Source organism: Triturus cristatus, chromosome 4_1 (genome assembly GCF_964204655.1).
Source record: "Triturus cristatus chromosome 4_1, aTriCri1.1, whole genome shotgun sequence".
Classification (NCBI taxonomy): domain Eukaryota; kingdom Metazoa; phylum Chordata; class Amphibia; order Caudata; family Salamandridae; genus Triturus; species Triturus cristatus.
In genome coordinates, this window is record NC_140585.1 from 62,414,435 (window position 1) to 62,558,613 (window position 144,179).

Here is a 144,179-nt window from a genome sequence, read left to right on the forward strand (position 1 = left end):
TGTAATATCCCATAAAGCCTTCTAATTTAAAAGGATAGGAGGCCAAGGTCTCCTGGAGAAGAATAATTTGAAAATTGCCCCATGTTGTGGTCAGATGCTCATTTTGAGACTTTGATTGTATACCTTTTATATTCCAATTGCATATATCTATCCTTTCTCTTCGATTAGATACCTCTTCCTGGACACCATTAGATTGATTTTGTCAATCTTGGTTTGCTCCATGTAGGGCTGCTGTCAGCCAACCAAATTGTAGTTCCTCCACTACTTCTCTTTTATTTTCCGTAGTGAATATAGAATCTTGGCCAATAGTTTTACCAATAGAATTTTTCAGTATTAAATATCATGCTTGCCCCTGGACTGGTATTTTGGTTTAAAAATGAATTGCATCCCTCCTTTATGTATCGTGTTTTTACTTTCGAGTTCTTGATTTGTACCAAATTTGATTTGCAGATTAGGAAAATTAATCAGTACCAGGTTTTGGGATTTTCCAGTTTGGTTTTCTAACTTTTGGTCCCAAGTCTAATGATTCTCCCTTCCATCAATAACCTGCTTCTGCGGTACCTCAATTTTCCGGTGCGCCCAAATTATCTGGATCAGTCATAGTACCCTTAATATTAGCTCTATTCTTTCCTTTTTGCAATAATTCCAGTTTTGCCATCATTTTATTTCCCTCAACTTCTAGCTTGACAATTTGGTATGGTTATACAAGTTTTGATATTTTAGGTCGGTCTGTTCGATCATTAATGGCGTTACTTATCTCTACGATGTTATCTTCAGGTGTTTTTTTATTGAATAAAGGGAAAAGTGGTTTCTTCTGTAACTTTATCTGGCTGGTTCTGAGTGGCTTTAATATCTTAGTTTAAATTCTGTAATCTATTTCCTATTCCTGCTTTTAGAGGAGATAAAGAAATTATACTGTTTACCTTATTCCTTGCTCTCCTTTGTTTTTCCTCTGTCTTTTTGACATTCGGGGTACTAGGGATGTTACGAGAGTTGCTGATTTCTCTTCTTCTAGCTCCTCCTTTTTCCCCATTAAAACCATGTTATTTTGAAGGATTAAATTGTTACTTGTAATTATTTTTTTTCTGCTCATCCTCAATCGAATAATCTTTATTTCCATTAGTTTGTAAATTTCCTCTTAAATCCTTGATTATTGTATTTAATACTTCTGGAATTGTAGCCGATTTATTAATCAACGGTGCACAATAACAATCTTGATATGGTGCTACTGGTTGTGCCTGAGCCCATATTACTAGGTTGTTTAATGTGGTTAGCTTCTGGTGAATTCCGGCTACTAAAGATGCCAAGACATCGAGAAGATCTATTTGTACCTCCATTTTATTCGATTGGTACTTTAGTGCCTCTGAGTCCCAATTTCTAGAGGCTAGTGTTCCTGGGACTTGTCTGCTTTCCATAGGGAGCTTTTTTATTATTCTCACAAAAGGGGCTTAGTTGTTCTCCCTCTTTTCTATTTAACTATGCATGTTGCGACCTGCTGTTATGATCATTATTTTGGTAGGGTGTTCTTCAACACTGCAGACTGTCTGATTTCAAAATATAATCGTGCATATTATCTTGGTTTCCATTACCCTGCTTAGGACTCTCCAGTCTCCTTTTTTGTTTCATATTGTTTAAAATTATATTAGTATTTATTTGAAGAGATTGTGATAAGTTATTGGTTCCAATAGTTTTATGCGGATCAACTCCTATAATGGGGCTACATCGATATACCTGGTTTGTTTGCGTTAAGGGCATAGGTTCCACTCCAGTGTTTACAATTTTCATTTTTACTGATACTTCAATTGGAAGTGGTGCACCCGATGACAATAACTGTTGGAGCAACTCCTGACAATAATTTAGATGAACTTAAGTCCCCAAGTTGCAAATGTGAGGTTAAGGGGACAGTTAACATTTCCAAATCAGTTATTTGCCCCCATTGATTGGCCGATTCTTCCTTTATTTTAGGTATTTGATCCCCTTCATATTGGTCAGGCGCACCTAATCTTTGATTTGATCTTGTTATTCTTGCCTCACTCAGCGGTTTAATTGGAGTTTGTAGTTTACATGAATCTGGTTGTATGGTTAACATGGCGCCCATTGGGTCCTTCATGAATTCAAACTAATTTGGAGTATTCTTTGGTTTCCCAAATATATGTATCATTGGGGATATTAACAACTGATTTTTCCCTGCTAGTTTTACTTCCATTTTATTTAGAGATGTTGAGGGTTGGAGTTGTTTTTTGTCCCCTCTTAATGGGGGGGAAAAGGTGGCATCTCCTTGCCTGATCGCATAGTTCCCCCAACCTCTTACAGGGTACAAAACTCCTTTCAAATACCTTAGGTCTGGGCACATTTTTGAAGGGGGCCTGCACCTCAAAGGGTTCAATGGGCTTTTAATTTCCCTCCCGTAATCCAGATCAATCCACAAGAGCCACTCAGGAAGTCTGCACCAAATCCACGCTGATGCATTATGCTAACCAGACAAGACGGGCTCACCAGATGAGATCACAGGCTGCACCCGAACCTAGTCGGGCCACCTACACGGTCCACACGCGTCCTCGCTCAGAAGCCACCAACTATCGGCAGCCGCTCTCTTCCTTGCTTCCTGTGATCCCCACAAATCAGATCCAAGTGCCAGACCAAGACTCTAGACCAAAATCCAACCAAGCACAGGTGAGGGTAATCAAAGAAATGGCAAGCTGCGAGCGTCAGCGGTAGATGGAAGGAGATTTACTCAAGAAAATGAAACAACTAAAACAAATTCCTCACTGCCTCGGCGCCATTCGCTCACTCGTGTTGCTCACTCGAGTTGCTCCTGCAAGCAAGTCTGCCTCTTTCTCCTCTTCACGCGGCTCCAGAGGCCGAAGCCAGCAGGCTCTAGCTAGCACGGGTGCAACGGGAAACCGGCATCATCAATCAATGAACGGCAGCGGCGGCTGCGGAGAGCAGCAATGACGGGAATGGCTATTCTGAGAACTCAGAGAAATATCTCCTGCGGAGCTTCAACACACCGCCCAACTACACTCTACGCTGCTTGCCGCTGCCTGCTGCTCCTCCTGCCGCTCTCTTCACTGCTTTGCTGCCTCTCTGCCTTTCTAGGTCGCAGCCATGCTCCCGTTGCTCTTTGCCGAATGGAACTAGAACTAAGTGCAAGCAGTACAAGCTTTCCTCCCTCGTCCAATGTTATATAATCAAATATTGAAAAGGGTTCACAATTTTCAGTTTTGCTTCTTCTTTCGAACATACTTTATTAATATTTATTAATTAATTTTAATATTATTTAATTTTGTAAAAACTATTGCAGGCCTCCTGAGTAGCCCTCACATACTCACTGGGGTCCTCTGACCTCATGTTAAGAACCACTGCATCAGAGAACTAATTAGGGAGGGACAATACATATAAAAGAGAGTCAAACCACTATCCACAAAATTAAAGATAGTCTACTAAGTGTATTTAATGAAATTAGGACTTACCATCATTGGCACGGAGAACACCGGGATTTTCTTGCAAGACTGGAGACTACCATTGTGCTATTTTAAAGCAGCTTATTCACAGAAAAATAATGAACAATTGGTTTGCAAAGGAAAGTTTTGAAAGTGGAAGCTGAAACCAATTAGCAGCTCTCGGAATGTTCTGTTGTTGCAAACATTTAGGAAGCCACGGAACCCCTAGAGGAATGACCCCATGAAACAGGTTCTATCAATTCTAGATTGTTTCATGTGTCGTGTAGTACCTAGGAATCCCCAGGACCTGCCCATTTTGGATGACCTAAACTGAGGGCTTGGTGTCCCAACTGCTTTCGAACACCCCCACAGGATATGTCAGCCATTAGACGAGCTAGCTCTACCGTGCCACTACCACCCCCCTGTAATCCACAGTGTTGCATAGTAGTCTTTGACAACCACTGAACAGGACAACCCTGATTACTCAGGGATCGTGGTAAGCTGTACAATACGTTTTGCCCACACTCGTGCTTGCTTTCTCTCAGAAAATACACAGGATGGCGATTACAACTTATCAATAAGAATCTATTGGTCCAGTGTCAGCTTTGTGTAAAACATATGTGCTGCAACAATCAGGAGACAGAGGCATACGAAAGAGATTGCTAGTACCAATGTAGTAAATCGTAGATACATTTCTACCATAGTGCTAATGAGCTGAACATAAGCAGTTCAGAAAAACATAGTAGCACTTGCATATTCCTAAAAAGTGCGCCTCAAGTAGTTTGCCTAAGTGTGCCTAGCCTGGATGTGTAGGTGTATATGCGTATCTCTAAATGTATCTGTAGCCAAGAAACCTCTAGGGATGAATCCGCCCCCTCACCTGATGGGTGAGAATGAAGGACCCAGTCTCTGCCTCGAGGATGACAGCCTGATGAGGGGCTGTCAGACCGATGAGGGTCGAAGATTCAGCATGCAGAATCCCATGTCAGCTTGAAAGGAATTCTCCTCTGATATGTAGGGGGAGTGAGGGTCTTTTATACTAAAGTGGTCACTCCAGGGTTTTTCTACAATCAATGTGTTTCTAAAACAATCATGGGAGTTTTGAAAACAATCATAAATGTTTTGGAAACAATCACCAATGCTTTTCTAAAAAAGTGCAAACATGCACAGCTGGCTGTTGACCAAGGATGAAAAGAAAAGTGGTGACCCTTACACAGAATAAATCTGCCTTGCCTGGGGACATGTTTATGTACGTCAGGTACAAGTATTCTGATAGAAGACTAAGATCCTGGTGTTGAAGAGACAAGAACAAGCTATTAGGTAAAAGATCACCTGTTTAAAATCGTTCTAGTCGTGTGGATGGGATAATGTATGTAACATGGGGTATACACAAGTAGACTACCCTAAAAGACATGATACATGGACCAAGTAACCCATCTGGAAAGAGTAGCAGAGGATACAGGACAATGAAGTTTCCTAAAGTAAATAAGGATTTGAGGATCAAGCGTTCGGAGACCGATGTTCAAGCTTCCTATTCTGTAAGACATCTAGCTACACAGAGATTTGGCCGCTCAGGAAAGAGAGGATAATCCACTGGTGTTGAAAATGTTTTGTAGAGTTGGAAATTGAGAACCGAATTTCAGGAGAACACTGCCTACCCGAAACAGCCATAGGATTGCTGTCTGAAAAGCAAAAGTATGGTCAATTTTGCTGATAGACCAATCAGAGAGAGATCGGGATTCTCAGGCAGTTAACACAATAAAGACTACGTTACCATATCATAACATTTGATATTTCGGCAAAGGAGGTCTACTTATTCTTATTCCCTTTTTAATAGTCAAATTATTGGATGTTCCCTCACAGGTTTCCCATCAACGAAGTGTGGTGTATACAATGGTCAATCTCCGTGTGTTCACCATTCTGTAAGACTTACATGAAGACACTAGGTAGCTTAATATATTTGCTACAATAGTGACAGCAGCCACCTGAAAATAGATAGGATCCCAGGTGGCTCTGCAGTCGGCAGTAAACAGATAGTTTCTCAGGTAGAAGGTGGACATTGTGATGCCACAGTTGGCGGAAACAGATAGGGTCCCAGGTAGAAAGTGGACACTATGACACAGCAGTTAGCAGCAAACAGATAGGATCCCAGGTAGAAGGTGGACACTATGACGCCGCTGTCAGCAGCAAACAGATAGAATCCCAGGTAGAAGGTGTACACTATGACGCCGCTGTGAGCAGCAAACAGATAGGATCCCCGGTAGAAGGTGGACACTATGATGCCGCAGTCGGCAGCAAACAGATAGGATCCCAGGTAGAAGGTGGACACTATGATGCCGCAGTCGGCAGCAAACAGATAGGATCCCAGGTAGAAGGTGGACACTATGATGCCGCAGTCGGCAGCAAACAGATCGGATCCCACTTATTTTTTTGTTTTATTGCGCCAGAATCGGCTCCCGGAGGAGTATCTCTGCGCTTCAGACGGGCATCATAGATAAGTGCGAATGCAACTGCGATCAGAAACAGAAGAGGGTGGTATTAAGCAGCTTCCTAAAGTGGAGATGGTTAGAGCACTGCCTCAGGTGCAAGGGAAGCTCATTCCAATAACAAGGGCCAAGGTAGGAAAGGGCTTTTCCCCCTAGTCTTCCCCTCCTAACTCGGGGGACCTCCAAAAGATGTTTGAAGCTTGAGCGGAGAGACCTAGAGGGCCGGTAGGGTATGAATTTCTCCGAAAGATAAATGGGACCAAGATTGCGCCTTATGAATGGTACAACAAATTTTTAATTTTTTAATTTTACCCGTTGGCGTATGGGAAGCCAATGAAGTTGTAGAAGAGGGCGGGAGGCTGTCCTAGGAGGCACGTTAAGATCTAGTCGTGCCGCCGTGTTCTGGACCACCTGCAGTCTGCTGATCAAGGTCTCATTAGCAGACCGTTATAGTAGCCCAGACGGCTTAATATAAGTGCCTGAATCAGAGTCTTCCGAGTGGAATCCAGAAGGAGAGGAAAGACTCGACGAAGTAGGCCCAGAGTATGGAAACAAGTGCCCGCTGTCTGAGCGACCTGCTCCTTCAAGGTAAGGGCTTGATCCAGACGGATGCCTAGGTTCTTAACAGAGACTTTAGGAGCAGTAGAGGTGCCAAGGTCAGTCGGCCACCGCTCGGGAGACCAAAGTAAGGGGTCCTCTCCAAAGAGTAAAATCTTTGTTTTCCCGACTTTACACTAGAGTAGATTACTCTTCATCCAGTGTGAAATGGCTCTCATTCTCGAGAAGGTCAGCTGTACAGAAGGGGTACATTTGTCAAAAGGGAAAAGCAGCTGTGTATCGTCAGCGTATGATATTGGGGTAAACCCATATGTCCTCAGGACATTGGCCAAGGAAGCAACATAGATATTGAAAAGAGTGGGGCTCAGGCATGAGCCCTGAGGTACTCCATTGGACAGCTCCATGGGTGCCGAACGATATGGGCCCAAGTTGACAGTCTGAGTTCGGCCAGATAAAAAACTTGACATCCACTGAAAAGCAGAGTTTCTTAGTCTGATCTCCTTCAGTCTCCCGAGTAATATCTGATGTGAGACCGTGTCGAACGCGGCAGATAGGTCCAACAGCACCCGAATCGTGGAGTGACCCTTGTCTAGGGTCATGACCGCTAGCAGAGCTGATTCGGTGCTGTGTTTGGGCCTAAAGCCTGACTGGGATAGATCTAAACAACCAGTGAGTTCGACATGGTTTGAGGAATGTTTGTTGACATGTCTCTTCAGTAGTTTGCTCAGGAAAGGAAGAAGTGAGATGGGACGGAGGTTGGACAGATCAGTCAAAGGGACCTTGACGTTCTTACGGATAGGCATAACCTGCGCAGCTTTCCATTCTGACGGGACGTGACCCTCTCTTAATGAGCGGTTAAGGAGATATTCAATTGAAGGGGATAGTTGAGGAGCCAGGGTGGTGGCGACTCTGGCTGGAATTATATCACAGGGGGACCCAGATTTTACTCTATGGATCAAAGTTACTACATCTGCTGAGGTCAGTGAGGGGAAACTTTCAAGCAGTAGAAGGTGGACACCATGACGCCGCAGTTGGCAGCAAACAAATAGGGTCCCAGGAGGAAGGTGGACACTATGACGCCGCCATAGTCGGCAGCAAACAGATAGGATCCCAGATAGAAGGTGGACCCTATGATGCCACAGTCAGCAGTAAACCGATGGGATCCTAGGTAGAAGGTGGACACTAGGACGTCGCAGTCAGAAGCAAACAGATAGGATCCCTGGAAGAAGGTGGAGACTATGACACTGCAGACGACAGCAAACAGATAGGTTCCCCGGTAGAAGGTGAACACTATGCCACCGTAGTCGGCAACAAACCGATAGGATCCCAGGTAGGTGGTTATCACTATGACACTGCAGTCGGCAGCAAATAGACAGGATTCCAGGTGACGCCGCAGTCAGCAGCAAACAGATAGAACCCCAGACACTATGCCAGTACAGTCGGCAGCAAACAGATAGGATCCCAGGAAGAAGGTGGACACTATAACTCCGCAGTCGGCAGCAAACAGAATCTGATTCAACAGCACAGCCTCGGAGGATGGCACACTGCTTTTATACAACCTTTGATGCAACAGTACAGCCTTGGAGAACGGCACACTGGTTTTGCACAAAACCTGACACAATGTTGCAAACTTCCAACCGAGGTTTCTAAGGAAGAATGGATTATAAAAATAAATTGGAGAATTTTGGAAGTTGGTGTGAAGAATCTATCACTATTCCCCTCGGTTTGAACAGAGGTCAGATCCTCAGGAACCCTCACAACAATGACCAACATACCTGGGGCGGTTGGTGTACATACATCAGACCATCCGACCTACTTATGGTAGACATTCTGACCTACTTGCTTCTCTTCAGGAACATTATATAAAGAATGGCTGTCTCAAACAGAAAAGAACTAGGAAAAAATGACCCAGACTCCCTTGTAGAAAGCTCTCAGTGTATCAAGTACATTATTTATTGGTTTTACAAAAAGCAAAAGCAAACTCTCACTTTAGGAGTAAAACAAAAAAGTCTGATAGGCACCCATGTAAAACATGGCACCCACTCAGCAAACTTTAGGTGCTCCTCAGAAGACACAGTGATTGCCAGGTTGGTGAAGATCGCTAAATATGGTGGGCGGTAGTCCAACGGGGTAGTGGAAGTTGTTACGCCTGCTCCTCTGGCAGACCGTGGACTACCTGTCAAACTATAAAGGTAAGGGACAGACTTCAAATGTAACCCAAAATAGAAAAATCACTAAGGAAAGACGGGCTGGATTCAGGGTGTGGTGGACAGGGCGCTCTATCAAAAATGCAACAAAGCATTATACCAGCCAAACCACCGGTCCACCCACCAGCCCTGTTTATAGTTGGACAGATTGTCAGCCTTTCCAAGGAATTCTCACTGGGTCTGCCGATGGAGAACTTCTTCTGAAGGAGAAAGGGCTCTCGAAGAAAACCCATCAGACGGTATTAGATAAAGCAGTGCTATATAAGAACCTTAATAAAAAAAAAAATGAAAAAGTAGGTTTTGTATTTGACAAATTCATGTTTAAATCCCTTGTGTAGCACACTGCTTTTAAGTACTCAACATTCTGTGGTATTTTTATGGATTATTAACATGAGAAGTGCGAGGATAGACATATTTTTAGGTTTCCTAAACAAATCGGGTATGGATTGAGTAGAAACAACAGAATTATGTTCCCAAAACAGGAATGAAGCCCAGATCTCAGTATTACAGGTAGCACTTCTCTCTTCATTAACACAGAAGGAGAGGTAGTACCATCTGAAGCAAATAAAACAACTCTCACTCTGAAGGCATACTGGCGAGAATTGTCCCCAATGATTCCACCTGCGCCAGACTCCCTGCTGAAAGCAGTCTTGCTATTGAGACTAGGCCCCTCTAATGGCACCTGCGGCAGACTCCTGCTGAAAGCAGTCATGCTATCGAGATTTGACCCCTCTATTGCCAAATAAACTAGGCTCCTTGCTGACATCACAAATTATCTTTATAGTTTAGGGAATAAATCACATTTAAGATCTCCTATACATTCAGCAGTTGAATACCATGAATTCAAATACATTTGTTGTTTTATTACAGATCTAAAAACATACATTTCGTATTAATATGTAAAATCTAGTCATCATTGTGTACATTTCATAGCCTCATGATTCTTCTTGCAGTATCATAATTTAGTTTATGTTAATGTTAAAGTAAATTGAGTTGGATCCTGGTACACACCTCTGTGGTGTGGTTTTTAAAGGCTCTTGGATGTCCATACATGGGTGGTGTTTGGATGTTTGGTTGTGTATCATTAATACAGATTTATCAAGTATGGGGTTTCCAATTTATTATGCCACTAATTCCGTACAAACCACTTGTTCCTAAATCTAATTTGTTCAGCTTAGAACTTGTTGCTGATAACGTGAAAGTAAATTGAGTTTGACCCTGGAGCAAACCCCTATAGTGTGTTATGTATAAGGATGGGTGTGCTGAAGAGCAGTCTCGTTCCTCTTCCTGACTGGCTGTGTGGTGGTGTGGTGATGATGATGGTTGGCAGCAGGAAGAACGTCCTGGACTCAGCACTTGTTAAAATGAACTCGGTGGAAAGCATTCGTTTCTACTATCTTTGGCTACTGAAGATATAACCTTTCTTCTGATGTGTATGTTATATCGAAGAACTCCTTCCTCTAGGCAAGGCTGGGCTATGTGAACACTGTTTATTTGGCAGCTCCAGTAACACAAAAGCACCTTACAGAGGATTCAGAATGCTACGATCTATCTTATTTATGGTTGGAGGGCGTCCCAACAGCATCACAAAGTTTCACTGCTTGCTCACGAGGCAGCACATACTTTTAATGTCCATTCATTCATCGGCATTTTATAAAACAAGAGTTTCTTTTTACTTTACTTCTGAATCCAGATTTTTTTTCTCCACTGCCAAGGTTCAAGAAATGTAAAGCAGGGAGTCGATAGTTCTGGACTTCAAGAGATAGAATTCTTTACTGCTCAAGATTCTTTACTTAACTGTCAAGCTTTCGGAAACGTATGAAGAACCAAACTTTTTGTCAGCTCTCTCTCCGATCAATACTTTCGCCATCATGCACAGATTCTGTCCTTTCACAAGTTCAGAGTTGGTTGGTTTATTCTCTGTAAATAAGAAAGGTCTAAAATATATTCATATACAATTAATATGACCGTGAATCATTTACATATTCAGTGGTGAGCCAGCAAATTTCCCAAGGTCCAGCTTGATATTGGACACCTCTGGGGAAGTGCTACTATGGTGGGTGCATTTACAGATGCATGTGAAGAGTGAAATGAGCATAATTTCTCCAGCGTCTGGGCTTCAGAGGTAAATGTTGTGCGCTGCAAGCATTAACTCTCAGAGTTACAGGTCACATTTTACTACTTTGACTTCTTGTGCCTTTGGACGTTGTTCTCTAGCAGCTGTCATTGAACAAGTTATTGCACAAAATGACCAAACACCAAAATCAGATAGAAATATTCTCCAGTTTGTGCTTGGTAAACTTATTCAAGTGTGTTGTGTTTATAGGTTTTATCACTAATCCCTGTAGTTAGCTGAAAATCCTTCCCACAACACTTCCAAATCCACTACAATGGTATGGTTTCTCCCCTGTTTGTGTAGTGCACTTGAATGGCTTTTCCCCTAAGTGGGTTCGCTGATTATTTCTTAATGTTGAAGGGGCACTAAAACTACTTCCTCATTCACTGCAGTGGTAAGGTTTTCACCTGTGTGTGTATGCGGATGGTTCCGTAATGCTGAGTAACGACTAAAACCACTTCCACATTCACTGCAGTGGTAGGGGTTTATCGCCTGTGTGTGTTCGTTGATGTCTTTGTATTTCTGATAATTGACTAAAGCACTTAAAACACTCACTGCGCTTGAAAGTTTTTTCCCCTGTGTATGTTCGCAGAGGATTCCTTAATTTTGAGGAACGACTAAAACTATCTCCACATTCATTGCAATCAGATGGTTTTCCCCCGTTGTGTGTTTACTGAGGTCTCTGCAGAATTGAGAACAGACTAATGCTCTTCATACATTCACTACACTGTAATGGTGTTTCCCGTGTGTGTTCACGGATTACTTCTGAGATTTGAGTAATCACTAAAACTACTTCCACATTCATTGCAATGGTATGGTTTTTCCCCAGTGTGTCTTCGAATATATTTTTGTAGGTCTGATGTCCCACTAAAGCTCTTTACACATTCACTGCACTGGAATGGCTTTTACCCTGTGTGTGTGTTCGCTGATGACTCATGAGATTTGAGGAATCACTAAAACTACTTCCACATTCATTGCAATAGTATGGTTTTTCCCCAGTCTGTGTTAGTTTATGTTTTTGTAGGACCAATTATCCACTGAAGCTCTTCACACATTCACTGCAATGCTATGGTTTTTCTCCTGTGTGTGTTCGCTGATGAGTTTGGAGTTGGGATAACCGACTGAAACTCTTCACACATTCACGGCACTGTAATGGCTTTTCCCCTGTGTGTGTTCGCTGATGACTCCTGAGATTTGAGGAATCACTAAAACTACTTCCACAATCATTGCAATAGTATGGTTTTTCCCCTGTATGTGTTCGCTGATGTCCTTGTAGGTGTGATAACAGACTGAAGCTCTTCACACATTCAGTGCAATGGTATGGTTTTTCCCCAGTATGTGTTCGCTGATGTGTTTGGAGATGTGATAACAGACTAAAGCTCTTCACACATTCATTGCAATGGTATGGTTTTTCCCCAGTATGTGTTCTCTGATGTCTTTGGAGTTGTGATAACTGACTGAAGCTCTTCACACATTCAGTGCAATGGTATGGTTTTTCCCCAGTATGTGTTCGCTGATGTGTTTGGAGATGTGATAACTGACTGAAGCTCTTCACACATTCATTGCAATGGTATGGTTTTTCCCCAGTATGTGTTCGCTGATGTCTTTGGAGTTGTGATAACTGACTGAAGCACTTGATACATTCACTGCAATGGTATGGTTTTTCTCCAGTGTATGTTCGCTGATGTCTTTGAAGAATTGATAACTGACTGAATGCCTTCATACTTTCATTGCAATGGTACGGTTTTTCCCCAGTGTGTGTTCGCTGATGTATTTGGAGATGTGATAACCGACTGAATCTCTTCACACATTCACTGCAATGGTACGGTTTTTCCCCAGTGTGTGTTCGCTGATGTATTTGGAGTTGTGATAAGTAACTGAAGCTCTTCACACATTCACTGCAATGGTATGGTTTTTTCCCAGTGTGTGTTCGCTGATGATCTTTTAGGAGTGCTAACGGACTAAAGTTCTTCACACATTCATTGCAATTGCACGTTGCTTCTCCTGTGTGTGTTTGCTGATGGCTCGTTAGTAGTGATGACAAACTAAAACTCTTGCTGCTTGTGTATGATTTTTCTTTCTTGGTTAGTGTCTCTGGGTCGGGTTTATATTTGTCTGCATCCCATGACTGCGTTTCTGGAGGAGCTAACATGGTTGATAAAGCACTTGTGTTATACTCACATTCCTGTATGTGTGTGGTATTTTTGAATGGTTGATTTCAGATTTCACAATGAAATACAAGACTCATCAACTAAATCTATTATAATTGTGGCAAGTAAAGCTTCTTTGTGGGTGGTTATGTCTTTAGATTGCAGAATGGTTTTGCATGTTTATTAGTGAAGATTAGTCTTCCTTCTGGTCGACGCAAATTGGGACAGTCTGTTGTAGATCAAAGACCCTCTCTTTCCTTTACCCTTCAGTTGTCTGGCTCCACTCCCTTGTGCTTTTCTCTTGCTCCTGTGGTTTAGCCAGAAAGTGTTTACAATACACCTAGCGTGCTGAATGGTGGTCTGCCATCATTACAGGAAGCAGAGCAATGCTGTATCCACCTCATACCGAACACATGATCAAAGCTGGTGGTGGAGGCCTGTTTATACAGGAAGTGGTTTGTCAGTGTTGTTGCCTTCATTTTCTAGAGGTCATTTCTTAGTCCTGTTTCTTGGCGGCGCACAGCTCAGACTTACATCCACTGAATTGCTCTGGACTGCCTCTTCTAGGATCTATCAGTTTATGTTCAGGTTCCTCAGTCTCGGACTATGCAGATCTTTTCCTGAATATTGGAGCTCATTTTTTTCTAACCACTGTGTCAGATTTGCACGATTACAGTCATTATTCACCATCATTTGTGCATTCAAGGCTGGTTTCCTATTGGATGTAAAGAGATTTAAAATCACTAAATGGAAATGTAAGAGAATGTGAATACACAATATCTAACCAGTTGTAAAAGACCTCTCGTCACGACCATTTATGAAAGTTACCAACAGATATTTCACCATACACAGATATTTAACTAAATGTTCTATTGAACATGTCACATTTGACTTAATTCAGAAAAGGAGGTGATTTTCTGGTGTTCACAGAGTAACTTAGTACAGAAAGAGCACACATGGAGTGCCCACTCGCTAGAGGTACAGCTTTACGAAGATGCACATGGCTAAGATTTCATTTAAACAAGAAGGGATTGTGTAAAAAGAGATGGATCAGGATGTGCTGCTGTGACTTCAGTTTCAGGAATTGTATACCAGCAGTAACCTTTTCGAGACTACATGACAAAGAAAACTCTTCATGTAGTATATAATAAAGTTAACGCTCCAGGAAGTATGTAATAAAAAGTAAAGCTCCAAGAAGTATATAATAATGGTAACGCTCTGGGAAGTATATAATAATGGTAACGCTCTGGGAAGTATATAATAAAAGGGAACGCTTCAGAAGTATATAACAAATATAGCTCCATTCACACTCTTCTTGACAGTACTTTCCAGTTTACACAGGAGCAGCTGAAGTTCCAAGTCCTGTCTTTACTTTTCTGTTTGTTAAGTTATCTTTGCCACATTCCTAAGGATGGGTCAAGCATTTGTTGGAAGATTGTAGCATTTATTATAGAGATTGGTAAAATCCAATAAAAGATGATAACTCTTTAGTTGCTGTGTTCCAGATGTAGATTTATTGTAGGTATAAAGTCATAGAATAAATAGATACAGCGTATAATCAAGTAAGTAGAATCCTGTAAAGGTTAAGGTAAATGCCCCACCGGGAGCAGCTGCCCTGCTGCTCAGCCTCCAAGGTAACTGACAGTACACTCAAACATACACAGATAGAACGAAGGAAGACACCATAGAGACATGCTGAGCAGCAGAGTACAAGACATTAAGAAAGGACAAAGAAGAAGAGGAGGAAACAGGATGCAACACAACTTCCCCCTTTAACCAAAGAGATGAAGAAGATAAAACAGAGATCAGAAGAAAGGAAGAACATAAAACGCACAAAAATAAACACCCACTTCACAATGGTGGGCAAGGGTACCAAAGCTGTACCAAAACTAGAAGATAACAATTGAATGCAAGAACACGGAAATGAACACCTCAAAAGACATTGAGCAAAAAATGGTTAAATACCACCATCTCTTTAGCAGTAAGTATGATAAAATTGAACACCTCAATAACAACTGAGCACCAAAAACGGTGGTTCTGCACAAGTAAGCAGAATTGAGCCCCTCTATAGCTCATCATCAGCAAGCATAATAGAACTCATCCTCACACTAAGAATTGAACACCTCTATCGAAGTATAGCACATAAGTGGTTCACAACAAAAAATCACCAATAAAAGTGAGTACCTCTACGGCTCTTCACCAATAAAACTGAGCACCTCTACGGCTCTACACCAATAAAACTGAGTACCTCTACAAATGGCTCAATAGCAATAAGAAATAAAACTGAGCACACCTATCTCATTACAAACACTGAGCACCTTGTGCCCCATCACTAATAAGCATAACCAACTGAGCACCTCAACACAAGTCAAGCAAATATATGGCTCCAGCAAATATAACAGAATTCAACACTTCTACAAATCATGGTAAGAATAAATGAATATGAGCACCTCAATATGAATTGAGCACAAAAGTGGCTCCGCTTAAAATACGCCATTAATAAAATGACATGACTCAAAAACGCATCACCATAAATTCAAATATAAATGAAAATCTTGAGCACATAAGTGGTTCCAAATTCCAAAAATAAATCCCACACGCCACAAATGCAAGTACTAAACTGTAAATTGTAGCAGAAACAGCATACTGCGTAACTTAGTTAATATGCAACAGAATAGATCACAAAAGTTTAAACATAACAAGTTAAAACAATAAAAGTAGTCACTGTTGAGAGACAGTTCTTTCCCTGAATTGTTGACTGAAATGTGAACGAAAGGGAAATGAAATGATAAATTTTCATTGCGCCTTCATTGCCAAAAATTCTTCCGCGAGCATATAGACCACATATCTTCATGTACGTGCAGGCAGTTTCCTCACGTGCGGAGCTGCAGGAATTAATTTGTAAAAGACCATACAAGTTCTTATTTCTCCTTACATAAACAGAAACTTGTTGATGAGGCAGTCCCCAGTTTAAGCTCATTGTCAAATAGTGATAGTTTCATATGCTATAAGATTCTCCCAAAATAGCAATTTTTAAAAAGGACTTCCACAAGCTGCAACCCCCAGTTCTCAGCATAACTCAGTGCTGCAGGAGTTGCATACTCGGGCACAGTGCAAACTATTTTTGCTTCCACTGGTGTCTCATTTACCGCCGCCCACATCTCCGTCTGACAACTGTTGCTCACATCTCCCTCTCACTAAACACCAAAAAGAGTACCTGTATTTGCTGTTTCCACACAACGAAATGTCCCCAACTTTATCAGCAATGGAAAACGGTGCGAGGTTGGCGAGGTTGATGAAAGAGGTCTGAAACGCCAATGCCAACATGGCAGCACCCACCGTACGCTGCACCGAGTGGCTCTCGGCACATTAAAGCTGAGAATGCCGTAGAAACAGCTAAGCAGCCAAAGACGTCAGAAAAGCTCTGGAACTGCTCCTCGCGACCAGGTAAGCATTAATCACTTTACCCGGTACACGCACTGTTTAAAAAAAAAAATTAAAACAAATATGACAATTGAACTGTCCACTGTAGCGCGGCTTAAAAAAACTTGAAAAATGCCAAATTACAAGATTGAACACACAGTCCCTGCGAAATGGTGGCACACCAAATCCAGTAGAAATCACTCAAAATTGAAACACTTTCAACTTTTCATCTGCAGCAGGTTCAGAAATACCACTTTCCTAATGGCTCCCAAAAGGTGACAGTTATCCTAAGAACAAAATTCGCTGCCGCCCCTTCCCAGCACACGTGGCTGCTCCCTCTGGAGAGTTGAGAAACAATTCATCAATTTCAGCATACAGTTCAAAACTCTGCCGCCGATTACTGGCACACATTGCTGGTCCTTCTGGACAGCCTCCAATTTAAAACGAGAACCAGATGTAATGCCCAACACTTACTTCTGTAGGCTGTCTGATGTTACAGACACCGGTGGGACATTCAAGGCGTTAGGCATTAAGTTCAGTTTCTTCTCTTTAGTTTTGTTACACGTGGTTTCTTTTCTCCAATCGTCGCCAGTGTAAAATCCAATAAAAGATGATAACTCTTTAGCTGCTGTGTTCCAGATGTAGATTTATTGTAGGTATAAAGTCATAGGATAAATAGACAGAGAGTATAATCAAGTAAGTTGAATCCAGTAAAGGTTAAGGTAAGTGCCCCACCGGGAGCAGCTGCCCTGCTGCTCAGCCTCCAAGGTAGCCAACAGTACACTAAAAAATACACAGATAGAACTAAGGATGACATCATAGAGACAGGCTGAGCAGCAGAGTACAAGACATTAAGAAAGAACAAATAAGAAGAAGAAACAGGATGCAACACAATTCCATCACAACAAGTAATATACCTGCGATATCGCTGCTGCCAATACGTGTCTGCTTTATGTCTTTTTCTACTTCACCATGGTATCTGACTTAATGTCTTACATTTGGTGCCGGCATGCTTCCCGTTGGTGGATGAAGCATTGGCAGAGTGGGACAAGATGTTCCTTGCTTTCAGGTGAGTGCAGCATTTACACCGTTGGGAATTTCTTAAAATCAGCTTTACCTTACTCCCTGTTCATCACCTTCCATATTCCCTTACGTCTGCGTACTCGCTCAGCAGGGTTCATTGACAGCTAAAGCAGGGGAGTGACTCGAACACCACAGACATCAGGTAATTATCTGATAGACAAACGCCATGGTTGGCAGTAGAAGGATCAAAAGCGCCTTTAGAGAAGCTCGCCCGGGACATAAAAACAGAGGAAATGCACAAGTAGCTACTTATGAGGTACAAACAGAGGAGGCGAACATGTAGGTACATGCTCCAGTTTGGGTCCGTTTCAGGCTTTTACTGGGCTGGGAATTGGTGTGCACTGTATCTTAATACTGCGGCTGATAAAGGCACTTGCTGCAAGGGTGTTACCACTTTGACACTTTACAAGAGGGGAGCAGAGCCTTAGAAAGCACAACATCTGAAGGCTGCCTGCCCTGAGGGGCAGGTGAGGGTCCAGGTGTCAGACAATATCATCAAGGGACATAAAAGGATCCTAAGAAACACAGCGGCAGAGAGGCAAAATCGTCAGCCCAGATGGAGAAGAGCTGGGTCCTCCACTGTTTCCGGAACAGTAAGTGATATTGAATCTTTCTAAGGTTAGGAGGCATAGAATTCCATCGGGTCGGAGTCATGGAAGGAGAAACATCAGGTTCTGGCTCTGCGGTGACGAGGGATATGGGCCAGGTTTAGATTGGTGGAGCGTAGAGTTCTGGAGGGCATGTAAAATTTCATCCAGGCAGCAAGGCTGGGTGCTCCTTGGATCTCTGTTTTTTTTTTTTTAGTTAATTTTTAAACAGTTGTCGTGCATCCATTTGGCCAACGCTGATACACAGTTGTTAGATTTGACACAAAAGCCAGTGGACTCTGCCGACACGGAAATAATTATCTGAGTGTCATCAGCATTCGACACTAGTGAGATATTCCAAAATATTTCACTACCTCTGCCAGAGGTCTGATGTGAATATTAAAAAGGGTAGGACTGAGCTCCGAACCCAGAGGGATGCCAGTGATCTTTGTGATGAGGCGAATGTGGGGGGAGGGGGTATAACTTTAAAAGACCATTCCTTTTAAAAGAAGGTAAACCAGGCCAGACCTCTGCCCTGTACCCCCAGGTCAGTGAGGCGAGTTAATATTATTGCACGTGAGACAGTGTTGAAGGCTGCACTTAAATCTAGGAGTATCAGAGCCTGGGATTTGCCAGCATCTGCAGTACTGCAAAGGGATTCAGTACCTGTTAAAAGAGCAATTTCGGTGCTGTATGATCTAAATCCATTTTGGGAACAATCTAATATTTTATATTGTTCTATTATTTTGGTTAGGAGTTTGTTTACATGTTTCTCCCCATCCTTGGCCAGAAACGACAGAAGAGAAATGAGTTGATGGTTTTCTGGCTGAGTGGCATTTAGCAAAGGCTTTTTTAGAAGACGGATAACCTTGGCGTGTTTCCATGATAGATGCTTCTTCAGTGCTCAGCAAGAGTTTGGCTAATTCTAGAAATATGGGTGTGACTCTCTCTTAAAATTTTAAATTATAATCAGGCTTAAATGGGTAATCCGGAGATCCAGATTTATCTTGACGCATTAAGGTGGAAATAGAATCTGCATCAAGTAGAGCCAATTGGTCCAAGGGAGCCCATTGCGAGTGGTAGGTCCCTGTGTCAAGAGAGACAGGTTTGACGGTTTTCTCACCCCTGTTAAAGTAAAGATAAAGATCATTGACCAAGCTTGCTGCAGTGGCTGTTAGAATCTTCCGCTAATTCAGGAGTGGAGGTGGGTTTAATCAGGTTGTTCATAATAGAGAAGATTTCCATGCTTTGGTGGAAGTCTCCGCCCGTTCCTTATTGGAGTCTAATAGAGGCACACTCCTTTTGATAAACCGTGAAAAGGCAGATGGGTCCAGTTTATGCCACTACTTTCTAATTGTGGGGTTACCGGTAATGGAATAGGGGGAGCAGTTTGAAGGGTGACAGGTTGTAAAAAACAGGGTCCAGCATTGCCGGCCTTATAGCTGAATGTTTTACTAACTGAGCTAATTGGAAAGTGGCCAGGTCATTAGTAAAGTCCTGGATTTCTTTATTGTTGATTAATCAAGATGAAGATTTAAGTCTCCAATTATGCCCAAGTTGGACAATTGAAGTGAGTGCAAGGTAGAGCACTCTATTAGCGATTCCCTGGGGATGCATCGGAGCAGGGCCGGGGCACTGACTACAGTCCCCAGGCTCCAACGCACGCTGCACCACTCTTCCCGCGCCCGGAGGCGCTTAAAGGCAGCAGTGAGGTCCCAATGTGGGGGATGCATCGGAGCAGAGCCATGGCACTGACTACAGCCCCAAGGCTCCACCAAACGATCCATCACTCTTCCCGCACCCGGAGGCGCTTAAAGGCAGCAACGAGGACCCTCTGTGGGGGACGCATCGGAGCAGAGCCGGGGCACGGACTACAGCCCCCAGGCTCCACCGCACAAAGCATCACTCTTCCGGCACACGGAGATGCTTAAAGGCAGCAGCGTGGTACCACTGCACGGGACTCGACCGGGCCAAGGGAGGCCCATCCACGCCCAGAGGAGGCTGGGCTGAGCTGCCCCCCCCCCTAACTTCTACACTCCCCAGTTACAGGCCCACTACGGGCAAGAAAAAGCTGAGAGCAACAGAGGAGGTAACTGTTACCTCTTTAGATACCTTTCAGGCCAAGGCAACATCGGCATTAGAAAAATAAATCGCACTTACAGAAAAGAATTTCGTTGGGGTCAGGGGCAGGGCGGTCATCTAATCTAGTTGCTTCTCCAACTGAGGGGGGTGTAACAAAACTATGTGGGGTTTCTCTTCCAGAATTGCCGGCAGTCTCTCTACCAACCCCTGAACATTCACAGCCTGCCTCTACATTTAATTGGAAACCAACTGACGCTACCTCCGTAAATGCTAAATGAAAAAGAGGGTATGCGATACTACCCTCCAAGTGTCCTGCCAAGAAGATCAGAAAGGTCGCTATTCCAGCGAGTTCCACATGTATGAATGGCCAGCAACATTCAGAGACTACATTTCCCTCATATTGCTGTGATCTTCTTGATAACTTTAAACAACTTTTGCAATCGATCTAGGCCCGTTTAGATTCTATAGATCGCACTTAAGGTCATCCCCTCTAATGTCTGCAAAACTCTTAAAACCTATAATTATGGAAGTCATAATTTGTGTTTTAATTGTGAAAACATGATCCACAGGTTAAGGTAAATGCCCAGTCAGGTTAAGGTAATCCCCCGTCTACTCGGGCCCATAGCAGACCAAATCAGAAATACATGGACTTCCATCCTGCAGCTTGTCACTATGTTCAAATTTTAGTCAACGTGCCTTTACTACGTTCCAATCTTAGAAAATCTTCACTTCAGCTGATGGCCAAGGCTCGACACTTGATGACTCAAAACTCTAATAAATGTAATCTTATCCAAAATCCAAAATCATTTGATAATGTCCAGAAGAACGCAGTGAATTGGGTCTGATGTAAAAACAACCAATAATGACTGGTTATTTTAAACTTTGATAATGAATAGCTAGTGAGAGACCTATTAGTGAGTTTATCGGTTGCCCCTTCACTCCATTCTCAGATTTATGCAGTCTTGTTGGGCTTTTTTTTTTTATAGGTCCGCACCAGTACGTAGTTCCATCGTACTCACTCAGGGCCTTTCTTTAGTGAGAACTGGTCAGAAGCCTGCGCAGGTGGCTTTTGATGCCCTTGCCTTATCAAATAGGTAGTCATTGTTGGAAGATATGGAGGCATGTGATTGACTGATCTCTCCACTAAATCATTTGCCTCCTCAGTCTGTTTTTTATAACAATTATCAAACAGTTTCTGGTTTGCTACCCGTGGAGAGGGTTCAGTTGGTCGTTTTAGGTTCACTAAGTAGTATTACATCCTTACCAATTGACCCTACATCATCCTTCTCACCAGTACCAACAGCGATTCGGTCGCAGGAGTCGCCAAGTGATATAAAGTTTCTCTCTAGGAATATAGCGGGTTATGAAAACAAAAAGGATATTCAGAATTGGCATAAAGTGTTTACAAATTCTGATATCTGCTTTCAGGTATATTGGGCAGAGCAGTCGGTCTATGTAAATGGCTACAGCTCCTTTGTTACGCCAGCAGTTCCATCAGCAGCAGGTAGATCTAAGGGGGGCTTACTCAGAATTATAGCAAACACGATCACCCTAGGTAAGGTGACCTTTATCAAGTTATCTTGGCTGAAGGTTCTGGAAAAATTGATTTGTTACAGATTAATTTTTAAAATAATAATTTTAGGAATACTACACTGGGTGGCCAAGCACGGGCTGAAGATGGCCGTGCTGTGAGGGAGCTCCGCCATCCTACCTAGCCCACGACTATCCTGACCACTAATCCGTCCTACCCACCAACAACTTCTGGGATCGGAACACGAGCGGAGCCCATCCTGCCGGCTCGGGGATCGTAGGGTGCCCAGCAGCGGAGGAATCGCCTCCACAAGATTTGACCTACGGCACGGCCTGATGCCGCGACCCAAAGTACTGGGCCCGGCTGATCGTGGAGCTCCGTCTGGCCCTCTGCGGTCCGGCGGTGGCCCAGCGGCTTGGAAGCGGGCGCGGAGAACCCTGGAGTGGCGGCCGCTTGGGCAGAGACTGCCTGTGTGCACGGCAGCGGTGGTGGCGGAGATCGCGGAGCCTACCCAGAGCTCCGGTGCGGTGGAGAGACAAGCTGCTGGGGATGATGCAGGGCACGCCGGTCGTGAGGCGCAAGATGGCGGCAGCGCGTCCCTGACTCTGGAATCCTCCCGTTGCCTCTGCCATTGGTGTGGACCTGCCTCCCCAGGGAGAATCGTGGTCCACTTCGACTTTTTTGACCTGCACCCCCTGCTGCAAACACCCCCCGGCGAGACGCTTGTGGCGGTGCCTTCCTTTTGCAGGTGTGGTGCAATGACTCCGCGCGCAGCTGTGCCCTTGACTCAGTGATCGGCGGACCGTGGGGGACTGGACTGGCAAGCTTTGATCCTGACCTGCTCAGAGTGCCCACTCCCCCCCGCTCTGGCCTGTCTGATCCCAGGCCGTGGGTGCAAGAGGAGCCACGAGGTTGGTGCGGCCAGGTAGAGCCTGGGGCACTGATCTATTGCCAGCAGGGTTTGTGGTGCTACCTGCATTGGAAGACCTGAGCGGAGCCAGCTCAATTGGGTGGGGGTCGGTGGGGAGTGTGGGGCTTGTGTTGGGCCCCCACCAACTCATCCAGACGGTGCACGAAGCTGCCCGGGTCTTGTGGAGAGGCCTGCTGAATCCGCTTCTTTCCAGCCCAGGCCGGCGGAGGTACCTGGGCCAGGCGCTGAGACGGGAGCGAGCTCTCGTGACCCCCACTGGAGGATACATTACGGAGCAGTGGACTACGGCGTCCGGGGGGATCTGCGGGGCCAGAAGCAGTGAAAGGGACTGAGCCTGGCGGGGGCGCACTGGAGGAGAAGTGGGGCGCAGAGCAGCTTGCTAGGAGGGTGCGCAGGCCGTGCGGTGGTTATTGGTGGCGGCATATTCCTAATGGTGACATCCATCCTCCGCTTGTCTCACCTCTGCCGCCCTTGTCTGTTCGTGTGGAGCACCTTTGCACCATATCCGGCAATTCCTCACCACCCCTCTGGAATTGACTGGTTGGAGTGGGCTGGTGCGGGCCACAATGGACCGCGTCAAGGCCACGGGACCCAGTGGATCCAAGAACACGCAATCAAACAAACTGGACCGCTATACTGTCCCTAAAGACGCACAACAGGCCTGTGAGCCCAGAGACTCAGGATCCGGGGGACCGGGTGAGGAGGAGCAAGAAATCTCGCTCAAAGATGTTATGGCCGCCATCACAGGGGTCAAGACTTCTCTGGACACTGTGGCTATAGATGTCAACCTCATTAGGGCTGATATGGGCAAACTAAATGAAAAGGTAAAGCAAGTGGAAATAACGCCAGCTAGCCTAGTGGACGATGTCTCACAACTCCAGGGGGCGGTCAAGGACCTCCAGGACTTCCGTACCCTTACCGCCCTCATGTTGGACGACTACAAAGGCCGCCTGCATCGAAATAACATGCGCATGCTTGGTGTTCCGGAAAACTCGGAGGGGCAAACGCCGGACCTTTTTGTCGAGGATCTTATTCTCAAATATTTGCAACCCAAAGGCCTCAGTAAGTTCTTTGTTGTCGAGCGTGCCCACAGGATACCGGGCGGCCGTCCCAGGCCGGGCGCTCCCCCGCGGCCCATGTTGGCGCGGGTCCTGAACTTCTGTGATAGAGACGTTATCCTTCAGAACTCCAGAGCTGGAGCCCCACTGCGGTATGAGAACTCCGACATATCCTTCTTTCCGGACTTTACCCAACGGGTGCAGCGACAAAGACGATCCTTCATGTCGGTCAAGCGAGTCCTTGGAGATCGGGGAATGAAGTACTCCATGCTATTCCCTGCCCGTCTCCGGATTGAGGCGGAGGGGCGAGTGTGGTTTTTCGATCATCCCGAGGCAGCTGCTGATTGGATTGAGAGTAGGAGTGCGAGGAGTCCGGCCGACCGAGGTGGGGGTGGCACGGACAATAGTCAATCGGCCTGAGAAGAGACCTGTTCGGGGGTCGGGCTCGTACCTTTGGTAGTACGTGGTGGGTGGGAGGGTGGGAAGGGGGGGGGCTTCTGGTGCCTTTGCCATTTGGTAAGTGGACTTACATGGACCTGTGTAACTTGATTAAGATGGGTATACAGTAGGTTTGCCGGGCTGGGTAGGGGCGGACTACGTCTTCCTCCCCCCACCCCCACCCCTCCGGGTTTTTTCTTTCTCTTTTGAACAGTTTTCTAGGGCGACAGGCACTCTACAAGTTTTTCATGGGCAGTTCTAAGCACAGAGGGCAGGGCAGTGGGGTTGGGGGTTGTTGGGTAGGAGTTGTAAGAGAGTAGGGTCTGCTTTCTATGTTCACCCCCACTTTTTGCTTTTGCTTATCTGGTTTTCGACTTAGATGTGGCTGTGGGCCTGCTAATCAGACCCACAGCCCTGCTGTTCTCTCTCTAAATTAATACTATGTACTTTAGGTGCATAACCCATTTGGATAGGGTCACCTTATTGGCCCCTGTACAGTGTACCCTAGGTACCCAGGGCATAGGTGTACCCTAGGCCTACCAGGGGCTGCAGCATGTATTATGCCACCCCTGGCCTGGCCTTCCATTTTGACACAACTGGCTGATCACTCAGCTGGGGCAAGGTCGTGTAATCACCCCTTGCTTAGGTGTAGTATTCCTATACCTAACTTACATATAGACACATGTGTACCTATCAGTCACTCCTATGGCAGGCCTTAACAATCCTGGAGGCAGAGTGCTTGGTAACATGTGAGATGGTGCTCTAGCATGAGCTGAGCCGGTCTGCAGCTTTCGGAACCATGTCCTTATGGCTGTTCTATGATATAGCCTACCATATACTCTTAAAGTGCCTTATAATCTTAGACGGTTATGGTAACTATGGTTTGGCTTTATCGAAACATGTCGTGTAAGGTGTCTGACACTGTGGAATAATACCCCCATGCCATTTCTGGACATGAGGATATTATTCCCCCCTTCTAGAGGGAAAGACATGTTAAAATCATACTTCACTGTTAGCCTCTGACCAAAGCCTCAGCATCACAAAATGGATGCTGCTGCCACGACACAAGTCTGACCTCCTGCAGCTGGGAGTGATCCCAGCCAGGGAGGCCTGGACAATAGGTTTCCTGCTTGGGGAGGTGCTAGCACCTCCCCAGACAGCCTTTAGTGTATTGGGGCAGGGTGGGCTGAAAGGAATGAGACATGCCTGGGGCACACAAGGTGTTCCTTGCATAGTCCAGTTCAAACCGGCGCTGGGGCACTCCAGCCCCAGCTCTGGCGCGAAACTGGACAAAGGGAAGTGGGTGTAACCACCCCCTCCCAGGTCCCACCCATAAGGCGTGACCTAGCAGGTATCCCAGCCCTCCAGATTAGTATAAGAGTGGGAGTTGGGCCTCAAGACTGGAGATTATCCTGAACCTGCAAAACTTGAACAGAAACTCTGGACCTTCGACATTCGACGAAAGAAGAAGACTGAAGAATCTCCCTTGTAGCCAAGGAGTGGCTACCCTGTGCAAACAGGCACCATCAAGAGACTACCCTTTGCTTTGTGAACGTTCTACGAGGAACCGACTGCAGAGCCCGACCCGAGCCTTGACTCTCAGACTTCTCCGACCCTCATCCACATCTGCAGCAGAGCTGAGATCCGTGGAGGCGACGAGCGACGTGGGACCGGCTACCTGGAAAAAGTGGCTAGCAACTTAAAGCGCAGCTTCTGAGGTACCCTCGAAGTTGTGCACCGGGGATTGAGAAGCCCCACCCCCAAGCACCATCTGCACCGAAGATCAGCCCCCCACACTCCACGAGTCCTGCGTGGGGCCCTTCAGCATTTTCCTGCTTGCCGCGTCTGTCCGGTTGCTTGCCCGCTGGCTAGTGGCCTCTGTGACGACGCACCCTGAAATCTTCTGCGCTGGTTTGGCTCCTCCAGACTGGCTCCCGCTTCTCTGCAAAGAAGAAGCACCCCAGACCTTCCTGGTCTGCACCAGAAGCAAGTCCTCCGTTCTTCGTGGGTTCCGCTTGCCAAGGCTTGGTGAGTCCTAGTCCAACTTCGACGCCGCCGACAGCAAGAGCCTTCGTGGGACAGCTCGCCTCCTGGTCCTGGTCGTCCTCGACGCTTCCTGGTCCTCCTGGCTGCAGCGACAAGCTTCACCTTCACCTGCAATCTTCACGACATCGCCTGGTTCCTTCCTGGTTCCACGTGGTCACTGGCTAGTGACGTTGACTCTGTCCCTTCTGCTTGCAGGTCTCCTCTCTTCTTGATCCCAGCCTTGGGATCCACCGGACACTCTTCACTGACTGCCTGTCAGCATCTTTCTTCAGGCATCCATAGGAGTCGACGACGAAAACGACGCATCTTCACCCCTATGCACCCGCAGCCTGTGGGCTAGGTAACTTGGGTACTCCGGTGCTCATCAGGATAGTGACTATCCTAGTGTCTAGTTTTCAAGTCTCAACTTCCTAGCTACTCCGGAAGTGTCCTAAATCTACCGTTTTCTAAACTGTACTATTGCTATTGACTTTTACGCATCACGCGTGAGTGTTTCCACTCTGCACACGAATCCCGTGGGCCTCCCACTTCCTAACTAACGCTAGTGTAGTGTAGCCCCAGCGATTCCCTAGGCCTATTCTATTTCCGTGACAGTGGTCCTTATACCACTTACTTAGTATATGGTTTGCGTGGCCCCTAGGGCCTAACTGTATTACTTACCTGTGTGACTTAATGTATGCTTAAATAAGACTATGTTGTACTTACCTCTAATCTCATAAAGAGTGCTGAGGGGTTGCTTAGAATAAATACACTTTATTTTATATATATATCTGTTGTGGTGTCCTTTCATTTGGTATTCAAGGGATTATATATGGTATCACAGCTGGCTTCACATGCCATTCAGAGTTTAGCCTAAGACTGCTCTTGTCCATGCTACCACTAGGATAGCTGGTCTATAAGGTTGACTTTACAACCAATCACCATAAGGGTATTTGGACTGATATAAGGTGTACACTATAACTAGTGACATCATACATCAGGCCAACTTCTCACATTGGTGAGCAGCGGTTGGGATCTGAGCTTGCTGTTGTAATACCATTGTAATCTTGAGATACTAAATTGAAAGATCACACAGATATTGTCTAGGTACATATAACATAGTTTATAATACTTAAGTCCTACTGGACTTAGTAGTTGTAGGTTGAAGGGAATAACACACCCTGACTACAACTACTAGAGAGGTTTAGTAGAAACAACTAGTGTAGGTAGGTGCACACACCACACCCTCACTAGATCATGCCTCTGGGAGGAGATCAAGTAGATGCTCTCTCAGGAGGGGCAGGTCTGCAGAAGACCCCCTCTAGGTATGATACCTTAACATTCCAGGAGATTAGACATTTGTGTACCTCCAGAGGAATAAAACAGGGTGCAAACCCTACCCTCCTTCAGTTAAGACAACTCCTAGAGGAGTATGATACTCTTAGGGCCTCACAGGCAGGTACCCTAGGTACAGAGGGGGGTCTACCCACCACAGAGGAGTCAGATGGGACTTCAGAGGAAGAGGTAGACAGCCAGGGCCAAGTGGGAAGACTTAGCCAGGCTAACCTAAGCTTACATGGGAGTGTGCATGGGGTCCCCCCATACAGACCCACAAGTAGGCTTTCACAGAGAAGCAGGAGGGACAGATCCCCTTCAAGGGAATCCATCCACTCCCATGTCTCTAGCATCTCAAATGCTTCCTCTCACAGGGGAATGACTTCACCTGAGAGAAAGGAGCATGAAGCCAGAATGAGGGAGGCTAATCTGAGGATTCAGAGGGAAGAACTTGCCCTTGCCAAGGAGAAGCTTGCTCTGGCTAGAGAGCAAAAGTTAAGTGGGTCAGAACCCACTGGTGGCAGCAACATTCCTAGAGATAGAGACAGGCACTATGATAATAGAAACCTGAGCAAGATTGTCCCTCCCTACAAGTGTGGGGATGACATCCACAAATGGATAACTGCTTTGGAGAGAGCTTGCAAAGTACAGCAGGTACCCCAAAGTCAGTGGGCAGCTATCTTGTGGCTCTCCTTCTCTGAGAAAGGAAGAGACAAGCTCCTCACAGTTAGTGATGAGGATGCAGATAATTACACTGTCCTGAAGAGTGCTCTGATTGATGGGTTTGGCCTAACCACTGAACAATACAGGTTGTTGTTCAGGGATACCCAGAAGACACAGACTCAGGACTGGACTGACTTTGTAGATTGTGCCACTAAGGCTCTGGAAGGCTGGCTAATGGGGAGTAAGGTTAAGGACTATACAGGATTGTATAATTTGATCATGAGAGAACAAATACTTAACAACTGTCAAAACCAGCTATTGCATCAACACCTGATTGATTCTGATCTGACTTCTCCCCAAGAATTGGGAAAGAAGGCAGATAGATGGGTCAGGACTAGAGTTAAGCAGAAAAACCAGAACCAGGGCGGTGATCAGAAAAAGGCAGACCAGAAGGGTAATGATCAGAAACAAAAAGACCAGAAGTCTTCACCAGGCCCCCAAAAGGCTCAGGGGGAGGGTGGTCCCAAAAAGGATAAAAAGAAAGATGGCCAAAAGAAACCATGGTGCAACTATTGTAAGTCCAACTCACATTGGTTTAGTGAGTGCACCAAAAAGGATAAGCCCCCAGCCACCATTGCCCCTAAGGCAACTGTACCCCCTAGTTCAGCTGTAAGTGGTGGTTCCCAGCAAAAGGGTGTAGTAGGGTTAACCCTGGGAACTGAGGAGGATTCTGGCCTAGTCAGAGTACCTACTCAGGCTGTTCTGATCTGTGATGGGGACTTAGCTTTGTCCTCTACTGTAGGCCCCAGTAACCTGGGCAAGTACAGACAGACTCCTTTTATCAACCAAAGAATGGCTCAGGCCTACAGGGACACTGGGGCTAGTGTCACAATGGTGACACCTGCTTTTGTGGACCCTGGACAGATCATACTAGGTGAGAATTACCTAGTGACCAACGCTAGCAATGCCACTACCTCCCATAGTGTGGCTATTGTTAACTTCTCCTGGGGAGGGGTAACTGGCCTCAAGAAAGTTGTTGTTAGTTCAGACCTTCCTGTAGAGTGTTTACTGGGCAATGATCTTGAAACTTCAGTTTGGTCTGAAGTGGAGTATAGGACCCATGCAGAAATGCTGGGGATAGATGCACATGTCCTTGCTGTGACCAGGTCACAGGCCAAAAAGTGCAACACTGAACAAGTGCTGGATCCTGAAACTATGGACCAGTCACAACCCAAGAGAAAGAGCAGTAGGGTTAAGGCTGTGCCTTCCCCCCTGCCTCAGGTGGTGGATCAGCCCTCCCAGGAGGATGATTCTGAGAGCCCTGAAGGAACTGTCCTAGAAGAACTTGAACCTGATCAGGTTGAGTTTCTTGGGACAGGGGGACCTTCAAGAGCAGATCTGAGGCAGGCTCAATTAGACTGCCCCTCTCTTGAACCCCTCAGACAGCCGGCTGCTGCTGAGGCTGCAGGGAATGCTCAAGGTACCCATAGAGTGTATTGGGATGAAGGGCTACTGTATTCAGAGGCTAGAGACCCCAAGCCTGGTGCATCCAGGAGGTTGGTCATACCACTGAAGTTCAGAGGCTTCCTTCTTACCTTGGCCCATGATATTCCCCTTGCAGGACATTTAGGCCAGAACAAGACTTGGGACAGGCTTGTCCCTCACTTTCACTGGCCCCACATGTCAGAAGATACTAAGGAGTTTTGTCGCTCCTGTGTCACCTGCCAAGCCAGTGGCAAATCAGGTGGCACCACAAAGGCCCCCCTCATACACTACCTGTGGTGGGGGTTCCCTTTGAAAGAGTGGGCATAGATATTGTAGGACCCATGGACCCACAAACAGCATCTGGGCACAGATTCATACTGGTGATAGTGGACCATGCCACCAGGTACCCAGAAGCAATTCCCCTGAGGACCACAACAGCTCCTGTTGTGGCAAGGGCCCTACTTGGAGTATTCTCCAGAGTGGGCTTTCCAAAGGAGGTCATTTCTGACAGAGGTGCCAACTTCATGTCAGGATACTTGACTGCAATGTGGAAGGAGTGTGGTGTAAACTACAAATTCACCACACCCTATCACCCACAGTGCAATGGGCTTGTTGAGAGATTCAACAAGACCCTAAAGGGAATGATAAAAGGTTTACCAGACAAGCTTAGGCGAAGATGGGACATCCTTTTACCCTGCCTTCTGTTTGCTTACAGAGAGGTCCCACAAAAGGGGGTTGGCTACAGCCCTTTTGAGCTTTTGTTTGGGCATCCTGTAAGAGGACCCCTGTGTTTGGTGAAGGAAGGATGGGAGAGACCTCTCAGACAACCCAAACTAGACATAGTGGATTATGTACTTGGTCTCCGCTCCAGGATGGCAGAGTATATGAAGAAGGCTTCTAAAAACCTTGAGGCAAGCCAAGAACTCCAAAAAGCTTGGCATGACCAAAAGGCTGTACTGACTGTTTACCAGCCAGGACAGAAAGTGTGGGTGTTGGAGCCAGTGGCCCCAGCAGCACTCCAAGACAAATGGTCTGGACCCCACACTATTGTTGAGAAAAAGGGAGAAGTCACCTACTTGGTGGACCTTGGGACTCCCAGAAGCCCCCACAGGGTGCTTCATGTCAACAGATTGAAGGCATATGTTGACAGGGCAGACATGGGGCTACTCATGCCTACAGATGAGGGGCAGGAGGAAGAGTGACCCTCTCCCAGACCTGTTGACTCAGAACCCTGATGATGGCTCAGTTGATGGTGTGGTCTTTTCTGACAGCCTCACTGTTCATCAGCAACAGGACTGCAGACAAGTTCTGCAATCCTATAGACATATGTTCTCTCTGACCCCAAGTCAGACAAACTGGTGCACCCATGAGGTGGACACTGGTGACAGTCTGCCTGTGAAGAGTAAAATCTACAGGCAACCTGACCATGTCAGGGACTGCATAAAAGTTGAGGTACAAAAGATGTTGGAGCTGGGAGTCATTGAACCTTCAGAGAGCCCTTGGGCTAGTCCTGTAGTTCTTGTGCCAAAACCTCACACCCAAGATGGTAAGAGAGAGATGAGGTTTTGTGTGGATTACAGAGGTCTCAATGCTGTCACTAGGACAGATGCCCACCCAATACCTAGGGCAGATGAGCTCATTGACAGACTGGCAGCTGCTAAGTTTTTGAGCACATTTGACCTAACAGCAGGCTACTGGCAAATCAGACTAGCTGAGAGTGCAAAGGCCAAAACTGCTTTCTCGACCCCAGGAGGACATTATCAATTTGTGGTAATGCCCTTTGGTTTGAAGAATGCACCTGCCACTATCCAAAGGTTGGTGAATCAAGTCCTTACTGGGTTGGATGATTACTGTGCAGCTTATCTTGATGATATTGCTGTCTTTAGCTCCACCTGGGAGGATCACCTGGTCCACCTGAGGAATGTTTTAGAGGCCCTGCAAAAGGCAGGACTCACTATCAAGGCCACTAAGTGCCAGATAGGGCAGAGCAAGGTTGTATACCTGGGCCACCTAGTTGGTGGGGGTCAGGTTCAACCACTGGAGAGCAAGATCCAGACCATAAAGGACTGGACTCCTCCAACTACCCAGACTCAGGTCAGAGCTTTCTTGGGCCTGACTGGGTACTACAGAAAGTTTGTTAAGAACTATGGGTCCATAGTGACACCACTTAATGACTTGACCTCCAAGAAGATGCCAAAGAAAGTTCAGTGGACAGTAAGCTGTCAAAAAGCATTTGGTGACCTGAAGCAGGCCATGTGCAGTGCACCTATTCTGAAAAGTCCAGACTACTCCAAAGAGTTCATTGTCCAGACAGATGCTTCTGAGTTAGGTGTGGGAGCTGTTCTTTCACAACTGAATGTAGATGGTCAAGACCAGCCCATTGCTTTTATAAGTAGAAGGCTGACCCCTAGAGAGAAACGTTGGTCAGCTATTGAGAGGGAGGCCTTTGCTGTGGTTTGGGCCCTGAAGAAGCTGAGGCCATACTTGTTTGGCACTCACTTCAAGATTCAGACAGACCATAAGCCCCTCTTGTGGCTAAATCAGATGAAGGGTGAAAATCCCAAACTTCTTAGGTGGTCCATTTCCCTACAGGGGATGGACTTCACAGTGGAACATAGACCTGGGACTGACCATGCCAATGCATATGGACTCTCCAGATATTTCCACTTAGAACATGAAGACTCAACTGGTCAAGGTTAGTTTAATGTCCCTAAGTTTGGGGGGGGGTTGTGTAGGAGAGTAGGGTCTGCTTTCTATGTTCACCCCCACTTTTTGCTTTTGCTTATCTGGTTTTCGACTTAGATGTGGCTGTGGGCCTGCTAATCAGACCCACAGCCCTGCTGTTCTCTCTCTAAATTAATACTATGTACTTTAGGTGCATAACCCATTTGGATAGGGTCACCTTATTGGCCCTGTACAGTGTACCCTAGGTACCCAGGGCATAGGTGTACCCTAGGCCTACCAGGGGCTGCAGCATGTATTATGCCACCCCTGGCCTGGCCTTCCATTTTGACACAACTGGCTGATCACTCAGCTGGGGCAAGGTCGTGTAATCACCCCTTGCTTAGGTGTAGTATTCCTATACTTAACTTACATATAGACACATGTGTACCTATCAGTCACTCCTATGGCAGGCCTTAACAATCCTGGAGGCAGAGTGCTTGGTAACATGTGAGATGGTGCTCTAGCATGAGCTGAGCCTGTCTGCAGCTTTCGGAACCATGTCCTTATGGCTGTTCTATGATATAGCCTACCATATACTCTTAAAGTGCCTTATACACTTCTCTTTTTTTCATCCCCCCTCTTTTTTTCTTCCTATAAAATGTGTATTGTGATTGTTTTTTGCTTTTATTAATACTGTTATTTGTTTCTATAATGTGAAATTGTTTTTGTATTTTTCAAAGTGCTTGTTTATTGTAAATACATATATATAAAAATTGTTTTTCTACCTTCTGTCTGTTGTATGAGGCTAACTTCTCTTTCTGACGTTACATTTAGCCCTTGTATTTATTGTGACTTCTTATAAAAATCATATTATTGAGCATTAATCCACATGAGCCATTGTTTCCGTTTATAAACTTTCACCCAGGCTCCTTGTGAGTAGGGTTTCCTTGTTTCTAGGTTAGTTTATTGAGAGCGGTGGGTGCACCGCAAGGATTCCATCCTTTCCCGGGATTTTTTCCTATACCCTATGATATATAGGGTTTATGTTACTTTTTTTGTTGGGTTAAGATGTCAGAAAGAGAAGTTCCCCTATACACAGAAGAATATATTACTAAACTGACAAGCGGTCCTTCTTTATTTTCTAATCAACTTTCCTCTACTGTGAGCCCACGTCAATTATTGTTGGATAAAATAGAGAAAGCTAAGAAAAAACATGTAAGAACTGAGCTGCATGCACGTATGTTGACTGAATACTTAAAGGCTGGCATAATCCCCCAAGGGTTGGTCGTTAGAAACGTCCCAGGTATCTTTCGTGACGATCCTAAATTCAAAGGCGGATTCAGTGGCATTTCCACAACCTGCTCACGCCATTGGATGGTGTTGGGTGTGGAGACGGCATTGGATCACGCAAAAACTGAATTGAAAGAAATTGAGGAATTGGAAAAAGAATTATTGGGTGTTGAAAACATAGAGGAAACTAAAATATTGCTAGATAAGATCAACAAATCAATAGAAGATTTTAATTCCTTTGAAGTTAAGAAAAAAGTCGACAAAGTAACCAAAGATATCAAAAGCTTTTCCAAAGAAAGGGCGTACCCTTACCTCAGAGAAGATTACTATAATACATCTGAGATACAGAATAGACAGAATACCTGGGGTAGATTCAGACGCAATCTACCGATTTCTTTTTCTGAGTCCTCTGGAGGTTCAAGCGACTCTGACGTACAACCAGGCCCGAGTCGTACAGACAGCCGTTCCGGTCAGTCTTTTTTAGATCGAGGAGGCAAGAGAAGAGGCAGAGGGAGGATATGGCATCAATATGCGGGGGAACGACAAACCCGGAACAAATATTATCAGTGGGGACCCCAACCTTACTAGATCAATCAAAAAAAGGTGCAGAGGGAATTCCCATCTTTAATTTGTCCCAGCACCTCCTATCCTCTTCTGAAGTTTCTCTTCTAAGTAAAGGATTATCATTTGTGATAACTGAACGCACAAATTTTTTCAATCTTAAAACAGAGCTATATCAGTTTTTTCGAAAAATACGAATGAAAGTATTTTTTATGGATAAAGACAACCATACACCGGACTCTGTAACGGGGCTTAGACCACCTTCAACTTTTTATCCAACCAATGGCATGATGCCACCTGAAGTATTAACTTTTGAGAAGGTAATTCTGGCAGGAATAGATGTTTTGAAAGAGAAGAAACAATTCATTCCACATAACATCAGCTTTGATGAACGCAAAGCTTTGTTGTCACTTAAGAGTGACAATCTAATTGTATTGAAACCTGCAGATAAAGGGGGTGGGATCGTTGTTCAGAACAGAGTAGACTACGACACTGAAATTAAGAAACAAATAAGTGAAGAAAAACATTACAAGAAATTGGCCAATAATCCACTATCTGGAATTAAAGATGAGATATTGAGGGTAACAAAAGAAGGCTTAGAAGAAGGCTTTCTGAGTAAGAAAGAATTCTATTATCTGAATATTGACTGTCCTAGAACTCCTGTTCTGTATACCCTCCCAAAAATACACAAGGACATCACTAACCCTCCGGGTCGCCCTATACTGTCAGGATGTGGCTCAATTCTTGAGCCTATCGGCCAGTATATAGACTTCTTCATTAAAGATTATGTCCCTCTACAAGAAACTTATGTTAGAGACTCTATGCATATGATCAATCTCTTGGAGGATAAACCATATGATGTTGCAGTGAATAAGCTAGCGACTTTGGATATCACCTCGTTATACACTAATATACCCCAGCAAGAGTGTATACAAGTAATCCAGGACCTATTAGAAACAAGACCCAAACCCAATCAGGTCCCTACTTCTTTCATCATTACACTTCTGAGGATTGCATTAACACATAACTATTTTGTATCAGACGGAGAATATTACAGACAGTGCTCCGGTACCAGTATGGGAGCAATTTTTGCTCCAAATCTGGCGAACATCTTTATGGATCATTTGGAACATAAATTTGTCCTCAATGAAACGAATATATACCACTCCAAGATCACAAGTTGGAAGAGGTATATAGACGATATCTTCTTGATTTGGTCTGATACCATCTCTGAGTTTAATGATTTTGTTCTGTATCTAAACACTGTTCAGCCACATTTAAAGTTTACATCTAACATACATGAATCAAGTATCGTTTTTCTAGATTTGAATATATTACATGAAGGTGGAAAGTTGTACACCGCATTACACAGGAAACCCACAGAACGTAACACCTTACTTGCCTATAATAGCCATCATTCACGTGCATTAAGAGATGGCCTACCCCATGGACAATTCCTGCGATTACGTCGTAATTGCACTAAAAAAGAAGACTACATGAAAGAGGCAAACATCTTAAGAGAAAAATTGTTATCAAGGGGGTATCCAAAGAAGTTGGTGAAGAATTCCTTGAAAAGAGCCTGGTTCTGTCCAAGAGAAACATTACTCACTCCAAAAGTTAAATCCCCAGTTAATAAACTTATTTGTGTCACTACATTTGGTATACATACCAATGCAATTCGCAAGCTTATCACAAAGAATTGGCATATCATTAACAGTATTGATTCTGCACTGGAAGTCCCTATGTTTGCCTTCAAAAGAGGCAAGAACATTAAGGACCATCTATTTAGATCATCAATGGAAAATCCTGTACAAACGATGAGATCCTTGGAATCCGCTTGGGGTCTCCCCAACGTAAATGGGCACTATAAATGCGGGAATTGTGTGGCCTGCGAATTCACGGTCAATACTAAGAAGTTTGAACATGGCAGAGTAGAACAGCAATTGAATTTTTTCTCAAACTGCAATACAAAAAATGTAGTTTACTGCATACTTTGTCCGTGTGGACTACCCTATATTGGCCAAACACAACAAACTGTGAAAGCGCGGGTAGGACAACATCGAAGTAGAATTAGGAATTCGGTACTGAATGCACCACTAGTGAACCATTTCATAGAGAAAGGTCATACAGCCAGTGACATCCGCTGGTTAGTGATAGACAAAGTGGTCCCTTCAAGCAGAGGCGGCGACATGTCACAGACACTTCAAAGATTGGAGTGTCGTTGGATAGAACGTATGAACTCTATCAGACAAGGATTGAATTCGGCTGAAGAATGGCGTGGTTTTATCACAACTTTAACCTAATGTTTCCCTACTTGTCTGGTCAGGTCTTTTCAGCCTATCATAGAACCGTTAAGTGCCAGTACATGATGTGTTGAAACAGCCATCAATATTAGATAAATGTAATGCTAGAACTAGTATTGTTTGCTGTTAACGCCAAAATGTATATAAATATGCATCAGGACTTCAAATAATAGGTTCTTGCTGGGTTTAATTGATATAATGTATCGGGATCAATATCACATATACTGTGTAAGGGTCTATTATGTAGACAACAGTTGATATTTTGTCACAGCTTATATTGTATAGATTCAGGTATTATTAGACAACATGAGGCAATATCTGATAGAGATTGTGATTCCATATATTATTAGACCCAGCACAGAATACATAAACATTGGTGTGTAGTCTTTGTCGATTTAATTACCCTGATAATGAATTTTCTGTTAGAAATGCCATTGCTGAACCTCTTATAGATTTTGTATATAGCGCACATTGTTTTTTCTAAAATTGATTGTGGGTCGCTCTCTTTCTTATTTATCTTTTATTCTCCTTTCTCGTAAGACCAGACTAAGAATATTTGGACATTGTATGTAGCGCACTTATAAAACTTGAAATCATTTATTTATGCCCACTTTAACTGTTTACTAATTTGTTAAGCCTTTACATTGTCGCTGATGTGCACGCAACATCTTTATTTCTATGTTCAAATATAGTTGTTGAACTACCTATATACTTTACCTGCAGCTCGCATTATAGTGCCGGTTTTTCTGGTGTACTGATAAAGTTCGAATTTGAACAGTGCGCGTCTACCTTATCCACTGATCCGCCAATCTCCCGTCCATTTGACGTGCATGTGCACGCGAGATTCCCATTGGATACTTCACATCCAATAAGCTTTAAAATTAACATACCCCGCACCAATCGCTGTGATCGTACCATGCAGGTCGGAGATTGTTCCCCTGCCGAAGCGTAATGCGGTAGAGTTATTCGTTAGCAGTAGATGGAGACAGGTAAAGATGGTTCATTTGATACTTTTCCAATACTTTTTATGGTTTTTAGTGGCCATTCGTTGAGACTTCTGCCTTTTTATTTTTATTTTTTGATACAGTTCACTCTAAATCAACCAAATCAAAAGACAGCCATTGTGCAGGCTCTGTGTTCGTTCAACACACGCATTGATTGTTACGCCAAGTCTGTTTATGCAAACAAGACTGACATTAACTACCGGCTTCCATTTAAGTCGTCCGTCATAGGGGTAAGTTACCAACGGTCCAACGGACACTTATGTGTACTCCTCTACCTTATATCTAGCTCTAACCTTGTCCTTATATTTACAGCACCCAGTCTGGGCGCCCAGTGAGTAATTTCTTTCACTTTAAACACGGTGACACGTGACATTCACAATATTGGAAACGCTTGCCGACTAGGTAGATAGTTCTAAACATCATCACTTTTATAAAATATTTTTTCAAATTGATAGCACTTTATTCTGACAGTTCTTTATTTAACTTTTAGGTGTTCCCACATTATACTGTCCTGAAGAGACCCTTTATTTCAGACAGGGTCGAAACGCCGTTGACGAGACAGGCGAATCAAAAATATTTTTTGACACTTGAATTGTACAAGTGTTATTGATTATTCTATCTTTTCTTTTGATCGCCTTTGTAATTACAAATTGAAACCATTGTATACTATAATTCTTTGTCTTAAAAACTTTTTTCTTGGTTTTATCCACTGGTTTCATTGGGACACTTCTCTTTTTTTCATCCCCCCTCTTTTTTTCTTCCTATAAAATGTGTATTGTGATTGTTTTTTGCTTTTATTAATACTGTTATTTGTTTCTATAATGTGAAATTGTTTTTGTATTTTTCAAAGTGCTTGTTTATTGTAAATACATATATATAAAAATTGTTTTTCTACCTTCTGTCTGTTGTATGAGGCTAACTTCTCTTTCTGATGTTACATTTAGCCCTTGTATTTATTGTGACTTCTTATAAAAACCATATTATTGAGCATTAATCCACATGAGCCATTGTTTCCGTTTATAAACTTTCACCCAGGCTCCTTGTGAGTAGGGTTTCCTTGTTTCTAGGTTTGTTCTATGATATAGCCTACCATATACTCTTAAAGTGCCTTATAATCTTAGACGGTTATGGTAACTATGGTTTGGCTTTATCGAAACATGTCGTGTAAGGTGTCTGACACTGTGGAATAATACCCCCATGCCATTTCTGGACATGAGGATATTATTCCCCCCTTCTAGAGGGAAAGACATGTTAAAATCATACTTCACTGTTAGCCTCTGACCAAAGCCTCAGCATCACAAAATGGATGCTGCTGCCACGACACAAGTCTGACCTCCTGCAGCTGGGAGTGATCCCAGCCAGGGAGGCCTGGACAATAGGTTTCCTGCTTGGGGAGGTGCTAGCACCTCCCCAGACAGCCTTTAGTGTATTGGGGCAGGGTGGGCTGAAAGGAATGAGACATGCCTGGGGCACACAAGGTGTTCCTTGCATAGTCCAGTTCAAACCGGCGCTGGGGCACTCCAGCCCCAGCTCTGGCGCGAAACTGGACAAAGGGTAGTGGGTGTAACCACCCCCTCCCAGGTCCCACCCATAAGGCGTGACCTAGCAGGTATCCCAGCCCCCCAGATTAGTATAAGAGTGGGAGTTGGGCCTCAAGACTGGAGATTATCCTGAACCTGCAAAACTTGAACAGAAACTCTGGACCTTCGACATTCGACGAAAGAAGAAAACTGAAGAATCTCCCTTGTAGCCAAGGAGTGGCTACCCTGTGCAAACAGGCACCATCAAGAGACTACCCTTTGCTTTGTGAACGTTCTACGAGGAACCGACTGCAGAGCCCGACCAGAGCCTTGACTCTCAGACTTCTCCGACCCTCATCCACATCTGCAGCAGAGCTGAGATCCGTGGAGGCGACGAGCGACGTGGGACCGGCTACCTGGAAAAAGTGGCTAGCAACTTAAAGCGCAGCTTCTGAGGTACCCTCGAAGTTGTGCACCGGGGATTGAGAAGCCCCACCCCCAAGCACCATCTGCACCGAAGATCAGCCCCCCACACTCCACGAGTCCTGCGTGGGGCCCTTCAGCATTTTCCTGCTTGCCGCGTCTGTCCGGTTGCTTGCCCGCTGGCTAGTGGCCTCTGTGACGACGCACCCTGAAATCTTCTGCGCTGGTTTGGCTCCTCCAGACTGGCTCCCGCTTCTCTGCAAAGAAGAAGCACCCCAGACCTTCCTGGTCTGCACCAGAAGCAAGTCCTCCGTTCTTCGTGGGTTCCGCTTGCCAAGGCTTGGTGAGTCCTAGTCCAACTTCGACGCCGCCGACAGCAAGAGCCTTCGTGGGACAGCTCGCCTCCTGGTCCTGGTCGTCCTCGACGCTTCCTGGTCCTCCTGGCTGCAGCGACAAGCTTCACCTTCACCTGCAATCTTCACGACATCGCCTGGTTCCTTCCTGGTTCCACGTGGTCACTGGCTAGTGACGTTGACTCTGTCCCTTCTGCTTGCAGGTCTCCTCTCTTCTTGATCCCAGCCTTGGGATCCACCGGACACTCTTCACTGACTGCCTGTCAGCATCTTTCTTCAGGCATCCATAGGAGTCGACGACGAAAACGACGCATCTTCACCCCTATGCACCCGCAGCCTGTGGGCTAGGTAACTTGGGTACTCCGGTGCTCATCAGGATAGTGACTATCCTAGTGTCTAGTTTTCAAGTCTCAACTTCCTAGCTACTCCGGAAGTGTCCTAAATCTACCGTTTTCTAAACTGTACTATTGCTATTGACTTTTACGCATCACGCGTGAGTGTTTCCACTCTGCACACGAATCCCGTGGGCCTCCCACTTCCTAACTAACGCTAGTGTAGTGTAGCCCCAGCGATTCCCTAGGCCTAGGCCTATTCTATTTCCGTGACAGTGGTCCTTATACCACTTACTTAGTATATGGTTTGCGTGGCCCCTAGGGCCTAACTGTATTACTTACCTGTGTGACTTAATGTATGCTTAAATAAGACTGTGTTGTACTTACCTCTAATCTCATAAAGAGTGCTGAGGGTTTGCTTAGAATAAATACACTTTATTTTATATATATATCTGTTGTGGTGTCCTTTCATTTGGTATTCAAGGGATTATATATGGTATCACAGCTGGCTTCACATGCCATTCAGAGTTTAGCCTAAGACTGCTCTTGTCCATGCTACCACTAGGATAGCTGGTCTATAAGGTTGACTTTACAACCAATCACCATAAGGGTATTTGGACTGATATAAGGTGTACACTATAACTAGTGACATCATACATCAGGCCAACTTCTCACAGTAGTGTTCTATTTTTGGTTTGAAGTTTTGATTGCATCAGCAACTGCTATTGATACAATGCTTGGAGGAGTGGTAGAGACCGCAGTGAATTTCGATATATTTGGATATGGTACCAGTGGGGAACAGTGGGGTTAAACTGTTGAGTTGGAATGTCAATAGCTGGGGGATAAAATCAAGCATAGTGTTGTTCTTCAAGGTATTAAGCGTCATGCCCCTGACATCGTTCTACTGCAAGAAACCCATTTAGTTGGAAATACATGCAGGGCACTGCACAGAGGGGGTTACGTCTTATTGGCTCATGCAGGCTTCACCACGGGCTCCCGGGGGGGGTTGGCATACTGATGAAAAAGGCCTTTCCCCAGGTAGTGCAGAATACTTGGTCGGATGCTAGAGGACGATATGTTGGGATTTCGGGCATGTGGGAGGGCCACCCTGTTACCTTCCTGTCGGTCTATATACCTCCGGGCATTCAGGCAACCACGTTCAGGGACTTGGGTACGTTGCTGTTGGAGATCCCAGAGGGCCTCTTGGTGTTGGGAGGGGACTTGAATTCAGTGGTTTCTGGGGACCTGGACCGGCACCCCCCACGGGCTCTCGCTCGCACTACTGGCTGCCGGACTTCCTGGAATCCCTGGGGCTGGTGGATGTACGGAGGGTCTTTCACCCCGATGCTTTAAACTATACCTTCCACTCCGGGGCACATGGGAGTCTATCTCGAATCAATTACTTTCTGGTACCTGCCTCCCAAATTGCCCATGTCCGGGAGGTAAGGCATCTGGCTAGGGGCATTTCAGATCACTCGCCGGTCTGGCTCCAGGTGGCGCTCGGTCACCAAAAACCGGGGCGAGTCGCCCCCATCAATCCATGATATCTTCACGATCCTCATATTCGCCAGGAGCTCCTTGGGGCCATTGATAACTATTTCAATGAGAATGAAGGCTCGGTGGAATCCCCGCAGATGCTGTGGGAGGCCTTTAAGGAAGTGATACGGGGCCAGGCCCTTTCCTTAATATCTGGCAAGAAGAAGGAACAACGCAAAGAGCTGATAGTGCTGGAGGTAGAGGTGGGGAAACTGGAAGCAGATCTAAACGTTGCGGTCACACCAGACAAGCTCCACAATCTCAAACTCAAACAGCAGGACTACAGGGCGCTTGCGACTGACCAAGCAAAAGCCATAGGAAGAGCGGTTCAGGGGCGTCTGTATGAGGTGGGCGACAAGGCCGGGAAACTCTTGGCCTGGTTGGACAAGAAAGAGTGGGCAGGTCGGCTAGTGCCTGAACTTCGAGGGCGGGAGGGTACTTCCCTGTCGGACCCGCAAGCAATTGCGGACTGCTTCGCGGCCCACTACCAGGCTGTCTATACTTCGGCAGCCCCCTACCCTATCGAGGACTCCCGCTAGGTGCTCACCGATATAACTTTGCCCAAGCTGTCGGCGGTCGACCATGACTTCATGGAAAGTGACATATCCCACAATGAAATAGCGGCAGCCATACGATCGCTCAAGCCTGGTAAAGCCACTGGCCCTAACGGGCTACCGATTGAGTTGTACAAGCTCAAACCAGACAAGTTAGCCCCGTATCTGAGGGCCATGTACGAGGACGCGAGGCAAGCAAGAATCCTGCCAATAGACTAACGTACTGCCACAATCGTTACTATTCACAAAGAAGGGAAACCCAAGACTGAATGTGGTTCCTACCGCCCGATATCCCTGTTGAACGCTGAGCCCAAGATCTTGGCTAAGCTTCTTGCTACCTGGCTTTTGACGGCGATTGGGTTTCTGGTCCACCCTGATCAATCAGGTTTCATACCGCACCGTAACACGGCGCTGAACCTGCGCAGGGTTCATGGGGTTCTGGGAAGGGCGACCACAATATCGGAGCCGGCGGTGATAGTTTCCCTGGACGCGGCCATGGCCTTTGACACCATCGAATGGCCCTACCTTTGGGCGGTGTTGGAGAAATTTGGATTTGGCCCCAAATACAGTTACTGTATTCCCAACCTACGGCTCAAGTGGTCAAGTGGTGATTAACAACAAGAAGTCGACTGCCTTCGGGCTAGGCAGAGGGACCCGTCAGGGCTGCCCCCTGTCCCTGTTGCTGTTTGCCCTAGCGTTGGAACCTCTGGCAGCGTGGATACGTCAGGACCCGAGTATAAGGGGTATGCGTTGGTCCCCAGACTGGGAGAACCGGATTTCTCTCTATGCGGACGACATCCTCTTGTACTTGTCCTCCCCAAGGAAATCACTGATAGTGGTCTTGGATATCTTCACGATCTTTGGACGGTATTCCAGCTATTCCATAAACTGGAGCAAATCCCTCCTGTTTGTGGTGGCAGGTGAGCCCCCGATTCCGCCGCATGGGTGCCCACTGCAAATTTGCACCGAAGGGTTTACCTATCTAGGTATCTTTCTCAGTTTAGATTCCTCTCTTCGTTCTTCTCGCAACCTTCAGCCCCCCCTGCTTCAGAATTCCATGGATCTGATACCCCCGTCCTATTTCTGAGAGGTCGAGAGCCTCCAACGGGATCTGCTGTGTGACGGTAAACCTCGCATTGCTCTCGGCAAGCTTTCCCTAAATTGGTATGACGGAGGCATCAGCCTCCCAGACATACGATTGTATTATTGGGCGTCCCATCTGTCCTCCATCAACCACTGCACATATGACGGCCATGTGACCCGGGATATAACATTGATAGGTCGCTCCTCTCGGGGGGGACCTTCAGTAGAGCCCTTTATTCTAGGCCCCGGCGCTATCCTCTTACAGGCCCCACTAACCATTCAGTACTGTAGTGCTGTAATAACTACCTACAATATATATCCGTCTCTTATTTCCTTGTGGTCTTCCTTTCTTTTTCCCCCTTCCCTTTGTGATTTATATCAGTGACTTGGTACTTGTTATCTTTTAAATGATATCCAGCTGAGACGTTGCTTTGTTATAAACTATTGCCCGGTCTCTGCTGGGAAAACGGGCTTACTCCTGTTTATTGTTCCTTCGCACACATTTACAGCCCGGGACCACACTGCCGGAATCATCCCCAATGGAAGATAGGGTGCTGGATGGCCATCTTCCTGACAGCACCATCTCTCGGATATATAAAAAACTGGTCAATAACGTCTCGGATCCTCTCCTGGCTCTTCAAGAGAAGTGGACCAGGGATGGCATAGAAATGGATGATGAGGAATGGCAGGGTTGTAGCAATACTAGCTCGTCTCCGTCTCGTCCAATTAAAACTCCTTCACCGTGTCTATGTAACAGGGCCCCAACTGGTACGAATGGGAAGCGTGGAAGAGGGAACCTGCAGGCGCGGCTGTGGCCAGCTGGGGACTTTTTTTCACATACACTATTCACCCCACGATATTATCAATACTGTTCTGTCAGCGCAGCTCCGAGTGGAGGCCCGTAGGTGTCTCCTGAACATTTGGGAACAGACTGACTTGAATGTCTGCTTGACGCAGTGGGTGACTTTGGGGCTAATGCTGGCCAAGAGCAATATTACCCAGCGGTGGGGGGGGGGGGGGATTGGTTCCGCCCACGGCACAGGAATGGGAGAAAGACATGGATTGGGCAAGGTTGAGAGAAAAGACTGTATATGTGTCACGTGGATGTCCCCAAAAATGGTCTCGTGTGTGGGGCTTGTGGAACTCCTTTCGAGGAGATATTTGTCAGCCCCCTCTGACCCCTGCGTGTGACGATCCCCTGTCACCCTAGACCTTCCACCATGCACGATTGTATTTTGTGTATTGCCTGCTGCATCGCTGATGCTCATTGTTCTGCTCCTCCTGTATGGTCAGGCAACTGCTGATGTTTGTTTTTGTTCATAAAAAATAAAAAATATATTTAAAAAAAAAAAATCCTACACTGGTTACAGATGAGCTGGCGGGAATATTGGAATCTCTGTTAACATACCACACACGTTCAATTTTTTTTATTTGAGCTGGGGATTTTCATGTGTACTGTAGCCCCAATTCAGACCAACGCATTTGTGGGGTAACTGACACTAATGATTCATTGCTAGTCCATTTTATGCATTATAACTACGGAAACATTTCAAACGGTTTTTCATTAACTTGGGACCTAGTTATAATAAACCTGTGTCACCCCATGACTGGTCAACCCCTCCCCACCTTTCAACGTACAGGAGTTACCTCGACATCCGATTTTACAATTATTCAGACTAATTTTAAAGAGATGTATTAAGTTCTCCATAGCCAAGTTGACAAGAGTTCAGTGAACATGCTTTCCTTCTTTTTTTGTTCTGTTGGACCTCTTTCTGCTAAGTCACGCTCTATATTTGCCCCATCACCGATTCGGTGTAGGAAAAATGGATCTACTCTTAGATGGGAGAAAATTAACCCTATTTCCTTCCTCCCAAAGATTGTAAAGGAGGTGTTACCTGACATTGAATCCTGCTTAGACACCAACACTGATAGTCAGCAAGCATTAATAGCATTTAGTAAAATATTAATATCTATAAATTCTAATCTTTTACATCCAGCTACAAGAAATACTCCATCGACGATAAGGGGGTTTGAGACAAATTGCTCAAAGGCCTCCAAAGATCTTCACACTGGTCTTAAAACAAGTCCCAGAAACAAAGATTTGATAAGGAAGCTATGAGCGGACTATAAGACAGGTAGGGCGCTGAGGAAAAAGGAGTTACGTGATGAAGCATGGGTAAATTTGTGTGAGGCTTCGAAGACTAAAGATTGCAGGGCATTTTGGAGGGTGGTAAATGCCCCTTTTCTTCAGGATCAGGGCGGCCCCTCTCTTGATATTCATATAGATCAATCGACCGGGGTGTTTCACTCCCAGAGCATTTTTAATGCAGAGATGGATAGCGCTACAAAAAAACCTTAGGACTTGATGACTGCCCATCTGGGGATGGAATTCTCATTAGAGGAAATTGAGCTTAGGCAGCAGGGTCAGATGGGGTTCCTCTGGATATTTCTTTGAACATAAAAATGTATGGGCTCCACTCGACAGAAGTTTTTAATACTGTTTCCAAAGTGGGACCCCCGGTATCTTGCAAACAATCCAGGATTATCCCCATATATAAGAAGGGGGATACCTTGAATCCGGCAAATTACAGCCCAATCTCCCTGCTGGATAGCGCTACCAGACTAATGGGGAGTTTGCTCCTAAATAGACTGGAGGAATGCGCATTGGTCAATAATGTTTTAGCTGAGACATAATACGGGGCCAGTTTTATATGGCTTTTGTGGATTTGTCCGCGGCCTTTTGACTGCGTAAACCACTCAAAACTGTGGGTTCTTTTGGAGACGATGGGCGTGGACAACTCCATAATTCTTTTTATTAGGGAGACGTATAGAAAGGCTGGGGCAGTAGTCAGGTTTGGTAAACAGGGGAAATGTTTGGAAATATTTAAAATTGAAAAGGGGGTGCGACAGGTGTGTGTCCTTGCCCTCTTTCTTTTTTCCTTTTACACCAATAAATATAATGAAGTTTTGACCGCACAGTGCAGAGATGTTCCATCAGCAGGTGGCTTATCGCTGCTTGCTCTCTTCTATGCAGATGATGCGGTTTTGATGGCCAGGACACCCCTGGCCCTACAGCGCTTGATTGGCTCTTATTCAACTTTCAAGGCTGAACTGGGTCTGCTTGTTAACAAATCAAAAACCTTTGTTATAATAGCGGGACTGGGAAGGAAAAAGTCATTTTCATTCATCTAGATGGGTGTTCTCTGGAACGGGTAGAGTCCTTTATTAGGCCGAGCCTGAGCCAGCGCGCAGGCGCTGCTCTGCGGAGATCTGTGGTAGTTCCGTATGGTTCGGAGAGAAGCTTCTCTCACTCCCCCACCCTTCTTTTTGATTGGCTTGTGTCTTTGTCCTTAGTAAATGCTGGCGTCTGATTAATTATGAGGCTTATTAGTCTCTCCTTAGTATGGGCAGGTCGCCATTTGTATCCTCCCATGGCTACTAGCACCTTCACTTGGTTGTTACATGGTGCGTGCTCTATTTTCTGTAATGAGTTTTTCCTACTGCAGGCACGAACGACTTGCCCACCTGGGACAATGGCGCAGCCGATTTTCCAAGTGCCGCAATTTAATTCTATTTGCAGCTTCAAAGCTGCATCTGCTCCCCCTCCAGCCCCACCCACATCTTCATCAGCGGCAAAAGCCTCTTCCGGCCATAGTAATCAGCCTCTGAGCTGGGCTCTGACCGGCCCGCCTCCCCTGCAACAGCTGACCAGCAGCCCATGTGGCTGCCAGGAACCCGATGCGATGCAGGAGTACTGATTTTGTTAAATTTAAAATATTAGCTTACCTACTTGCATAGACTCGCAAATGGTACACTTATGCCGTCTACACTGCGTGTACACGTTAGTTTGTCCGAAATGCATCCTACTGCTGAAGGTGTTACTATGGAACAGAGGATTAGGACAGAAGATTTTTGCTTGCCATATTAGAAAGCTACCGTTTTCAATAAAGGTTGTTGAAAACAATGGGCAAGAGCTCTCCTGCAACCAACCTTGTTAATCTCCCCCCACCTCTGAAGCTATTTTGGCCAATCAGCAAGGAGATTGTTGTCCTGCAACCAGCAATCATGGTGCTCGTTCCACATGTGCAGGTCATGCTGGGAAGGCAAAGGTGATGGCTGCCTCCTATTGCTCCAACACATAACTGCAACATTTCTGGACCCCGGGGCTCGCGGATTCTGGAAAACCGGTTGCTCTGCAATCTGGCCTCCCTCCCGTGATGTTCCGAAGAGCAGTCACCATGATCGATAGCTGCAAAAAAACAACAGTAGCAGCAGGACTTTCAGGAAATGTTACCTGCCGAGGATTTCGAAGCAGTCATGAAAGACAAGTAATGCCTTGATCTGAACAGCCAGAAAGTCTGAAGGAGGGTCAGTGAGTCTGTGGATGGATGGGGGCGCGAGGGCAAGCTATGCAGACATGCCTTCAGCCTGGGCTGAAAATCCTCTGCATTAGACGGTGTCGGTCTGCCCCTGCTGCACATTCCTGCCCGCAGTGCACACACCCCACCCCTGCCCAGACCTATGCAGATCAACCAGCCACACCCGGATCCGATGTCAGAAGCCGGGGGCACGTAAATGTTTTCTGTAAACCACACAACAAACACGCCCTTCTCAAAACATTTAACAATATAGTTGCTTTTCTGCACACACACGCACACACATGATCAATACACAAACCCCAGGGCTGTTCAAAACAACTTTTGCTTTGTGACGTAAAAATCGATCCATACTATGAATTAAATTATTATAATCACCATCTGTTGTAAACAAAGTAGGCACCATAGGACTGCCCATGCAATATAAATTGGGTAGTCGCTTTCAGAAACCCGTTGTGTTTTACATATAATGCTAAAGGTGGCATAATTTGTCTTTTAGTTTTGTGATTCTGTTCTAGCAGCTGTGATTAAAAGTCTGTCCCAACCAAGCTCAGTCTAATGTGCGCGAGTCAATAAATCAGTATTATATTCTGTTTTCTTCTGGTGAATATTTGTTTGCTAATTTGTAGTAACGGTTACTTGGTTCTTGCAGGGAGTGTTATGCTGTATCCCGGTGCCGCTGGCTTGTAAACACAAAACAAGCATTTGCAATGCAAATTGGTCTCACATTTGTGAAAGTTAGAGGTATTGGCATTGTAAATAATGTCTTTTTACCTACCAAAGGAATGAAAGAAGAAATAAAATGGAAACAGAAAGGATGCTAGATAAACGAGGAAAACGAAATGGAGATGGAATGAATCTGAGGAAAGGGGACAATTGGAGTGAAAAGAAAATAGAGGGGAAAATGGAAATGGCACAATAAAGATAGAATGATGAAAAAGAGAAGAAAAGAAAGCAAAAATGTCCAAAGACTGAAACATACAGAGTGAGACCGCAAAAAGACCGGCAAAGAAAGAAAAGGACAATGGCACAGAAAGGGAGAAACAGGAGGAATAAAGATAAACAGATGAACAAAGAATGGAAGCGAGGGAGAGAGAGAAACTGGCACTGAGATTAAGAGAGACTGAAATGCAAGGAGAGACTGAGATACGCACAGAATCCAAAGAAGTGGAAGGAGAGACAGGGGCAGAGACAATGAGACTTTTACAGGCAGGTACAAAGAGAAATGGATACAGATCGGGAAAGCTAAAGATTACAAAGAGTCCATGTGTGTGCGACGTGGGCTTGCAATTAAAGCAACTTGCTAAGCGCACTCTGCTCTGGTGCTGCTGGTAGGCAGCGGTGCTGACAAACGCTTTTAAACAGGATGGTGGCAAATCAAAATGTTGAAAAGAAAGTGTTCAAATAAAAACATTTGATCGTTATTTTGTAACGCACACACCATGATATTGCATGTTTACTGTGCTGTTTTACATGGTTAGATCTGTGCTACACATATACTGCAAATAATATAAGAGTGCACCTGTGCACTGTCAGTGACCTGGCCAAAGAGGGCATGAAAGAGCTGAAACTGGATCATAAATTCAAAGTTCTTCCAAACAGGGGCCTCCAAAATCCTTAAAATGTTCCCGTTAAAGAGGGGCCACTGATTCAGCATCCTCATGAACTGTCCATTTGCAATATTTCAAGTCCTGGGATAGGGTTTCTTCACTGAGCCTTTTCCAGTTCCTTTTGAAAAGTGTGTTCTGTCCACCAATGAGTATTTCCTGGGAAGAAGACCAGGAGAGAGAGAAAGAGAAAGCAAAGTGGCCAGTCCAGGTAAGTGGGAGAGGATTAGCAACTTTGAGCGAACTGAACTTCACACTCCAGGAAGGAATAGGTAGTGATAACTGTAGCTCCCCTCTTTCCTTTCTGTTCTTCGTCTCATGCTCCAAAGTAAATAGGAGGCGAATGTAGCAGTCTTAAAAAGTTTTAAATACATATATATATATATATATATATATATATATATATATATATATATATATATATATATATATATATATATATATATATATATATATAATATGCAGACTAGCGAGAATTAACTGCAGATGACCTCACTACACTATGTGTTAATAAGCAGCAGGACTGACCTTCGAATATACACCTCTTAATCCGCCTCCCATATACTTTTTCTGCCCTCTCCACATCGCCCAATCTGTCCACTACAAACAATGCTCCCTCCTGATATTTTGCTGCAGACCTAAAGGAAAACATTTAACAAGCATTTGCAATTCAATAGGTCTCGCTTTTGAGAGAGTTTAAGCTATTCGCAGCCTTTTATTTAGGTTTTAAAAACCAAAACATAAATAAAAGGCATTGTCATTTACAATGCCAATAGCTCAAACTCGCGTAAATGCGAGACCTATTGCATTGCAAATGCTTGTTTTCAAATGGTCACATAACTCAGCTCGTAGCATCCTCTAATTTCATACAATCACCAGTGTTTCTAATTTCATCCTGGCTCAATTTTATGAAGTGCATTTATTCATCTAAAGGACCTATTCCATTTGTTCTTATTATAATGCACTCACTGGGCCTCCTCAGGACTTGTATAAGGAAGAATTGTTTTCAAAATCTATAACGTGATGTCCTTTTGCTAGTACTTGTAAAACGAGGCATCCCATATTGGGAGGCAGCAAGGTTAAGGCGCTCTGTCACTTGGCGGGGACACAAATGCTTATCAATAAAAAAAGTTAAGAAAGCCCTCCTGGAGGAAGATATCTGTGGAGTGGTCCTGTAAGTGTTGGGCAATGTATTACGCCAAGATGGTGGTTATTTACCATTCTAACATGGCGACCAAACCTTTTAAAATGTTAAATTAAAATTATAAAGTGTCCGGAGAGTTAAAGAGGGGCAAGGGAGCCAGGGAAAGAGGGAAGGAGTGAGTGTATATACTGAAGTTGAGCACACCGCTCGTGGCGCTACACTTGTGAGCATGAAACGGGGAGGAACTTTAAGGCAACGAAAGATGGGTTGAGATAAGGAAAGAATGAAGAAGGAACAGCCGAGACAATAATAGAATAATGAATAGTTTATACGGAGAGAGCGGACAAGACAAAAGAAAAAGAACAGAAGTAGAGAACGGGCAAAAGGAGTGAATACGGATGGTGATGCAGAAATCCTTACTGGGGAGGTCTGTGGATGGTATTGTAGGGACTGTTGGTCTAGAGGTCTGTGGATGGCGGTGCAGAGATCCTTGCTGGGGAGGTCTGTGGATGTAGATGCAGGAGCCCCCCGCTATGGGGTGGTGCAGCTCGTCTGACTCCAGCTGTGTGCACTCTCTCCCGTCCCTGCCCTTGAGTCTATGCTGCAGCCTCGGCTCCTGCCTGCTCTCACCGAGGGGTGTTTAACGAGAGCTCCGGAGGCGACTCTCACTGTGTGTTCTGCAAGAGGCACGGAGCTCATCGGAGCAGTAATTACAGCAGAGCGGGAGGGGGGGGTGTGAAGAGAGGGAGGGGCGAAGGGGGGATACGGAGAGCTAAAGAGGGGCGAAGGAGCCAGGGAAAGAGGGAATGAGTGAGCGTATACGCTGAAGTAGAGCACACTGGTCGCTCCTCGCGGCTCTATACTTGTGAGCATGAAACAGGGAGGAACTTTAAGGCAACGAAAGATGGCTTGAGATAAGGAAAGAATGCGGAAGGAACAACCGAGACAATAATAGAATAATGAATAGTGTATACGGAGAGAGCGGACAAGACAAAAGAAAAAGAACAGAAGTAGAGAACCGGCAAAAGGAGCGAATACGGGTGGACAATGCAGGAAACGGTGAAACGAGAGGAGAGTGGATGAGAAGAAAAACTAATAAAAGATGGGAGAGGAAAAGGCGGGCAAAGAGAGTTAAAACAGAACAAGGAAAGAACGCACGCAAAAAAAAAAAGAGCTCGCCAGTCAGCCGCGGTTAGTTTTGCATCGCTCTTTCACTTTAAAAGTGAAAGCGCAATGCAAAAATAAACACGCAGCGCCATGTCTCCTTTTGAGATGGCCCATCCGGACTAGACCGCGCTGCAGCCGGAGCATGGGGATTTCTTCTTTTTATGGGACCATGTGTTTCAAACACATGGCCCCATAAACATAAGAAATCGCTTACGACAAGGAAAGCAGGCGAGCCAGTCCGGTTGGGCCGGCACAAAAAGACAAAGGGAGGCAACAAACATAGCTCTTTTCCAATGGCTGGCCACCGTTTCGCATAAACGGTGACGCGAGCCAATGGAAATGAGGGGCGGGGCTTAAAGCCCTTTACTAAAAGTAGTCATTTGCATTAAATCTCGCCGAGCGAGCTGCGCATGTGCGCAGCAACGCTAGGCGAGACCTAAAAAGCACACTATAATGGTACATTTCCAGAAGGATGTAAACCGTGAGGAAGTACATTGAACTCGTTATTTGAATGTACTTATTTTAGTAAGAACACTAATTAAATTGCAGTTTTAAAAGGAACATATTCTAATCAATGTGGCTCTGAGCCAGAGGCGTAACTAGAGCCAAATTTCGGGGATGGGGGGGTTGGGGTGTTTAGGCTAATTCTTCAAGCAATAGGCAGAGTGGAGATGCAGGGGCTCTAAGAAGGAGTGAAAAACAACAAAGCCTAGTTAACAAGTAAATGGTCTTTTAAAGACCTGTGAAGTACTCGGGTAGTTTATTAGATAGATCGGAAAAGGCAAATGCTTTATTTAACAACTGTCAGGAATGTCATGTATGTGACTTCGAGGCACCGAATGGTTTCCTTTGGTGTGCAGGCTGTAATGGTATATATAGTGTGTCTAATACCATTAAGTTCGGCCCCAAAGCAAGGACCAGTGTGTGTTTGGCCCGCGTCCGTTTACTGGATTGGCAACGCGTGAGCCAGTGATTCTGCATATCTGGTAAACAGCCTTGAATTTCAAATGGCTGCATCATTAGGCATACGCATCAGAGAAATTATTTGCCGGACGCTGTTCTGTTGTGATTAAATGGCTTGTCGTGAAAGGGTATGCAGCCCAAGTGCACATGGACAGCTTAAACACCTAATTTTTTATTCCCATGGGGTACAGCGCTTTGTTCAACAGATGTGATGCCACTTACTTTCGTCTCGTAGAGGTCCATGCGAGGCAGCATGAGCAGGAAAGGTGCGTGTTTAAATAGCGCTTGTGAAAAGCGCTTCTAAAGCAAAAACAAAAGTAACGAGGATGGAAAGTGACTGCAGAAAAGCGAAGCGACAGGCAGGGCGCGGAAGAGAGGCCAGGGAGGATGTGAAACTAACAGCAGGAAGGTTAAATAACCTCTGCGGCAGGAAACTATTCATGCAAAGCATGCCCAGCAGGAGGAGGGGCCATCGCACGCGCAATGAAGGAGAGATGCGGCCGATAAAAGGAAACCATTCGTCAAATCGCCACCGGGCTGAACAGACACATAAAGGAGGGACCAACACTGACAACCACCAATAGCAAGCCAGCATTTCTGAATGCCACAGATAATAACCAATGGCAAAAGGTGGGTATGTGTAATACTCACAGAAGAGAATACGTCAGGTCGAGGCTCGACCTAAAAACGTTAAGGTGTGGTTAAGCATTAAATGGGCCATATGGTGAATTATGTTACACTAGATAATCACACCCCAACTGATTTCATCGAACAAAGAACATTCTGGAATGCCTATTGATAAAGATGCAGAATTGGGCAAAGTGAACCTTTTTTATCTTTACACTGGGCGGCCTCTTTAAATACATTTAGAGTGAAGGCTCTAAGCTGCAGAACTCGAAGCTGGGTTCGAGTCTCAGCAGGGATGCTCAACAGCCTGTGATTCTGGGCAAATCACTTAATCTGCCAATGCATAATTTTTTTTTTTTTTTTTTTTTTAAACTGTCCGTCTGTAAGCAACTGGCGCTCATGTAAAGGGCTCTGATACCTATTTTAGGTGGGCTATAGACTTGCAAACTTTGTTCTTGAAATATCAGGATTTAAGAAGCACACTCTTAATCCTTTTTAATCTTGGTGGTGTGTTATATAAAACTGCAAATAATATAATTACAAATTCGTACACCCCACTCTGGGCTCTATGTCTGAATATCATAATCAGAAATTATGTTCAACAAACATTTTGCCCTAAATATAGTTTACAAAAATATTGTCCCATTGGGGTAGATTTCATGGTATTACTCCAGTGTAGCAATGGTTTTGAATCAACAGGGCACAATATTTACGTCTGGCAATATTATGACCACAGTATTCTGGGACCATACCCACTCTGGAATGATAAAGGAATTCACTAATAGGGATTTTTGTTCATTTAATTTTTTGAGTGTGTGTCAGCCTGCCTGCACCTTGCATTCCTGTTGAATTTTGTTTTCTGTTTTCTCAAAATGTCCAGACTACTAAGGATGAGATCACATTTTTTCCCCTGATGGTAGGATACCCAGCTTAAGAACATTCACTAAATAATCTATTGCTATGTCCTTGTGATGGCTTGTCTACTTAAACAATGTCTCGTATTATATTCTTTTGTTGTTTTTATAAAATAGAAAGAAAAAAAATTCATTCTCCCAATGTTAACAAAACAGAATCTATTTTCTCAATCTTTCAGCCCTTACAGTAATTAATTCCCTGGAAACCCCTTTCATCTGTTTTATGATTGCAAACTTGTTATACTCAGTCATTCGGACTAGGAAAAGTTCATTACAGTAGGGGTTATTTTATTTGATCATTTTCATTAGCCTGTCATTAATTGCCCAATTACTGCTAATAAATTGTTGTAAGGTTTTAAACATGTTAACTAGAATTTGACACAGGATTAGGAAGAGTTTAAGTATGCGTGGCGTCATTTTAAATAGCTTGTCGTAATAATTTGTTCTTATTACTTTTACACATCCATGATGAATTGTTAGTTTTAGTGGCGAGGATTCTTGTAAATATTATTTTAAAAATAATTAACTACTGATTCTAAATGCTTTTCGCTCAATTTGCATTGTGATATTTCTTTGCATTTTTATGCATTCACCAAATGCGAATAAAGTTATTTGACTGATTGATTAATTGAGTGCAAGGTAGGGCGCGCTTTGAAAGATTCCCTTTACTGTTTAGAGGTGCCTGGTGGTCTATAAATCAGAAAGCCTGAAAATGTAAAGGTTTTGCTAAAATGCAGTTTAAATGGCATGCTTTTACAGTCCTATATATGGCCAGGGAACAGAATGCACTTAATATAGGTTGTATGAATGATTGTGATACCACCCCCTCTGCCACAGGGAGAGGAATAAGACGCCGAGCTTGGATTCCAGGACAAGGTTGTGGATATTAGCATAGTGGCGGGTCGGTGGCTGCAGATCATCAGGTGGGAACTGCTGAAAATGATGAACACCACTGAAACTGGACTAAAAGCAAAGAAGAAAGGTGTACCATCTGCCTCATTGTGATGTAGCACCGGTATGTCTTGGACTTAATACCACAATGGAAGGGGGTGTATGCGCCAAGATAGGTACAGAGTGCTGTACCTTCATCCCCATGAAAGACCTGGACAATGGCACACTGTCAATCGCCTGCTAACCACTGTACAACCTATAGCAGATCATGATTAAAGAAGGAGATGCCCCAAACATAGAATGGCTTACAGGTTTGTTTACCTGAGTACCAAAGTGGATCGCAGGCCTATGCAAGGCCTCGTTACCAATGGTTGCAATCTTGCTCTTGCTGTACAGCACCCTGCAACTAATATGGGCCTGCGTGAAGAAGGCTAACCTGAAAATAGGGGGAATACACCTGATTAGTACACACAATGCCAAGGGAAACACTCACACCACAAGCCAGAAACAGGAACCGTCCATGCTCAAGACACGGACACAAACAGCCAGGGTAGTAGATAACTCAATTAGGAAGGGGGAATGTTAGATTCAGATTAATTTATAGAAAGGGCCCGCTCTTAGGAGTCCAGCACACCAGATAACTGTTGCCTGCACTACCTAAATCACCATAAAACACTTTTTACGGTTCCAGAGTGGCCCTTTATCAGAGCGACATAACACAGTTGTCCTCTGTTCATCCCTAGCACTTACCGTGATGGAAACACCAGACATGGAACAAGCCTCAAACACACCAGGAAGATTGCAACAGAAAAATTGCACGTGGTCCCAGGATCTAATACCTAAAGAAACAAGTCAGATGCACACACTCAAACACAAATAAATGCACAACTGAGAGAATGCACTCCGGCCAAGGACGATGCCAGAGCAGCCGGTCAGTAGCACTCATCAGATAAAGCCCAAACAATGCATAGCAGTAAGGGTTACCCTAGATAACACACACAACACACCTGGACCACCTCAGAACGTCACACCCAGTTGGTATTTATGGTCCTTTCTATTAGAGTGGGATAAAGTATCCAAACACAATATTTATGATCCACTTTACCAGAATTTCCTGTTCAAAGGACGGCCACGCTTCACTTTATTGCACCGGGCGTACAAAACAAAGCATGCCATGTACCTAATGCAAAGTGAATTCCAGCATGAAGCTATAGGAGATGTGGCTGCTATTCCTGGCCATTATTGTTTAATTAATTTAAACTGTTCCCGATTGCCAAGCCTCACTGTTCTACTTTTTGATAATCCGAACCTGCTTCAACACAGCAATGGTTACAACATTCCACATTATCTGCAGTTACGGAACATCTATATTTCCTTTCTGATGACATGGATTTAAAAGATTTCGTCTTGGGTCCTAGGTCACCACACAGATTCAAATACGCCACTTACAATGAACTGTGGAAAACTTCTCAGCAGGACACTGCTGAACGCTTAAGACAAATTGACCGGATTAATTTGGAAAATGCATTGGCTGTTGTGGACAATGGCATGACTGCATCGTCAAATCCCATATAGTCTTTGAAAAATATTGTATCATATGCATTCTATGTTACACTTAATGACAAGTGTCACTTACAGCATGGGCAAAGTCAATTGAGAATTATCATGCAATTGAAGGTTTTAAAATCAAACTGTGTGCCTTGGAAATATCTAAACACAACAGAATTGTTTTTGTCTTATAATTTAATACACACAGAAAGACTGATGGCAAAAAAGATGGATGCTAGCCATTCTACACAGGCTGGCTTTGTGAAAATGACAGTCAGGTATGGGAGATTAGGCTATCCCTAGGTATCTGGCTAAGGGTACTCCCACTATGCTCACAATAGGATAGGTAATGTTAGGTAGGAGTAGAATAATATAATCATATAACCACATAGTAATGTTATAATGGTTGAACCTGTTGCACGGATTGCGCTGGCAAAGCAGAACTGTGTGTTAGGATGACAGGACACCAGAGTGTAGGGACTGAGTCTCTCCACAATTTCAGTACCTGTTTGCCCAATCCTGCTAGTTCACAGTGCCTCACCTGAACTCCTAATCTTCCCAGAGTAACAGGTGATTTTGGCAACCTCAAACACGACCCTCTATCCCCAAGGGCACTGTGGAAATGGATTCTCCCTTTGTGATACTCACTTACTCACTCATGCATGCCCACAGTGAACATAGGAAAGACACAAAGAAAGTTTACAATACATTTATTAAAACTATCGTAGTCTCTTATGAAGCAAATGTGCTGCAATCATTAGGCAGATGCAACTAAAAGCAATTAGAATTACTACCAGACTGCATAGGACAAACATCCCAATCATTGCAAATTATAGATCTGTCTAGTCCTACCCTTATTTTGTGAGCATAGGGATATATTTGCGATCTCTGGGATTGGTCTACGACCCCAAACCTGGTGTATGTAGTTAGGTGGTCTGCATGATGAGTGTAAACTTAGTTTATGCAGAGTTTCATGTCAGGCACTGCTGTCATTCCAGAACAGTCCTCTCCGCCTCCAAGGGGACGGAACACCATTTATAGGTTAAAACTATTGTGCTGGAGATGCAGTTGTGTGACCGAGTTATGTCTAAATATTAGGCGCTGTTGCTAAATGAGCAAAGAAAAGAGTACACAAAGTTATGTATTCCAGACTATCTTGAACAAAATGCATAGATGAAATCCCAAGAAGAGTTTCTGAATAACAAACAACAGCATATTCTCACATTAATATCGCAAACACAAATGCATTATATGTGGCTATGCAGAGCGACCAGGCCAGCCAGGAGAATCCAAAACGCAAAACTAAGGGAGAGCCAAAGTGGGAACAAAAGGTAAATCACTACAAACTGTTTATCTTTTTTTCCACTCTTGTAATGCTGGTTATAGTGCTTATAGTGGTTATAGGAAGCAGCTAGGCTGGGGTCCTGGTTAGCAGGGCCACAGCCAGACTGAAGTTGAGAAACAGTGAAACACCAGCAAAGAGTGGGGGTAACCATAGTGAGCAGATCCTACTCTCCTACAGGCTATGCTACCTCACCACTTCTTTTTAATCTGTTTGTGGCAGCACTGAGGGGTTAGTACACTCCTTTGGTTTGAAAGTGTAAGCCTATGCCGATGACACAGCTCTTTCTTACACTGGACCAGGATTCTGACAATTCCATCAATCATCTGGGGTCTGCTTGACAGTCATTCATGTCCTGATGACTACTAAATGTATTCAGATGAACAGAGATAAAACAGAAGTTCTTGTCGTTGGTGGAACTACCACAGCTGGGATGTTGGACCACTGGCCCATGCCGGATGCAGCTGAAAAGATTAAGAACCTGGTCTCCACATTTAACTTTCCTTCCTTAAAATCAAAAGGTTTGCTCTTCTTGCATTTTACAACAGTGGATCAGGATATGATATTGCCATTGCACCACAGCCCTAAACAAGTGGAGGGGGTTAGAGCCTTTATTTTCTACCTCAGCTTGCTGGAAATTGCGTTGGGAAGACTACAATATAGTCACAATTTACCAATAATACTAGAGTTAGGGATGCAGAAATTTCATCAAGTTCCTTCAATGGTTTCCAGGCAAAAAACTGATCCACTTTCAAATTCTCTGTCTTACTCATCAGGTCTTTTACAGAGTGCAAAGGCAGCCCAACCTCGTTGGCTGACGTGTTGGTGCCCCACACTCCTACGTGGCTTCTGCAATCCAGGGCCCGGGTTCTGCGTCATATACTTTCCTTCCAGAGGGCTAGATGTGAGCGGGGGACCTTTGGTGAACTAAGGCAGCATCTACAAATTGAGCTATCTTTGGCCCCTCAACTCATTCCTTCACATTGTAATGTCATAATTGTTTCAGGAGAGCTGTGCCAATAGGTTGTATTCTGCTACCATGCAGTCCTGATGACTTGTGATTTGTCTGTCTGTTTCAGATCAATCAGTCTGTTCTTGGTTTCCAGAGTGCCATGACACCTGTGGTCACAGAACGACCGACAGAAAATGTGTTTCTACATCACCATTGCCCTAGATGAGGCTTGTTGTTGCTCTGAGGCCATGTGGGCTAGAAGGAGCCTGTGATTTATGGGTGACTCACAGCTTTGAGGCCACCTGCTGGCAGGAGGTGCCTTGTGCGGATCTTCCAGAGCTTTCTTCCAGTCAGGGGTTGCTCTTTTCCTGGCCGAGCAGTTCAGAGGTCAGGTGAGTCAGAATTGCTCCAGGTCACCTTCTTCTTAACTGGCGTTTGTCTGATAAAGTCACAGAGCTCAAATTGTAAGAAAATGGAGGAAGCTGGATGTCACTGAGCTCAGAGGAAAACTGCTCTTACAATGGAAGGGATGCCAAGACCCCCCCACCTCCACCACCTTCTTCAAGTATCAGGTAGGGGAGCAAAGCAATAGAAATGGTCAGGTTGTCAGGTACACCAGGGACCCAGGACAGTCAGCAGGTAAAAGCAAACAGCCAGACAGACACACGTGCCCTCCCCACCCTCAGCCAGCAGCATTCCCCTTAGGAGTGCAAGTGAACACAGTGGTACCCGGACTAATAATCTGCTCCCATCACAGCCAGTCACATCATAGCATGGTTAGAAGGGGAACTATCCACTCTCAGTGTGATTTGGGTACACTTTGGCCTTTTTAGATCTTGCCTACGCAGCACGCATGCGCTGCCTAGGAGGAGACCTTTAGTAATCGATTCACTTTTTCCGCCAAAAACGTGCACGCTTTGCATTGCTTTCAATGGCAACGTGTGCACGTTTGGCGATTCCCTTGCGGGAGCGAGCTTTGAAACCATCTGTTTGTATTTTAACTTGCAAACAGATGGTGCCCCTGCTCGCTTCTGCAAGGGAAACGCTTTGTGTGCTCTCGGCTGCACTCCCCACACCCCTCCCCCCCCCCGCGTCTACAGACCAGCAGGGGCGCAGCTATCAGCCCTGCAGCTGCACCAGGCTTTTAGAGGCCCGCAGCGCAAAACTGTCCGAATGAGATTCGGGCTTCTCGTGGTGATCGTAGGTATGGTTGAAGTGGGGGGTAGTTTAATAGTCTGGCTACTTCCTGGTGTGAAACCGTAATTTGTGTGTTTTCTTAGTGTCCTGGGTGCGTTTGTGCGTGTACATTTATTTTAGTTATTTAAATGGCGCTGTCCTCGCTGCAAGTGCAACTGAAGACTCTCTCCACCCACTCCCTCGCCCAGTCTGTCCCACCCATAAGTCCGAAGTCCCAGGACGAGCCGCAGTTTACGTTTGAGGTGCACAGACACCGCTCTGTAGATCCCAGTATGTGAATAGCAGGGTGTTCTTGCGACGGCCCAGGATTGAGGCTCATTGGCAGAGCTGGAGAGGGGGGCGGCCGAGCTATACATTTCACACTCCAGATAAATGTAGGACTATTTCAGCGGATTTCTGTTCTCCCTTTTCGCGGCCCACCAGAGGAAGGTCCTTTTAGTCAAGGTGTGGGTTGCGGGGGTGTAGAAGGACAGGTGGTGGAAAAAAAACAGCAGTGGCCTCTCCTCCTCCGGGGCAGAGTCTGGCACTGCGTTGAGCCCTGTGCCTCGCAAGAATCTGCTGTTGTCAATTTCCTAGAAAGCCGCCAGTTCCTGGAACCAGTAATAACAGTGTGCGCCACCCACTGGCGCTCCACACCGCTCTCTGCCCCTCCAGGTGCTCGCCGCCTTTCCACACTGAACTCTTACACCTCCCACCTCTCCCCCCCCCCTTTATGTACTCTTCCCACTCCCCCGCCTGCATTCCTTTCCGTGTTTTGCTCGGAAGAGTTATACAAAAGAACTAGGTACAGACGCAGCTGAATCTAGAAACGCACAGCTCATATCCGCGTGACCCTCCCTGGCGCGAGTACAGGGCCAGCCAGCCTGTCATGAACCATACAGACACGGGCAATGCAGATACCAGCCAGTCTGCCCATTCCATGTTCATGCCATAGAGCCGAGCCAGCTTGGGTGTTTTCAGAAAAGTTGGTGATCTTACCTCCACCTCATATCACCGCAAGGTCAGAATTGGTTGCGCGCACCTTGTGTTTTACAGGATGTAGTATGTTACAGTGTCTTTGCATGGCTGATATTTGTTAGTTATCTTTTGTACCATGCCTACTTGGTGATTGTGCTTAGCTCAGGCTACTGAGCAGAGAAATACATCTCTCATCAACATCCCTTCAGGGCTTACTCTCAATGACTGGTCCTGTCATATTTAAAATTGCACTTGCACCTTGGGTAGGCAACAATTGGAACCATTCTGGCATGAAAAAAAATCAAAATTTTAATACCCGTTTCGGAATAGATAGAACGAAAAACAAGCATTGGCATAGCCAATAGGTCTCACCTTTGGAACCTTATAAGCGTTTAGCCATGCAACAGTTGTTGTTGCACCAAGGATATTATGCTGCATAACTAAATAAGTATAAGGTCCCAGAGGCGAGACCTGTTGGCTATGCCAATGCTTGTTTAGTCTCTTGGTAAAGAGTATGGGATCACAGGAGACTGGATGTGTATTTCACGTAGTATTCCAGACATTAAGTAATTAACCAGGGAGGATACAACGGTTGCTATCTGAAGGTGACCTTCACACGGACCGAACCCGGTGTAGGGAAAATCCCAATTTACTTTTCCCCTCAGATGTTCACAAACTAAATGCGGTTCTCATTGGAGATTGAAGCATTCAGCACATGGTGTCCTCACAATATTTGGCAGTATTAAAGTGAACTAGCTGACATGTCTTTCTAGGTAGATAGGCACTTGAACAGGGTGAATACCATTATACTGGGCATCGCCTCCGAGGGCTACAAATTCAATTGTAAGAAATCAAGAATTGCCCATCTCAATGTCCTTTTCCTAGGATATGAACTTTCAAGTGAAGGCAAAAGCCTGGCAGCTAACTTTTTAGAAAAGTGTGCGCTGCTCCAACCTCCAAAAACGCTGAAAAACTTAGTTGATTCTAGGTTTCCTGAACTTTGGAAGAACTTACATTCTAAATTACACAGATAGGGTTAAACCTCTCGACGAATTAATCAAATCTGATTTCAAAATCACAAATTGGACACAGGAACACACAGATATCCTGCATTCACTACAAGCTGACATGTTAGCAACAAATCACTTACAAACATGCGTAAACTTATGCAATTTAGTGATCCGAATCATTCCGGGTCAATGCGGTTTCACCAACTTAACTTTTAATGAAGGTGAAAAATTACCAATTGCATACAGATAACATTTGTATACACAAGCGTAAATGCGCTTTACATCAACAGAAAAAATTCTGACAGCAGTTCAAACCGCTGTAGCAAAAGAAAGAGCCCTAGCACAGGGGAAACGCATCATTGTCGTGACTCCAGTACCAGACTTAGAGGCAGTTACGAAAGCGAGCATTCCGAATGCAAAAGCTTTACATCCGAGATGGATACAATGGGTTAATTCTCTTGCTGCAACTGATGTTGAATATGTTTTTGATCCTGATTTGAAAACACAAGCATTCCTGCAATACGAACACGAATGTCCTCTGCCTACTGAGATTCTCCCTCTTGACCAGTACGAATTTATAATTTATACTGACGGATCAGCATAACCCGCTACGGCTAGTAAGCAAGCTTATAGTGCAGCATCATTAAAGGTCGTATGTGCGATGGTAAATTCCGACCGATGGTCACAAAAATACAATCTCTAGGAGATTGTACAGCTCAGCGAGCTGAACTACAAGCATTCAAATTGGCACTTGAAAATACGGATCGCAAATTCCCCATACTTATAGTGTGCTATTCTTTTTACTGTGCTTAATCTTATAATGAATATTTACAGAATTGGCTTCAAAATGGTTTCAAAGATGCAAAAGCTGGCACAATCAAGCATAAAACGCTTTGGGAACAAGTAGTTCAGTTGCGAAACGGACTACAAAACACTCACGCGGAGTCATCAACGTGATGGCGTTCACGTTGCAGGGAATTCATTGGCTGATGAAGCCGCGAAGGGGGCTGAGCAAACGGATTCCGTAGCTGCGATCACTCGTTCAAAAACGAGGATAGACAGTGAGATATTATTGGCTGTCAATTCTTCAAGCAAAGGCAGTGGTGTAGCGTTACCTAAAAAAGTTTCCACTCAAATACTTGTATATAATTGATGCGAACAATGTTCCGTTTGCTCGAATCCCCGGAGTGGAGGATAGGGTAATTCCAAACATGGAACGAAGAGCAGCTTTGATTTATGAGGCACATCTGGGAGAGGGTCTGACACATCAGGGGATCTCTAAAACAATACTGACATTAAAAGAGATGTACTGGTGGCCTGGAATGAATACACTGATTCACATCTTCATCAATAACTGCATAGACTGCAATAGAGATCGCAGTACAGAACGCCACCAGACACCTGACTACGACGTAGCCAGCCCAGTACAGACACCATTGTTAGACAGCATTAGACTATCTACGTGCAGGTGTCCTTTTGGACAAATGCAATCCCATAAACACTAAGTCAAGGCTCCTATGGATGTGGCCTCAGCGCTCGGCTGACGCTCGAACTGTTATAAAAGATTTGCGAGTCTTTATCGGCACATACGCAATAGGCACACTACACTCTGACCAGGGCCCTGTGTTTAGCTCTCGAGCTTACAAAGAAGCCATGGCCAGTTTGGGCGTAGCACTGCGGTACTCTTCTCCATTCTATCCTGAAGGAAATTCGGTTGTGGAAAGAAAAAAACGTGACATAAAGCGGTCTATAACAGCTAGGGTATTAGGTTCGGGTGATGGATGGGTCAAATATCTATATGGGGTCCAATGCTCAAACAATTTGCCAAGAAGTTCTCTTGGGGGTGTCACTCCATATGAGGTTCTATTTGGGACAAGAATGTTGGTTCCAGATCTTGATTGTCAAGGCACAGTGGTGGAAAATAAACCTTTTGATATCAAAGATCGTTTGGCTGTTTTACAGGACTTAAATGAACTAAGATCGAAACAAAGCAACGTGTTCCTGAAGTCAACTACCAGTGGGGGAAATTCAGCCGTCCCAGCAAGGCCTGTCTGGATCCCAAAGCTTGGGAATCTAGTCAGAGAGAAGATCGCGGACAAGAAGGAATTTGGGCCTTCTTATAGACAACCAGTACCTGTCCTAGCCATCCACGGATCAAGAACAGTTCTTCTACCGCCCCTTGCTGGAAAATAGGAGAAAAGATTTGCGTCCATCGACCTGATCAAACCACACTATGTGGCCAATACTAAACAGTAGGCCATGTGGACTCCGACCAAGTAGCAGACGCACTCCTCTAGCTACTATCCAAGAGGTTCAAACTGAAAGACTCATCACCTTCGAGGAGTCAGAAGTGAGAAATGAAGGACTAAGCAACAATGCTATGGAATTTATTCCTCTTGAAACCCAAACAACAGTTCGTCCTGATACACCTGTCTACACCAATGTAACACATGATCAACTGGTTCCAGCGATTTCAACGAATCCTGATGCAATTCCAACCATTGACAGAACTGACTCTGGCTATTTTATTAACTTTGATACGTTTTCTGAGGATCCCAGCGAACCTGAAAAGACACCAGCAAAAAGAACTTTCAAAGAACAAGCACAAGACTTCTTTCATCACGTGAAAAAGACTTATCTGGTTTAACCATGGATTGAACTATGGATTGTTTCTGGAATTTTTTCTTTCTGCTTTGACTAGCTTTAGTAATGACTATGAGTATGCTGTTAAATGGAAAATATATTCAAATGGACACAGCAAGTAAAAGAGTGAACTTACTTCTGAAACCACACAAATCAACCCATAGTGAAGTAAGAGACTTGTCAGCAGTGAACATCACAGCCGTTCCTATACAAGATGGTATAGTTTGGAACAAAACTGAATATGATATATTCGGCCCGTCTGAACTTTTGAAGATTCCACACTTATTTAAAATGTCATTAAGTGACTTTATTACCTCTAGTACCTTTTCTGATGATTGGGACTTCGAAACTGTTAATAACATGTCTGATCTAGAAAGGTCTGCAGCATTCTCTAACCATGAATACTTAGAGGGTTCATCAGACTATGAACAGCTTTTTTGTTATAACCATTTTAGTCATCATTTCTTGCATAAAACTGCATCACCTAGAAATGTATTTATGTATAACCAATGGGAACATTGTCCTACACCTCCAAGGGGTAGCTTAAAAACTTTTGCAATGAAGTTTCCATATTTTTCAGGGTTCAACATGTCAAATCCAGAAACGTTTTACTTTAAAAATGTGAACAAGACAGGAACAAAAAATATGTTAACCAATACAAAACAGATTTACTCTGCAGCCTTTATTGCCCGACTGTCTAGACAGGGTTTCGACTCTTGGAAAGACACAATTGACACAAAATCTGTCTGGGGTACAAAAGATTGGCAAGTACAGGGGATAGAAGCTTTGTTTAGAGCCTGTATCATCCCACAGCAAATAATGTGTTTGAATGACACTGTCCAACAAACGTCTTGCCTTGGGTTAGCCAAGACATGAACACTTCGTCCATACCTGCACCTACAAGTAATAGCACTACACAGGGGGAGGTCGACGTACATACTATTTAAAAAAACAGATCAGATGGGAAAAATGGTTGCTCTGGCCCACAGACACAAACATCTGTCAAGAACGATTCCTAAATAGTCGGTTTACTATCAATAGGCCAGACCCACGCTATGTACAAAGACAGCATCCAGGGGTAGTAACATACAGTGTAGGAAAATTGTGCCTTTATTGGCTCCAGAAATCTACACTAGAGGATGTGAAACAACACTTATCTTTACTTTAAGAAGGCGCAGACCTTAGGGAATTCTTGCTAGGTCCAAGAAAACCGCGTCAAAAACATTTCATATATGCCCGTATCTACGCTGCTTATAATGAAATATGGAAGGTTACCCAAGCAGACGCTGCAGAAAGAATACGAGAAATTGATCGTATTAATTTAGAGAGATCTCTCACTGTAGTCGACAATGGGTTAACGACTGTCAACCTGGATTTATTCATTGGGCAACATTGTATCCTCTGCCATAGACATTATGGAACAGGACTTGGTCATGTTGCAACAAGGCCAGTCTCCATTACATTCTATTCTGTTATTAGGCTGGACGCTACAAAACCTAAGTGCAGGCTATGTGCCTTGGCGTTTTATCAACACAAGGTCTCTGTTTCAGAATACAATCTCACTGATAAACAGATCGAACTGGCACAAAGGGGAGCAAAGTATACAGTGCTGAGCATTGAAAAATTGGAAAAATTGCCATTTAGGGTAGCAGAAAAAACAGCTACTGAGTGGATCATTCATGGCAAAATAACTGCCTGTTACAACTTTCCAATTTCAGTATTGCCTAAAACACATGCCAGTAGGCAAATATGAAAGGTTGGGTAAAGAATACATCAAGACATCCTGGGATTTACCTTACACACACAAATGTTGGAGTGGAGGGGCGTCAAGTGTTTCTTAGCGGTACACACTGTGAAAACGCACTAAGTGGTTCTCTCTTATGTCAGGGTATTAATTTACACGGGCCTGTAACGGTTCCACTGCAAATTTGTCCTGTCACCTGCAAGGTTCACCAGCCGCAATGATTAATCTAACGTTTGGACTACTTTTGAATGGAAGTTACCTCATGTTGAATGATCACAGCTGCATGTTGGCAGGCGTCCCATATCTAGAAACGGTTACTTCCAGGGTCACTTGCTGTATGCAAGTCTTGTTCCCCCAAATAGACACAGTCAGGGAGTCGCCTTTAGGGCCTTCACTGAACATCTCTTCTATACGAATTGATACTTTTAAGCAGAATGAAAGCCATTCTTTGCAACATACCGTGCCTTTGACCTCGGCCAAAGAAACCTATGATCTACAAATTGCAAGGACTTCGGCTGAGATATAGGCTCTTTAAGTACAAACTGCCCTATACATTTCACGGAAATGTTGGGACGGATCTTAAACATGTCTGATAAGAGCGGTATTGTGCATGTATTGAAAACCGTATGTTCAGGACTGTTAGCACTTTTTCAAGCAGTCCTCGGAATCTTTCCAAACTTCGTGCACTTGGTGGTCTGCCGCTAATTCTAGCACTCGTTGCAGGAATCCTGTTTTTATTCCTACTGCTACGCTATGGCAAGCCAATCCACCTGCGTCACTCCCAGCACCATGGAGACAGCTCTATTGGAAAGGAAGTGTTGTGAGTGCACAGTCAAACTTTTGGGTCTACCTCGTCTACGAGAATTAAATACAACATGGTTTCTAACATTCAGACCAATCTGGCAAGATTGCATCTTACCTGTTCTACGCTGCCCGCTTTGCGGTGAAGAATGCGTGCTAGACATCGGTCTAACACTCCCATCAGTCATGCCTAAGGATATCGATACTCTGTTGGAGCTGGTAACTGCCCATGCTTTGTGTTGTCCCCAGCAGCTACCAATCCTGATGACGGCATTCATTGAGATCTCAGAGATGCAAATTGCTACTGCTGAGGTACGAGAGGAAACAACAGGCGCACAGGTAACATCGGAACAAACATTGCTGATGCTTCCAATGCTGAAGGCGATGCTTCGCATCTATGTGCAGTTAAATCTTCTAAACGAGGTATTCCAACTATCACCTACATCGGTAGACGACTTTTTGTCTACAGGAATAGAGGATTTCATGTTTTCTCCAGCCCCATACACTTAAAAACAAAGACAATCCTTGGAACTTTTTCCTATGATTAATTTTTTGTTCTCTAAATTTGTATTTTTCTTTTTATGGCACAGTAATCTGCTTACAGTAGAACTATTCATAGAGAACAGACTTCTTTGAACACTTCCAGGGACACATTGTCACCTTGTTACAACAATTTCATTTATGTAATTATGACATGAAATGGCTCTGAACCTTTTTCTTCTGTATTTTCAGACCATTTTATCTTGTGTATATATTTATGTTCATTCATTTAGCATTCAATGTAAACATGTGCTTAGAATGAAACATTGCTTTAATATGTACAGCACCATTGCATTATATGCATAGCAACAGTTTTAAATGCATTTTTTAGAAATATGTTTTTAGACATGTTTTTAGCAATTCATGTGAAACTATTTTAATATGTTATAGCATGTTTAGCATTTAGTAATGTCGGTCATACGAAACTGGAGAGGGTGTTGTGTTTGGATTTAGATACCCGTGCATAGGTTTTCCGAATCATGCCCTTATATAAGCACAACTCACATTGCCCCTATTTAGGCATGGAATCCCAGTCCTTATTTAGGCATGGCCCATGCAAACCAAATACAGGCATGGTCACCTACATCCGTCCATCCCACATCACGAGTTCTTAGAAACCAGATTCTTAAGCCACTGGGACTTTCCGTGCTTGGATTACTGATTTCTCCAAGAACTCATTTATTATGCATGAACTACTATCCCTTAGGGGTTCATTCATGACGTCTCCTCTGCCCGACTTTAAGTCAATGCTAGCATTCCTAAGCACCCTACAGGTATAAATATACCTTCCCTTACCAAGGCAAACCACGGCTTGATTCGACTCGGCAAGTTCAGAAGAAACCATGACTCCAGGAGAAGTCGCATCCTAGCCTAACGCACTGACCAAACGCTGTCATCCTCCTCGCAGAGAATCCAGCTTCAGTGTTTTGACTCCCTTCACGGGGTGTTAGAGCTTGAGATCCGGAAAGAGATTCCCACCTCCCTCATTCTAAGGTATGGAACAGACTAGAACCTAGAGGGACTCTTGGCAATACAAACTATAGCTAAACTATACTATAGAAAAACAGCACCTACTTCTTACCTCGTACTACACTTAGGTTAGGTACACTGGGGTAGAACTATTTAGAAGCACCAGACGAGTATTCACATTTTAGCCTGTGTTATTTATGTATGTATATATGAATATATGTCATAGCTAAAAGACAATGCTATTGCAGTATTATTTCTTCTTACTGCTCACGCTGTACGCATTATATCTCGCATACTGTCTTGCGATTGTAACAGCTCATATCTCTTGCACGAGAAATAAGACTGTTCAATAAACCCTTTTTATTGAAACGCCCGTCTATCTATTTCTTTGTAACTCTGAAGAAACTAAGTATGCAAGATTGACTGAGTGAAACTGTTATCTATTGTTTCCACGATTCTGAGACTGTTCCGATTCTAATAGAAACAAAGTGGTCATGTTTATGCTGTTGTCAGAAACTAATTACTTCTTGTTTATTCGAGAAGTTTCTAGTGACCTCTGAGCTAGCTGGCACATAAAGTAATTAAGTTTACTATACTCAATTGAGGTATACTGACCTCAGTCCTATGCAAAAACTATAGTGTATATATTTCAAATCGCAGAGCCTATAAGGGAAATAGGAACTACACTACTGTCCTGCGTGGCTAAGCACCCCGTGACTCACCCCTTGCACCCTGTGACACGTTCATTGAGCTCTAGCTTTTAACCAACGCTTTTTTCTTGATTTAATCTTTGTCCTCGCGACCTCCAATGCTTAAAGTGAAGAAAAAGGAGTGACAGGTTCCTAGTCACGCATGCTATTGGCTGCATTAGTGCCTGTGGGCCACACCTTGGTCACTAAGGCGCTCGATGAAACCCTCACCTGGCAAGTCAAAGGCGTGGCATGCCTCTCTCTCACTTAATCTTCTCTTCCTCCACCTCCCATAAAGAAAAGACTCACTACTTGGTCTAACAAGGGAAACGCGTCCGTTTGCTTTAGGTATTACGCTGGGACATAACGCAGTCGCATGCAGTGCAGCCTTCCTCCCCATTCAAGGTGCTGCAACTCAATCCAAGGCTAATTAATATTCGCAAGGTATACAGAGCCTTAAGTGGGGCGGGTCCTGTCTCCGCACCAGCAGTTCTATAAAACCCTGGGCTGAGACAGGTCCCTAAGCTCTCCATTGTGCCCTCACATTCCAAGTGAAAACAATATATTAACTCTGGTGCGGTACCGCAATTTACCGACTTGCTTTTGATGTAACTTCAAAGATGCTCGTTCTAGTTATTTCACTGTTTCATCATTTCAGAATTGAAGGATTGTCAATATTATATACAACCTATTCATTGATGTTGCTTGCTTATCTTATTCAAATATCAACCATTTACAAAGCCACTAGTCCCGGCTTTCTTTAGGTGCAATGCCAGTGGTTGTGCTGTAAATCTGGATGCAATAACAGAAAGAGGGAGTGTATGCGGCCACACTTCTAAACACAGATTTTAACCTTTCAATTTTAAGCGACCTAATTACATATGCCACGTCCCTTTGAAAGAATACGGTGGTCTTGCCAGTCACAGGGAGTCACCCCCTCTCAGCCCCCAGAATTACGAATGATGCTATCAAGGGTTCTTATTTTAGTGGGAGTCAACGCCCGGCTGTCACTAAATGTTATATTGACTGAAGACCAAGATGGGGCCCGTGCACAGGCCGTTACACTATCCCGGTTGATGTTGAAAAATCTAATCCCTGCACAGTAGTGGAGTAAACCGAGACTAGGCAAGTTACACCATAACTAGGACTATAACCATTTTAAAATCGAAATTCTCAAATGCGGGGCTTGTCCATGCCTGTAAATTTGGCTTTTTCCAGATTGTGGGACTAAGGTGCTTGTGCATTCGTGTCTGACTTCGTCTTGGCCGCCAGACGGCGCTATTGCTGTTCCGTCTTTGTTCTCTCGCCGCTAAACCACAAAGAGCCCAAGGGGCAGTGAAGAGGAAGTCCTCTCTACCCCATATTTGTCCTCCTGCTGGAGTAGGGAGAGCAACATGTTCTGCCTTAAGTTACCAGCTATGAGGGACATGTATACAGTACATTCTCTGCACCCAGTATGCCAAAGTTTTCTGTGGTGAATAGGATTAGTCCTATATTATTACTTCTGACAAGCTACACAGAGATCTTATGAGTAAAGAAGGCGGTTGCTTAAAAAAAAAAAAAACAAAAAAAAAAAAAACCACAATATAAAAGGCTTTACAATCTCCAATTACAGCCTCTTGCAATGCCGTGCTGCTTAGCTTTGTATTGAATCACAGGCCCGTTGCATGTGCAGACCCATCCTTCTAGATAAACACTCTTTCAGGCTGGGATCTATATTTATAATGTGCCTTTCTCTCACTCAGCTGTCCAGAATTGCTGTGCAAACAACCTAGACATTGTCAGAGTAAACTTTGAGGAAAATTAAACTCCACCAGTAGGAATTTTATACAAATACATGCCTCTAAACGGCGAATAAAATGAAACTGGTTAATGCAGCGGAGCTGTTGCCACTGTGCTATTCCGGGTTTTTAAAAAAATTGTTTTACTCATGCTTGACAGGAATTTCTGAAACCGGAGCATGACTTCAGCACTTCACTTCCTTCCAGAGATGATTCTGCTCTCCCCCCCCCCCCCCACCATCAACCCACACTCCTGCGCCTCACGGTTGTGACTCCAGCAGGAAACGGGAGGCAGAAAAAAACAAGCGCTGCCATGCGGCCGCGTAAGGAATGCGAGGTATGCAGCTGGAACCCGGCCGTGCTGCTGCTCGCTCCCAAGCTCCCTAGGCCAGGTGAGAGAGAAGGCGGGACATGCCCCCGCCTTTGGCAAATTGCGTGCTGTCTTTCTTAGAAAGAAGCTCGCAAAGGCCAATAGTGTGTGACTTTAAACTCGGACCACACGCACGAGTGTGTGGTCCGAGTTTAAAGTCCTTACTAGAAGCCTAGCAGAGCAGCACATGTACGCTGGCTCAGGCGAGACCTAAAAACTATCAAAGTCCTTAGGCTAGTACATAGATCAACAGAAAACCTGGAGGAACAAAAAGCAAACAAAAGTTGAAGGGAAGCACCCTAGATATGGCCATCTCCAACAGAATTTATTAAAATTGGTATGTGTGATACAAAGGTAACACAGATCTGTGCAGTATGTGCATAAACCCAGTTATGAAGGATGGTTGGAACCTGGGACCTCTTATCTATCACACTAGAGCTGAATTTGGTAACCCGCAGATAAATACATTGATCCCTCCCTTTAGTTCATTTACACCGTATAAATCCCAGATCCATCGTTATAAAGTTGGTTCAAGTAATGGTACCCCTAAAACAGCACATTACACCCATAATACTTGAAGATTCACATTTACGTCGCACTTAAATCACATTTTTAGCTCATTTTTAGCTCAGAACATATACTTCAACTCTTGGCAATTTCTAAATAATGTTCATTACATTTCTTTTCCTACCCATCTTTTAGAGTTCTAGTTCACTCCCCTACAAAATGTTCTTGCTTTCATATTTTGGCCGATATCTATTAATTACTTTCCTCAAGCCTTTATGTTTTTCTCCCTGTATCGCTCTTACTTCTCTTGCCTCTTCTTGCCTTTTCTGCTTGCCGCTCTTGTTCTCCCCTTCAGCAGGAATTGACAACTAGAGCAAAATGACTTCAAGAGTCTCTTGGAGTCCTTAATGTAGGCTTCCTATCATAACACAATCCTCATCAACACACCATTGATGAGAGAGTGCAGCAACCCCTTGTGTAGCATTGTCATACAAGTAGCCCTGGGTGCTTGTGGGCACTCACATATTTGAAGTTGTGCTGAAGTCTCAATCAAACCTGCCTAATTCTTCCAAACTATGGGGAAGAACTAGAACTTCACACGTGAATTTGCTCAGACATCTGCTGTGAGCCGAGTAGTACCTGACTATTCTGAACCGAGAAGCCCTCTTTCAGCCGGTGATCCTAAAGATTTCTGTACAGAGAGGAGATGCCAAGAAAAGTGACTAACAGTCCCGCCAACATCTGCTAAAACAGATGCCCTACAAAAAGACACACTGTAGAGACGCCACATACACACACCCTGCAAAGACAACTCTACCCTGTTCACATGCACACACATCCCAGCTGCAGAAGTACATTAAAAACACAGACATGTACGTTCCACTGCTTGTAAAGCCTCCTACCTGGCAGACTCAAGGTCAGTGCACACACACACACACACACACACACACACACACAACCCCTGCAGCAGACACACAACCTCTGCAGCAGAAAATGCTATAAGCCAACCTATGCCGCAGGAAACTATTGAAATGACTGAGGCTTTACCTAGACTAAGATATGAAAAAAGGGGGAAAGGGAACGGGCAGCAGGGAAGCCTTGAAGTTCAACTGACTGGGGGACATGCTTCTGACATAGGGATTTAGGTGGGTAAGTCAACAAATTAACAGCGAGAGCCGAGCAAAGAGTGTGCACAGATTTCTCATAGAGCACTAAAATGGAGTGCAATGTGAACAGATTTTTTACAGTGCACCAAGATGTAGTGCAGTGGCACAGATTCCTCAGTAAAGATAGATGCACTGCATTGATTCAAATTTCTCATAGTGCAGTAAAGTGCAGTGTGCACATATTTCTCACAGTGCAGTAAGATGCAGTGCAGCATGCACAGATTTCTCCATAGTGCAGAGTGCACAATTACTCACAATTCGTTAAGATGCAGTTCATCATGCACAGATCCCTTCTTTAACACAAATGTTTACCACAAACACCCCCAGGACCGGACAGAAAGCACCCCACAGGTCCCCGGATAGAAGAGCCCGGCTCCTGGCAAGATTTCCTCCGGGATTATTTAATCTATATCTACAAACAGCACAATGTGCTGACAGTCTCCTACCTGTGCAGAAATTTCTAGGCTCTCTCAGCTGTACTGTCGAGGGCAACAGTCAGCAGATGAAGGGACAGCGGAGCGACAAAGGGCGAGCAGGATATTTGGGGTGGGAGGGGGAGGTTGCATACAAAGAAACAGTGACATGGGAAAGAGTGGGCCAGCCTAAAACACAGGAAAAGGGAGTCTGGTATTCCCAATGGGCATTGATAGAGTGCCTGGGCCACTCCTAAGGCTGGGGTGGGGCAGGTGCAGATTTGGAGTCTGGGGATGGGGGTGGGGGGGGGGTGTGGAGGGTCTGTGAGCGTATGAAGATAACTGCACAGACAGACATGGCTTCCTACCTCCTCTGTAGCAGGCTGGACACAGATGGAGAAGCAGGAAGTAATGTCAGCATCCGTTGCTGGTGCTGTCTCTGCCACCACTGACCTGGAACAGGAAACCCTTATCCCTTTCATAAATGTGCTCAGTGGATTAATCTCAGCAGGCGAAGCGCGCCCTCTGCTGGCCACTTGAAGAACCTTCACATCCAGTCTCAAGGGGCGAATACACGGAAATAAGAGGTCATGGATATGGATGTTTTTAAGACACACACAGGCCGCGTACAGGGTCTCACCCTTGGTTACTGCTGCAAACAAGCATTGGCATAGCCAATAGGTCTCGTGGTTGGGACCTTAGAAGTATTTAGCGATGCAGCATATTATACTAGGTGCTACAACATTTTCTGTTCTTTAATACGAAAGCTTTGTGCATCGAGGACTAGGGTGCTGAGATGTGGCAGGCATTCAGTGGCGTGCAATTAACAAGCGTTTGCATAGGTTTCTAACTCATGGTAGTATTTTGTTCAACATTCGTGCCCCCAGAGTGTGGTGTAGCCAGTGACCATTAATTAGATGTGCTGGTGAGAGAAGTTCATGCCCAAAAGTATGTGTGTCAGTGTTGTCCGTTTAAGATTATGGGCTTGCAGTTTACGTTCATTGGTAAGACCAATGCTACTTCTGTCAGGCGCGGATCTAGGGCGCCTACCGCATATACAGTCAAAGGAGGACTACATCCCCCAGAATCCCCGGCTGTAAGGAGGCGTGGCCAAGAAAGGGTAAATACGAGCGAAGCGAGCCAATCGAGGCGCGTAATACTGGAAGGTGGTTTGATGCTGATCAGGAAGCTCATCGGAGAGAAGGACGACGCTGGTGTTCGCGTCTAATACCATTGTGGAAGCAAGTACCTGGCCGTGGCAGAGGTTAACAGCGAGGTACGCGGCTTCGGGAAGTCAGTTCCGACTTCTAGAAAACTTCACGCGTGACGCTGACGTAAGCGTCGCCGCGTTTCTCAATCGCTGGAAGCAACGAGGTTAGGAGCAGGAGCGTTCCTTCGGACGGCAAAGGAGACACATTGGGAACCGGGAAGGAATCAGGTATCTCTGGAACCCGGGAAGGGAGTCTCATTGCGGGACAGTATTGTTTGGCCAGAGGAGCGAGGAGGAAATATGGAATAGGATTACGAGACATTTGTTTATCTATTACTTACGTTCAGTCGAGAGCAGGGGAAGCCCATATACAACTCTACATGAATTCAATGGTGGAGTAGTGACGTTGGGATTAGAGCTCAGGTGTATAATCATATTGGCGCTTAGTAGCGTTAAGGGGAAGCTGATAAGGGAACGAAGGGGAGAGAACGGTCCGACAGAGCATGCTGGTATGTGAGAGGGCTGGTCCTCTCGAGTCTGAGGTTAAGGCTCCTGAAATACAGAGTGCATGGCGTGCCTGAAGAGACACTTGGTTCAAACACTTAGTGAGACTTAACTGAGAGTAGGTTACCTTGTGATTGGTTGTATTTTCTTTCATGTAATTACTTTGCAGGACTCCCACTAAATCAACTGTACCCCTTATAGTCCTAGTCCCTCGCCTGATTGCCCTGGTACTCTGTGTGTCTTCGAACCAGAGCCGGGGACGTCGGGAGGTGGAACCCTTGTGCTTCATTCGAATCTGCCGGAGCCACAGTGGAACGTGACAACTTCAGGGTATAACTCTACTCCCAGGGCAGTGCGACCTTCATTCTTGGCAGCAGAGGTGAGGGAGAGCTGTGTAAACATGGTGGCCAGTCTGCCCGGCAACACACCACCAGCCACCCGTGGCCACTGCTGAAACAAGGGCGCAGGATGGCATGGAAGGAAAATGGTGCACGTGCCGTGTTTGCAAGGTGCTGCTGTGACATGGAAACAGGAAAAACAAAAACGCGCGGCAGCCATTATTTAGTGTGTACAAAAAGATTTTTTACAACGAGGTGCTCAGTTGGTCCTGCCCTGCTAGTGGTGGGTGTGAAAGTGGCAAAGTGAAAGCGAAAAACAAAAACGCACGCCCGCCATTAATTAATGTTTTTTTTAATGCATCTTGAAATCTTAGTACAGCAGTGACGCCGCTGGAGAGACGCAGCAAAGGGAACAAGCAAGGGGACACACTAATAACACGGGGGAGGGACACCTGTGGCATACATACACACCACAGAAAGATTCTTTCTAGAGGGCGACGGTGATAAAAAGCTAATTTGTGAGCCATCATTCAACATGTTGGTCCTAGCATCATCACCGCATGGGTCGATAGGAGATGCTTCCTTAGAAACTCACACCCAAATGGGAGAAAAGTGCAAAAGAACAACGCCTTAGCACACCCTAAGAACTGTACTGTCGAGGGCAACAGTCAGCAGATGAAGGGACAGTGGCGCGACAAAGGGCGAGCAGGATTTTTGGGGTGGGAGGGGGGAAGTTGCATACAAACAAACAGTGACTTGGGACAGAGTGGGCCAGCCTAAAACACAGGAAAAGGGAGTCTGGTATTCCCAATGGGCATGGATAGAGTCCCTGGGCCACTCTCACCTGGAGGGAGCAGTGGCAAAGGGCAGAGTGGGCTGCACTCATGAGGTGAGTGACCAGTGGGATAGGGCAGTGGAAGAGTGGGATTGTGTGGCTACTATACCCTAATGAGCGGGCAGTGTGATGAGGTGGTTGGGCCACTCCTCACGTGAGGGGATAGGCTCATGAGATGGGGTAGTGGTCTGGGGTGGAGTGGGCCACCCTTCCCTGGTGGAGAGGCTGCAGAGCGATAGGGTGGAGATGGCGAGGCTGCAGAGCGATAGGGTGGAGTGGGCGAAGCTCTCCAGGTGAGGAGGGCAGTGAGATAACCGGAGGTGGATTACACTTACTTGTCTCCGCTGCTTCTCCTCTGGGGCATGAACTGAGGGCTCTACTCACGGATGCTCAGACTCTGGTGGGGATTGAGGTTGCTTACCCGTTGGGGGGGCATCACTGCGACTTGGCCTCTTACCAATCCCTGTGCATGCTCTTTTCTTGGGCAGGTGGGGTTAGTGCTGCACTTGTGGGGGTGAGGGCTGCTCTCCCAAACTTCTCTTCCATGGTCTGACAGTAGGGCCTCTTTCCTTGCTGTGTGCACACTTTGTGAGAAACTGGTCTGAGGTAAAGGGTAGTGGACAGTTCTAGGCTGGAGGCTGCGTACCTTGTCCAGGTAAGTGAGCGGTCGCTGAGGTCCTGCATGGTCTCCTTCTCGTTCTGACTCCCCCCCCCACCCGGACAGGCTGAAGCTGCTGCTGGACCCACCGAAGTCCCCCATGCCCCCGCCGTAGCCAGAGCTCACGTGGAGATTCTGGACACGGAGATCTGGGAGCTCTGGCCCCTGCGTGCATGCTGGAAGAGCTGGCCGGGGGCCCGAACCTCTTGAACCCCTGCACGCTCTGGCTGGAGCCCAGGTGTCGGTATCTGCAGCCCCCGGACACGGTGGTGGAGTACATGACGTTGGAGGACCAGCTGCTTATGATGCGGAGGGAGCCAAGACCGAAGAGGAGGAGAGGCGCTGACAGGAGATGCTGCGGGAACCAACTTCAGGACTCGCCTCCCGGATTTATATCCACAAGTGGAAAGGGTGGGCGAGAGGAAGGGGTGGGGAGTTTGCTCCAGCCACACTTGTGCCGGCAGGAGAAAGAAGGGGGTGTGGCGGGGAGAAGGTGGAGGGAGAGCGGCGGGGGTGCAGAGACAGCAGGAAAGAGAAGCAAGGGGAAGAGGTACAGGGGCAGAGGGCGATAGGAAAGAGAGAGAAGACTGAGGTAAACGGAGGAAAAAAAACAAAAAACAAACAATGCTCGCGGAAAGCCTCGCGCCAGCTCCTGGCCTTCAGCCTGTCTGGGGAAAGCGAAAGCATGCCGCTATGCAAGCGTAGGGACAAAAAAATGCGCACGCGTGTGCACAAAGATGGCATCGGGCTGTCCACATGCGCATGCATTTTTTTGTCCCTACGCGTGCATGTTTGTCTTTGCAGATGGCAAGAGCAGCCATCTTTGTCCATTTGGACGTGTGTGCATTCAGCTTTGGCTGAATCGATTCCAAAAGGTCCTCTCCATGTCGAGGGCAGCGCATGCGCTGCTTTCACCATGCGAGACCTAAAAAGTATTTATAACTTCACGAGCATCTTCAAAACACTGATACTGAGGGCTATAGAGTATTTACACAAAGTTGTCAACTGGAAGTGACAGTTTATATTTCATTAAATATATGAGAATATGTATAAGGTGTGTAATTAAACTGGACGGCTTATTTGTTTTTTAATTTTATTTTTTCAAACGCTTCCTTTATCGTGTTTTTCAAATGCACATCATGGTACATAGCAAAGTAAATAAAGAAAGATCCCATGCAATTTTATTCACCAGACCAAATACTGTATGGCATAAGCCATATGTCAAAGCGGAAATTAAAAGAACAGATTTTTTTCTAATCTTCCTGTGTTTTTGGTTATTCTTATATTTAATACAGTTTTAAATCCTCGAACAACACTGAATTTAGGCCCAAATTAGCCGGTGTTGAGCTTCTGGTTTAAGATCACAAGTGCCTTTTAAAATATTGAAATAGCGGCCTCTGCCAAGCTTTGATACCAAAGACTGTGTTTGCTGTTTTGTTACAGCCCTGCCAAGTACCACCCATCAGAAGTAAGACTATCGCATTTTAGTGCTGGTGTGCGCATCACTGCATTAAAATGGATTAGTCATGCACTTCTAGCGCCCTGGGACCCCCACGAGGTGTGCTCCACGAAACTGCCCTTTGATCCATTTAAGAGGTGCTGTGGTGGGCAGAGCGTGCTTTGTTAAAAAAAGATGTCTGTCTTTACATTGCTTGAATCAAGACGGGCCCGGCCGTCTACAGCCCCATATACACTTTTCATTGATGACTAGATATGTGCAGACGTTGGACTCGACAGGTGCACAAGGCCAGGGTTTTTCAAGACAGCTCAAGTCACCCTTCTTTCATTTCACCACTGCCCCTCCATATCTCCCTTTCCAGAGCTATGGCAGCAGGAGACAGCTCAGCGCTAGCCTCTGGTGCCTCTCCACCCGCATCGTGCAGGCTTGTGCATAGCCCACTATGACTCTGCTGTGCTTTTCATGCTGTCACCTCAGGTATGGTTGACCCTTTCCCACAAGAAAAAGCATTTGCAATGCAATCAGTCTCGCCTTTGGGACCTAAGTATTTATCCATGCAGCACATTATCCTGGGCAGTAGCGGCTCCTCGAGGGAGTGGGGCGAGCCGGTGGGGTGGGGGAGGGGCATGGTGGGAGGTAGTAAACTCCGGCGACAAAATAGTTTTTGCAACAACAACAGCAACAATAAATGTTATCAAGTCGCATTTTCAAATTTTACATGGCAGTGATCCAGAGGCTAAAAACTGAATATCCGTGGAGATGATGTAGAAAATGTCTGCTATGACACCAGTAGCTTTTTAGAGAGCTGGGAAGTGTTATAGGTATACAATTATTTGTTGTTTTGTCTGCCAAATAATGTTGAATACTACCTAGTAAATTGTGGTGTTTTCGGGACTTGCCGAATGTTAGCTTTGTATTTATTTGTGGTGAATAGCCTGCATTAATGTGAATGGAGCAAGCCGTTAAGCAGGAAGACCAGTGAGATATATACACGCCTGCAGCACTATAACAAATGTGTCTATAATTTGAGTATTCATCTAGTTATGATAGGATTAGTCGCCTGTGATAAAATTACACACCTCTTGTACTATAGGAGATTTAGGGCATACAATTCCTAATCCATGCCCCTAGTCATTTTGTGTGCATTGGAGGGCTAGACGTTTTTATGGCTATCAACACCAAAGGTGAATGGGATGATGTGCCAGGACTAGGGGAGGGACGGGTGCATTAAAGAGTGGAAGCACAACGGAGGGCGCCAACGGGAGAGGTTGCAGGTATGTGATTGATGGGTCCCTTAGAACCTTATTCTGCCATTTCCCATTCCTGCCTTTTGGTATGCAGAAAACAGGTGGGACACTTCACTCTTGGGAAGGGGTGCGAACGTGACCTTTTGTTTGACAAAGGAAGGGGGAGGGTACTTGAGGGGTGTTTGGGCTTAGCAGTGCTACGAGTTGCTGATGTGTATGTAATCCCCTTTTGAAGCCAAAGCAGTGGGAGTTATGGGTGGTTTCCTGACAGAAATAATACACAGGTGGTTGGTGTAGTGTATTGATATCCTACTATGAATCTTCTCAGAAGTTTGAGGACAGCGGCGAATCCCAGGTAAAATTGCACAAATAAGACAGTATATAAAAATAGACAAACGTAGATCAGCTGTTGACTGCCCACCCCCAAGTTAATCCCATCTATAAAAAAAGAAGAGGAAATAACAGGAATAATAAACCAATTAAAACTTGCCTGAGGCTGGCAGCGGGGAAGGCGTTATGAAGAAGTTTTTAAACGGGTACTGTGTGAAGCTGGAAAGATCACTGGTAATGCCCATGTCATGCCATGCAGGGGCTAACTCCTCGGGATATCAGGGGGACCAGCAGCTCTGCAAAGAAAACAAATAATCACTATGTTGCTTCGACGCTACTCGCTTACATGTTTCAACCTTGGTGATAATAAAGCAGCAACTAGAAGCCACCCTCCGCATCCATTCTAGAAAGGTTTAATCAACTGGGCTGCAATGCGACGCGGTAGAGAGTGCTGAAGTGTCCGTGGTAGAGCAAGACCAAGGTCGCACCATGCATGACAGGAGGGAGCTGAGCGGTGTGATCCTGTGCTCAGACCAGATGTATACACACGGGGAGAACCTCTTCCACTGCCTGCTGGTGGCGTATATGCAATGTAATGGCATTTTTTTATGTGCCGCGTGGTGTTTCTATATAGATCGTTGCTATCAACAGTGCAACAGGCGCAGTGTCACCTGAGCCTTAGGGGCCTAATGAACCCCAAACATGGCCGCATTTTACTATTCACCCATAGGGCAAAGGCCTCAATTTCCTTGCATGCTTTGCCCAAGCCTGGACAGAGCTGAAATGGACTGCAGGGCTGTGATTGGCCCGAGATTCTCTTGCACAGTGAAAGCCAGCATGAGGAACTGGATGTACCCTTAGAAGAAAGAAGGTACCACTGATGGTGGAAAATCAGATGATCAGTGTTGGACTTGGCCCTTCCTGTAGGTTCACCCCTAAACTTTTTGCCTTAAGCTCTGACATAGTTGTAGTGATTTTTGGCCTCTGCGCACTTTAGCACCGTGGCCCAGTGTAAAGTGCGTGCACTCTCCGAGTGCGTGTGATGAGATTGTCCTGCCCTCCCATAGGAATGCGTGGGGGATATGTGTGTCCATGGTAATTCCTGGTATGAGAGGAGTGCAGGGTCGAGTTTAGTATGTGCGGACTCGTGAGAATAAATGCTGTGCAATGGTGTACGCAGATTTATGGTGACTAGTGGAGAAGTGCCACTTCTAGAAGTTGGCCTTTCTGTGTACTGTGTGTCTGCCTGCCTGATGTGGAGTGCATATCTGGCTTGTGATTGACAGGAGCTGAGAGGGCTGGGAAATTCCAGGAGCCAGGGTGAGTCTGCTCGGTGGTAAATGGAGAGATCTGCATGTAGATGGGAGGGAGGAGTTGCGCCTGGGACCTGAATAGAACTGGGCCTTCCCTCCACAATGCTGGCTCTGCCCCCTGTGGTGCGTCTGAGCACCTAGCCTGTCCTGTGAAAGGGAGAGAGGAGCTGAGCAAAGCAAAGTGCTCAACAGCTCCCCTAAACCAGTTGTATCTGGTTCTCCCATTGCCTGCATCTTAGAACAAAGGAAAATGCTGTATAAAAGAAGGGGCTGTGACCCCATGAAAATCTTCTGCTCTTGGATCCTGACAGAGGGGGGCTTGCTGCTGGTGGGGCCCAGGAGGGACCGCCATGGGGGCTGCCTCCCTGCTGGAGGGCCCTGTGTGCTGGCCCCTGGGCCCTACATTGCCCCCTTGATGCCTCCAGGACTTCATGGACCTTTTGCTTTTCCTCTGACTTTGCCAAGGCTTGATACAGCCTTCCAGCGCCCTGGGTGCCCACCCCGCGTATTGCCTTATTTCTAGCGCGGGTGCCCACCCCGCTCATTTGATTTCCAATGCGGGTGCCCACCCCGCATGGCCGCCGTGCTTATTTTTATTTAAATTGCGCAGGTACCCACCCTGCGACTTTGGCCTTTTTGATTGAGCGGGTGCCCACCCGCTTTCTATTTTCAATTTAGAGGGAGCCTACCCCTCATTGTGCCAGGAGAAAGTGCCGCTGCTGCCCAGCCGCAGCCGCCCGAAAGTCAGGCAAGTCTGCCTGTGACGTGGACGGGGTCTGCGACTGGGCCGGATGAGGCGCGAGAGTTGCGGGGCTTCCATGAGCTGTGGGGAGCCCCGAAAGCAGAGTGCAGCCACGGTGACTGGGAGCCCCGGGTGAAGTGAGGAGAAGTCTGGGGCCTCGCGACACCTACCTCGAAGCCCCGTTCACAGGAGAGGAACCGGGTGAAGCACTGTGCACGACGCGGCGGGGCTCCAGTGTGAGAGAGAGCCCCGCGTCATCCCACCACACTCGTAAGGAAACTGAGCAGAGTGCCATGCGGAGTCCCGGTGAGTGGGGGCTCTATGTTGTTTGGTGCCCTTCGAAGCACAGTGCCATTGCCCCATTTTGAGCGGCCCCGTCTTTCAGGGGTCAGCTTCAACGACCAGGGGTTATGTTTTTGTTCACGGAGCCAGTGCACTCCGATGTCTGGGCACAGTTATTTTAGAGCCCCGTGCGCTCCACAGAGGTACCCGGAGTTTAGGGGCCCCTGAGGGCCATTGTGCTTGGAGACATGTTTGTTTTTAGAGCCTAGGTGGCTCCAACCTTTTGGCCCCCCCTCATTTCTAGAGCCTGTGCGTGGCTCCAACGTTTTGCATATTGTTTCAAGGGCCATTGAGAGCCCAAGCCTCATTTGACCATTTCCAGCTGCCCAGCAAGTAGTGGGCAGCTGCACCGTTTAGGTCTTTCTTTTAGGGGACATGTTTTGAATGCAGGAGTGAGACGCACTCTATTCGCCCCATCTTTTCCTTCACAGCTGCGCAGCTGCTACGTTTAGACCTGCGCAAGGTGCGCACCCCTGACTCCGCTGCATTTGGCAGCAGCCCTGACTGTTGGACAGAGGGCAGTTGAGCCCCTTTGGAGATGGCCAGTTGGCCAGGGGGGATTGTTAGAGTTATAGAGCACCAGGCCCTAATGTGATGTGGTGCTAGGAAATGTGATGTATGTATTATGATTACGCACCCTGTGTTATACCTCTACATGTGGTTTATGATTATGCGGTTGTTTTCGCATATCATGGTTTATGCTAGGGAGATTATGTTTCACTGTGTGATTTACGCCCTAAGGTGAGTTATACTTAGGAGGTTAGGGTCTAAGGTGTTTAGACTTGTGAGATGATTGCATAATGTGTTTATGCTGGTGAGGTTGGCGTAGAATGTAATTCGCGCCTGATGTGATGCTGTGCATAATGTAGTTTATGTTACAGGCCGATGCTAAGTACAGTGATTACCAGTAGTTACTGGTTGTGTTCTATGTTTACAATAAGATCTACATTTACTACGTTCACTTTGTGATGGTACTGACAGTGGTCCAGTTGGCCCTGTCAGGTGTAATGAATCCCTTGTAAAAATGACCCAGTGCCAGGTGGCACCATGTAGAGCATGTGCTTACTATTCTAATGTGTTATGATAATACAAAGGCTATTTTTATATATAGCTTGTGTGGAGTTCCTTTTGTGGTGTGCCTGGGATGTTGTTGCTGTGTGCGTGCGCAAATGCTTTACACATTGCCTCCGGGATAAGCCTGACTGCTCGTGCCAAGCTACCAAGGGGTTGAGCAGGGGTTATCTTTGGCGTGTAACTCCCTCGCCCTGACTAGAGTGGTGGTCTCTGCCTGGCTTTGGAGCAAGCCTTAGCCAACCAAAGATCCCATTTCTAACAATCAGTTACACAGGGGTTCTCAGGGATCCAGCTGTGGCATGTGGATTTCATCACATTGATAAATGGATCAATGTTAGATACGTTGGTGTATAGGTGTCAGCTGGAGAGATTGCAAGGGAATTTCTGCTGATGGGATACTGATATGGAAGTGGTTAATTTGAGGCGGTGCTTCCGTGTGCGGCCCAGCCCCACTCATATTTTGGGACTAGTACTTAATATTTTAATTGTTAGACTTCCACCCAAATCAAGAGAGAAAAGCAGCAAAGAGAGAAAGAACAAGAAAAACACTAACAAAAAGAGGGGGGATGTGGTGCTACTGCCGACTTTGAAACTGGGACACCGGGTTCTAGTCTTGACATTCACTCAACATCCTGCGATTGTGGGCAAATCAGTTAACGTCCCTGTGGCCTGTGCCTGAAAACAACAGAACAAAATCAATGTGTCCTTGTGTAATGTAAAGGGTGCTTGTGTAAAGCACTCCAATAACGTTGGGTCCAGATTGGGCAATATAAAACTGAAAGGAATAAAAAAGGGGGATGAAAGCGAGTCAATGATATAAAGGGGCAGGGAGAGTATGGCAGTGGAAGGCAGAGGTGAAAAATGACCTTAATATTTGGCAACGCCCGACATTCGGCATCGCACCAGTAGGCTTCTGAGAAACTGTGGGCGCCGACAGAGAATATTCTTCTACTAGAAATTAGGCACAGCCTGTAGACGCCATTAGTCACCAACAGCCAGCTTCAAGAAGCCACTGGAATCAACCGGAAGTTTCTCCACAGCAGTTCAGTATATGCCCAACACCTCCTGCAGCAGCGCTGGGATCAATGTAAGTGGCCAATGGCGTTTTCACCCGGGTGAATATAGATCTGACGTTTCTCTGCAGTTAGATCCAGCCTGTAATATTTCTGTAATCTGATCTCACGTGAAAGAAAGGCCGTACACGTGTTTTGTCATCAAGCGGTGAAATTAGGACAGTTTGCGATTCAATGTGCACATTGTATGTAAAGTGATCAGATTATAATGTGCGCAAAACCTGTGTTTTATAGTGCTCACATCAGCCGAGCATCCAGGCGCTTCATCAGCAGGAGATGTCCACTTGGGTGCCTATATTAAGGACCGTTAAACTTTTCTGAAACAAGACTGGATTTGCACCAAATTATGCCGGGACTGGAGTGTATAAAAAGTGTACTTTTCGCTCCGCTGCGGTCTGCGTCACAGGCATTGCCTACAGCCGGTTCGAGTTCAGGTCTTATATATGTGGACGGACATCTCGGGACGTGCCCTGGGTTTCAAACACAGAACCTGAGCACATGTATGTGCTATTGAACAAGGCACGGACTGTTGCTATGAGCGCTAAAAATCTTCAGCCTATCAGCTTCACACCACCACCCGGTGTGACCGAGAGTGCACCCTTGCACGAAAGGAGCGGACACCAAAACTCCAATGGTATGCAGACAATAGCAATATAAAGCCATGATTCAAACCGCTAATCTCACCGGTCAGGCGGCATGCTCGCTTAATGCCAGAGGAAAAGGCAGTGTGGTGCCGTTAATTAAAACTACTTGTGAAACCAACAGAAGCGGCAGCGGGAATGCTCAAGCGCACACATAAACAAAGTCCGAGAAGCAATGTGCCAAGTGTGCCATGCTGCAACTTACTCTTCTTGCGTTCTGTGCTAAACCAGCCGCTTCACCAGAAATGTAACTTTAAATATACTCCTCACAGACATGCATGTCGTTCCTTTGTTCGATAAATGCCGTAGCAATGTGGGGCCGTTAATCCAAATGTTTGTCAAGCTGACAAAAACGGTGGCAGGATTACATAAATGCGCAGGGAAACTGAATAAAAAAAAAAAAAAAAAAAACTTGTGGTTGCAAGGTCGGAACCCGCCGTGCTTGACTTTGTCCCGTTTCCTTTGGCTGCTTGTGCGGTCTCTGCCTTCCGCCGTTCTATGCGCATGTGTTCTGGACAGGTGAGGCAAAATATAGTGCGAACTCACCCAGCCAATCCCAGGAGAAAACGAACATTTACAAATGCAATAGGACTCGTAATTATGGGAGACCTATTGCATTGTAAACAAACGTGCGGGCGTCCAAGAACTACGAACAGGAGTGGTGGGGTTGGGGGGGGGGGGGGGGGGAGGCTGAGAAGTCACAGAATGCAGGAGGGAACAGGGGGAGACACGGGAACAAAAGTGTTTTTAAAGTACAGGGGCCGAAAGCCATGGAAGGAGAACAAGCATTGGCATAGCCAATAGGTCTCACTTTTGGGACATTATAAGTGTTTAGCCATGCAACACTTGATGTTGTTGCACCAAGGATATTGTACTGGATAACTAAACACTTATAAAGTTCCCAAAGGGGAGACCTATTGGCTATGCCAATGCTTGTTTTTTTTTCTTTTTTAAAGGATAAGCAGTGCTATCAGGCTCCGGCTGCCACTTAGTCCACCGCACTCCACGTAGACGCTGCAGCCATCTTTGAATGGTTTTAAAGCCAATTCAAAAGCAGTCGCCAGTGTATGTGAATCCCTATCTCAACTGTGAGACTGTTCTCCTGCTTCCCAATTCTATTAAATACAAATTATGTAAAAAGAACATCCCTTTCTGAGCTGCACGGCTCAGCCTACCCACGCGCAGATTTGAAATACTGATGGTTTGGACTTCCCGGAATTCAACTGGTTGAGGTGTAGAGAGAGATAGAGAGAAAGAGGTAGCGAGAGAGAGATAGAGAGAGAGGGAGAGAGGGAGCAGTTCATCAAAATGCTCAGGTGCCAGGATCAAGTTGTCAAATTGTTCACAAATTCAGCTAAACACATTGATGCGAATGTGTGGCATTTCAGCAAATTGGCCAGGTGTAATGAGGGGATTAAGGCCAACATACAGATTGGCAAGAAAAAAAAGTAACAAGAGTTGGATGTTAGATGATTTAAAAGAAATGAATGCTGGTGAGGTGAGAGAATTTGAAGCCTCCGGAAACATGAGTGGTGCTGGAAACATTAATGATTCCCGTGACCTCAGAAATGCAAGTGGCTTGAATAGCTCAGGTGATTTCAGTAGCACCGACTGAGGTTTGAAGTTAGTGCCCCTAAATGATCTTCCCCAGGTTTCCATACACACTCCCTCTAGCATCACATCACCCGAAAGAATTTCCATTCACCCACAAGACGGCCACTGCGCTGCATAATACACGTAGCCGTAGCCTGCCCCTTTCTAAAATAAACCCTTCTTATTTTCAACACTTTCCGGCTAGTCGCACGGCCATCATTCAATAAGTGATTTCCTTGATCTACATAAAGGCCTACCTAAATTGGGCTCTAGTATGTAAGACAAGCATTTGCAATGCAATAGGTCTCGCATTTATACGAGTTTGAGCTATTGGCATTGTAAATGACAATGCCTTTTATTTATGTTTTAAAAACCCACACATAAATAAAAGGCATTGCCATTTACAGTGCCAATAGCTCAAGCTCAAATGCTTGTTATGGTGAGTTCATGTTTACTATGCGAGCAAAATAGAGAGTAAAGCATTCTGCACTTGCATTTTTACACGTAAATGTTTGTGTAAGCAAAATGTAAAACGAAAGCTAGCAAAGGCATTGAATTAACTTTAGACGTTGTTTTAGAAAAAAAGAAAGGATAAAAAAAAAAGGAATCTGCAGTGAAAGGAAACAGCAATCCTACAATAAACTGAAAGTTAGCCTCCTAATTAAGATAGTTATCAGTGTTGCCGTGGCACCCTTTCAGCTGAATGTGTTTGAAAAGCGTTCACACCTTGGTTTCGGAAGAAGACCGAATGATGCGCCAAGAAGTCTGGAGTGGTGTGAAACGTTTGAATAGTTTGTAGATGTGTGAAGGGGGCAGAGGCTGTGGGCTACCACTGAGCGGGCACACCTCTGGGGGGGCAGAGGACTGCGGGCTGCACTAAGCGTGTACCCCACTTGGGTAAGAGGGGCAGAGAGCTGCAGGCTGTCACGGTATTGCATGTGGAACACCACTGGAGAAGGAGGACTGCAGGCTGGCACTGAACGTGCATGCCACTGGGGGCCGAGGGTTGCGGGTAGCACTGAAAGTGCACACTGCTGGGGGCAAAGGGCTGCAGGCTGGCACTGAGCGTGCACACTGCTGGGGGTGGAGGCGGAGAGGGCTGCGGGCTGCCAGTGAGCTTCCACGCTGCTGTGGGACAGCGGGCTGCAGGCTGGCACTGAACGTGCATGCCACTGGGGGCCGAGGGTTGCGGGTAGCACTGAAAGTGCACACTGCTGGGGGCAAAGGGCTGCAGGCTGGCACTGAGCGTGCACACTGCTGGGGGTGGAGGCGGAGAGGGCTGCGGGCTGCCAGTGAGCTTCCACGCTGCTGTGGGACAGCGGGCTGCAGGCTGGCACTGAACGTGCATGCCGCTGGGGGCAGAGTGTTGCGGACTGGCACTGAACGTGCACACTGCTGGGGGAGCAGGGGGGGTGGAGGGGCAGAGGGCTGCAGGCAGGCTTCTACCTTTGAGAGCATACCACACTGGATTCCGAGGTGAAGTGGGGGATAGTAGTGGGGAGGGGATCGGGGGTGTAAACAGTATAACATCAGAGGTGGTCGACAAGTTAATAGAGGGAGTCAGAGCCGAGTGTTGAGAAGCCGGGCTTGCCTCAGAGAGTCCGTGCACCAAATGAACATTGAAAATATTCGGCATGTAAATCACGCAAACGATGTCATGTAAATATTAAATAACTAGTAGGGGGAAAGGAAAGGCAAGAACTAACCCGCCTCTGAAGTTCGACTGCAGGTATGGGAACAGGAGTTTGTTCCACACTTGAAGCTGCATCCCGAAAGGACATTGTTAATAAATGTTAATGAGGCGCCAACAGATGCTGAACACATTGATTTACTCCGATCTGGTCAAACAACTATTTTAAGAGGGGGAGCAGAAGATATTTATTGTTCATTATTTCTGTAACATTTGAGTGTGGTTAATGCTACTTACATAGTGCAGGCAGATTTGTTCCCTGGCGGCGGGGGGAGACCCCTGGGGCGGAGGGAGGCAGTCAGCCAGAGCAGCAAATGCAGCAGAGGAGTGAGTACTGAAGAGGCGTTGTCACCTCATTAAGGGAAAGGTTGCGTGTGTGCTATCTGGGGGGCGAGCGAAGCAGGAGGGGTAAAGCAAACAGTGCTTTAAGGAGCACGCCACGGCCTGCAAAACTAAACAAGTACTTGGGAAGAGGAAATCTGAAAAGAGAAATCTAAACACAGTGCAATGAGTAAGCTAAGAAGAAAAAAGATAAACACATCTTCTCGGCCGCTGCCCATTTTTAATCAGACACTTCAAATGTATTGTATTAGAAATAGATAACGCAAGACAATTTCCCCCACTTTTCAAGAGCCACAGCCCCACAACGTGTCCGCTTCTTACACTTCAGTTAATTTATCACAATCTATTGATGAATGTCAGCTTTAGTGGTGTTATGTTAAGAAATCGGGCTAAAGCACTTATTCTGTGTTTTAGCTCATAATTTCGAACAGAAAATTGGCAAAGCAGGTTTGAGGAGCAGCGAGGCATAGGACCAGCGTGCCAGTGGCATGATGTACCTCATTTAGACAAACCTGTGTCCACAAGCAGGGGTCACCAGGGGTCACCCAGAGAAGTCCGCAGAGAGGCAGAGTCTGGATGCCTGAGGGGAACCAGAGACAAAGTAAACAAGCAAGAAGGGGGTGACTCCCCTGACACGCACACCCCACGCTTTCAAGCCTGCCATTCGCGAATTGGGCCCGCACAGTATTATGGTCGGGGGTCCAAGGCTGCATTAACCCCCAAGAGCAGGTTTGAAACGAGTATTTCTCGTCAAAGTCGAAACGCTACCTACTGCCACATTCAAATCATCATAATTGTCTGCTTCTACTTTTTTAAAGCACCCACCACCAGCCAGAAATATTTTGGTGCTGCGAGTACATGGCGCAGGTGAACTTAGATGGAGTGGACGGGCATGGCAGTTTATTTACCATGTTCAATATTATATATTAAAAATCACAAAGCCATCACTTGCTCTTTTGCTCTACGATTAATACATTTAAAATACATAACCCCATTTTGTTTCTGTGCCCAGCTGTGTGCTCTGTCGGTGTGCAATGGATGTTATGCTTTGCATCAGGGTACACAGTGCGCTGGAGTGTAACATGAGGTTTATTTCGGCATTTCTCTTGTCACAGGTACTCAGCAAGCGCTGCGCTTTTTCCATCACGATCTATACAAGTAAGATGGCAGCTATAGCACCTTGACACACAACTGGATGGAATGTGAGCTCTATAAAAACAACTATTAAATGAGTAATTATAGAAAAAGTATCGTTCGGTTTTGCGAAGGCTCGACTATGTTCTCACAGTTATCTGGTCGGTTCACAGGACAGTGTTAACCACTTGAAGACATCACCGGAATCCCCTCTCGTAGAGTAAATGTCGCACTCTGCTATAATTGCTGACTTTCTGGACCCCATTACTGCCGCTAATTAGATGTTGTTTCACTCAAACCAAGCTCCATATACAAAGCCTCCGCATGTTCTCATTTAGAGCTCGGCAAACGCCATTTTATCAGAAGCAGCTCTAAGTCTAAGGTCAGTCCGGGCACTTTAATTAAGAGAGGATTGGTGGCGGTTTCACACACAGAGCAGCCCCAGCGCTTGTTTTATACCGAGGACCCTTCCAACTCTAGTTAGTGAACCCTTTCAAGAAAGTGGCAGAGCATGGGCAGGAAACGTGCAGAGGGCAGATATCAATCAATTAATCTAGATAAGAGCGTGTTGGACAAAGAGGGCTCAATCGGTCCCAGGGCAGCAAGAGGGCACCTAGATAGGGAAGTGGTGGAGTGAATGCGCAGTGTCTTGCAGTGGGCGCCGCGCTGAGTCTTAAAGTTAAAGAAAGCTGAATATTTCCAAAGACGGACGGATAGGGCTAATGTCTGCTCCTTCTCTCGCAGCACTCCCGGTTCTTCCCCCGCCCTCTCGTGCTCCCGGGTGAGGTTACAGGCGAAGTGCCTGGAACAAGTCTGGATTACGGGGGAAAGCAGCGGCGCCGGCAGTGCTGCTTAAAGTATGTGGAGCAGACATCGCACTGAAAACATTGCTGGGGAAAGGGAGCACCTGAGAGAGGGCACAGCGCCAGTTGCTATTTTTAATGCAGCGCCGAACAAAAGAAATGCACGCCTCATAATATAAAGCTCACCATGCTGGGATGCAACAAATGTGAACAACAACAAGGCGAGGAGGGAGTGGAGGGGGCCACGCCCCCAACCACGACCGGCTCTTACATTTGTCGGCAGGGTCTGACGTGTGCGTCAGGGAGGGGTTAAAGGAGGGGTAAAAAAAAAAAGACGTAGACAACAACAAGCAAGAAGGGGGTGGCAAATGGTGTGCACTTTAATGTCCTCAGTGGCCGCGCGGCTCACTGAGGACATCAAAGCAAGTGATCAGGCAGTGCTTTTCAGGCTGCCAAATGGTGCGCGCGCCCGGCGCACATGCACTGTATTTGGCGGCCTGAAAAGCCACTGTTTGCACTGCCAAAACTCGCTTACTATAAGTCTCGCCAGAGAAGCGCTAAAGCGCTGTCTCAGACGAGACCTAAAAAAGGACTAAAGGTTTAGATTACTCTACAGTGGGTTTATGAACATGGAAAACTATACTTTAAATGTGAATCGTACTTTACATTGAAACGCGAAGAGTTAAGGTTTTCGTCATACAAGTGAATCTACAGTACGTTATTATTGAGCCAGAATAAATGGCTCTTTTAAAATGTGGATTCTCGTGTGCATCTTGATGCAAAATTATGTTGCAAAACTCTTGTGGGGAAAATGGTGACTTCATCATTCAGTGACAAACCTGGGACACGTGTCCTAGACATGGGTCATGCCAGTATGTTTACTTCGGTGTGTGGTAGACGCAGCCGAGAGAGAAGAAGAGAGAAAGAGAAAGAGAAAGAGAAAGAGAAAGAGAAAGAGAAAGAGGTGTGCGCGCAAACTGGAGGTCCTTTTGCTTGACCATAATGACTTGAGGGATGGCGTGCTGCAGAATGGCTACTTTCAAGAACTTCTGTCATTGAAGAAGCTGGATCTCACAGGCAATCAGATCCAAATGGTAAGACCTGATCCTAGCTTTAGTGCCTTGAAGATGCTGCAGTCATTGCACCTGAAACTCAACAAAATTGATGCAATATGTGGAGAAGATCTTCAGCACCTCCAAGGCCACCATCTTTCTATGTTGGACCTCTCGTCTAACCAACTGTCATATAGACAGCCAAGAATAAGCCAACCAGAGTGTACCAACCCCTTTCACAACATCAGCATCGACACCCTGGACATCTCCTCCAACCCTTGGACTGTGCAGGGTGCTGAGCAGTTCTTCCAGACTATTGCCGGAACCAAAGTGCGTCATGTGCAGATGCAACATTCTTCCAGTTTAGGGAGCTCCTTTGGGTTTAAAAACATACAGGATGTCAATGCATCAACCTTCTCTGGGTTGAATAAAAGCAATGTCATGTCCTTGGATCTCTCACATGGATTTATTTCAAAGTTGTCCCCCAGGGTCTTTTCATGCCTTCCTCAACTCCAGTCATTAAATGTGGCCTCTAACAAGATCAACAGGCTTGACAAGGAGGCCTTCTTTGGGCTCCATAATCTTCAGACACTGAATCTGTCCTACAATCTTTTAGGCGAACTGTATAGAGAAAGTTTTGAAGTTCTAAAATCCTCACCCCTTCATTCCCTAGATTTAAAATCCAATCACATTGGTGCCATTCAGTATGATGCTTTCAGTGATGCAAGTTCATTGCAATCTCTCAATCTGGGAGAAAATCGAATAAAGGACGCGTATGGTATACGTTTGTTTGCCGGCAGTGCGACCCTCATTGACTTAGCCTATAACCGCCTGCAGGATCTGGGAGAGTTCTGACAAATCATACGTATTAGAACACTGGAACACCTCTTTTTGTCTCACAAAATTATCTCTAGATGTTCTGCCAACCCAGAGGCTATGATACCTGAAGACAACAATCTCCGTATTCTGGATCTGTCCCACAACTCCCTGGGTACAGTGTGGACCTCGGGGGCTTGCCTGAACATTTTCTATAATTTGAGGAAACTGATATCATTAGACCCATCTCAAAATTATCTCTCAACCTTGCCGGAAAACCTGCTTCAGGGCCTAGTGTCTCTACAAAATCTGGATCTCTCCAGTAATTCATTGTTGTCTATTCCCAACCAGCTCCTTCAGGGTCTGACATCACTTAAAATTCTGCGGTTGAACAGTAACAGCTTCATTACCCTTTCATCAGCTGCGTGGATGCATTTGCCATCCCTGAAATTCCTGGATCTTAAAGACACCTCCTTCGTATGTCACTGTGATCTGTTGGATTTTGCAACATGGATGAAAACTACTAATATGATATTGGTTGTTGCCGGGTCCCTCTGATATCATTCCAAGACACTGTCCTACTAACATACATTGAGAGAACCTGTCTAAGACAAAATTAAAGATGGAGTGGTACTATTAAAAACTTGGTGAGAAGAGCTACACTTCTTACTATAGACATGACAGAATGAAAAAAGACTGCAGAACGAATTCAGCGGTGCTTTTTCTGCCTTCCATATTAAAGGGATTACCTCATACAAAAAAAACTATCCCTTTAGACTGATAAGAGGCTCGGGAATGATGCAGAGAGGGAAGAAATGGATGTACTGTCCTCGGGATATTACCCCTTGACCTTGGAATAAGGACAATGCTTACCCATTTGTTAGTTGTGATTTTGCATGTAGATGCTTGGTCCTAAAATGGAATATTCTCAATATTATCAGGGTGTAACCTCTTTTCTAGTCATCTGCTTGTATTTCAAATGTGTCTAATAAGTGGTACAAAGATACCAGGCTACAAAAAACGCTGACTCAGGGTTGTACCCGAAAATGCTCGCTTTCAACATCTGTGTCTGCAGTCTGCACTGCTATGGAAGGCAATTTTGACAGACATATGAATGTATTTCCTGAAGTTAGATACTAGTTTCTGATGTTAAGCCTCCATTCATCTTCCTTTAATTACCTTACAAGACAATTAATCCAAACATTCTTTGATGTCTGTAGTCACCACCCCCTACTGTTCCTACACATACCTACTTCGGCAGCCAATCAATTCACGCTTTCATCCATGTTAATATCCATTTCTTCACATCTCGTCATCAATGCACACCTCATACTCCAGTAAATATACATTATGAGTACATAACATGTCTATCACCAACACAATATTTTCTCCAATTTCGCCACACTTTCATCAACCAGCCAACATGGGCAACTTATTCCTTGACAACGGTGGCGCAGCCGAATCCCATGGACCAAATTATCTTTTTATGAAAATATTGCCTCTTAAATATTGTTTACAAAAATATTGTCTTGATGGAGTTAATAGGAGACAAAATCAACACCCAACAGACAGATATTTTGTAAGCGGTATTTAGTCCACAATATTTGTTAGACAATATTTTTGTTATTGATATTCTGACATTCAGCACTTCACAACTCCATCCAGCCTCTGGTCCATACCCCATCCCACATACCCTAATCGGCAATAAAGCCCCTGATGTTATGTTACAGAACGTATTAAGCATAGTGTTCCCCACCCAAAAAAAAGAACAAAAAAAAAAAAGAAAATGAAAACAAAATCACCTTTCAATTAGAACTGTGTACGCTCACCTTTAAAACATTCTTTAAGCCTCAATAGACAAATTCGCCTCAAAACCCCCCTTTTTTTTTTTTAAACATACATACAGACTTATACTCTTAAAATGTCTATATTAAAAAACATATAAATGAAAAAAATTAAATACAAACTAAATAGAATATACACATTTGTATGGCAAGGCCCGGAGGCCAATATTATGCATAGTACCTTAATTGCTACTGAAACACAGAATTAGAATACAAAAACACTCTAGAACACTGAACATGCTTATAATCCCAGAACAGGCAGCCATCTTCCTCTTTTGTTGCTGCTCGAACACAAGATAAGTACATTCATATGAACTGTATTATGATAGCTTAATTAAGATATATATTTAATAGATGGTAATTGATATTTTAATAAAGGAGATTTATAAGGAGTAAAAGGTTGTAAGTTAAAATTAGTAAAGTTGTTTTGAATATATAAGGGTGTGTATTGTTGATTTAAGCAGAATGTAGGCTTAATTAGAGTGAGTGGAAAATTTGGGGCGACATTTCAGAAATATTTGTTTACAAAAAAGAAGTTAATTTAATGCGGGAGACGCGAGGAGTAGTGGTCGCGCTAGAGGGTTTACCGTTTAAATTGTAACGGAGATCGGAATGTTTGTCTCGTAACATGCGCGAGGGCAGATTGGCAGTGCGTGAGGAGAAAGACCAGGTGCGGGCTACTTGACGCGCATCAGCGCGTGATGGTATACGGCGCTCAAGCGGTTAGAATGTCACGCTCGAGCGCGTTTGCATTGTTGATTGAATATTAACGAGGAGAATGGAATAAATGAGCCGCCGTACACACGCTACGTACGGCGGCCATTTTGGAAGGTTGGGAGAGATGAGATTGAATAGTTAAAGAAAACTGATGGCCATATTTAGGGAAGAAGGTTAAGGTAAAAGGTATTGACAGTTTCCGTCAGAAACTGATCGTTTTTTACACGGAAAGGTCAAGTTTTGGTCAGGGAGGTTGGAATTTGAGTTTAGTTGTCTTAAGTTTGGAAGAAGTTTCTTATAGAGAGGTAAGATTTGGCAGATTTAAATAAGAAAAATTATTTAGGGATTTTTGAAGAGGTGTGGTTTAGTGAATAACATGTTAAAATGGAGAATTGTGAAGGAAATCTTGAAGAAAAAATGAAATCCTATATGAATAAAATGTTTGAAGGCTTATCAGCTTCGATTGATAAAAAAAATAGAAAATACTTTTGAGAAAAGTATGAAGAAAAGAGACAATAGGCAAAGAAGTGGTGAGGAGGAAAGTTATTTGACTACAGAGGAGGTTGATGTGGTGGCAGGAGTATCTGGTGTAGGTCAAAAAAGGAAAGAGAAAAAAAAAGAATGTTGAAAAAGGGAAAAAGATGATGAATGATGAACGTAAGGTTCAGAAAGAAAGGCTATAAAGACCAAAATTAGCGCTATAAAGGCGCAAAAGAGAAAACACAGTGCAGTATCGTGTGATTCAAGTTCATCCTCAGGTGATGTTGAACTGACATGTAGTTCTAGCCTGGAGGACACGGATGTTGAAGAGGTCCCAAAAAATAAAAGGAAAATAGATGATAAGGAGATCAAATTGGAAATAGGGGATTTTGTATATCCTCAAGGAGAGGATATGTTCGATCCGTTATTGATACAACATCCGTTATCACCACAATTGACTCCGGCTGATCATGTAGCCCTAATATATAAGATTTTGGATTAGAAGGGAGATCCCTAAAGATGTAAGAACGAGGCAACGTTCGGAGTGTCCAAGGCCTAGTCTCAATAGTAAGGTGGCATACACACCTGAACTAGATCAGAAGACGTTATGCTTCATTAATAAAAGTGTTAGGGATCCGAGAAGAGGCCTAGACAAAGGTCTAAAGGGTTGTCAAGACAGGCTTTTGGACGTCTTGGGTCCGCTTACAAAAGTCTTTGATATGTGTGAGGAAGCTCATAGCAGTAATACTGGTGTAGATGTGATTGAGATGCGCCAGTGGTTGCAAAGGGCAATGTTTACTTGGGAACGCGAATGCAGCTTTGTGCATAGAAAGAAGGAAGAGTACTCTCTTCAAAATTGACCCAAAGCTTGCAGAATTGGCTGGCAAGGAGTTGGGGGCGAAGAAAGCGATGATCTTCTTTTCGGGGTTGACTTCGTTAAAGACATGGCCAGATATGTAGGGACATTGAACAGTTTACAAAAAGTTCAAAAAGACATCAGAAAGGTTTTTGGTACGGCCGGGCGAACGCGGGGTCGGTTTTACCAGAAGCAATTTTGGAAGAGGTTCAAGACCCTATGGAGCAAGTTTTGGAGGAGGTTATGTGTTCTCGAGATCAGACCAGGGAAGTTTCTTCCCGCAGAGGCAAAGAGGAAGAGCAAGGGGCTCGCGTGCAGAGAGAAGGCCTAGAGGATTTTCAGGTAAGACCTCTAGCAGACCATTCTGTTACTCGAATAAAATTGGGCAGCAGACTAGCCCAGTTTGTTTCACGTTGGGAGGAAATTACTCAAGACCCATGGGTGTTGGAAACTGTAGCTGGTTACAGGATGGAAACTGTAGCTGGGTACAGGATAGATTTTATCAGTACTCCAGTTCAGGAGAGAGTACCAAAGATTTTAAGGTTCACAAGAGAGATGGAATTGCTTGTGACAGAGGAGGTGTTAGCTTTGGAGGAGAAAGGTGCAATAGAGCCTGCGAGAGAGGTTCAAGGTTGCTTCATAAGCAATTTGTTTTTGGTGGAGAAAAAAAGAGAAAGGAATGAGACTGGTTACAATCACTTCAAGATGGAAGGGATTCATATGTTGAGAGACCTGTTGAGGAAAGGAGATTGGATGACGAGGTTAGACTTGAAGGATGCTTATCTAACGATTCCAATGTGTCAAGAGCAAAGAGACCTTTTGCAATTCAGGTGGAAAGGGAGGAGATGGAGATTCAAGAGTCTTCCGTTCGGGCGAACATCTGCTCCTTGGTGCTTTACAAAAGTGATGAGACCTGTGGTAGCCTGGTTGAGATCAAGAGGGATTCGACCGATTGTATATCTGGACGATATCCTGATAATGACTGAGGAGAGAATTCTAGCAAAGGAACAAACAGAATTTGCAGTGAAAGTCATAGAGCATCTAGGTTTTGTAGTGAACAAGGAGAAGTCTTGTATAGTTCCGAAACAGGAAATGAAATTTTTAGGTTCTCAGATATTGACATTGGAATGTGTATTGAAATTGCCGATGGAGAAGGTACGGAGAATCAGGAAGGAGGTGAGGAGAGTCAGGAATGCGGAGTGGATTACTCTGAGACAGTTGGCTCGTTTGCTAGGCCTTCTATCATCATCGATTCAGGCGATTTTCCCAGCACCTCTTCATTATCGAGCTTTACAGAGATTGAAGGCATTTTATTTAAGGAAGGACGCAAGATATTCACAGAAAGTGAGAATGAATCAAGAAACTCAGGAGGAGTTAGATTGGTGGATGAGGAGTTTAGAGGAATGGAATGGACGGGCGATTTTTGGAGAGATGCCAGAAACAGAGATAAAGTCGGATGCGAGTATGCACGAAAGGGGTGCAAGGTGTGGAATGGTTGCAACAGGGGGACAATGGTCGAAGAAAGAGGGAAAGATGCACATAAACTGTTTGGAACTTCTGGCGGGTCATTTGCGATGAAGAGTTTTGTGAAGGATCGAGTGAAGTGTTGTGTACTTTTGAAAATGGACAATTTGTCAGTGGTTCGTTATGTGAACAAGTTGGGAGGTGCTCGGTCAAGAGGGTTGGCGGAGCTAGCCAAGGAGTTTTGGGAGTTTTGCTTGGCAAGGGAGATAAAGGTTCAAGCTCAGCAGGCGCGCAACACCCATTGGACTCACAGGGCTTCAGCCCCCCCCCCCCCCCGTCGCGTGTGGCAGCCCGGGATGAGACAGCTTCCCGGCACACACACAGCCGCACCCGAGCACTTCACAGGTCTTTAAAAGACCATTTGCATGTTAATGAGGCCTCGCTGTTGTTTCACCCCTTCTAAGAGCCCCTGCAGCTCCAATTTTTTCTTAGCCCCCCACCCCCCCCCCCCGGAATTTGGCTCTAGTTGCGCCTCTGAAGCTCAGTATATACCAGGGTTGAACAACGTAGAAGTGGATTGGTATTCAAGATACCGGAGGGATGTAAGCAATTGGAGATTGAAGAGGTAAGTTTTTCCGAGTTTTGAGAGGATGTGGGGTCCGTTGAGGGTAGATTTTTTTGCAGACAGACTGAATGCTCAGTTGAAAGATTTCTACAGTTGGAGACCGGATCCAGAGGCGAAAGGGGTAGATGCATTCCTACAGATATGGAAGGAGGGGAGGAATTATGCTTTTCCTCCGTTTTCAATGATCCAGAGAGTCCTGAACAAGGTCAGGAGGGAACAAGCGGAGTTAGTGCCGATAACCCCTTTTTGGAGAGCTCAGGTGTGGTTTCCGGACTTAATGAACCTTTTGGTGGAGGATCCGGTGGTCTTGCCGAATAGAAGGGAAATTCTAAAAGATGTTCAAGGGAACGTTCACGAAATGGTGGTGTCAGGGCAGTTAAGGTTAATAGCTTGGTTGATTTCATGCCACTTCCCCTGTTTGTTCCTTCTCTCCCCTCTAAGACTCAGGTTCTAGCGCCGGGACACCCCTCCGGGGGTAGCTGTGCGCTTTATAAGCTACATAAAAAAAAAAAAAAAAAAAAATATTTCAGGAGAGTATGGCAGATGCATGGATTATCAAAGAGAGCGGAGGATCTCATGTCTAAATCCTGGTCAAGAGGTACTTCAAGGTCGTATGGTTCAGCATGGAGAAAATGGGATGATTGGTGTATTAAGAGGGGTTTAGATCCCATATCGGCACCTGTGGTAGAGGTTGCAAATTACTTGTCAGAACAATTTGAAGAGGGTTTGGCGTATAGTAAAGTTAATTCTAGTAGGTCAGCGATTTCGGCAGGTCATGTTTTGGTTGAAGGACTCCTAGTTTGTCAACATGCTTCGATTAGAAGATTGGTTAAAAGTGTACGTATTGGAGCACCCACCAAGAGCAAAGTACTCATCCCTATGGGATGTTTCAGGGGTATTAAAAGAATTGGAAAGTTGGGGAGCGAATTCTGGTTTAGACTTGAAACTTTTATCATGGAAATTAGCTATGCTTGTGTGTCTAGTTTCTTTTAGGTGGGTTTCGGATGTTAAGGCTCTAGAGGTAAATTCAAGGTTTTTTCAGCCAGAGGGGGTTTGTTTTGAAATTAGGAGAAGGACAAAGACTATGTCTATATCAATTTTTAACCCACTTTTTGAGGGTGTTGAAGTTTTATGTGTGGTTAGTTGTTTAAAGGAGTATGAAAAAAGAACTTTAGGTTTGAGATCAGAAAGTTGCACACAATTGTTAGTTTCTTATGTGAAACCATATAAGGCAGTTTCAACTCCGACATTAGCGAGATGGATAAGAGGTGTAATGATTAGGGCTGGTGTGGATATTAGTGTTTTTGGAGCACATTCAGTAAGAGGAGCAATGGCGAGTAAAGCTTACATGAGAGGATTTAGTTTGAATGGAATTATGAAAGCGGCAGATTGGTCTAATGATAATACCTTTAGAAGGTTTTACTTTAAACCTGTGGAAAATGTGTAAAATGTGTTGGAGTCAGTTTTAGAAAAACTTTGAACATGCATAATATTGGCCTCCGGGCCTTGCCATAAAATGCAGATTTCCCACAGTTTTAATGTATGGTAATCATGATTTTATTAAAGGCACGGAGGCGAATATTATCCCTCCACTGTGCCCACCCATTATTATAAATACATTTGTTTGTTTTATAGGTTAACAGAAGAAGAAGAGAATTGGAGAAAATTGAAGATGGAAGAGTATTGAAGACGGAAGGATGTTTTTAGACTGAGACTTGGTTTTCGCAGCTACAAAGAGGAAGATGGCTGCCTGTTCTGGGATTATAAGCATGTTCAGTATTCTAGAGTGTTTTTGTATTCTAACTCCGAGTGATGTTGCTGCTGTGTTGGAGTAGCAATAAAGGTACTATGCATAATATTAGCCTCCGTGCCTTTTAATAAAATCCTGATTTTCTATACATTAAAACTGTGGAAAATCTGCATTATCTTCACAAATTTAACAGCTTAAAATGTGACTTATCTGTGTCTGAGCAGCAACAAAAGAGGAAGATGGCTGCCAGTTCTGAGTGTATATGCATGTTCAGTGTTCTAGAAGTTATATGTATTCTAAATTCTAGTGTTTTGTTGCTGCTGTTTGTGGAGCAAAAAAAGGGAGGATGCATAATATTGGCCTCCGGGCCTTGCTGTAAAATTAAAAATTTGCAAACATTCGTGACAAGAATTTTCAATTCCATTAAGGACACGGAGGCGAGGATTATGCTTCTCATTTTCTTTACTGAAAATTCTCAGCAGCCAATCAGAAAGTAAAAAAGACAAACACATACTACAATACCCATAAACCTTACTGGGTATCACATGACAACCATAGAGTAGACCCCTATATAAGGAGCATAAGAGAATACTACATCCTCTTTCTTTGCTGCTCCGCAGCCAGTTAAGTGTTTTTCATCTTTTACTTTATCTATGCATGCTTTTCGCTTATTTGCTGGACTGTACTTACATTTTAACTGTATGCTCATTGGGCTGCTTTGTGCGTTGCTCGCACTGTCGTTTTTCAATGTGCGCGCTTCCGCGGCTGTGTCCCCTATCCGCTTAGCGATCACTCGCGCATCGTTCATTGCCGCGTTGGCGCTTGTCCCATTGTTGTGCGTTTTGTGCCGCTCCGTTTGAGGAGCATTGCCTTCTTGGGAGCGCTTCCTGCCTCCCGGTTATGGGCGCATTGTGCCCGCAAACCTTTCGGTGGAGTCGGAGACGGGGAGTGAGGACGCGCGCGGTCAGACGCACAGTCCTCTTTCTGGCTTGTGTTTCGGCCATTCCGCGCATGCGCGGCGGCCATATTTGCATACCGGCTTTTTACCTCCGTGAATACCCGGTATTTCTGGAGCGCAGGAGCAGTGCTTTCAATTGCTCTACACCCACAACCTTGACAGCCTCCTCAGCGACGTCCAGCTCTGCTATAAGGGCTTGGGCTGTATAATTGGCATAGGCTCTGCCTAGAGTGGCATTGATAGGCAAGCCCTGCCTCCACATTTAAATATTTACAAATTTAAGCACTTTGGAATTTCTACATTCCTGTGTTGCTTTGCTTGCCTGGGGTTCGCCACTCCCCTTATTGGCCACTGTCATTTCCCTTACAGTTCTTTACACCTCTGACAGTGCATATTAGCTCCTTTATTTCCTCCTGTGGGTATATATTTTGTCACTTCCTAGTGCCTACCATGTCTGAATATTATTATGATGAGGCAGACTATTTTGAGGAGGAACCCTCTGGGTCATTGGAGCACGAGCTCGTCGAAGCTCTAGATGTGGGAGTTCAGCACTCCGTTAATAAAGCTATGGTCAGGGCTATTGAACCCTTGAAGCGCCATTTATGTAATTATGCCTTTTTTTCCACCAAAAACAAATAGCTTATGAATCCGCCTTGTACTTCCCTTGCAGGCTCTATCGCACCTTTCTCTTCCAATGCCAACACCTCCTCTGTCACTAGCAACTCCATCTCTCTTGAGAATCTTAAAATTTGTGGTATTCTCACCTGTACTGGAGTACTGATAAAATCTATCCTGTAACCAGCAATAGTTTCCAACACCCAAGGATCTTGAGTTATCTCCTCCCAACGTGAAACAAATTGGGTTAGTCTGCCGTCCAACTTTATTCGAGTAACAGAATGGCCTGCTAGAGATCTTACCTGAAACTCCTCTTGGTCTCCTCTCAGCACGCGATCCTCTTGCTCTTCCCCTTTGTCTTTGCGGAAAGAAACTTCCCTGATCTGACCTCGATAACATATATCCTCCTCCATAACTTGCACCATAGGGTCTTGTGCCTCTTCCAAAATTGCTTCTGGTGAAGCCCTGTCCTCGGCCGGGAAACCGACCCCGCGTTCGCCCGGCCGTTCCAAAAACCTTTCTTATGTCCTTCTGGACCTTTTGTAGGCTATTGATGGTGCCAACATATCTGGCCATGTCCTTCACGAAATCATCTCCGAAAAGTAAGCCTTCGCTTTCCTCACCCAACTCCTTGCCAGCCAATTCTGCAAGCTTTGGGTCTATTTTACAGAGTATACTCTTTCTCCTTTCCAAGCATAAAGCTGCATTCGCATTGCCAAGTAAACAGATCGCCCTTTGCAGCCACTGGCGCATCTCAATTACATCCACACCAGGGTTACTACTATGTGCCTCCTCACACATATCAAAAACCTTTGTCAGCGGGCCCAAGACGTCCAAAAGCCTGTCTTGGCAACCTTTTAAACCCTTGTCGAGTCCTCTCCTTGGGTCCCTTCCACCTTTATTTATGAAGGCCAACATCTTCTGATCTAACTCAGGTGTATATGCCACCTTACTATTTAAACTAGGCCTTGGGCACTCTGAACGTAGCCTTGTTCTCATCTCCTTGGGTATCTCCCGCCTAATCCAAAATCTTATATACTTGGCTACGTGATCAGCCGGAGTCCACTGAGGTGATAATGGATGCTGAATCAACAGTGGATCAAACATATCCTCCCCTTGAGGATCCAAAAATTCTCCTATTTCCATTTTAATTTCATTTTCCTCATATTTCCTTTTCTTTACAGGGACCTCCTCAACATCGGAATCCTCCAGGCTAGAACTACATGTTAGCTCCACATCACCTGAGGATGAACTCGAATCACAGGACACCGCACTGTGTTTCCTCTTTTGCGCCTTTATTGCGCTTACTTTGGCCTTTATAGCCTTTTCCTTTCGAACCTTATGTTCGTCACCAATTATTTTCTTACTTTCCACATTTTTCCTTCCTTTTTCCACTTACACCAGACCTTCCTGCCACAACCTCGACATCTTCAGTCGTCCAATAATTCTCTTCCTCACCACTTTTTTGTCTATTATCGCTTTTCCTTAAACTTTTCTCAAAAGTATCTTCTATTTTTTTTTATCAATTGATGCTGGCAACCCATCAAACATTTTCTCTATATAGGACTTCATTTTCTCCTACATATGTCCATCTGCACCTTCCATCTTATTTTTTTTTTTTTTCTAAATTATTTCACCAATCAAATATAAATATTCCTCTATATTTCCTCCTCCTACCTAGATCAAAATTCTACCTCCCTCAGAAACATTTCCAATTTCCTCCTCACAATCAACTCCTAACCTCTCTCACCTAAACTCGACCTTCGTCTGTGAAAAAACTATCACACCCTGACAGAAACTGTCATCACATCTCAATACCGTTTTCCCTAAATATGGCCGAAATATCTCCAATGACTTCCTCTGCTCATCCCCAAGCTCTCAAAATGGCCGCCGTACGTCACGTTTGTACGGCGGCTTCAATTATTCAAATCCTCAATCGTTTCAAAACTAACGCGCTCTCACGCAACCTGCCATGCGCTCGAGCGCTGTTGCGCTGACGCGCGCACAGCCACTCACCTCCTTTCCTCCCGCGCACAGCCCTTCTTCTCTCGCGCACGTAACGGACTCTCCTTCATTTAAAACGGTAACCTTTCTCCAAACCAAGCCTACTTTCCATATCGCCGCATATAAACACCCTCAATATCCTGAACGTATTCAGAACTTCTCCCTCCATGCCTCATACACGCTTATTTACCCAACATATTCCTTCATTAAAGCGCTCTGGGTTTTTTTTAAATAACCCTCAAGGCTCACCTCACAACATAAAACTTTATATTGATATTTTTTCTCCCAACATTACCAATCAAACCTTCTATCTCTTAATAATACAGCTCACACAAATGTACTTATCTTGTTGTTCGAGCAGCAATGTTCAGGGGTTATAAGCATGTTCAGGGTTCTAGAGTGTTTATTCGTATTCTAATTCCTTGTGATGTTGCTGCTGTAGTAATAAAGGAACTATGCATAATATTGGCCTCCGGGCCTTGCTATAAAATCGGAGCCTCCGGAATCTGGTCTATTACATTGTGGAGTGATGGAGTATTGGCTGGGGCACGAGCAGCGCCGCGCTCGCTGGAGCAAGCAGGGGCTAGCACGTGCATGCATGCTTTTATCTTGTTATCCCTGCCCTCCAAACCTTCCTGGGCTCTCGGCCACTTCGTCGCTGAAAAACACCACCTCTCTTACTGTACGTCTTTAATGCCTATGTCCCAAACACCTTCAGACCCATTCTCTCCTTCATCCCTACTTTTCTCGTCACTCATCTGTTACGTTCCACTTATGTCCTACCCTGGACACCGTTCATGCTTTGCACTCACGTGTCCCTGCGCAGACACCATACCAGTGAGGTCATCAGCTGCCAGCTGTTCCCTGACAGTTGACAGCTGATCGCCGACCTGGCAAGTCGTCTTCCGCTCCGTTACCTGTTGGAGCATGTGTTGGCATTCCTAATAAAGGAACTTACTTCACCACTTCGTGCCTGAGCATTCTTAACATCTTGGCGACGAGTGCCAACACGGAACCCACGATCGTCAGAAAAATAAAATCTGATATGAGACTTGCATTCTCAAGGATCGGACGAGCAAGTTAAGTTCTGCTAAAATCAACGACAGGAATTTCACTCAGTAATACAAGGTACAGAAGATAACCTTTATTTTTTCACGAACTTTATGCCTCACGGAAAAATTTTCATGGTTGTGGTTCTGCGAAAAAAAAAGTAAAGTACGGCCGTAACTCCTATGTGAAAACCTGCAACGTTGATGCTATTATTCTCAAAAATATAGAAGGTTCTACATTGAAGCAAATCTTCTATTCCAGAGCGTTGTTGAGTGATTGTGAAGAAAAACCACATGCCTAGTGCGTCATCGTGTGCTTCTAACATTAAACTCAACCGCTGTGTAACCGTCATCTGTCAACTGTCATTCGTCAACGAACAACTGCTCTCTCAGCTGCAACCTACGTCCTCACGCCCTCACGTGATAACGTGCCGCCATTTTGGAAAACCCTCCTCTTCAATACTATGCTGTCTAGTCTTTAGCTTTGACGAACGTCTTGCCAAATCGACGTACCACATGAAAACTTTCACTTCTGAAGCAAAACTCTACGCGCGCACCGGATTAAACAACTAAACTCAACCGTGTACCCTGCAATCGGCACTCAGCGAAATGAAGATGAGTCAGAGTGAGCTGAACTGCATATGTAGTAGGCGCTTTCAACATCTATTTTAAAAGTAAAAATCTCACGGGCACGTTGTGTACACGGAACATTTCCTCCACTTACAAATACTCTGTTATCTGTACCACAAGCAAAAGACTTATGAATATTTAGTTGGCATAATGGTACACATCCCATGAACTTACCTCACAATTTTTGTTTCAGGATTGTTCAAACCAGCCCGCTTACTTCACGTTTTCTATCTTTTAACTCTTCTACCATAATACTCTAAATTGAAGCGGACACAACAAAATTTAGTGTCATGGCATCAGGGTGCGTATGGAATCTCTCACCACCAGAGACCTTTTTACGGGCAGGGGGTGAGCCTGTTTTCAGATGGGAAGAGTGGAGAGATTATTTTTTGAATTACATTTCCACACTAGAAGAAGATGATGAAATTAAACCTGAAAGAAAGTATAAAATGCTTATGCATTCATTAGGAGCTGGTGGCATAAAAGTGTACAATGCTATAAACAAAAAAATCAGAGCTGAAAATGAAGGTGACGTTTTCAGTAATGCCATTGACGATCTCAACACGTACTATAAACCCACAGTCTGCGTCGGAGTAGACCGCTACAAATTTTTCCACAGGAAACAAGGTGACAGTGAATCTATTGACGACTACGTGTCTGCATTGAAAAACCTAGCCATAAATTGTCGTTTCGGAGACTTGCATGACGAACTCATCCGTGATCAGATAGTAATGCAAGGATCTAATTCAAACATACAAGATAATCTGTGGGCTAAAGGAGAGTATCCTTTACAGAACATAATTGATATTGCCAGAAAGGCAGAACTTACAGGGCACTGCGCAAAAGCAGTTCTATCTGAAACAAAAGAGAAAAAAGAAGGGGATGTTGTAGGCAAAGTTGTTGAGAAAAAGAACTATAACAAACAGAATGTAAATCAAAAAAACTATAGAACAGTGTACAAGAAAAATGAAACCAGAACCGGAATTCATTGTTACCGATGTTTGAGTGTTTCTCACTTAGCAAATGATCCCAAATGCCCTGCCAAAGAAGGTAAGTGCACGCATTGCGGGGTGAAGGGTCATTATGTGAAGGCATGCAACAAAAGAAAGCCGCAAAGAATTAAAATTATTGAGTACAGTGAGAACTCAAGTGAAAATGACAATGACTATGATGACGTTAATATGTACGTGTTAAACATTGATGATGAATGGGGTGAAAATGTGAATATGATAAGCACAAAAGAAATGGTAACCAAAACCAGGAAACCAATATGTCATATGATGATTGGTGGAATAAATATTGACATTGTTGCAGATTCTGGGTCGCCATACACTATAGTCAACAAACAGGTGTGGAAAGATAAATTTGAACAAGAACTGGGAAATGATCTAGAGAAACCAGATATAAAAATAAGATCATTTACTGGAGAGTCCATTGAAGTGTGTGGATATAAAAGACTCAATTTTCGATACAAAAGTCGTGAAACAGACAGTAAGTTATATGTTTCTAAAGTTGGTCCATCTGTACTGGGGTGGATGGATCAGGGAAGTTTGGGAATCATCCTTGACCCAAGCAAAGAAGAGCCAGTGCTAAGTCTCTTCGATGATGGGAACTACGCCGAATCCTTGCTCAAAATATATCCCAAAGTATTTAGTGGTACTGTTGGAGAGCTAAAGGGATATCAACATAAAATAAAACTTAAACCAATTAACACACCCATAATACATAAAGCAAGAAATATCCCATTTGCCATCAGAGAGGAGGTAGAAACTCAATTAAATCAACTTTTAAACTAAGGAATTATCGAAAGAATTGATGCCTCAGAATGGGTCGCACCTTTGGTAATTGCCAAACGAGCCAACAGAAAATTGAGGCTCTGTGTAGATCTTAGAGATCTCAATCAGAACATTATTGTAGAACAGTTCCCACTTCCCAAAATAAACGAAATGTTAGCTGCCACCAAGGATATAAAATGGTTTTCGACTGTGGACTTGAAATCCGCATACCACCAAGTGCCTTTACATCATGACAGCAGGTCACTCACCACCTTCATTACTCCACAGGGATGTTTCAGGTACCTTTTGGCCTGGCCTCAGCGGCAGCTATGTTCCAAACACTCATGAACCATGTCTTCAGAGGAGTAACAGGAATTTTACTTTTCCAGGATGATATCCTAATTATGGGGAAGACCAAGGAAGAACACGATAAAAGGGTTGAGCAAGTTCTTGAAATTTTGGACAGAAAGGGCCTTACCGCAGAACATGCCAAGTGCAAATTTGCAAGTAATTCCGTCAATTACCTGGCCATAAAATAACCGGCGAAGGTATTAGTCCAAAAATGGAATTGTTACAAGCAATAAAAGACTCTCCTGTGCCATCCAACAAGGATGAATTGAGATCGTTCTTAGGGCTGGTGGAGTTTTACTCCAAATTTATCAGGAATTTTGCATTGAAAACTTATGATCTTCGACAACGGCTCAAAACAAAGAACAAGTTCGAATGGAATAAGGACTGTGAAACTGCATTTCAAAACCTAAAAAATGATATGTGCACGGCATTACCATTGCAAGGATATGATCCAACCTTACAGAACTACTTAACGACTGATGCCAGCAACAAGGGTATAGGCGCAGTCCTAACCCAGAAAGACTCCAAGGGCACAGAGTACACAGTGGCTTTCGCCTCACGATCACTAACGCCAGCTGAAGAAAAGTACTCAGTGATCGAACGCGAAGCACTTGCATGCGTATGGGCACTAGAGCATTTCTGGCAGTACATCTGGGGAAGGATGGTCCACCTGTGCACAAACCACTAACCAAAGTACTGACCACGAAAGGATTATACACGGCATCTTCAAGGCCGGCGAGAATGTCTGTACGTTTATTTGATTTCGTGTACAAAGTACATTACATACCAGGGGTGAAAAACGTTGTTGCTGACTATCTTAGCAGAATGCCTATGAAGAATAAGGAGCAGATTGACAAGGAAAATGAAGAAATGTGCATTGCAAACATTCTAGAAGAGGACAGCAGGATTGGAAGAGAGGAGTGGTTCGCTGAACAGAAGAAAGATGACACCATCGTCCAAGTCATGGAAAAAATTAATAAAGGATGGCCAGCAAAGAATAGGCTACCAGAGGAACTCAAACATTTTTGGGAAGTCAAGAATGAATTGTCCCAGGAGGATGGATTTTTGCTAAGAAGTGGAAGATTCATACCACCTGAGTCGTTACGCACCAATATTCTGAAAATATGCCATGAAGGGCATCTTGGTATTGCTAAAACAAAAAACAGGGTCAAGAATATGGACTGGTGGTCTGGTGTGAGCAAAGACGTTGAAAGAGCTATCAGAGGATGCAAATTGTGCATGGACGCAGACAAATCACAAGTCACATTCAGACCACCTTTACAACCCATTACCTCACCCTACATGCCGTGGGAGAGAATAGGAATCGATGTGATGGGGCCAATTACCGAGACACAGGAACAATGGTATGTGATAGTTATAAAAGATCACTTTAGTAAATGGCCGGAAGTTAAGATAACTAACAAGCCAGATGCACATAACCTTGTGAAATTTATGGATGAGACATTTTCCAGGGAAGGGCTTCCCAAGCATATAATTAGCGACAATGGCGCGCAATTCATGTCACATATTTTTCAAAACTATATACAAAGACACAAAATTAAGCATAAGACGACATCAGTGTATCACCCCGCTGCCAATGGTGCAGTCGAAAGGTTTAATAGAGTGTTGAAGAGCACTATCAAATTGGCTGCAACCAATAACCTCAACTGGAAACAAGAAGTGTTAAAAACTGTGTGGGCTTACCGCATTACACCTAGTGACACTACAGGGCATAGCCCATTTGAGCTTATGCGTGGTAGAACTCCGCTATCTAGAGACAATGTGGGTTGGATAAATGCAGCCAAAAGAGTGGAGTGGTCAACCAGTGCAGTCAGAGAAAGACTTATACAAGCTCAGCACAAAACAAAAGAATACTATGATAAGAAACACGGATGTAAAAGCGTGGAACTCAAAGTGGGAGATCTAGTCAAAGTAAGAAGAAGTGGTCACGTGGGGAAAACACAGAATAGATATACGCCCCCGTTGTCTGTAAGGAACGTTTTTGGTAACTCAGCTCGTCTGAGTGATGGAAGAGTGTGGCATTTCTCCGCGCTGTCTGCACACAAGTATCCCGCAAACAGTGAAGAAGAATCTATGAAGGATTAAAAATTTGCAAACATTCGTGACAAGAATTTTCAATTCTATTAAGGACAAGGAGGCGAGGATTATGCTTCTCATTTTCTTTACTGAAAATCTCAGCAGCCAATCAGAAAGTAGAAAAAACACAACAAGTACTACAATACCCATAAACCCAGTGGGTATCACGACATAACCATAGAGTAGGCCACTATAAATGCAGTCAAAGAGAATACCACTTCCTCTTTCTTTGTGTGAAAAGTTAAGGCAAAATATAGTCACAGTCTGGAACGCGAGGAAACTGGAAAAGTCCATTCAACGAAAAGAATCCAAAGGCCAAAGGCAGCAACGAACGTGAAGACAACTGCAAAGGAACAGCATGTTCTGGAAGACGACGAAGAGCCTTCGTTAAGATCAAAACAGGGCAGCAGAGCTCACTTGAGATCAGAACCTGAAAATAGAAACATAAAGCCGTAATACCAAACTCCCAAGAAGGGATATAGTCAAAAAAGGGGGGGGGGAAAACATGAGCATAAATATACAATGCATCATAAAACAGTGTAAATCAAACAGTACAATACTGAAAATGGGTGGGATAATCCTCGCCTCCTTGTCCTTAATAGAATTGAAAATTCTTGTCACGAATGTTTGCAAATTTTTTATTCTATGTCAGGACCGGAGGCTCCGATTATGCTTGTTCAAAGCTGAGCCACCACAACAGATGCAATATTTACAATAGGTTTATAATAAAAAGTTTTAAATGTAGATTCAGAGGACCAATCAGCAGTCTTCATGATGTCCACTAAAGTGACTCCCCTAGAAAAAGCCTTAGATGCCATAGCACCACGAGCAGAATGTGCACCAAATTTGGAAACATCAATACCAGCTTCGCTCATAAGCCAACGCACCCAACGTGCCAGTGTAGCTGGAGTCACTGGACGAAAAGGTTTCTGGAGAGCAATCAACAATTGACCAGTCAAATCTTGACGAAAACCTGCAGTACTTACCTCATAATCTCGGATACATTGAACCACACATAGTTTAGGATTTGCAGGAAACGCGGGATAAGTGACAGAAGTAATGTTAGATTTTGTGCGTCTAGTGACCAGAAAAGTAACCCCCTCCGGGGAAAAACTACGACCCGCTAGATCAAGAGCGCGAATATCAGATACACGTTTACATGATACCAAACAAAGTAGCATCGCTAGTTTGGCAGAAAGCTGTTTGCGAGACAAACTCTGATTGACAGGCCAGGAATCCAAGAATCGAAGAATAATGGAGACATCCCAGAGCTCGGAATATTTAGGACACGGAGGTTTGACCAACCGGATACCCCTAAGTAATTTACACACCAAAGGATGCTCACCAAGAGGTTTGCCCTCAAGGGCCACATGACCTGCCGAGATGGCTGATCGAAAATTATTAACAGTACGATAAGCAAGACCTGAAGCGGCTAAGGACGCTAAGAAGTTCATTACCAAGGAGACATCTGCTGCAGAGGGATCCACATCCCGTGAAGAGCACCAATCACACCATCGTTTCCATGCTGTAGCATAACGTTTGTGTGTGTTGGGCGACCAAGCCTCATTGATAAATCTGGTAGCGTCTCCCGAAAGGCCAGGGACTTTCCAACGATCCCCGAAATCCGCCAAGCGACCAGCCGTAGTTGACCTGATGTTATCAACGGATGCGGAGATTGGAGAGGGTCTAACAACAGATTCCAACGAAGGGGAAGAAGAACCGGAACTGCACATGACATTTCTAGAAGAACCGGGAACCATGCTTGTGCCCTCCAAAGAGGAGTGATCAGAATCAATTCTGAGCGATAACATTTGGTTCTGGCCAATACCCTGGGAATCATTAGAAACGGTGGGAACGCATAACACATCACGGGAGGCCATACTTGCAGAAAAGCATCCGTGGCTAGAGCCTCCGGATCCGGACGCCAGCTGAAAAAGTCCGGAATCTGTTTGTTGAGACGGGAGGCAAACAGATCGATCTGACACGGGCCCCATAACCTGTCCAATAAGCGAAACATTCGAGGGTGAAGCCGCCAATCGCTGAAATCTCGGAGATGTCTGGAATTCCAATCCGCAACTTGGTTGCTGCACCCTGGAAGATATTCCGCCACCACAAAAAGACTGTTCTGAAGGCAAAAGTGCCAAAAGTCCTTGGCAATCTCTGCCAGAAGACGGGACCGAGTCCCTCCCAGCTTGTTGACATAGCGAACCGCCGACACATTGTCCATGCGAAGCAGGATGCAACAATTGGTCTGGCGGGGAGAGAGACAACGAATCGCAAAGGAGCCCGCCAACAGCTCCAGACAGTTGATGTGAAGGTTCAATTCGTCCGGAGACCAACGGCCGCCCGTCGACACCTGACCGCATCGGGCTCCCCAACCCCACCGACTGGCGTCGGATTCGATCACTACCTCCGGAGTGGTGCCGAAAAGGGCTCGACCGTTCCAGGATTCCATATGTTCCAGCCACCATAACATCTCCCACCTCGCCTCCTCTGAAAGAGGAATCTGATCGGAATACTTGAGGCCTTTCTGGAGATGGCGGATTTTGAGACGTTGAAGCGCTCGGTAATGAAGAGGACCCGGAAAAATCGCTTGTATAGACGAAGCCAACAACCCTACGACCCGGGCTACAGACCTCAAGGACACAGTCTGCTTGTTCAAAATCAACCTCAACTCTCTCTTGATCGATCTGATCTTCTGTTGGGGTAAGAGGAGTTGACAAGATAGGGAGTTGACAAGAAAGCCCAGAAACTCCACCGACTGAGAAGGAGTCAACATTGACTTTTGAGGGTTGATCAGGAAACCTAGATTCTGCAAGAGATCCGTGGTCCAGGCAAGATGTTGCAAAACAAGACGAGGACATTGACCCATGATGAGGATGTCGTCCAGATAAATAATGAGGCGAACGCCCCTGACCCGAAGAAACTCGACCACAGGCCTCAGAAGTTTTGTGAAGCACCAAGGTGCCGACGAGAGGCCGAAAGGAAGGACTTTGTACTCGTACCATAGACCCAGCCACTGGAATTGAAGAAAACGACGATGAGGTCCGAAGATGGGTACTGACAGATAAGCATCCTTCAGATCCAGACGGACCATCCAGTCCCCTTCCTGAAGAAGATCGCGAAGAAGATGGATCCCCACCATCTTGAAATGACGATATACGACCCAACCATTGAAGTCCTTGAGATTTAAAACAAGCCTGGATCCACCCCCTTTTTTCTGCACGAGGAATACGTTGCTGACAAAGCCCTGAGGATGACGAACCGTCTGCTCTATGGCCCCTTTTTGAAGAAGCGAATCTATCTCGCTGGAAATGAAATCCCGATCTAAATGGGAAAAAACCATCGGACGGGGGGCAAGACTCTGAGAGGGGGAATGAAGAAATTCTATTCTGTAACCCTGCACCGTATCCAGGATCCACGCATCCTGCGAGATCTCTTGCCATTTGTGGAGAAAAAACTGGAGACGGCCCCCCAAGAGAACCTCTGAAAAGGGGATTAAGCTCACCTGAAGGAGTGGCATCGCGGTGACCTCCTTGGTTGCCTCCAAAACGTCCTTTTCTGCTGGAGTTACGGGATCCCCGAGTGGGGTAGAAATTGGCAGATGAAGTGGACTCCTGGAACTTCCCATGGTGAGTATCGTAGCCTCGCTGGGTGCCTCTTTGGAAACCTCGGCCGAACGACCGCCCCCTATATCGTCCGGCCCTTCCAAAAACCGGCCGGAAAGCTCGCTTCAAGGAGCCTTGAGCTTTATCCAGACCACTGAATGTTGCGACAAACTTAGTCAATTCTTTCAAAAAGGGCTGACCAAAAAGGAGACCCTGAGCCAAAGGGCCGGACTCCGAGGAGGACAACTCAGCGAGCTTGGGATCAAGCTTTAAAAGGATAGAGCGGCGACGCTCAGAAGACATGGCCCAATTTGCATTGACTAAGAAACATATTGCCCGTTGGGCCCAACCAATTAAATCATCAGGGTTGATAATCTGCCCCGAGGCTTTGGCAATATAACCTAAATCCAAAATCTTTGTGAGGGGGCCGGACAAATCCAGTAACTTATCTTGGCAGGATCTCCATGCCCGATCAAGACCTCTCTTGGGATCCTTCGTATATTTCTTAAGATAAGTAAGCATGGAAGGATCCACATCTGGCGTATCCGCTATCTTGTCTGCTAGGTCGGGGCGGGGACATTCAGAACGCAAACGCGCTCTAACATCTTTGTCAAAGGGTTGACGTAAATGGGAATGGACGTAAGTCGCAACTTCGTCCGAGGGGAGCCATGAAGAAGAGTTCGGATGAACAATTGAAGAAGGCTCGAAGGTCAATAAAGAGGGATGCGAGGGGGCGTCCACAAATCTCTCTTTGCGTGATTTCTTTGCTGGAGGAGGAGAAGACTCGGACTCCGACGAAGTACCAGAGGAGGTATTACCATCATCTCCGGGGGGGGGAGCTAGAAGGAGAAATTTTGGACGTGGAGCCATAAGAATGGTCTGAAGCCATGGTTTGAGCAAGTTTTGCAAAATCTGATGAATGTGGGTTCTTGCGTTTTACCCCAGCAGAAGTGCGGGACGAAGAGGCCGGAAGCCATCCCTGCTGTAAGGCATAGTTGCATAAATGGCGCTTCAGGGGTGCAATTGCCTTGACCATTGCTTTATTAACGGAGTGCTGGACTCCCACATCAAGAGCTTCGACGAGCTCGTACTCCAAAGACCCAGAGGGTTCCTCCTCAAAATAGTCCGCCTCATCATAATAATATTCGGACATTATAATCACTAAAAGTGACCAAATCTACCCACAGGAGGACTTAACAGGAGTAATATGCACTGTCAGAGGTATCAAATTGGTAAATCAATGAAGACAGTGATAAATAAGGGGAGTGGCCAAACCCTAGGCAAGCCAAACACAGAGGAATGAGGAAATTCCAATGTGAAAATATATGCAAATAGGTAAAATGTGGAGAGAGGGCTTGCCAAATAATGCCACTCTAGGCAAAGCCTTATGCAAATTATCCAGCCCAAGCCCTCTGATGGACTTGGACGTCAATGGGGAGAAAAACTGGCAAGTTCGTGGGTATAGGGCACTAAACGCTGCCCCTGCGTTCAACACCGGTGCTTTGTGAGGAGAAAAAGTCGCCGGTAATATTTGGTATGCAAATATGGCCGCCGCGCATGCGCGGACGACCAAACAAGCCAGAAGAAGGACTGCGCTGCAACGCGCGCGTGTCCACACTCCCCCGTCTCCCACTCCACTGCGAAGCTCAACGGGCGAAGAACGCCCGTAAGCGGGAGGCGAGAGACGCGCTCCCAAGGCAACCGGCAAGCCAATGAAAGAGACCGACGTCGCAAGAAATGCGAAGGACGCACGGGGAAGGAGGCGGGGACCGCCGAAGAGCACAAAGGCAGTAATAAACAATGCGAGCAACGCGCACCACAAGCACAAAGCCAAGTAAGCAAGCAACAGTAAAAAACACTCGTAAGAGAAAAAGGAGAATGCACTTAACTGGCTGCGGAGCAGCAAAGAAAGAGGAAGTGGTATTCTCTTTGACTGCATTTATAGTGGCCTACTCTATGGTTATGTCGTGATACCCACTGGGTTTATGGGTATTGTAGTACTTGTTGTGTTTTTTCTACTTTCTGATTGGCTGCTGAGATTTTCAGTAAAGAAAATGAGAAGCATAATCGGAGCCTCCGGTCCTGACATAGAATCCTAGTCCAGTGATCTCCACGGACGATCCCAGTACAGCTACCAAAGACAACAAGACATCCATAGACTTTTCGGACTGCGAATCTGACTACGATTTTCCCACAACACCAAAAGCTACGGAAAGAAGCAACACAAGATCCACCTTGGAACCTTCAATAGGAGTAAACGAATATCATGCTGTTAAGGAAAACCGGCGCAAGTTGCCACCTACGCCGCTTGAAGGGAATTCACCACATATCCGCAGAACCCGAGCAGGGAGGTTGTTGGGACCACCTGTCAAACTCAAAGACTATGTTTGTGAGTGAACCTCACCATGGTAGAAACTTTTTTCCTCTTACCTGTTTTCAGACTTTAACGTTTTGTTGCAAAGGGGGAAGATGTGTTACGTTCCACTTATGTCCTACCCCGGACACCGTTCATGCTTTGCACTCACGTGTCCCTGCGCGGACACCATACCAGTGAGGTCATCAGCTGCCAGCTGTTTCCTGACAGTTGACAGCTGATCGCCGACCTGGCAAGTCGTCTTCCGCTCCGTTACCTGTTGGAGCATGTGTTGGCATTCCTAATAAAAGAATTTACTTCACCACTTCGTGCCTGAGCATTCTTAACATCATCTCACAACAGCCCCCTCCCTTGTTTCACTAGCCGCCCACACCTTAGCTAATCTTGACCTTTCTCTCAATTATATGATCTATTCATATCCATAACATCCTGTTCACCTCTGGCTCCAAGCTCTCCATCTTTCCTCCCAGTATCCAGACTCCACAGCCCGCTCCGTTGTTTCTCCGTCCCTTCCAGACAGTTCGTGCGTTTCACGCCTCTCCTTTCTCCCGCCCGGAAATCCGTTTTGCGTGCCTGGCTTCGCTCTCGCTGTTCTCAGTGGATGTGTACGGCATGTTTAGGGTTAGTTTTGCGTGCCAGGCCTCGATCTCGCTCTCGCTGTTCTTAGTGGAGTGTGCGTCATGTTTAGAGTTAGTTTTGCGTGCACTGCCAGGCCTCGCTCTCGCTGTCCTTTGCTGTTCTCAGTGGAGTGTGCGTCATGTTTAGAGTTAGTTTTGCGTGCCAGGCCTCGCTCTCGCTGCCCATTGCTGTTCTCAGTGGAGTGTGCGGCATGTTTAAAGTTAGTTTTGCGTGCCAGGCCTCGCTCTCGCTGCCCATTGCTGGTCTCAGTGGAGTGTGCGGCATGTTTAGAGTTAGTTTTGCGTGCCAGGCCTCGCTCTCGCTCTCCATTGCTGTTCTAGGTGGAGTGTGTGGCATGTTTAGGGTTAGTGAACTTAATTGACAATATTTGAGGCTAACAAAGAAATTGGATTTCTCGATTGGTGCCGAAACAATAACGTTAGCGCGCAGCGCGTGTCAAACCTCACTTTAACATGTGTTTATGCTTTGTTTTTAGTTGTGCCCCGATGAACGTTGCCGTACTACGAAAAACAGCAAAACATTGTAAATGAAGTGGAAACACCGTAATCAAACCGTGTGATGTGGTAAACACTGAGTCTTGTGTAGGAGTCCCAGCTCCAGTTGCCAATTTGAAGACATTACAATCCGCTTTTGGAACAGCACTTGCTTCCGTGGATAACAGTCGCCATCCCTGCAGGGTCTAGTCTGCTCGGGTTTCAGGGACTCTGGTGTTGGCTGCTAACTCAGCCTATGTATATATGCTGTGTACATTTGCTGTTTCCTCGATATGTCTGCAGTGTTTGCACAGTTATGGGTGTGGGATTGTCCTCCAAGGAGTATGCCACGAACATGCCTCCAGAGAAGATATTTTTTATGTATGCAAAAAAACCCTATACTTATGAAAACCGTTCCCAATCTGTGGCTTTTGATATTTGCATTACGTAGGTGTTCAGAAAGTCTCCGGGTACTGCCAGTACTCTGAAAATCCAAGCCTGGGAAGTTACTTTGGGAAAGCGGTTCAGGCAAAATGGTCAGAAATCATAGTTCAATGAGGATGATTTCAAGAAATATGTAAATGAGAAATGGTCTCATTGTCATGTAAATGAGACATGTATAACAGCACTTTTTAAAGGGGTCACACTTATTTCTATTCTGTCATCGAAGGGAAGGGAGGGAGGCTTTGATCCTGAAGGTCGAGTCTGATTCGAAAGTTACATGGGCATTTCCTCTAAGATGAGATCACTTTCTCTCTCAACATTTTGTCACAGGCTTGCACCCAGAAAATTAGGTAACGGTGTTGCTACAGTACTGGGCCTTGGTAGAGATAAGGGTAGTAACATGTAATCCTCCAAAACGAAATGGTAAAGGCATTTTTTCGGAGGACCCTATACAATCACCAGTATCTGAAGCCGACCTTAGCTTTGCAGGCTTGGGGGACGCACTGCCATGGCAGCTGCAATACTGTACAGAGCAAAACTATTTATCATTTTCCTCAGCCAGAGAATAATACCTTATCCAAGTCTCCTTAGTTGTGTCGTCATCAGGAGTCGACATGGCGCGCTCTGATTAAGTAATACCAAGAAGAACAAAGCCCCAGACGATTGGTCTTCCCTTTCATGCGTGAAGCCACCAGGGGCGAAAATTCCTGTAACTTGTGGGCTTGTCAAACCAGCCTTGACGTCCAAAAGCCTACAAATTGGCCTTTCTAAAGTGTTAAGAGGGGATTATCCACAGGTAAACATCACCGACTTTACCCAAATTCTTACAAGTTGGTTGAGGGCCTGGAATGTCCATGGGGGGGCTCGATTCCTAGCAGTTGAGATTAAGCCAGTGGAATGTCCCGGGTCCAATTATGCAGCGGAATGTCTAGGAAATTTGATTCATATACATGAGATTGAGGCTGCAGAACATCCAGGCATCCCAGTTCTGACTGATAATTTGAGACTCTGGAATTCTCCCTTGGAAGCTCGTTCAGAAATCCTTTGCTCCAAATCCTGGGGAGATTTTGCAAAGGATTTTGCTCAGTGCACATCTGGACGTTGCTTTCACGCCTCTATCACTGCAACCTGAAACCACTAAAAATACTGTACCATTAAATAGGCACACAGTAGAAGTGCTTTTCGGGAGATGGTTATTAAACACCAGCAAGAAGAGTAAATCTTGTTTAAACCTTGAGTGGTCAACTTCCTTTAATGAACGAGAATGGTTTCTTCTGCAATATGTACAGTTACGGTTTGCCTCCATCTTAGACTGGGAGATGGGTCATCTTTACTTACACTGTTTAATTAAAATGTTTAAACTTTATTAATCTCTAGTTAAATTGGAATGACAGCCTTCAGCCCTTGTACACAATGTGAACGTTCTGAATATTTTTGACAGACATACCTTCCAGTCATTAGCCATCTTTTTTTTTTCTCAGAGGGAAAAAGTAATGTTCAACACATTTTACGAACACTTGTAAGAACGCAGCAGTTTGAGCTTTTTCTCCAATTGTACGGAAGCTGTTAGTGCAAATGAGCATTGGTTAAGAGAGCTGGCCAGAACTGGGACGCCATATTGAACAAGCATTTGCAATGCAATAGGTCTCGCATTTACGCAAGTTTAAGCTGTTGGCATTGTAAATGACAATGCATTTTATTTATGTTTCAAAAACCAAAACATAAATAAAAGGCATTGTCCTTTACAATGCCAATAGCTCAAACTCGCGTAAATGTGAGACATGTTGCATTGCAAATGCTTGTTAATCAGGGTATTGTTGACTAAGCTCCAGAAGACAGTTAAAAGTGCTTTCTATATCTATTTTCTGTTTGAAGTATCTACAGATAATGGGTAAAAATACCGGCTTTCGGTCATGTTTCTTATTTTAGTACCAGGCGGTACCATTGGTGCTGGTAGAAAACCGGCCAGGTGGCAACACTAGCCTTAGCAGTGCTCCCCCTATAGCATTTCACTGCCACCCGGCATGGGGTCTGCAAGTACTAAACCCTTCTCTTGCCCTCATGTGTAGTGACATTAGGGGTGGGGCTACAGTTCCCTGTGTCCAACCCAGGTGAATGGAGCAACCTTTCAAGGGCATTGAGGTGACCCAGCCGCTGTGGCTGACAACCATACCATCATCGTTACCAGTCAGGTTGATTGGGTAGACAACTTACTAACTAGCAGCAGCAGTGATTAAAGCCCCTGATAGCCTTGTCTCCCGCGCTGTTATCAGGCTAAATTGATGGGAAAATACATTCTTTTTTCTTATACGTTTACCTTATGAGAACTCAATTGCTTAATGCAATTACTGCGGAGTGAGTGTGTGGGTAACCAGAGAAAACAGAACTGGGCCCTGTTTGGAACCGCGAGGGTCTGACTTATGTACTCATAGTGCTACGAGGTCACAGCCCGCAATTAAAGCACTGTGACTATGCAACTGTCATCTTAGAAACAAATTTCAAGAGTTTTGCAGCATTTTCAAGATCCCTTTGCAGCTTCTCATTGCTCAAAAGGGTGTCATTGCTGATATTGTTGGATTTCTGTTCACTTCATTGCTTGGTTTTACACCTGCAATCTGGAAACCTTCCAAACTGGATTAAAATAAAAGCTGATCCCCTTTGTCGGCTATGTGGCTTGGGGCAAGAGGATATGTTGCACTTGATATGTTCTTGCGAGAAACTACGTGATGAACGGAAATACTTGTTGATACACCACTTCAATCAGCAAGGGATCCACACACGAAGGAAGGCAGTTCTCGCTTGTTTTTCTCCCCATGACCCTCGCTTGAACTGCAGCTTCGTAAAATTTATGAAGGCAGTGGGAAAAAAGATGCCAAAAATAAATCTATAACGGTCCCTGTATTATCGATTTAATATTGCTTTGTCGATTGACATTACTGACCCCATGAGCTCATGAGAATATCGGGAAAGAAGAAATATCTTACAAACACAAACTTGAACTATCCTTTTAAAAACTTTATTGCTCATGAAGATGTCGCGCGTACATTAGAACTTAGGAAATGTGAATGTTTTATTTTGATTTTACTAGAATTGTACTTTTATTACTCTCTGCTCTTAATCTATTTTGTATAGCAATGGTTTTAAGTAACTAGGCTAAATAAACTACTTACTTACTTACGTCTCGGAGGATCACAATGCCTTAAATGAAACACTCACCAGGTAGAAGGCCTCCTCTTCTGAAGTTTGAAAGAACTTAGAAGTCTGGTCACAAAGCTGGTGGCACAACAAGCTGGGTGAACAGTTTTGGCGTCTATTTGGACAATTTCCTCATCTTCAATTTGCAGACCAGTCAGGTTACGTCACTCTGTTTGTTATTCCTAAAATATCCTTTTTGCTGCCTTTTGCCTCTCACAAACGTATCTTCCAAGCCCCATTAATGTCGAGACCAGAGTGCCTCAGTTGCCACTTTATTTTTTTTATTTTTATTTTTTAAACTTTTATTTATTGGTTTTAAGTACAGCCAAGCACACATAATTGGACGACAAATTCAGATAATAAACATATTCATTGAGCAGACATTGGTTTATATTGTACCTTAGACAGTACTCTCCCGTTCCCCATGCCTATGTATCTCCATTTCAACAGTAGGCGACACACATGGATCCCCTCTATATTTATTCCATTGCAACCACTTTCTATCCCATTTCTTGGGGCACCCCCGAACCTTAAAAACCTCGGTTTCAGCCAGCATGCATCTATCCATTTCTTTTGCCCATTGGGTAACGAGTGGAGGATTCGCTCCCCCCCAACCCTTTGCCAGCTCTCGTTTCACCAATGTGTACCCCAATATTGCAAATTGCTGTTCGACTTCCGTGAGGGCAGTCGCCTCCCAAATGTTCAACAGACCCAGTTGTGGCTTCAATGCTATTTCCTTTCTCAAGGCCGCCTGCATGTGTTCTGAGGCTCCCTCCCATAGGGCACTTATCTTTGGGCAGCTCCACAGCGTATGATAAAATGTGGCCTGTTGTCCGCATCCCCTCAGACACAGATCGTCAGGTCTAGCTCCTATTTTTGCCAACACTTAACCTGTTATGTATGATCGGTGGAGCGCCTCTGTAATGCCAGGCCCCGATAGGCATTAAGAATCTTGTCCCCCCCCATACTTGCGCTTTCAGAAAGGAGCCGGTTTCCCAAACTGTTCTGGGGGTCGTCAGCCCCTCTCCGTCATCTGGCCGTCCTCCTCCGTCGGGCCATTATGCGTAACTTCTGCAGTGTTGCCTCTATGCTGACCAGATCTGCCAGGGCGATCCCTTCTGTGACCACCCACTATGTTCCAGCCTTCCATCCAATCCCAGACAGCCTCCGGCGACTCAAAGAACCAAGTTTTACCATCAAATTCCACTCTGAGCTTTGCTGGAAAGAGCATCGCATACTTCACGTCCCGGTCTCGAAGTTCCTTCTTCACTGCCTGAAAGCTGCGCCGCTGAGCCTGAACCTTTGCCGTAAAGTCACGAAAGAAAGTTACCTCATAGTTCTCTATTTTCAATGGGGGACCCGATCTTGCAGTCTGTAGGATAATGTCTCTGTCCCGATAGTTGAAGATGTGGGCTATGAAGGTACTCGGGGGGGGCTCTCGGTTTCGGCCTTTCCCCCGGCACTCTGGGGGCTCGTTCAATGGAGAAATAGCTGGATAGAGTTTTTGGCTTAAGGTGTTAAGTGATTTTTCCTCCACATACAGGTCCGACACCGGTCCTTCAGCCCGTTCCGGAATGCCTAGGATGCGGATATTATTGCGACGTGCCCTGCGTTCGTAGTCATCAAGTTGTTGTGCCATCCGCTCCTGTTTCTTTTGCAATTCGACCATTTGGGATTGTAGTTCAGATGTATCCATTTGTAATGCGCCGGTGACTATCTTCAACTCCTTGACTTTCTCGTCCATCTTCCGGAAGTCCGCTCTGATAAGGGAGACTTCCACCGTAACTGAGTCCAAAGAGGCGCGCACCCCACCAATCGCCACCATAACATCGTGTAGGGTTGGCTCCATTCCCGGCTTAGAGGCTGCTGCTCCGCCATCTTTATCCATATGCGTTGGTTCACTTTTATCACCAGCCTTGGACCAGGCAAATTGGGCTAGTTGTTTCTGAGCGTTTGCCTTAGTGCCTTTCCCCCCTGTTGCCATTTAGGCGAGTTGACATCCAACTTTCCAGAAGAAACTTCCCGGGCCGCCTCAAGTGCCAGCCACACTCCGCTCGGAAGAGTGACCCAACTTACAGGCGACCCTTATGGAGATGAAACCACTCTGACTTATCTCTGGGCATAGGGCGCACCGGTTGGAATCCTCCACCCCTCTTATGCCTGGTTCAGCGTGGCACCACTGGTGTGTCAGGTCCTCAGCAAGCGGTATCAACGCACTCTGTCCTTTATCCCAGGTTAGGACTTGCTTTCCCCTGCGCTCGTCGTCCCCGCTTCTTCACTGCCAGGGGCACCTCTGGTCTGATACGCCTTGTAGGTTCAATCGGTACTAACAACCATCTGGAGAGGTTATTACCAATTAAGGACCACTCTCGCCCCCGAGGCCCTACCCTGCGCCCAGCAAGCAGATTCAGGAGAGCTTGCGTCCCTGATTATCAAGTATAGCGTTTGTCCTTCAAAGCCCCTCCGGCCTAGGATCGGTGGACTCCCTGGGCGCACCTCCCAGAACCTGAATTGCACCTCAGTCTGTACGTGCTGATCTCCTAAGCACAAGGCACTGGCCCTCCCTGTGATCTTCCGCCCTTACAGGCCAAGACAACTGGCAGGCTACCCCCATGCAGTCCCCTAGTGTGCTGTGTGTCCTGCCACCACACAATCAAACGAGGGCACACCGAACTCCCGGGCCTGGGGCGCCAAAAGGGGGGGGGCCCTATCTCCTCCTTCTTCTGATGTTGTAGGGCGACTCACTCTGCGGGATCGTGTCTGCAGTGAGTCATGGGCGCTGCCCGCTTCGACTCGCCTCCCGGCGGTATCCACTAATTGGTGCGATGCGCCCGTCACCAGACGCACCAGACGCCAAAGCACCGTCTATTTCGTGGCCCCCAGCGCTGTATTGCGCCCGTGTATCCTGTAGGCCTCAGAGCCGGAGCCTCGCCCAGCCCCTAAGCACCAAATTCCGTGAGCCCAGGGTCACCACTCCCCCTCCTTCCAGCAGGCCTCTGGCTCCGGTCGGGACGTCGTGATGGTGGCAAGCCCCGGCGGCCGGCTCCTACTTCACCGCCACTCTCCGCCGCCAGTCCGCCAAAGCCCCGGAGTCGCAACCTCTCCAAGGTCCGTAATCACAGCCGCCGCCTGTGAAGTCCGCAAAGCCGGGGACTCAGGTAGACGGCTCGCCCACCATATCGTCCCTCCGCTGTCTGCTGTTTTGGGTGCGGGTGCCTTCGGCCGCTCGGTGCACACCGCCGATTAGTTCCCCAGTCACGCGGCACCCCAAGACTCTTCCTCAATGCCCCAGCAACTCGGTGTTCGCAGCAGCTCCTGGTCGATACAGCAACTCCGCTCATCGGGAGTCCGCCATTGCCGCTATTACTGCCCCGACAGGGAAGCACCAGAAAGGGTCGCCAAAGTCACCTCACCGATCACGACTCTAACCGAGTGTCCCAAATGAGGTAGGGGATGAGACACTCCGTTCTTCTGTTCTTTATTTACGTGAATGGCTACGGATTCTGGCCGGGGAATTAGGAGCCCACTTAGGCAGCGGCCATTCCTGTTGGCTGCTAGCCATGCCCCCAGTTGCCACTTTATCGAATTAATAATTGCCTGTTGTTGTGGTCATCTCTAAAATAGAGAGACAGCGCCAACTTGTGGCGAACTGTCACCATAGCCGGCGTTGACAATTAAGTGATGGTGCCGAGCACCGGAAACCACCCGGTCAAATTTAGCACAGGTAACCTTGATACTGTAGTTTACCATTAGTAGTCCATTGCAGCACTTTTTGAAAGTCCAGGGGTGACTTTCTCACATTGTGGATTTAAGCAAAAGGGGATTATTCCCCTGAAAATTAGCTCCTAAATATCCTCGGTTTAAGCCTTCTTGCAATCTACCCTTTTGCTTTCCCCTGGTCATCACGTGCCTCTGGAGCGGATAATTTTTATTGTAATAGGCGCTAACTAAACTCTGCGCGTGAAAGCACCTTAAGCTGCATAATGTTGCACAACTTGGAACACTATTACTTCGTACCTTCAGGCATGGAAATACTGCCAAAGATATCCACAACTTAGTACCTGTTTAGCAACTAAATAAATACTGGATAAGGGAACAAAAGATTACCAGTGAACCTTTGCAAAGGGCCTTCCACTGCGTGTGAACCCATGTCGTTGCGTTTTAGTAACTGTTGAGCTGATTGAGCTACTACATCTATGACTTTATTTAATTTCAATCTGCAATTCATGCTGGAGATGAAGGATTATGTGGCAGGTCCATGGTTATACGAAATAAGGCGCGTCATTGCATAGTTCCAGAGACCTGGCTATGATAAACTGCCTCACCAATGTTATTGACACATGCAGTGCAAGGTTCGACCGCCTCTCCATTAAAATTAACAATCCAAAGTAAAGACCCTTCATGTGTACATACACAAAGCTGATAGAATTGACCGTGCTGACTGTTTGAATGAGGCGCTTAATGAGTAAAGGGGAGCACATACGACCAGACTAATATACCAGCACTACAAGCCAATCGAAAGTCACTTCTGGAGTCAGTGCCTACGCCGGAAGCGCTTCCCAAACCATGGGCGAAACCAATTTAGCGATAAAGACGCCCGGACAGCTAACCAATCCAGTGAGCCCATATTGTAATGGCGGATATCCATGTATCCTGGCCCTTCTATCAACAATCGTGTAAAAGAGAAACAGTCCTCTGCACAATCTGATAAAACCTCGTTGAAGTTGCAGTGGGCTGCATATAAATGTGATGCCAAATAAGCAAGTTTACCTGTCACTAACTGTTCATTGGCTTACACGAGGAATCCGTTGCCTCTAATACCCAGATTTTTGCAGCTCGCCTAATCCGTCACTCCTGCAATCTATAGGTGCTGTAAATAGGCACAGGGAGACAGGCTGTGTTTCTCACCCTCACCGGATGTTGAGCCAGCAATGAGGATTGAACCGGATTCCCAGCTCCAAAATTGGCACTTCTGGCTGTTGTGCCACATCCTCTCCCTCACAAGTTTCACTAACCACTTAAAGGGTACCTTTTCAGAATGCCCATCATGCCTGCTGGTCCTCTGCCATATACCTAGGGAAATAGGCAAAACCATGTTCCTTTGACACTCGAACGCTCCTGTTAATCCAATCAGCTGGAACCGTCTGTGGAAAACCCAGCGAAAACACTGCGCTCTATGAACACGCCACCGCCTGACCACTGCCCAACAACACCGCTTCGGAGCCGCAACTCCCCTGCGGAAAGTGAGCCGCTCATACACACAGTGTCAGGCACGAACTTCCCCAGACAGCCCACCAACAGGGCAGCCCCCGTCTGAGGCGTGTTTCCAAAAGGCCTCCAGATCTACCCCTTGGCCGGGGTACCCCATACTGCCAATGCACAGCGTCCCGCCCGCCAACGGCGTGGCACCCCACAACGCTCTGTTGTTTTCAAAATGTAGGTGAAATGACAAATCCGTTACCAGTCCAGTTCGCCGAAACGCTGGGTTCCTAGGCAGTGAACACACGCCTCAATTACCGACACGTCCGGGGGAGGGGGAGGCTCCAACCCGTCTCTCCCCGCTGTGCCCATCGCACCCCGCCGTGCATCAGCGCCAGCCGAGGATCATGAGCAGGCCCGCAGGAGCACACAACACACCGCCCGTCAAGACCCTTCCTCAGCCTCCACCACCACCAAAACCCGCCTCACGGGCCCGGATGCCAGAGCCTTCAGCCTCAAACCAAGGGGGTGGGAGAGCCGCAAGGATACCAAAGAAGATTGCCCCAACGGGCCCCGGACTCCCTCCTGATACACCGACGCTGCCTGAACCACCAGAGTGCGGTGAGGAGCGTTGACAAAACGGGTGGCGAAGCCCTCTGACCCGCAGCAGTGGCTATAATTTTTAACTCCTGGACCACAACCCTTGAAACCAGGATTTGACCCCGTTTCTAGAGCAAGAGTCAGAGACCTTAACCACTAGGTCACAGTGTCTCAAAACTGAAACGGCACACCCAAAATCACCCGTAGCAAGACATGAGCAATCACGCCGTACTGGTAAAATTAAATTATTGCTACCAGGTCGGGATCCGAACCCACAACCTCACCCTTGATAGATGCTTCACCCCACTTCTGGTGCTATCGCATTCCGGCCACTGCCCCAGGATACGCGGACCAAAAGCCAACCGGAACACCGACTCTGCCTCTGCTCTTCCTCTGTTGATGGCGTGGCATCGTCGTGAAAAAGGCAGACATGCCGCTCACTTGCCCCCCTCCCCCTCTCCCCCGCGGCCGGGAAAAAGACGCAGCCCCTGAACTCCTGCGACTCAAATCGGGCCCGAAAAGTCTCAACCTCCAGCCTGGGGAAAAGGCTACTGAATGAACCCCTTCTGTTGGTGCGGTCCAGGCACCCTACCTGCGTCCTCTGTAACGGACGAGAGTCCCCAGGTGTGATCACCCGCACCGCACCACAGTGACTTGGGCACCTTTAAATGCGGGTACCACTTCTCCATAACTATTTTAAAATTGCTTGCTACCAGGAGGTAGGAGCCATAGATCGACCCAGTCCTTGGCTCCTCCCTGCCCGCACCCACATCTTAGTCCCGCGCTCCAGTGGTGAACAAAGTGGCCAGCACTCTGAACCGAACTATGCCATTTGCGCCCCCCACATGACTGGGTTACATACAGGTGGGTCCATGGTAACTTGATGAGGACTCACCGCAACGAAGAGCTCCTGGACCCCCAACGGCACAACCAAACGGCGTTAAGGGTAGCGGCCAAAAGTGGATGCCAGGTGGGCAGGAGAGGTACTTATACCCATCTCCCCGCCCACCCGTGCCCGGAAATGACGCGGGGCGCGCGGACTCAGAGGGGGTCCCTCAGCACTAGGCTGTATCGTGTGCCCTCAGGTTGCAATAAGGCAGCCGCCCCCTTATGAGCGTCCCCTGCGTGGACCACGGCCAGACACACATGTTCTAAACATCTACCCTACAGGATGCTGCGCTCTGCATCCACTGCTCGGCTCATTATTCAACTCTATAAGTGCGAACAAGTTTGGGGATTCCCATTTAGGGTTCTCGCAGTCAAGCAGTACAATGTACCCCCTCCTCTCCTAAGACAAGATCCTGACCAGTTCAGGGTCAGGACGTCGCTTTAAACATATCTATTTTAATATGTGCAGGCTCTAACACTCTCCTGCTCAGAGTCCTGAACATCCATGTGGGTAGCAGAGAGCACTTTCAGTGTCATTAACATAACCTACCCTATCCTGTTCGGACCTTACTAACCAGAGACCCTACCAGCGCATTTATTCACTAGCACCCCCAAGAGCCTAACCACCACACAATCCCAAAACACGACCTGGCACAGATGCACCCCTGCCCAGACCCTACCTTCACCGAGACCCTACCCACTAGTACCCACCCTGGACCAAGCCTGCCAGCAACCACCCTAGGCCCTATCTACTAACATCCCAGGCCCTCCCTAACACCTATCCCAGAACCTATTACCTAACACTTACATAGACCATACCCTCTAATGCTTACTCTTGCTCCTACCCAGCTACTCCACCAGACTGACATACTAAGATCTACCTCAAGCACTACACAGTTGCACCCACTCAAAGCACATGCCACCTCAAACCCTACCCCATTTAGAGTGAAGTGAGAGTTTGAAACTCTTATATTTGATACCAGGAATTCGTTTCACCTGACTTCATTTTCCTTAACGTTCTGCCTCTGGGAGCGGAATAGTGGTAATGTCAGAACCATTTTCAGAGGACCATAGGACAAGCAGAAGCAGCAATGCCCAACAGGGGGGGGGGGGGGGATTGATGTCTGCCGGCCTGACCTACTATGGATCTTGAGCAACTGGGCCAAGTACCCCTTCAGTAAGTGACTCTCAGTGGTTGCACGGGTCGAGCAGTCCAAGTCTTACCAGGGGCTGTAGGGGGAGGGTATGCAAGGGTTCATACCTCAAAATACCCCCAATATCCCCAATTAGATGATTTTCCAGTCCAATACTTTTCTTTAGTGTAAAAATCACCAGTATTTTTTATATATGTTAAAACTAGCACACTAAATAACCCACACACTTGTCTCTCAAAAATAGCTTTCTAGCGCTTCTAAGGGCAGTACTTACCTCTCACTCTCTAGCGCATGGGTACTCACAAACTTTCTCTCGGGGCCAAATTTATAGTGTGGTTTGTGGCCGAGGGCCGCACCTTGGGGGCGGGGTCATTGGGGGAGGGGTCTGGGCTAGAGCAACAAAAAAAACCTGTGACCATGAGGTGGAACACAGGCCCCTGCAGCGGACGCCTTCGTCCACTGAGCCACCGGACCCGGCATACACATCTCTCTCTCTCTCTCTCTCTCTCTCTCTCTCTCTCTCTCTCCCCGTCTCCCTCCCTCTGTCTGTCTCCCTCCCTCTGTTTGTCTCCCTCTGTCTGTCTCCCTCTTCCTCCCTCTCCCTCCCTCTGTTTCCCTCCCTCTGTCTCGCTCTGCCTGTCGCCCTCCTCTCTCTGCATGTCGCCCTCATCCCTCTGTCTGTCTCCCTCTGTCTCTCTCTGTCTGTCTCCCTCCCTTTGTCTGTCGCCCTCTGTCTCTCCCTCTGTCTCCCTCCCTCTCTGTCTCCCTCTCTGTCTCCCTCTCTCTGTCTCCCTCCCACTGTCTCCCTCTCTCTGTCTCCCTCCCTCCCTCCCTCTCTGTTTCCCTCCCTCTGTCTCCCTCCCTCTGTCTCCCTCACTGTCTCCCTCTCCATCTCTGTCTCTTTCTGTCTCTGCCTCTATCTGTCTGTCCCTGTCTCTGTTTGTCCCTGTCTCTGTCTCCCTTTCCGTCTCTGTCTCTATCTGTCTGCCCCGTCCCTGTCTCTGCCTCTATGTGTCTCTGTCTGTTCCTGTCTGTCTCTGTCTCTATCTCTGTCTGTTTCTGCCTCTATCTGTCTCTGTCTGTCTGTCCCTGTCTCTGCCTCTATCAAGCTCTGTCTGCCCCTGTCTCTATCTGTCTCTCTCCCTCTGTCTCCCTTTCCGTCTCTGTCTGTCTCTGCCTCTATCTGTCTGCCCCGTCCCTGTCTCTGTCTGTCTCTATCTCTTTCTGTTTCTGCCTCTGTCTCTGTCTGTCTCTGCCTCTATCTGTCTCTTCCTCTATATGTCCCTGCCTCTATCTTTGTCTCTCTCTCTCTGTCTCTCTCTCTCTATCTCTATCGCTGTCTGTCTCTGTCTGTCTCTACCTCTATCCGTCTCTGCCTCTATCTGTCTCTGTCAGTCTGTCATTGTCTCTGCCTCTATCTAGCTCTGTCTGCCCTGTCTCTATCTGTCTCTGCCTCTATCTGTCTCTGCCTCTATCTATTTCTGTCTCTATCTGTCAGTCTGTCCCTGTCTCTGTCTATCTCTATCTCTATTTGTCTCTGTCTGTTTCTGTCTCTCCCTACTTGTCAGAACCACTGGGCCTTTGACACGAGTGGTTAATGCGGTTTACACATATCCGAAACCAAGCTGGGACAGGAGGTGTGGAAAATCCACAAAAGATCGCGCTTGGAGTGCTTTGCTGCAAAGGAGAAGTTCCAAGATGGCCGCCGCGGTATACTCGCGGTAGCGGTCTAGTCTTTATCTTCACACCTGTGTGGAGTCTTGGTGGAATGCGCTCTTCCTAACGAATGCGCACTTCACCGAAGCGTCGCCCGAGTTCGGAGCTGTACTTGCGCCTTCCAGGAAAATCTTAGAATTTAAAGGACAATGATAATTCCTAGTCTACAGTAAAAGTATTAGAGCGTCATAGCATAGTTACCTTCGCTCCTGCCCGACATTCTTTCCCAGTCTGGAGATTACAAGACTCGTGTGAGGAACTCTTCATGACGTAACTCCTCTGCTTCAGCGACTCTTGACAGGAGCTAACTCTAGCGGTCAAAAGGAAGAAGAACACGGAGTCAACCTTGAAAGCTAAGTTACATATTGTTTATTTGTAGAAAGAATAATACAGGAAATATACCACTAACAGGAAAAATAAATAAAAAGACATAGTCGCAGAATATAAGAAGAAAGACTTACCTGAAAATAGAGAAATCTCTGCTAAAGTGCCAAGCTAAAAGAAAGAAAGAAAACAAGATTAAATAATTGAATAAATGCAATAACTAGGAGACTAATACTCATTGAGAAAACAACTGCGCCATATTAAATCCTAGTAAAGAAAAAGTCGGCGAAATCTTTTTTTTTTTTTTAAGTTTCAAAAACCTTTATTTCAACTTTCAGCAACTATACAGTCATTCGCCTACAACCTCACCGGCCGGCTACAATAGATATTGCATTGCAATGTCAAACATCTTTACACAGCCAATCTGCCGTCAACCCGGGGGCCCGGCGGCACGTTTGGATATACCCCTCTATACGTCAATATTGTGTAATGCCGGGCAACCGCAGGTCGCAGAACAGGGGAATATCCCCCCAGGCCCACTTGGATGATGTACTGCCCACTGACCCCCATCATGGGGCGCATCACTTCCACACAATCCACCAAGGATCACCCCAGTACCAGTCACTCTGGGCAAGCAAGCAGAGCATCCCGCCACCCACATCACCCCTCATCTCTTCTCCACCACGTCCATACCACCATTAACTGTCCCCTTCAGTGGAGCTAGTCTGCGCCGCTAGATACGCTCGAAACGGATCCCATATGTCCTTTGCCCTACTCTTCAAAGGCTGCGTTTCGGCATATATTGCGTTCTGGTCCTGACAGTACAGAACATCCGCTAACCACTCCTTAAACTTTGGTGAACGACCCCTACCCCACCTACATGCAACACGCCGTTTCGCCAGCAACAATACAATGGTGACAAATTTACGGTGCTGCTTAGGCACCGACTTCATATAGCCCAGCAGCATCACTAGCGGGTCAAGCTCAACCACAGCCCCCACCATGGCCGTAAGCGCAGTGTGGACCTGCAGCCAGTATTCAGCCACACCTGCACACGTCCAAGCCAGATGCAGAAAATCAGCCCCCTCCGAACGGCACCTCTCACATTGCTCAGAATCTGACAAACGAAATCGATACTTCCTAGCAGGAGTGTAATACCAGCGCTGCAGAAACTTATAATGGATAATGCGCAATCTGCAGCTGGAGGAGATCTGGGAAGTGAGCTCACAGCAATACGCCCATTGCGCCTCCGTAATGTCCCTACCCAACTCAACTGTCCAACCGCGAAGCGCCCTACATCCTGCAGTCCCAGCGCCCTCTCGAATACTGCCATATAACTGAGAGACCAGGTGCCGACCATCCGCAGTAGCGAGCAGAACCTGCAACGGCTTCACCAACTCGGGCTCCAACGGATAATGCGGCATCAACAGTCTCATCCCCTGCCGCAACCGGAGATAATAAAAGACCTCTAGTGGATTAGGCTGGTGTCCCGCGAAGAATTGTTCCCTCGTCTTAAACTGCCCATTTTCGAAAAGGTCACCCCAATATCGGATCTTTATCTTAGCACACAACACGCGGAACCCGCCTTCTTGCAGCAGAGAGAGGCCCGGATGATACACCAACGGCAACCGCGGGGCATACAGCAGGCCGGATTTCAACCTGCGCAATATGCGCTGCCAAGCATCTATCGTGCACGTCACGGAGGTGAGCGGCGTCTCAATCGCAGTCACGGGACCATGAATGAGTCCCTGTAACGGCAGAGGACGAGCCACCCAGTCCTCAACCGCCAGCTGCGGCATACAGGGCGTAGGGGTAATCCAATGATATGCAAAGTGGGCCTGCGCGCTCAAATAATATACCTGAAAATCGGGAACATCAAATCCCCCTTTACTGTATGGCAGGATGATAGTCGACCAGGCCAGTCGGGGCTGTTTACCAGCCCAGAACAATCGCAGCAACTCAGAGCGCAGCGTCCGGAAAAAGAACGCACCTGGGTAATACGGAATGTTCTGGAAGAAGTACAAGAAGCGAGGCAGCACCACCATTTTAATCAATGAAGCCCTACCAGCCATGGTCAACGGCAACGAGATCCACCGCGACACATCCTCCGCCAGTTTGCTCACGGCTGTGCCATAATTCAGGCGTAGAGTCTCTTCCCGGTTCGTCGAGACTCGAACCCCCAAATAGCGGAGATCCGAGTCACACCACTCCAACGGGTAATCTAATGCATATCGGCCGACCGCCGCCATCAGGGGGAAAAATTGCGACTTCCTCCAGTTAATGTGGATCCCAGACATTCTACCAAATACCACAAATTCGCGGAGCAGCGAATTCAGGTTATTCTGCGGATCCACCACATAGAGCGTTAGGTCATCAGCATATAAGGACACATCAATCTGCCTTTGACAGCATTTGAACGCACTGTGCTTGTGGAGTTGTCGGATACGACATGCCAGCGGTTCAATTGCTATAGCGAACAGCAGCGGGGACAGCGGGCACCCTTGTCTGGTCCCCCTGGTTAATGGAATTGGATTCGATAGCTCCCCATTGATCAACACTCTAGCCGTGGGGTCAGTATAAAGCAATTTTATCCAAGCGACAAAGATTTTGGGAAAACCCATCCGGTACAGAATAGCGAATAGATAATTCCACTCCACTGAGTCGAACGCCTTAGTGGCGTCCAGGAATATTGCCGCGACAGGCAATCGTTTGAATTAAGGAGAAGAGCGTTCGCAAGTTACTAGCGGTGGACCTACCCGGGACAAACCCTGCCTGATCAGGGAGGGCAATTTTAGTCATTAACAATGAGAGTCGCGTGGCCAGCACCTTCGCCAGTATCTTGGCATCACAATTTATTAGGGACAGTGGTCTATAGGAGTCACAATCCTCCGCCGCCTTATCAGGTTTCAACAGGGAGGTGATCACCACCTGTCTCATCGATCCCGGCAGCACGCCCGCCTCCAGAGAGTCTACATAGACCTCCCGAAGCACAGGAGCCATTATGTCAATATAGCATTTATAAAATTCCGCCGGCAAGTCATCCAGCCCGGGCGCCTTGCCATTACTCAAAGACATGATCGCTTCCCGTATCTCATCAAGCTCAAATGGGGCTCCCAGAAATTCCCTGTGTTCATCACTCAACCAGCATAAAGCTATATCGTCTAAGAAGTCCCCAAACTGGACCTCCCCAGCGTTACGGGCTGTGTATAACCTCTTGTAATGCTCAGTGAATTGCCGCGATATCCCCCTTGTGTCGAGATATAGAGCTCCGCTCTGTGCGCGTATCTCTAATATGTGTGAGGCGCCCCTTGTGTGCCTAGTAATGCCCGCCAAAGCCCGCCCCGGTCTCTCCCCCTCACAGTATCGACGGGCCTGCCAGTGCTTCCCCCTGAAATTGGCTTCTCTTTCCGCCTCTTTCTCATATTGCGACAGCTTGTCCCTAAACTCCTTGTGGGGTGGGCCCATCGGCCCTCGGGCCATGGCAGATTCCAATTCCTTAAGTTCGGCCTCCAGCTTGGCAAGCGTGCTACGTATCGACTTCAATACTCCAAAGCTCTTGGAGATGTAAAATCCACGAATCGTGACCTTAAACGCCTCCCAGATAGTCTCTACACTGGCCACTGACCCCTTGTTTCGTGGGAAAAATTCCGAAATCTCCTCCCCCAATTCCGTCTGAAATAGTGGATCCAATAGTGCAGTAGGTTGCATACGCCACTGTGGCGCTGCCCTACCGTATCCCGGGATAGCTACCTGCACCAGCACCGGACAATGGTCCGAGTAGGACCGCGGCAAATGCAACACCTTGCCCAAATCAACCGCCAGTCCACGGGACAGTAAGCAGTAGTCGAGTCTAGCCCAAGTGTTGGCATACACCGTGAAATGCGTTCCCTCACGGACTCCAGCATGCGCAAACCTCCAACTATCTATTAGGTCACCTTCCAGCATTATACCCGCCACCGCATCTCTCGCGTTTCTGTTATATTGGGGGCTACCATCCGATCTGTCCAGCCCAGGCGACAATGTGATATTAAAATCCCCACCCCATATGACATGCATGGATCCAATATTCAGTATCTCGCCCCACAATTTGGTGTAAAACGCAGGCGAATCCACATTAGGCCCATAACAATTGACAATTGTAATCGTATCAGTTCCCAGTCTGCCCCACAACAATACAAATCTCCCCTCATCACCCATGCGTTCACCCAAGCGTACGAACGGCACCGTTTTTTTAATCAGAATCGCCGTACCTCTGGCATAACCAGAATATGAGGAGAAACATCGCACTGTCGCCCACCGATTCGCGAAAGTGTAGGTAGGCCGGGGGCTAAGATGCGTTTCCTGCAACAGGGCGACCTGCACATGATGCTGGTCCAAATAGGCCACCACCCTCCGACATTTTCTCGCATCATTCAGCCCACGGACATTCCAGGACATAACCGTTAGTCTAGAGTTATGACTTTGTTCAGTCATCCTCGGTCAACCATTCAAGATCCAGCCTGCCACCCCATCCCAACCTCATCGCCCGCCTGGGGGAACAGCCATACCACACCTTACCCCAGCTACATCCTGCCAAAGCTGCCACAGGGACCCCCGCAGCACCCGCGCTGTATATTCCTAGCTTTTTCCCACTCCATAGCCGACCAACACCGTACCATTTAGGTGCATTACTCTCAGTTTGCCATTGCCAATCATGCAGACATACATTCCTACCCTTGTACCCATCCCCCTCCCACTGTAGCAATCCCCAACCTGCCAGCAGCATTCCCTCCCCATCCCTCCCACACATCCCCCAGTAACTAGGGCTAAAACAACCCTCAACCTCAAAAACATATGCTAGGGTACTTCCCATCGGGTAAAGTATCTAGGCGGCACCACTATGACCCCTCCCATGACAGCCCGCCCGAGCCACATCACGTGTAGCCCAGCCCGGCAGCTAGGAGGGGGTGTCCGGCGCTATAATCAGAGACACCCTAAGGAATACCGTCGACCCCTAACGATGTCCCTTTACCTGTTACCTAAACACGGTCCTGCATCGCATACTACGAGGGACCCCCCTACAATAGGGATCCCGGAAACAACTTTTAGCATACTACCCCCTTGTCCTCCCCCTCAAACATGCCCACCCGGAGATCCTTACAATGTCCATCAGCGATAAGTTCCTATCACAGCTCTGGAGCAGCGCCCCACGCTCACCTATGAGTCTATATGTATACTCAGTACTGGCCACTCACGGTTCCCCATCTGCCAGCCGCTCTTGACTAGGGGCCAGGTCCTCGTCCGCTCCTGCGTCCAGCCTCCGAGTCCGTTTGATCTGCTTGAGAAAGTCCTCCACCTGCTGTGGGTTGGTAAAGAATTTCTGCCTCCCTTGGTGCGTGACCCGCAGCCGTGCAGGGTAAAGCAAAGCATAGTCTATTTGCTGGTTGCGCAGTTTATTCTTGACTGCAAGGAATTTCCTTCATTCCTCTTGGACAAGTGGGGTGAAGTCCGGATACAGCGTGAAGGAGTTGCCTTCATATGACAATGCCCTCGCACTTCGTGCCGCCCTTAAGGCCGCGTCCCGATCCCGGTAATTCAGCATCCGGGCTATAATCGGCCTAGGCGTCGCCCCCGGCTTCGGTCTGGGTCCCAGGGCCCGATGCGCCCGCTCCACTATGAAGTGTGGAGAGAATATCTCTGAGCCCATTGCCGCCACCAACAGCTTCTCAACATACTCCTCCATTTTACCCACATTGGTCGTTTCCGGAATACCTACTATGCGTACGTTGTTTCGCCTACTCCTCGCTTCCAAATCCTCATTTTTAGCCGCGATGACACGTAGGAGGTTATCCATTCTGGATAGCTGCGTCGAGTGTTGGGTTACCACATCCTCTGAGTCCGATATGCGTTGTTCCGCCTCTTTCAAGCGACCCTCGTGCGCATCCACCTTATGCACTACCGCATCCATACGCGACGAGAGTCGGTCCACCTTATCCGCGATGGTCGCGAAACCTTGGCGCACCTCGCAAAGTACTGCTTGTAAATTCAGCGCTGCATCCGCCGCGCTCACCGATGCTTCCGCCGTCTCATCCGGGGGGCGCGACTTCTCTTCAGGCGCTATCCCTTTTTTACTCGCCGCAAACGTGAGTTTGGGCTGTCTAGTATCCGTTTTGCCCATCGCTGGCCCGGAGGCAGAGGTTTCCGACACCACCAGCTCAGGCCCCGCCGCCCCGTGCACAGGCCTCGAGTGAATCGCCCCCGCCGCTGCACCAGTGTCACTTTCGCGTCGCTGGCCACGTGTGATCAGACTTCACAACCTCCCGATCGGGGGGGTCCAGACGTAATCCTCCGACCTGGAGGGGGCAGTATGCCTACACCAGTGAGATCTATCACCGCGCTGCCTTCCCCCCGCCAGGCCCAGTGTCCATCCAATCTTGTCTCTGCTGCGACCGATGCACTGCGTGTTAATGCACTCCCAAGGACCAGGGGGGGAAGGGATCGATGCCCCCGCTATCCCCGCTTCCAAAGAAATTCCGGCCTCGGGGGTCCTTCACCCAACACCAGCCAGCGCAAGGTCAGGCTCGGGTTCTCTGTCCCTGCGTTCACTCCGGGGGACGGGGGGGGGCAGGAGTCACCCCCGTTCGCTCTCACCTGTCTCTCTGGACGTCCGGTCTACTCCAGCAAGCCCTCCAGGTCTCCACGGGTTCGGGGGGCCCTCCGAATCGTCTCTGCCGTTCGCGGCCTTCCACCTCGTTGCCAGCCACGGCCTCGCCCAGCAGCCCGATCCGGGGTCTCCGTACAGCAGTTTCCGGCGTCGCAGCCGCCGCAGCTTTCGATTTCTCTCGCGGCGATCTCCCAGCAGCTAGGACCTTCCACTCCCGTCCGCACCCTCTCGGCAGCTATCCGGACCTTCGAGGGCACCGACGGCACCCAGGTGTGCCCGCAAAAAGGATAAATTACCGGAGTAATAGAACCGGACTGCGGGAGCCCTACAAGAAGGCGTCCATTCGCTAGCGCGCCACCTAGCGTCCCAAAGTCGGCGAAATCTTACCACAACTTACCACAATAATTTAGAGAAGAATAGAGGACACTTCATTAAATATACTGGTAGGTGAGCTGATAAATAGAATAATAATAATAATTAAAATTAGATTAAGCAATTGGATTAATTCATTGAATGCTCATATACCTTAGGTAGAACTGCACAGAACAAGTAAGAAAAAGGATTCCAGGCAGTCAACCACCAACCACACGAAGAGAGGCTACTTCAAAAGGATTGAGGGGTACGTTCCTTCCCAAGGGTATAAACTAAATACTTATAGAGTTATTTAGAAAAGAGTCGAGTAGACGTAGGTGCTAAGCAATTGTGCTCTGTTAGTTTCCTCAGGTATCATTCAAGTGAAGGTCTATAGAACAGACTGATGAGAAAAAGGGTGCTGTGGAGGAGATCCGAAAAATCCTGAACCAGTCTCTTCTTTCTTTGTTACTTTATCCATTCCCCCTTCCCCCTTTGGGGTTGTTTGGAGACGTGATCTTATTCGGTCTCTGGAGAATCCTGGAAGGGGCATCGGGAACTAGCATCTCTGTTCCTATGCAAGTATACGGTAAGGATCCTCTGTCTCGTAGTTTTCTGACACTACTGCACTCTGTCACCCTCTGTCACCTCGCCCGACTCTCACACCCTGCTGTCCTCTGTCATTCTTTGTCACCTCACCCCCGCTTGTGTGGCAGCTGAGGCAGCGTCCCTTCCCGGGCACACACACAGCCCCACCCGAGTACTTCACAGGTCTTTAAGAGACCATTTGCATGATAACGAGGCTTTGTTGTATTTCACCTCTTCTTAGCGCCCCTGCAGCTCCACTCGGACTATCACTTGAATCGCCCGGCCCCCACAGAGCAGAGTCTGTGTTTGCTGACACTGTAAAAAAAAACAAAAAAACACCGGTACGGTGTCTGCAAGGTCCGCGGGCCGCCAAGAAAGGCTTGCCGGGCTGCTGGTCTAACGCAATACACTGACCCCAGGCGTATTTTAAGAGGGGGCCCCAGGTGCTGCACATAGTAGTGATGTGCATCAAAGTCTGGATTTGACCAAGAAGGTATTTTCTCACAGTTGCAATTAAGAACAAACCGGTCCCTAATACATTTATCGGTCAACTTTACTAGTACCAATTCCTTCAGTTCTGTCAAAAACTCTTCCACTGATTCACTCTCAGCCCTGCCAGATACCACACATTTTAGAGTAGTGTCCACATCACTGCACAAAAATGCATTTGTCAAGCAGTATAGCGCAACCCAGATCACTCCATGATGAGGTGAGCTGAAGAGGAACTGCATAGTTAACCTCTTCAGTGCCCATGAAGAGATAGTCTCGTCATGGAGCACGGTCGCGCTGTGCCCATGACGAGCCTATCTCGTCATGAACCCCACCCACTAATAAAACGCCCAGCACAGGAGGGGGAAAGGGCGTGGCACAGAAGGGGTTAAAACTACTCACATTATTGGTTCTGCGCAGCCGGGGATTCAATTTAGCCAGGCCTTGCAGCCTTGGCCAATGTACTTTGTGGTCTGCCAGCATGTTTTTACGTGAACAAACCCCCTGAATCAGGAGTAGGACATGGCAGTGCCCTCACATGAATCCAGGGGGTGGGGGTCAGCGTCTTGCCTGACGTTATTTCCCGGCAAGGTGCCACCACACTATAACCACTCTGTGTATTTCTTGCCCCTGTAGACACTTGGGGCCCGATTCACAAAGATAAAATGAGACGAAAGTCTAACTTCACGACTTTCGGTGTTCACAACGGGCATTTATAAGTAGTAAAGTTAGAATTTTGTCTCAGTTTAACATAAGTTTTGATCTCAAGTCTAACTGAGACCAAAACGTAAGTTAAACTGAGACAGTCTAACTTTACTACTTGCCTCCTTGCTTGTAGTTGTTTGACCATGTGGCTGGTAGCCATTTTGTGTAGCTAGCCACTCTGCTTTTGCCATAGGCCTGCATGTGTTCTTTGTTGTGTCCACCATGCCTCCTTCCTTGTAGTTGTTGTTTGACCATGTGGCCAGCAGCAGTTTTGGGCAGCCAGCTATTGTGTGTTTTTTCCAGTTTTTGAAGCCATTTTCTATGGAGATTGATAGAAAAGGGTTATGCCTCTCTATTTTTTTGCTCATTTTTTAAAAACTTTTTTTCCCATGAAATCACTTAGTTTAACATGCTTGTGAATCATTATAATATATGTATTGTTTATGAACTGTGTTAAATAAAATGCATTATATGCAGTTTTAGGTCTCGCTGAGTCAGCGCGCATGCGCTGCTCGGAGAGACTTTAGTAGGTGAGTTTTCAAAGTGCTACCCCCATGGTTTTGCTGGCTACAAGCTTGAGTGCACGATGGCGTGCACGTGCACAGCTGCTCCCCGCATTCCCCCTGCCTTCTCGCCCAGCCCTTTGATGCTCTGCTCGCATCTCCCTCCTCCCTTTTCGTCAGTTTCATTGTGGCTCCTCGCATTCACCCCTCCCTTTTCGCCCATCCCTTTGATGCTTTGCTCGCATCTCCCTCTTCCCTTTTCGTCAGTTTCATTCTGGCTCCTCGCGTTCCCCTCTGCTCCTCGCATTCCACCCCTCCCTTCTCGCCCAGCCCTTTGATGCTCTGCTCGCATTTCCCTCCTCCCTTTTCGTCACTTTCATTCTGGCTCCTTTTCGTCAGTTTCATTCTGGCTCCTCTGCTCCTCGCATTCCCCCCCTCCCTTCTCGGCCAGCCCTTTGATGCTTATAACATTGTGTTTCATTTAGGGCATTCAACATAAAGGAGCACTGGCAACGCTGATAAAATGGATTTCATTTTGAGTAGTGAGTAAAACTTTAACCACACACACACACACACACACACACACACACAACCACACACACACATAAACACACACAACCACACACACAACCACACACACACAACCACACACAATAACACACACACACAACTACACACACAACCACAAGCACGCACACAACCACAACCACTCAGAACCACACACATCCACATACACACAAAACCACACACACACCCACAACCATGCACAACCACACCCACACACAACCATACACAAGCACACACACAACCACACACACAACCACACACACCCACAACCACACACACATCTACACCCACACAACCACACACACAACCACACCGACACAACCACACACAACCACACCCACACAACCACACACAACCACACCCACACACAACCACACCCACACACAACCACAAACACAACCACACACACACAACCACACACACCCACAACCACACACACACACACACACAACCACACACACAACCACACCCACACCTACACCCACACAACCACACACACAAACACTCACACAACCACACACCCACAACCACACACACACCCACACAACAACCACACACAACCACACACACACAACCACACACACACAATAACACACAACTACACACAACCACACACACACACAACCACACACACACAACCACCAACACACAACCACACACACAACCACACACACACCCACAACTACACACACACAATCACACACACACAACCACACACACATAACTACTATCACACCCAACCACATACAACCAGAACCACACCCACACCCACACAACCACACACACACAATCACACACACACCCCAACACACACACATAACTACAACCACACACAAGCACACACACATAACTACAATCACACACACAACTACAATTACACACAACCAGAACCACACACACAACCACACCCCCCCACACACACAACCACACACACACATACACCCCCCCCCCACACACACAACCACACACACACAACCACAGCTACACACAAAACCACAACTACACACACAAACACACACACAACCACAAACACAACACAAAACCACACACAAACACAACCTCACACACACACAACTACACACAAACACACACAAAACCACAAACACAACCACAACCACAGCCACTCACACACAACCACACACAACCACAGCCACACACAACCACAGCCACACACACAACCACACATAACCACAAACACACAACCACACACACAACCACAACTACACACACAACCACAACTACACATACAACCACAACTACACACAACCACAACACCACACAACCACTCACACACAGAACCACACACACAACCACACACAGTCACAACCACACACACACAGCCACACACACCCACACCCACAACCACACCCACACGCAACCACACACACAACCACAAGCACACACACACACACAACCACACAAGCACACACAAACACACACACACACAACCACAACTACCCACAAAAACACACACACAACCTCACCCCCCACACACACAACCACACACATACAACCACACACAACCACAATCACACACAATCACAACTACACACACAACCACAACTACACACAACCACAAACACACACACAACCACACACACACAACCACAACACACACACAAAAACACAACCACAACCACTCACACACACAACCACATACAACCACACACACAACCACACACACAACCACACACACACACAACCACACACACACACACCAACACACAACCACACACAACTACACACACACAACCACAAAAACACAACCACACACACACCAACACACAACCACACACACAATAACACACACACACAACCACAACTACACACACAACCACACACACACACAACCACACACAATAACACACACAACCACACACAACCACACACCCACCCCACACACCCACGCACACACAACCACACACACAACCACAATCACACACAACCACACACACAACCACACGCAAACAACCACACTCACAACCACACACAAACAACAACTGTCAGGTTACAAGCAATCTTACCTGTTTGTTGCTTGATGGTTGATTTCGCAGAGACGTTATGGACCAACTTCCAGTTATTCTAACTAAGTCCTGTGATGTATTTATAAACACTAAGGCTGATCAGTTAGAATTTAGGGAGGAGGGCCAGATCGGGGACGCTAGCTGTTCCTGGTTGTCGACCTGCGAGGCAACAAGAAAAGCAAATTTTAGTAAAACTCCTCCTATCTTATAGTTTTTTCATAAACCTCTCTTTAGTACAATTATTATGTATTAAATTTTCACGAATCCCTACCTGCGATCTAGGAAGAATTGGCGTCACGTCCGTGTTGTCATAGTGAAGTGGAAATTGTCTTCTCTTGGTCAAAGGAGAAGTTGTTGTTAGGGAAATATCGTGTTCACCTACATGAAAGTTAAAAAGATGAATAAGTTACTGATTTTTTCCTTTCAATTTCAGTGCCCTAGAAATCTATTGCGTATTAACTCTGCATTCACTTACTCCTTGATAATCGTCGTCTTTCTTATCTTCACTACCTATATGTAATAAGGAATAATAAGAATATACACCCTAAACAATGTTGACTGAGCTAAAGCCTAACCGATTATTTAAGTGAGCTGACAATAAAGTTTTGTCCCAAAAACATCAAATACAATAATCAATATGTTCACAAATAATGTCTTTTCTCTTTCAGGTTCCGAGTTCTAAAAGATTGCTTTCAAAACAATGTCAGGTAAGTATCCTCAATTCGAACTTGCTGCTTGCTTGCGATGGGCGCCGGCATTCTCAAAAGGAGAAAAAATGTTCACTTAGCTTTTGTTTGTATTGCAGACTCCAGCATTGCCGGTTCCTGCTGCGGTTGAAATCCTTTGAAAGTGAAGCGAAGTCTCGGCCTCCGGTGAGAAGCGCGTTGGAGAAATCTTCAGGTAAGCGCTGCAGGAATCTTCGAGTGAGCGCACCAAATGCACGAAGGAAGGCAAAGCGTCTGTGAGAAGTTGGCCTGGTATATGATGTTCACTAGTTAAAGTGACCACCTTGTACCATGCCAAGCAACCCTTATGGTGTGGTTGTAAGTCAACCTTTTCGGACCAGCTGCCCTAGTGGTAGCGTAGGCTAAGCAGTCTTTCAGGCTAAACTCGTTTAGGCATGTGAAGCAAGCTGTTTTACCATATGTAACCCCCTTTTATACCAATGAAAGGACACCACACAGATATATATTCAAAATATATATGTATTTATTACTCAAAGTATCCCCTAGACTCTTTATGAGCACAGGAGCACAAATCGTTAAACAAGAAAGTATTACAATATACAGAAGTTGCACTTTATATGGATAGGCCTTGGTGGCCGCTCAAACCATATACTAAAATAGTGGTATAAGTACCACGAACAGGAAAGGGAAAAGGCCTAGGGCCTCTAGAATCGCTGGGCCTACAAGGAGCTAACTTCAGTTAGTGACCAGGAGGTCCACGGGTCGCGTGTGCAGTGAGGAAAGTTACACGCGGGCGCCCATAGGTTTTCAATGGGTGCGTAAAAGTTCAAATGTTACTGCTAGAAGGGCCTTCTGGATGGACTACGAACTTAAGACTTAAAACCTAGACATTAGAGATGTTTCTCTACACTTGTGCACCGGAGTGCCAGCTTTACCTCACCCACAGGAAGCGGGTGCATAGGTCTCGAAGTGTGTCGGGTTTCGTCTATCTGTTCAATGGAGCCTGATGACAAAGATGCTGCAGGCGGTCGGTCCAGAAGAGATGCGGTGGATCCA

General features: G+C 46.0%; 1 protein-coding gene and 1 pseudogene across 3 annotated transcripts; one reads left to right on the plus strand and one right to left on the minus strand.

Moving 5' to 3' along the window:
* Nucleotides 1-8,408: 8,408 nt before the first annotated feature.
* Nucleotides 8,409-116,682, minus strand: LOC146839523 (uncharacterized). Of its 3 annotated transcripts, XM_085651567.1 has the most exons (4): nucleotides 91,057-91,102; nucleotides 89,446-89,513; nucleotides 80,284-80,419; nucleotides 8,409-13,675 (listed from the first exon to the last, which is right to left on the minus strand). In XM_085651567.1, the coding sequence occupies exon 4, from the start codon at nucleotides 12,960-12,962 to the stop codon at nucleotides 11,877-11,879; it is 1,086 nt and encodes a 361-aa protein (XP_085507693.1). In that variant the 5' UTR covers nucleotides 12,963-13,675; nucleotides 80,284-80,419; nucleotides 89,446-89,513; nucleotides 91,057-91,102; the 3' UTR covers nucleotides 8,409-11,876. The 3 variants fall into 3 exon arrangements, with proteins under 3 accessions (XP_085507693.1, XP_085507691.1, XP_085507692.1); XM_085651565.1 differs by lacking the exons at nucleotides 89,446-89,513; nucleotides 91,057-91,102 and adding an exon at nucleotides 116,373-116,682; XM_085651566.1 differs by lacking the exon at nucleotides 89,446-89,513 and having other exon boundaries at nucleotides 91,057-91,114.
* Nucleotides 91,737-93,358, plus strand: LOC146839524 (toll-like receptor 5; annotated as a pseudogene).
* Nucleotides 116,683-144,179: the final 27,497 nt, after the last annotated feature.

What these genes read in the sequence shown, in the direction of transcription:
- LOC146839523 (XM_085651565.1), bottom strand. Translation starts at nt 12,962, where the DNA reads ATGTTAGCTCCTCCAGAAACGCAGTCATGGGATGCAGACAAATATAAA.